Source organism: Acinonyx jubatus, chromosome A1 (assembly GCF_027475565.1).
Source record: "Acinonyx jubatus isolate Ajub_Pintada_27869175 chromosome A1, VMU_Ajub_asm_v1.0, whole genome shotgun sequence".
NCBI lineage: Eukaryota > Metazoa > Chordata > Mammalia > Carnivora > Felidae > Acinonyx > Acinonyx jubatus.
Window position 1 is genome coordinate 200,562,631 of NC_069380.1, and position 144,179 is coordinate 200,706,809.

The 144,179-nt window shown below is 37.8% G+C and overlaps 1 protein-coding gene and 1 long non-coding RNA gene across 6 annotated transcripts; one reads left to right on the forward strand and one right to left on the reverse strand.

Annotated features, from left to right (window-relative positions):
* Positions 1-25,744: 25,744 nt before the first annotated feature.
* Positions 25,745-33,244, reverse strand: MRPS30 (mitochondrial ribosomal protein S30). The gene is made up of 5 exons (XM_027076359.2): positions 32,656-33,244; positions 30,913-31,058; positions 30,073-30,178; positions 28,442-28,618; positions 25,745-26,112 (listed from the first exon to the last, which is right to left on the reverse strand). Exons 1-5 carry the CDS (start codon positions 33,242-33,244, stop codon positions 25,823-25,825), a joined length of 1,308 nt encoding a protein of 435 aa, XP_026932160.1. The 3' UTR covers positions 25,745-25,822.
* On the forward strand, positions 33,221-111,579 carry LOC106967111 (uncharacterized). 5 transcript variants are annotated; one of them, XR_008289432.1, is made up of 9 exons: positions 33,221-33,361; positions 57,257-57,434; positions 66,487-66,888; positions 67,304-67,602; positions 72,555-72,691; positions 78,333-78,547; positions 80,431-80,581; positions 110,514-110,551; positions 111,374-111,579. It is a non-coding gene; the product is annotated as an uncharacterized LOC106967111 (long non-coding RNA). The 5 variants fall into 5 exon arrangements; XR_008289434.1 differs by lacking the exon at positions 57,257-57,434 and adding an exon at positions 77,435-77,528 and having other exon boundaries at positions 33,225-33,361; XR_008289431.1 differs by lacking the exon at positions 57,257-57,434 and having other exon boundaries at positions 33,225-33,361.
* Positions 111,580-144,179: the final 32,600 nt, after the last annotated feature.

Here is a 144,179-nt window from a genome sequence, read left to right on the forward strand (position 1 = left end):
CCTGAGGCTTCTGTAACAAATTACCACAAACTTTGTGGCTTACGATATGGAAATTGTTTCTCTGACCATTTTGGAGGCCAAAAGTCCAACATCAGTTTCTCTGGGCCCAAATCAAGGTGTCATCAAAGACTCCTTTTTTCCCCCCAAGTATTATAACATTCACAGGTTCCAGGGATATGGGTTTCTTTGGGGGGCTATTTTTCAGCCTACCATGCCCACCAACACACTATTACACTCACTCCTCTTCCACTGTTACCAGTTGTTAAAACTTGTAAAATGGTTTTTGGACACAAAGAACTAGATCAATCTGGGAAAAAGGCTGAGTCTGAAATGATGAGACAACTCATTATTATTTGTAGCAAATGGGCCATGCCTGGAAATACAGTCTTTCCTTTTCCCTCCAGTCTGAGAGCTTTCTTAAAGTGGAGTCTGTCTTGTTATCTTGGGATCTTTCATGATCAGCTCAATATTTCCCACACGGTAATAGGGAATAGTGTCCATGCAATAAACAAACAATTGTGTGAATTATGGTCATGTATCATCTCATAGTTCTCATGCTTCCTTCTACATTGACAAGATCAATGATGGAGGTCTCAGTTACAGTGAAGTTAACTGATGGGTTCTTTAGTCCTGGGGCTTTGCACCTCTGATCCTGAGGGCCTATTTTGTTCCTTTTCCCAGCACAGTTTCATGTGGCCCTTTCTTCTTTCTGTGTCTTCCTCATGCTATGAACCACAGTAGCCAGCAACTGGCTCTTTTCCCAGTACTGTCACCTCCAGCAATGTAGCTCTTGAGCGGAAACCCAGCATATGGCAATCCTTCAAGGATAGACCATGAAAGGCCCTGCAGAGAGACACTGCCATTGGCCAAGACATATGCAATGGTGCAACGGGCCTTCATCTGTGCCCTGATTTCTTTTTGTTACCTTCTTTTCTAAAACTAGGAGAAAGTCTTTTCTTCTATATATCAGCAAGTCTCATTGGGTATATTTGGTCAGGGAAGTTTTTTCACTGTCTTTCCCTCCTGAAATGAAAGCTTTTGCTCTGCTTTGAATGCTGTGTTAAGAGAATTCCTCTGATTTCTCCACCATTTCACCCACTGACCATGACCCCCACACTCACCATGACCCCCACATTGACCTCCACACTCAGCCACATCATACTTTCTCATACCTTTTTTTTTATTCCTTTAAAAACTTCATCTTCAGACTTTGGTTTTTGATTTCTTATCTCTATTCAACCCCCAAAAGTATGTATTCAACTATGAGGCTTGGGGAGAGATAACCAAAGTGGAATCATGTCATGTTTGGGTCACACATGTTGCACAAAAGGAAAGTTTCTCTGAGGCTTCCTTCCCAGAGCACCACTGCACTAGAGGTGTTCGTGAATTTACTGTAGGATTTGGGGTCCTAGTTGAGTAGCTGCAACCTTTATATTTAAGTTCAGATTTCAACTTACGAAACTGTTCCAAATAGCTCACATGTTTCCTTCTACAATGGCTCCAAAAAACATTTTCTTTTATAAGTTGCAAGACAGACAAAATAGAAATCACCTAAGTCCTCACTTAGAATATATAGACATCTTATAGGCAAGAAGAGACCAGCTCTTTTGTTTCTTTTCTCTTCTTTTCTTTTTTTTTCTTTTTTTTTTTGAGAGAGAGAGAGTGCATATGAGGGAGGGACAGAGGGAGGATCCATGCCCAGTGAGGAGCCCAATAAGGGGCTCAATCTCACAACTGTGAGATCACGACCTGAGGCAAAATCAAGAGTTGAATGCTTAAACAACTGAGCCACCCAAGCGCCCCAGAAGAGACCACCTCTTAAAGATGATCTGTTTTATTGATATAAAAAGGACGCCAAGGTCAGTATTATTAATGAAAAATATGAAAAACCACTTCACTGGGAAAAGAATGGCAGAAGAATAAGCGTGGAAATGGAGAAAGGGAAGTGAGGCCAAAGGAAGCACAAAATAATAAGGGCAACTGATTTGCCCAAGATCACAGGACTAATAGTTGTAAAGACAGGATTGGAATTCAAATATCCAGAGCCATAATGCAGAGTTATTTCCTCTACCCAGAGTTTCCCAGTCAGCGTGTCAAGAGTGAGCTATAAGTATAGGAAATAACGATTCCTTTTGCACAGCAGATGGAGCCCGGGATGGGAGGACTCCATAAGACAGTTGCTGCTACCAAAAATAGCCCGGTTCTATTTACAAGAGTATGCTAATGTAAATATAAATTTACTTGTGTTCTAGGTTATAAAAAATACTGGGAAGCACTGTGGAGTCTTGACGAGACTTGCGAGGCTTTGCAAGACCTGGAGGGAAAGTTTTTGACTGGGATGGTAGATAGGCATCTTTGTAAAAATGCCTTGTCTCACGAACCTGAGAGGACATACAGTCTATGTCAGGGTACCCCGAGATTCTGTGGTAGGTATAAGGACAGGGAGTACTCCTGGAAGACAATATTATATTGAGAAGACCTACGTTAAAGAAGGAGATTACTTGAAATTGCACTGAAAAACAGACTTGACATGTGAAAAATCTTTTCATACATCTGTAATTGAGTCATCTAACATAGAATGACATTGAGTCATCTAACAAGTCAGCTTTATGCAGGCTGGCTTGAGGACCAGCTAGTAAGCTTGTGGAAAGCTTCCACTTTTGGCTACTCCCTTCTAGCAGGTAATAGAGACCATTTAATGTGGCTGATATGAGGGGTTTTTATTGTCTCTGCTAGTGTAATGTTAGTGAGGAGGGCTTCCTGAAACAACAAGAGTGAGAAGTTCAGAAAAATCTCTAAAGCAACATGCAGAGAGCCAGCAGCAGCCACGGCTTAATTAGAGCCATGCCTTCAACAGCAGCTTGATCTGGGCAGAGTGCAGAGTTTCCTTTTGTGGTCCTCTGTTCTGCTTTCTGTGGCCTTTAATTCACAAAGCCTATGTCAGTTTCAAAACATGAATCCAAATTCTTTGCTTTTTGTCATCAAGAAGTGTCATCACCCTTCTCTTGAATCTTGGTGAACTTATTAATGCTGTGACCAGTTGACTGCAGTGAAAGAATGCTGTGGGACCTGAGACTAAGTGGGGAAAGGTCATGCAGCCCCCACTCATTCTTTTTAGGAACTCACTTATGGAGCCCTGAACCATTATGTAAAAAGTCCAACTACACTAAAACCTCCATGCTATGAGGAGGCCCAAGCCACAAAGAGAGGCCAAGTGTATGTGCTTTGGTCAACCAGCCCCAGCTGTGCTCCTAGCCAACAGCAAGCATCAATTGCCAGGCATGTAAGTGAAGATAACTCCAGGTGATTCCAACACGTAGCTGTTAAGTAAGTCACTTTCAGTATCTGAATTTAGGAGGTGAAAACCAAACACCCAAACCATTCCTGCCATAGGCCTTTGTAACCTCCAAAGTATATCATGTAAGCTATCGCACTGCTCCACTGTGTAAGGTCAATATTAAGTCCAACTCCCAGCTGAAGCCAGATCTAATTTAAATGTTTTGTTACTTTCCCCCACGTCCAATGCCCCTTTGTTGCAGATCTGTTACCATTTTCAAATGGTCATATATTAATACTGAAGACTTGTAATGTCTATATTTAAATACGTATTTAATAATAACTTTTCATGCTCTATCTCTGGATTATTTAGCATTAAAATCCATTTTTTTCTGGCAAAGAAATGACATATGGCAAATAACTGATACAAGTGGAATTAACAGAATAGCAAGAATCTAGTTCCTAATACCCAGCTCTGTCCCTTGCTCAAGAAATGCTTAGTGACTACAAACATAGGACAAAGAAGAAGGGTACAATAAATGGCCTCCATTTCTCACTATTTGTTTTAATGCTTCCATGTTCAGTACTTCTCCCAGGAGAAAAAAATCCTTTACTAAAACTACAACCCCTTCTCCACAGAATCTATGTGATTCTATGAAGCACACTGAAGATATTCCATTGCTTAGTCATAAGTCCATTTATCTAGGTTGTCAAAGAAAGATAAGATGGTCTGGATTCTAAAATACTCATTGCACACCTGCTTTTTTTTTTTTTTTTTTTTTTTTTTTTTTTTTTGCCTTTACCAACTATAGTTCCAAAGAAACAAGATATCAGTCTTTTAATCTAAAAGGTCAGGTAGTTAATACACAGACCAAACTCTTAGACAACTTACCTTTTGGTGTGACCTGACTCACAAGTTCTCCTCTATGCTTGTTTGAAGAATAGAAACAGGTCAATAAGTAATCAATGTTGCATTGAGAAAATTACCAAAAGCTAATGATCACTTGAGCCTCAACCTGAATACTAACTGGAAAATTCCTATATGGAAGTAAATGGTATCATCTGAGAGTTACTCTGAGCACCCTAGTATTAATGCCACATCAAACATATACATGACCTGGGGCAAATCTCTTAACCCCTCTGGCTTCTATTACTTTAAACTTAGAAAATTGGGGTGCCCGGGTGGCTCAGTCGGTTAAGCGTCTGACTTTGGCTCAGGTCATGAACTCGCAGTTCCTGAGTTTGAGCCCCGGGTAGGGTTCTGTGCTCACAGCTCGGAGTCTGGAGCCTGCTTGGGAGTCTGTGTCTCCCTCTCTCTCTCTCCCCTGCTCACACCCTGTCTCTCTTTCTCTCTCAAAAATAAATAAAAATTAAAAAAAATTTTTTTAACTGGAAAATTGTACAAGATCATCATGTGGGAATGTGGATTCTCATATAAATTTGTACATTTAGGCCAGCTTCTTATTCCTAGACTCTCTGTTTATGCTACCCGGAAGTTTGTCCTGCCTGCGTTTGCCTATGTGCTTTGTGCGTGTGCCTACTTGTGCTTGTGTGCACACACACGCACACACACATATATACACACAGCTTTTGCTACATGCAACATACTATTTGCTTAATTATATTTGTATAATTGTAGTAGAAGCCCTAATTTTTTTTTCTGTTTTGTAATGTGAGTGCCTGACTTAGGTTTTGATTGCTGAGGCATCCACTTCAAAAAGGCAGCCACTTAAAGGACAGCTGTCTCTAATAAACACCTTGCCAATTGCACAATGAGATCAAAAGCCAGGCTGCCTCCCCCCACCTGAGTCTCCTTTGTTTTAGAGATCTTTTCTTATTTTCTGTAAATAACCATTTGGGCCACTTGTTTTTTTCTCTTCGCATGCTAAATTCCTGCTCTTAGGTATTTTTTGTTTCAAGTTTATTTATTTTGAAAGAGAGAAAGCATGCAAATGGAGTAAGAGAAGGGGGAGAGAGAGCAAAAGAGAGAGAGAGGGAGAGAGAATCTCAAGCAGGCTCCATGCTGTCAGCACAGAGCTGCAGGGCTCAATCTCATGAACTGAGAAATCATGACCTGAGCTGAAATCAAAAGTCTAACACTTAACCGACTGAGCCACCCAGAAACCCCTCCTGCTCTTATGTGTGTGGGTTTTTTTTTTAATTTTAAAAATATTTTATTTATGTTTGAGAGAGAGAGAGAGAGAGAGATGCAGAGTATGAACGAGGGAGGGGTAGAAGGAGAGGGAGACACAGAATTTAAAGCCGGCTCCAGGCTCTGAGCTGTCAGCACAGAGCCCAACACAGGGCTTGAACTTGGGAACCTTAAGGTCGTGATCTGAACCAAAGCCGGACATTTAACCGACTGAGCCACCCAGGTGCCCCAGTTCATATGTTTTAAATTTCCCAAAAAAGAGCGAGCCTGTGGCACCTGGCTGGCTCAGCCAGTAGAGCATGTGACTCTCGATCTTGGGGTTGTGAGTTAAAGCCACATGTTGGGCATGGAGCCTACTTAAAAAAAAAAAAAAAGAGTGACCCTGTGAAACCCTAGGCCCCTACTCACTACCCCAATAAAAGCAGAACCCCAGGCCCACACCTCCCTCTTCCTCAACTTCTCTGTGTGATGCCAGGTATGCCAACTAATTTTTACAACTTGTAGGTAATAAACCTTTTTGTTTTCAAAGTTTCCTGATGGTTATTGCTACAGGCATCTTCCAATCATAATAAGAACCACCAGGGTTAGTCCAGCCACAACAGTGGTTATCAATAGGCTGAAACCAGCAAATACTACATTTGCATAAAGCTTATATGTCATACGTTCAGAAAAATGTAGAAAATATTGAATGAAAACCAACATGCCCATCATCCAAGCTTACCAAATACTATTATATTATTTTGGTATACATAGTCTTGACCCTCTCTCTTTTTATTTCATTTTTTATTTTTTAAGTTTATTTATTTTGAGAGATGGAGCATGCGTGCTCATGAGAGTGGGGAAGGGGAGAGAGAGAGAGAGAAAAGAGAGAATCCTAAGCAGGCCCCACGCTCAGTGCAGAACCCAACCCACGGCTTGATCTCATGATGGTGAGAAACCAAGAGTCAGATGCTTAACTAACTGAGCCATCCAAGCACCCCGAGCCTCCCTCTTTTTAAAAACAAGTAAAATGTTGCAAACATAACTAAGCAAACATAACCATGGAACGTATTCCCCACCCACTCTAATGTTTTCCACTTCCTGCCTTATCATTCTATAGCATCCTGAAGGGTGTATAGAGCTTTCAATGCGTATTTTTAGATTTTACACATGTAGAATTCCATTACTAATATAATATAATATAATATAGTAATATAATATAATATAATAAATAATATAATATAATAAATATCCTCTGGACTTCTAAAAATTACATAAATGGGATGATACCATATTTTTCAACAACTTGCCTTTTTCTGGATTCATTCATGTTAATACATTTATAAACTTCATTCACTTAAACACTAGTTGGTACATTTAAATGAACGTATTACAACTTAGGTGTGTTTTCCTTTATTGTTAAAGATTTAGAGATTTTCCATTTTTCCCCTTTACAAACAGTGGCACAAGGAATATCCTCTTACGTACCTTCTTGTGCACCTGAGCAGGGTACATTTAGAGTAGTGATCTAGGAGTGCAGTTACTGTGTCACAGGGCGTGTTTATCTTCCACTACGGTGGTTACCACAAGGCAGCAAGCCAAAGTGGCTGTGTCAACTTAAAGGCCTGCCTGGAGTGTGCAAGAGCTCCCATTTCCCCACATCCAAAGTGATACATCCAACTTTTTTCCGATCCAGTGGGAATGATATCACAATTCATTATTTCTATTGGCATTTTCAAACTTTTTAAATGTTTATTTATACCTGAGAGAGAGAGAGACAGTGTACAAGTCGGGGAGGGTCCATTTGCATGTATAACACTGACACAGAGGCTAGGAATTTTTATGGTTTTTCTTATATTTCTTGGCCACATGGCCTCATTTTCTGTGGATTGCCTTTCTTCTAGTCCCTTTCACAGAGAGGACTCAGTTGGAGGAGTCAGATTATAAAGTAAAATTGGGGGTGAGGGCTGTCTTCCAATCTCTGAGCTCAAGTCTTTAGCCATGTCCATGCCTCCTTTCCCCAGGTGAGTGTTAAAATGCTAATTCCACAGTCCATTTCCAGGTAGGCTATCACCCAGGCTGCAGACAAGCCACACAGGGCTTACTGGCTTTGAATATCCTCACTGATTCCCACTTATAGATCCTTCCTTCCTTCCTCCTTTCTTCCCTCCTTCCTTCCCTCCCTTCCTTCCTCCCTCTCTTCCTCCCTTCCTTTTTTCCTTCCTTCCTTCCTCCTCCCTCCTTCCTTCCCTCTCTTCCTCCTTTCCTCTATTCCTCCTTCCCTCTTCCCTTCCTTCCTTCCTTCCTTCCTCCCAGCTTAGTCATATTTTTAACTTCTTTTGTGGTGCATTTTTTCATAAAGAACCTATAAAAGGGAGAAAATGGTTGATGCCTTCATCTACCATGTTGCTTGCACTAGAAATCCCTGCTACTGTTATTTCATTTTAAGCCAGTATCTCTGCCTACTGTTCTGCCTGAGTCCCTTTTTCTCTCCAAGATAGCTGTGGAAAAGTATTGCATTTCAAAACTTCTCTATTCTGGTTTTCTGGACATTTTAGAAAACTATCTACTAGTTGATCTCCTGTCAACCACGTAGAAACAGTAATTTTCACGAAATGAAAAAAATGATAGAAGAGGTTGCGAGAGAGATACGGCAGGACAGAGAAAGCTTGGTCTTTAAATCTTACCTGTACTGAAAGCTGAGCCCTTTCTTGGCACAGAGTAAGACTAATTCTATTTGGCTACAAGCCATGGATTGCTCTTAGTGTAAGGTTTAGTTTTCTTTTTCTTCTTCTTTTTTAATGTTTATTTATTTTTGAGAGAAAGGGAGAGAGAGCATGAACGGGGGAGGGGCAGAAAGCGGGAGAAAGAGAATCCCAAGCAGCCTCTGGCACTGACAGCACAGAGCCCAATGCAGGGCTCAAACTCAGGAACCGTGAGATCATGGCCTGAGCCGAAATCAAGAGTCAGACGCTTAACCGACTGAGCTACCCGGGTGCCCCAGGTTTAGTTTTCTTGATCAAGTCACTGAAATTTCAGATCAGGGAAGATTCCAGGTGGCACTAGGCACAACCTAGGAAAATCTTAATTATCCTCAACATTGCTCTTTTGGTTGTGGAATCCCAAGATATTCTACTTTAGGCAGACTTCAGTTTAAAGTCACAGTACTTCTGGGCTGACAAGTACCTCAGGGATCAAGGAAATAGTGCATATGATAAAAGGGGTCATCATGGCTTCAAAAAACCTGGTAATGCTGGATGTTTTTAGAATTCAGATATCCTGTTCCCTCCCTAACTTAGAGGTTTTGGGTGTTTTTTAAACTACCCGTATTAACAAAGGACCACAGACTGGATGGCTTAAAACAACAGAAGTGTATTATCTCACAGTTTTAGAGGCTGGAAGTCCAAAATCCAGGTGTAGGCAGGGCCATGTTCCTTGGAAACCCGCAGGGGAGAATCCTTTCTTGTTTCTTCCTGGTCTTTTGGTGGTTTATTGACAATCCTGGGCATTCTTTGGCTTGTAGCTATCTTCAATCTCTGCCTTATCATCATGTGATGTTCTCCATCCTATTCCCATGTCTCTTTTTCTTGCAAGGACACCAGTCATATTACAGTAAGGGCCCACCTTACCTCTGGTATGACCTCATCTTAGCTGATTGCGTCTGTAGTGACTCTGTTTCCAAATAAGCTCACATATTGAGATAGTAGGAATTAGGACTTCAACATATCTTTTCCGGGACACAACTCAACATACACCATTACACAATTTCAATAATTTGTAAGAAAGAGCTTAGTGGTGATAGATCTCTTAAAATAGGATTTTCCCAAACCATCAATGAGAACTAGTATCTGCTCTTACAAAGTATTAATATGACCAAGTGAATATTTATGCATTTCATCATTTTAAGTAGTTTTGTATAAATATTCATCATAGGTTGAGTAGTATAGGCCCAAAATTCATGTCTACCTGGAACCTCAGAATATGACCTTATTTGGAAATAGGATCTTTGCAGATGTAATTAAATAAGGATCTTGAGATGAAATCCTCCTGGATTTAGTTTTGGCCTTAAATCCAATCACTGGCAAACTTATAAGAATCAGAACACACAGAGACACGGGGAAGGAGACCATGAATAGACAGAGCAAAAATTGGATTTATGCTATCACAAACCAAGGAGTGTCAGGAGCTACCAGGAGCTTGAGGAGATAAGGGAAGATTCTTCCCTAGAGCCTTCAGAGGAGTGGGACTCTGCCAGAACTTTGATTTTAGATTTCCGGCCTCCAGAAGCGTGCAAGAATAAATTTCTGTCATCTGAAGCCACCAAGTATGTGATAATTTATGGCAGCCCTAGGAAACTAATGCAGTATTCCTTTTACATAGATTGAGATAAGTTTAGTTTGCCAAGCCCTTACTGGTAAACAATCAGGCTGTCTCCAATTAGAAAATAACAATTAGGTTTTTGGATTTATTTTTGGTGGGTTTTGCATTTTTGCTATTATAAACAACAATGAAGTGAATACTATACATACTTTGTGTGGTAATCTAGTAGTTTCATTTTTTAGGATTTATTTCTATACATGGAATTGCTGTTCGAAGGATTTTCAGACTCATACATTTAGCAAAGGGCTCTCCATGCAAGGCTACAGAAATGCATACTTCTAGAATATTCAAGAATATCTCTTCTGTCGTTCCCTTCATGATACTGGATGTTACTAGTTTTCATCCTTGCAGGGGGTGAAAATCCTTTAATCATTGTTTTAACTAGTATATTCTTCTTTTTTTTCTTTTTAGAGTTTACTTATTTATTTTGAGAGAGAGAGAGAGAGAGAGAGAGAGAGAGCACAAGCAGGGAAGGGGCAGAGAGGGAGAGAGAGAATCCCAAGCAGGCTCTGTGTTATCAGCGCAGAGCCAGATGTGGGGCTTGAACTCACAAAATGTGAGATCATGACCTGAGCTGAAATCAAGAGTCAGGTGCTTAACTGACTGAGCCACCCAGGTGCCCCTGAAATGTCTTTTTTAACTTGTAGTTTTATATTATGTTGGGAGAATGGATCAAAGGGGAGAAATTCAGGAAACAGGAGGAACTGTTGGGAGTATTTTGCAATGGTTCATATGATGAAGGTTTAAATTAGGGAAGTAGTCATAGGACAGAAAAAAAGGATAGATTTTGGAAATATTTATGGAGTAAAATCAGCAAGACGTCTTGCTTAATTGGATGTGTGGGAGGTGAATAAAGAAAGGGAAACATCTAAGATGAACATGAAGTTTTTCGCTTTGTTTTGATTTGCTTTTTTTTACATTAGCTTGAATAAATGGTAATGTTATTAACTATTAAAGTGAGTTTTGAAGAAGATCTCATCGTGAATATAATTATCTTGAAGGGCCTATAAGAAAAAACACTCACTAAACATCAAAGTGTGTGATTGTGACTTTCAAGGTTAAGTTCAGGGCTGGCAATCAAAACTCAAGGCTCTTCATTAAGAATGTGATTATTCAAATCAGGACAATGGACATAATTTTCCAAGGAAAAGACATAAAAAAGGAGTTCTCAAAGTTCATGACACATAATAATCATCTGGAGATCTAGATAAAAGTACAGGTTCCACTCACAGAGATTCTCATTCACTGGGTCAAGGGTGAGAGCCAGGAGTCTTCGTTTTCATCAAGTGATCCAGGAGATACTGATAGAGGGTCGTGGTTCTTTTTGAGAAACACTTTTACAGAGTAAGAGAAGCTATAAGCCAGAGTGAAACACCAAAGAGCTAACAACACTTAACATATCCAGGAAAAAGAATCGAGGATGGAGTGCGTGAGGAATAATTGAAAAGGTAGTAAGGTTCAAGAGAGGACAAAATGGAGCACAGCCTTTCAGGAATGAGGAGCGAGACCCAGCAGTGGTAAATGCAGCAAATGGGCCAAATAGTTTCAGGAGAAGGAAAATGCCATGATTGAGAAGCTTTTTGTGACTTAAAGGGGAAAGGGTTTGGTCAGAAGGAAAATCACTGATTTATGGTACTTCATTCTCAACAAGAGTGATAGAATTCGTGTTTCATGTGGACCTAATGCTGGCAAGCAGGCTCTGGGGACCCAGAGAGGGTCCAGCAGGACAAGTCAAGAGGGTCCCTGTCTGCATGTAGGATGGAAATCAAACGCAAGCCAGCAGGAAGTGAAAGCAGAGTTTATTGAAGATAGCAGATACAAGACGATATAGGAGGAGTGTCTGGGAGACTCAGGAAGGAAAAGAGGGCCTCTCCCCTTTGTTCGGGGTCTGAGGGTTTTTACTGAGGACAGTGGTCTGGCGTATGTGTCCTCTAGGGCGTCCAGAAACAGAGATGAGGGCCCAGGTGTTATTCCTCACCAGTGGTCTGGAACACACCTATGAGAGCTTTGTCGGGCATTCTCACCTGGTCCTTCCTTAGGTCTTACCTATTCTAGAGAAATCATTAACTCCTTGTCCTTTACAAGGGAGACATATGCTATTTGTATTACAAGGCAAGTGTAAAGTGGGGTAGGGATGTAGGTCCTAGCAAGGAATAGAAGCAGGAAAAAGAGAAAAAAATGGATTTTTATGGAGTCCTTCAGTGTCCTTGTTTCAGACAATGTGTTGTTTGGGTTTATACTCCATATTTTTTTGAATCTTTAGAAATCATAGTGACCTCTTTGACATGTGAAACACTTAGTTTAAAGAAATCTTTGTTTATCAAACATGTGTTCAGTAATTTTCAAGTTAGTATATCAAATGTAGAGCAAGAGCCATTCAGTTTTCTATTTCAACATGAGTTTGATACAATTGTGTGCAAAGTCAAGCAGTGTAAGTTTGGTTTGAAACTAAGCTTCGAGAATAATAAAGACATTTCTTCCATCTGGACAATTTAAAACTTTATGCCAATCCCCGTACTCTCCGGAGAGGGAAAAAAAACTATTTCATAAACTGCTTAAAATTCCTGGGAATTTTAGTAAATAACAAATGAATTTTCATATGTAGAATAAAACAGATGCATTCACACAAATAACTAATTCATGAGGTTATAGCAAAAAAGGAGAAGAATAAACAGCATAATTTTCTTCAACTTATAAAATAAGCCAATAAAAGCGTTCACCTTATTTCTTGGAAAGCATTTTTACCTTCATCCTATTTGTCTTGTCGATGTACATACAAGTATTTATTTATTATTATGTGAGATTTGATATTAATTCAAAGAACTCTGCATTTGGGCAGCAAAACACAGGGACAGTGACATTTCCTTTGAAGGGTTGTTTTGAAGAGTAAATGACATTTCTGCACGTAACTAAGTACTTTGCATATAATAGTTACTCAGTGAATGTTAGTGGCTCTCCTTTTTCACACGGTAGAGGAAATAAGGGAACAGTTACACAAAGGCCTCATTCTACTTAGTAAGAACGAAATAACTGCCATAATAAAATTGACAAATTCCTTGGTAAAAAATAAACACATAATCTCAAAGTTTATTGGGAAGTTGGCCCAGTTGGGGAAAGTGAGCATTGTAATATTTTAGACTTTGAGAATTAAACAGTCAAAATGTCAGAGAAAATATTGGCAACAAACCCTCACTGGAGGGAGGTGGGGGAGAACATAGCGAGAAGCTAAAATATGTATTTGAACCTGCTGAAAAGAATGAAGGAGATACTTGCATTACCATAAAACCTAGAGCCAAGATGAATGGGAAGAAACTATCAGAAAACAATTTCAAATCAAAATAAACATTGTTTACTAATAAATACAGTTCAAACTGGGAAAGTGGCAGCCTTAGGAGAGACAATACCTCTTCGTCCTTTAGGCACAGAGGCGAGTGAGTACTCGGTGTAAAGTATTTAGAGGATATTCAGGCATTGAATAGTGAGTTGAACTTGACCATTAAATGTCCTTTTATTCTAAAAGTCTGAGTCTGGCCTCGGGAGATAGTGCTATGGGGAAGAAAAGTAGGAAAGAGAAATATCACAATGGAGGAAATTCATTGAAACAACAAACCAGACCCCACACAACTCTCTAGCGCTTAAGAACATTACCACTTTGCCATTTAGAAACAGGAGGTTTAAAAAAGAAATTTTAAAAAATAATGTTAATGGCAAATTACATCTGCCGGGACAGGCTTACAAGAACTGATTCCTTGAGCATGAGCATCGCCAGGGGGGTATTTTGCAGACCTTTTTGTCGAATCCCCTCAATGTGTGAGATGCAGAAACTAAATTCAGGAAAGAGCGATAGGTCCTAAGTCACTTAGCTAGTTAATGACAGAAGCAAGACTTCAATCTAGATTTTAGATCCGACTGCCAAACTGATTTTACATTTTCTTTAAACAGAGTTAGAACTGAAAGAATTTTTCTGGCATTGTTCTTTCTTCTTCTTCTTTTTTTAAAATTTAGATATTTAGTTGGAGAAAGAGAGAGAGTGCAAGGGAGGAAGGGGCAGAGAGAGGGAGAGACAGACTCTCAATCAGGCTCTGCACTATCAGCACAGAGCCCAACACAGGGCTTAAACCATGAGATCACAAACCATGAGATCATGACCTCGACCAAGATCAAGACTCAGATGCTTAACCAACCAGGGACCCCTGGCATTGTTCTTTCAGCTGATATTTAAAACTCTAGTTTCTAAAGGTTGTAACAAATTACCCTCCACCAGAGGATGACTGTATAGATATTTTCATTTTTTTAGGGCTTTCCAAATACACAGAACCTTTATTTTTCCAATTATGAATCACACCCAGGTGGTGAGATACGGAAATCTTGAAAATATGTTGAAAGTCAGAATTTAATCATCTGCGTGCTTGTGAACTATTCCAACATTAAATATATTTACACCCACATTAGCTAATCTTATATAATTATCATGCCGAAGTTTTTAGAATAAGAAAAGCCTGATCCTTTTTCCCCTTGTAAATGAATGTGAACTGAATATTATGGAAATGTCATGTTTATGTATTTCTCTTTTAGTGTGTTAACACTGCTATTATTCAACCACTTTCAAAATACCCCAAAAGACTATATAATATACAAGGTTATAGTAATTTGGGAAAGTGATTATGAACTAAAAATGTGAGAACATTTATGATCTCAAAAACATAAAGTATTAACAAAAATGTGTGCATATAAGGCAATAGATCAAAATGCTAACAGCATGAGGTGATCTTCCCCACTTCTCTTGTGTTTTTCATATTTTCCATAATGATCATGTATTTCACAGCAATAGCCAAAATAATATATTCTACAGATTAAAATGAACCTAAGAAACAAAATAGTTTGAAAATCTGATTTCTCAATAAAAATCAAAAGCTCATCTATGCTTTACCTAAAGGGATAAAATTCATTAATCCATAAGATATGATCTGATATATAAAATGAATTTCTAAGTCTCACTGAGTGCTTCTACAGAGGGTTGTTGTAAATAAATATCTATCTATATGTTCCCTTGGGTAGTTGATGATAAATACCTGAACAATCTCATAAAGTTTTAAATGTATATGAACACTGAATGTGGAATGCTTTAATGTTAATGTAGTACCTGGCATTATAAAATTTGCTCACCATATGCTTTCTTTTTCCCCCGTAGCTTCTTGTGCATCTATTCAGATTATGAAGACACTTTCTGGATCTTATTCAGCAAGAATCCAGCTGGAGATCATTATCAAATTAATATGCAACTGATACGAACATTAAATTTGTAAATTCTTTAAAAAGAGAATTATAATGACTTTGTTTAGAGGTCTTGTTTACCAATGGTTAAAGGTAAGTTGGTTTTCCACATCACTGTTTCCTATCCAATCTTGCCAGCTGAAACTGGCCTTTCAGACAAGTGATGGTTTATTCTAAAGAAATCCTATCAATTTTAAAGAGATTTTCCATTAAAATTAAACTGAACAAAGAAAGGGCACCTATGAGATAAACTGAAACTCATTCTTGACCTGCCATCGTGTCAAGTTTTTGTTTTTGTTTTTGTTTTTACTTTTAAAGAATTTACTGAAATGTATGCTAACTTAAAATATATTTACAAATATTATCCTCCCATGAGGATACTGTCTTTAAGAAACCTAGATGCTTCTCAGAAATAAATATGATGTGTGCACCTTGAAAAAAATGTGCAAAACAAATAGGGAAGGTAAAATATCACGCAATAGCTCACAGTTTGTAGACACATATTTCCACTGATTATGTACCGGCATTATTATTTATCAATATCAAAAATACCAATTCAGCTGCAAATGAGATAGAACTCATTATAAAGAGTACTACAGATTGGGTATCCACTGGCATCCAGAACAAGTACAAATGGGATTCCTAAATGCCTAGTTTGATACTTCATCTCTTTCTCTAATGGTCTTCTTATTTCTACATTCCATTAACACGTATCCTTATTTATCATCTCTCCGCACTACTGCTGCCTTTGTTTCTGGGCATGAATAAATACCAACCCCTCCTTACTGGAGATGGTAGAGTAACAAAAGTTTATGAAGACATTTATTATGAATATTTTATTCTGACTTTCCAATTCAGTAGTTCTCTCTAGTTCTGTTTATAATCTTTTGGTGGGCAGATCCTAAGATCATCCCGTGATTCACACCTCCTTCTATTCATGACCTTGTGTAATCCCCTCTCCTTGTTCCTGGACTGGCCATAGTGGCTGCCGACCAATAATAGTCTTGTCAGCAGATTCTCTCTGTAGGCTCTTTCGTCAAGCTGCCTTGTTGTAACCTGCTCTACTGGAGAGAGGCCCATATGGCAAAGAACTGAAGGATGATGCCTCCTTCCAATGGCCTTGAAAGAACTGAGGCCCCCTGTGCAACAAACTGCTTGCAACCACAATCATTTGAAGCAGATCTTTCCGCAGCTGAGCCTTCAAATGAGACCCTCCCCCTGGCCAATACCTTATTGGCCAATACCAATACCTGATTGCGGCTTCTGAGAGACTCTGAAGCCAACCCAGTTAGGCCATGCCTGGACTCCTCACGCACAGAAACTGTAAAACAATAAACGTGTGTAGTTTTAAGAAGTTAAGCCTGCAGTTAATTATGCAGATTAGATAACTAATACAATGTTTTTAGTTCTTAATTTCATTTCATTTTTTTTTAGTTCTGAAATATGACTCTTGCAAGTCTTCAGTAATATTTTTTATAATTTCCAGTTCTCTACTGAAATTTTAATCTTTTATCTCCTTGAACACAGTAGCCATGTGAATTTTAAAGTCTATCTCACAATCCAAATATTTGGTGCCACTTTGGATCTGTTTCTATTGTCTACTGTTTCTGCGAGTTTTCATTCCTGTTGTCTTTCTCCCCCTGTGCCCAGTTATTATATGGAAAAACTGTATTTGAAAAATTATTTGTAGAAATAATTTGAGGCCTAGGAAAATGTTCTTTCTCCAGATTTGCATCTTTCAGATTCCTAGGGACATTAGAAATCACATTTCATAGCAATCTGCTTTCAAAAGTTCCAATTTTTCTGAGCTGTCTAGATGACTCAATTGTAAACTATATTCTATGTGAATGGTTAGCTTCTGGCTCACTCTTACTGCTGGGATGTGGATCTTTAGGTCTCACACCAAAGAATCCTACCAGAGTCTCAAACTTAGAGGTCCTACACCCTAACTTTTGTCCTTCTGGTCTCAGAAAGTTATTAAAATGTTAATCCTCCTCTCAGCTTCCTAGTCTTAGTTAACAAATCTTCCCTTCCAGAGCAAAAGCAGTCTCAATACCAGACTCATCTCTTCGGATTCCATTTTCTTCCAGATATCAGCCTGACAATTATTCACTACCTTGTTAGCTCTCTAACGCCTCCAGAGGGTGTTACATTTAGTTGGATATTATAGCAGAAAGATCGGAATAATCTAGTCCACCATTTCTGGAAGCAGAAGCTGAAGTTCTGTTTTTTTTTTTTTAATTTTTATTAATTTTTATTTTTTTAATGTTTGTTTTTTAGAGAGACGGAGTGCAAGTAGGGGAGGGGCAAAGAGAGAGGAAGACATTGAATACAAAGTAGTCTGCAGGCTCTGAGCTGCCAGCACTGAGCCCGATGGGGGCTCCAACTCAAAGAACCCAGAGCTCGTGACCTGAGCCGAGTGGGATGCCTAATTGACTGAGCCACCCAGGCCCCCTGGGTTTTTTTTTGTTTTTGTTTTTGTTTTGTTTTTTTTTAATGGGTTGCCTTACATCTTTCTAGCCAATCTGTGTTTGAGCTGCCATTTGGGCACCTTCTGTAGTCTGATAAGTGCTGGACTCTGTAAGAACCTCCTAACTATTCTACAACAGGGGAGGTCAATGCTAGAGACAACCCAATTTAAGCTAGAAAAGGAAACTACTCGTTGTAGTGTCCGAATATTCTTTGGTTACCAGTTTTGGTTCTATGAAAATGGACAAAAATTCTCCCGACCTTGTTATAACTGTCAAACAAAACAAATCTGGATTCACTTTGCCATTCATTTAGCAGAACAGAAAGGGAACAGAAGTTTATATATTTTGCCAAGTAACTGTATATAGCATCCTCCAACTCAAAGGCCGGGTTTTGTTTCATTATCTCAAGTGAAATTGAATTCCTCTGAATTTATCATTACTTTCATGTTTGTTGTTAAAAAACTGAAATTTTTAAAGCTCAAAATGTAATTGTAAAGGTTGAGTTTTGCCACCAATAATACAAGTTCTTATTTGCAATCTGGCCTGCAGGGGTCATAAACTCAATGTTCAGGGACAAAACATCGAACAGGAAGTAATGAGGTATGCCTGATGATGGCGGCCAAGTGAAGGAAAGAAGGACTGGGGGGATTGTGCCACTGGAGAGAGTATGTCCCCTCTAAAGGAGCATAGAGCAGATAATTTCAAGCTCCTATCTGTTGTTAACATGCAGAATGTATGTTGACCCCGAGTAGAATGTAAACCGGGAGTCACCATATTGTAACATTTTTCAAAAGAATATGAAACCTGGATGTGTAAAACCCCTCTCTCTTTTATTGTTGACAATTAAAACAAAAAACCCACACGGTGTAGCATAAATAGCATAAAGAAGTCTCAGCTGCTAAGCTAATTATCCCTGATGCCATTTCAGCTTTAAATCCTACCTACCTTATCAGTACTATTAATGATTGAGAGAAAACTCTTTTTGAAAGATTTCACAAGATCTTAATAAAGTGCTTGTAACATGCATATTGTTACTTTGCAAGTAAAAGCAAAGTTTTATATAGACTAACGATCCAAAGAAATACTTCCCAAGCGGCTAAGTATCATGCAAGCTTTCATTTTCCTAAAATCAGGACAGTTTTTAGTTTCAAACCTGGAATTAAAATAATAATTAAAAAATACAGCTAGTGCATTTATAAAGCTATTTGGGGTACATATTGCTGCATTATGAAATATTTTTACAATATGAAAAAAGCCATAAGTCCATAGCAAAAATGAGTATCATGATCCTTATTTTGTATATACACATCACACCTAAAACATGCTACATTTGCAAATGTCTTTATATCACACACAATTATCATAAAAGTATTCTAAGGGTATATATATTGAATCAAAATATTAAAGCATCAAGTTTATAATCATTTATACAGTTATCTAATTCGAAAATTTTCTAAACTGACTGATGTATTGATTTTTGCTGATTAAGTATATATGTCACCAAGCAAGCACTAACGTAAAGCTTCGTTTATTTTATCCCAAAACTAAAAAGACAAAAAAACCCACCACCACCACCACCAACAACAAACTAATGAGATCGCATTTGCATTTATCAACTTGGGATTCCATACATTTAATTCATTTCTAAAGAATATTGTATTTTAAATCCAATGGCAGTACTTTTACACAGTTTTAGAAACAAATCAAATGACTACAACCGTAACCTTCTTTTAAAAATGCAGAAAACCAGGGGCACCTAGGTGGTTCAGTTGGTTGAGTGGCCAAATTCCACTCTGGTCATGATCTCACGAACCCTGAGTTGGAGCCCCACATCAAGCTTGCGGCTGTCAGTGCAGAACCCACTTTGGACCTCTGTCCCCACTCACTGCCCCTCTCCTGCTTATGCTCTCTTAAAAATAAATAAGACATTAAAAACAATTTTTAAAAAATGTTTTTAATGTTTATTTATTTTTGAGACAGAGAAAGACAGAGCATGAACGGGGGAGGGTCAGAGAGAGGGAGACACAGAATCTGAAGCAGGCTCCAGGCTCTGAGCTGTCAGCACAGAGCCTGACGCGGGGCTCAAACTCACAAACTGTGAGATCATGACCTGAGCTGAAGTCGGACGCTTAACCGACTGAGCCACCCAGGCGCCCCTAAAGTTTTTTTTTTAATGCAGAAAGTCAGAATTACAACCTATACGTTAAACCTCAGACTTACATACAAACTATTATACAAGTTTCAGAAGCCAATTTGAAGTGTCAAATGCTATTTACAATTTTACAAAGTGTCATGCAGAATTCTGTAAGATGACAATGAACACAAAATGCAATCAAGATCTGGGACAGAATTCAGGTTTTGTTTTGTTTTGTTTTACACAGGAAAAGAACAAACAAATGTGATTGAGAAAGGAGGTTAAATTGTGCTAAAAAGAATAACTTAGAGAAGCAGTATTTAAAGCAGGCTAATTATGAGAATACTCAAAGTTATCTAGTCCTGTAAGCTACATTTCTGCAGAGATAGGCTTATTTTGATAGTACCTATGGCCACATTTTAGTCTACAATGCACTTATTACTCCAAGACAGTAGTCATGTCTATATATTTGGGATATAATTACCTATACATTCTCATTCTTTGTGGAATTACTTCTTCTTCCCTGGTTTGGGTTTTTTAAAATGCTATTGTTGGTTTTATAAAGCTTTCCATACCAAACTCTGGACAACTAAGAAGACCTTTGTATGACAAATTCAACCTGCTCCAATTAAATATTGGTCAGTATCAATGTTGTGCACCTGTGGCCCCGTTTTTTGTTTTTTTCTTTTCTCAATATTCACTAGAAAGTTTTTGCTCATTTAGTTTGCTCCTCATACTTTCTCCTGCCTCTATCCAAAGACATTTTTCCAATTTCTGTAATAGTAAACGAGTAAATTTCAAAAATTATTGTGCCTAACATTTTATGTGAATTAACCTTATCTCACATGTAACTTAAACATCATCTAAAATGGGTTAGAATTTGATATAAAATGCAGAATTCATAGTAATTAACTTGTCTATTAAAATATCTCATGAAAAAATCTAAGACCTTCATGTCTAGCATCTAAGTTTTCAGTGTCCAGGGGCCAACAACTTAAAATAAGTTAGAATATTTGTGTGATGAAATTTATGTGAATCTTGTTGAATAAACATTTTCTTAAATAACTAATATAATTTAAAAAAGCTTTTTCAAATACAATTTCACAGTGAAGTTGTTTCTGAGGGAGTGGAATTTGACAGAGAATGGTTGTTCCGTATTAGAGTCCATTTAAGAAAGATGACTAGTTTCAATTAAAATGAAATTATTTTTTTCTGATTCTAAAAATCATATGTATTTTCTGGGAATTTAGAAAATTTACAAATGAGAAAAAAAATCACCAACACTCTTAATTACTCACACCTGTTCAGTTACAATGGTCATGCACACAGTTCAGATATGCAATATAAACTTGAAATCAAACTGTAATTTTGAAAGCGTTTATAAATATATTTAAATCCATGAGACTTGATAAGGTGGAAAGGGAAAGAGTGTGGACAAAGAAAAGATGGAGCCTAGACAGAACATGGAGACAAACCAATATGCCTCGAATTAAGATTTGAGGGAAGAACAGCAAAGGGGAATTTGAAAGAACGGTCAATGAGAAAGGAGGAAAACCAAGAGTATTTCTCACTGAAGGCAATAGGATCCCATATAACACTAGATGAAGAATGAAGGGGTGGTCAACCATGTCAGATGAGTCAGATATACTGAGCTAAATAAGGTCATAGAACTGTCCAGTGGACTTTGCTACCTGGAGGTTAATAACCGTCCATGCTGATAAGCAGTTTTAGAGGAACCCAAATCAGATTGGACCTATACACCTCATGAGAATCAACTAAAAAAACTCTTCATTTAATGAGCCAATTAAATGGACTTTTACAAAATATATATCCATACTAGCTACTTAAAGCCATTTTTAAAAGTTATAAATCATACAATTGGAAAGAAAAAAAATTCATTCACAATTACACAAAAATCTAGGCATAATGAAGAAATCTTTCATACAGAAAGTGTTAAATTTTGCTGAGATATAAAAAGTGCAAACAAATAAGGATACACACCAAATCTCAAATTAGAAAAACTAGCTTAAGTTCATTAATTTCTATCCATTCAACAAACTTTACTTCTATGCTTCCAGCACTTGAAATAACACATAAAGGTCAAAGCTGGCAGTCTTACCAGACTTCAGTGGGAATAGAACCTATATTTCACCATTAAACCTAAGTCGGATGTTGACTAACTTAAGGCTCTCATTAAAGTATCTTACCTAGGTTTCTTTCCTTTTTTAAACAAGGATAAGGATTTAATCAAAAGCCTTATGTTTCTCCTTTGAACTACTGATGTCCTCTATTAGCATATTTCCTAACATCATAACAACAACCCATTACTTTAAATCTACCTTTTTAGGATGGATTCTTTTAATTGTTGAATTTGGTATGTTGGCATTTTATTTGGGATTTCTGCATTTATACTGATATGTGCATTTAACTTATAAATTTCTTACCGATTTTTTTTAAAAATTGGGAGACTATAGAACCAGTTATCGCATTTATGTGGTTTTTTTTTCCTCATCATCTTCTACATTTGTTTTTTTTGTTGTTGTTCTAATTTTCCTTAGTTTTTTTTTTTTTTTAACTCTCTGGCAAATGCTGATTTTTATTTTAAATTGTTTTTAATGTTTCTTTGTTTTTGAGAGAGACAGAGCATGAGCAGGGGACGGCCAGAGAGAAAGGGAGACACAAAATCCCAAGCAGGTTCCAGGCTCCTGGCTGTCAGCACAGAGCCCGACATGGGGCTCAAACCCACTAACCGTGAGATCCTGATCTGAGCCAAAGTCTGGCGCTTAATCGACTGAACCCCCAGGCGCCCCTATTTTCTTATTTGATATACACATATAGCATTATAAATTTGCCATTAAGTAAATTGGCAAACAGGTCTCAAACCTAAGACTATAAGGAACAAAAGCTCTTCCAGAGTTCTGAGATTTGTAAAAATTTCTTTGAATTTCATGTTTTCTCTTAAAATATATATGGCTTTTTACATTCTACTCCATGTGTTTTAATATAAATATAATTTTTCTTGGGGTATTAAAGCAAAGACAGTTGACGACTGCAGAGGGAAGACAGATTATGTTTAGTTAGTGGTTGCTTCCTGCAGCATCTTCATGTATCCAGGAGTAAACGTGTTCAGAATAACTTTATCCCGCTAGCTTTGTATGCACTTTACTACATTGTTGTCTAGTTAGAGTTATATTTTTACATTAATATAATGCTCTCTTGGTCAAAGAAATTAGTTAAGCACAGAAAACGTACAAATATCTAGATTATATAAAAATATCTGACTAAAAAAGGAAAGGGAAGTAAGACAGCTTTCATTTTTAGATTGTGACATAGCTCTGGGAGTGTTTGATTATATATTGAATATTCTGTCCAGGCAAGTTAATAGCAACTCTATAGTTATTTAGGGATACACTTTTATTTCCCAATGATTACATGCTCCTGGTTAAAAACTGTATTAATACCTTTTAGATGTATTGTGGTGTGAATAGAGTTCATGACCTATATAATGCTGACTTTTAAATTTCCCGAGACTTTCTATAATCTAATCAATGGTTTTGTATACAAGTTCTATCACATTTTTAAAAATCTGTTTTTTTTCTAAGTTACCAAATTTTAAGTCAGCTTTACTAATTATTCCTTATTTTTAGTTACTACAGCTTAAGATTTACATTAACATTTCATATACTGATTACAAGTTGCAACATATAATGACCTTTTAATACTGGAATTTGTTTTTGCCTTGAATTGTTTGAAATTAATACTGCTAACTCTGCCTTATGCTTTGTCTGATATGACCTTGTGTACTCATTATATTCATTTCGATTCTCCTTCATTGATCCCTAGTATCATTTGCTCATCAATTGCAGTACATTTTCATAAACTTATTTTGTAAGTGACGTGGGTGTTCCGACATTTTTTTCAATTGTTCTGCATTATCTAGATCTAGGCTGGTCCTAGATTTCTTCTGCTGTGACTTTCCTCTGGAAGTCTGTAACATTGCTGCATTGTTTCCTAATGTTCAGAGCTATGCAGGAGTCTGAGACCTGTTAAGACTTTTTTTCTTGATAAATAATTTTTGTTTTCCCTAACTGCTTTTAGGCCACATCCAACTTGCATATATCAAGCTACTACCTATTTCCCAAGTACGTCCTGAAGCTTTCCATCTTCACTCACAGCTCCATCCACTCACTATCTCTCTGTTTTTGGAAAATGCCATCTATCAAGAACCAATTTAAATGCCACTTGCGCTAACACACATTTCCAGGATTCATATTAGTCAGAATTAACCTATCCTTTATCTAAATTTATGCCACTGTTATACAACTGCACCACTGACATCTACAGTGTATTGCTGAAGAATATATACCAGAGTGGTGATGAGTAGGTTCTGGAGTCTGAGCACCAGGTCTCAGATTTCAACCCTGCCATATTCTAGTTGTAAGATCGAAGTTATTAGGCTCCCTGTGCCTTCTTAACTCATCTGCAAAATGGGAATAGTATCTAGCTCATGGAATGTTTGTGATGATTAAACGAGCTAGCATGTAAAATATCTAGACCACGCTCTAGAATATACTTAAGTGCTATGTGAAGTCCTGACATATACATATAGGTATGTATGTATGTATGTATTTATGTTATGTTCTCCATTTGTCATGAGAAATATCATTACAAGAGAATGAAACAGGTGCTACTATAGAGCTAGAAGTATTCAAAGGATGGAAATGAAACATGAATTAAATATAATCAGTTTAGGGAATGCAACGGCATTTCTACTGAATCCAACATATCTTAATTACATAGAATTTTAAAGGCACTTTAGTTTGCACTAGCTCATTTAATCCTTAAACTTTGGAAGATAATTTTGTTTTGCAGAAATAAAGGATGGCAAGTCAAATTGCTCAAGGTACAGAGTTAGAAAGTGAAAGCTAAGATTAAGAAAGGTGTCATTGTACTTGGAGCTTGGTAAGGTCGCTTCTCTCTACACATCTGCATTTTTCCATCAGGGGTAAATGGGAATGCAATAGACAGGTTGAACAGACAGGACCCCGGGTAAAGAACAGTATTCCAAGGTTTGGAAACTGCTTAAATAAACAAATGGTGGTGTGTAATTACATGGCTTTCTGGGTAAACTGAAACTAACATAGCACACTGCCTTGCAAAGGAAGCTCTTGGCTGAATTGAATGCCATTGTTCAAATGTTATTCCTTTAGTTTAGCAATCATTTGTGGCAAATAATCCCCAGGCTTCTGGCTGAGGAATCTATCAATGTAACTGTGGTCTCCATCTTGAAAGAAAGATAACAAGAGAGGGAGGGTGAGAGGGAGGAAAGGAGGAAGGAAGGAAGGAAGGAAAGAGAGGAGGAAGGAATGAAGGGAGGAAAGGAGGAGGGAGGGAGGGTGGGAACAGAGATTTTCATATGACTACAGTACATAATGGGGTTTTTAAAATATTCATAACAGGAGGTTATATAAAATAAAAAGCAGCATGACTATACAAAGGTAATTCTTTTTTCCTCACTAAAATGTTTCAAATGAATCTTAATTCTCAACAAGGTTAACAATTTTATCAACTGACAACTGATTTTGAAACATAATCTTTGGGATGGAGCAAATTACAAAACAGAAATATATTAACATTACTTCTTAATGCTAAGAACCTAAATTCCACATATTTCATCAGCTATATTATTAACCATCTGTGAAATTGTGGAAAATTCACTTAACTCCTCTGGGCCTCAGTTTCCTATCCTTGCAAAATACTGTTCAGTTTGAGTAGGACTCTGAAACTATGTTATTAATGAAAAAAATAAAAACAAAAAAGAAAACTATAACACATCTACATACTCAAGCTTTTGAGTTACTGCCCTTAAAATACTTTCAAAATAACATGTAATTAATACCAGATATTGAAGATAGCTCAGTCTCATCAGTTAGTCATATATGAATAAAATTACCTTAAAATAACATACTATATTTCAAATGAAATCTTTCAGTGTGTACTCTGAGCAGAATGAGAGGTCTAATCACAGGTTAACATATGAAATATTTGTCTCAAAATAATGCACTTGACAGTTACAGGTCTCGTCATTAAAATTCTTTTTATTTTTCCTCCAGTGAAATTTAAGTATCCCCAAAGTCCTGAATCAATGATTTCTTCTTAGTTTTCCAACAGCTGTGATTTATCTTCTTTTGGTCTGTTCAGTAGAAAGTGAACTATCTGAAGTAGGACATCATCATTAAAACCTTTCACATTATTATCTTCGATGGTTTCATAAAGAGGCTTACTTTGTGTTCCCCAACATATATTTTTACGAGGGTTATTTTGATCAGCTTGTGTAGTCAGTGCCAAAGTATTTAACTGGTAGCAGAAAAAGGAAAAGTATTTTCCATCTGTGATCACTCCCTGAGAGACAAAAGGTCGAGTAACATCTGCTTCACTCCAGAATCCTATAGAAAAAAGTTACACTGAAATTTACACATAGAATATATTTTACCAAAACAAAATATACACATTAGAGGGATCAAAAATACCACCTGAAACCTAGATATTTTATCTACCAAATTCCTGAAGATCTTGAAGTCTTCCTCATCTTCTCCATTCTAACCCTATATTCTATTTCTGCATCAAAAATTATTTCCTCCCTTCTAACATCTCCAAACTCGGGACACATTCTCAACAACTTGGGCCTTCAACAGCTTTCAACCTTAACTCACTTCACCTAAAATAAGCAGCCAGCTCGATCTATGCTGATGTCCCCTGTATCTGGTACTAACCATGTGCATCATTACTGACTTCAAATACATTCCCATCTTCCCAGCACCAGCAGCACCTGCCATCCAGTAACCATTACGGCCCTTTACTTCACCAAACCTAAAAAACATACCTTCAGACTTTCTAAGGACTTCAGTTATGTCCTTAGACAAATTCTATATCTTCCCTTACATATTTCAAATTTGGTTTTATGAGGTGCCGTCATTTTGCCTTGTGTATCTTGTGTCATAAGGTTCCAGGAGGCCTTTGAAGCCTTTACTACTCAAATTTGCTGGCTGCTTCTTGTTCTAGACTGACTGGTTTTAGTACTCAGTGCCAGGGCCAAGCAGTAGTATTATTTCTTCATACATAGCTTCTATCAGCCTTAATGAAGATAGCCAATGAATAATATTGTTAGTTTTGTAATTAATTATAGGAAAAAAAGAAGCACTTTATCTTTAATGCATAAACAGTGCCACTCTAATCTATCTTTGAGAAAGATTCCTCTGTTTCTGCTTCTGTCCAATCCTATTCTCATTCTCTCCATTTAAGTCAACAATTGTGAGTAAAAAATTACAATAAATTATACATATTTACATATCTATCTATATAGATATATACAGATATATCTATATATATATATAGATATATAGATAGATATATATATGTATATATAGATATATCTGTATAGATATATCTATATATATCTATATAGATAGATATATCTATATAGATATATATAGATATATCTATACAGATATATCTATATATACATATATATATCTATCTATATATCTATATAGATATAGATATATAGATATATAGATATAGATATAGATATATATAGATATATAGATATATCTGTATAGATATATATAGATATAGATATATCTGTATAGATGTATAGATATATATAGGTATATATATATAGATAGATATCTATCTATATATATAGATAGATAGATATGGAAAAAAGTGAGCTTGGAAATAATTAAATCAGTATTAAAATTCCTCCTGGGAACTCATATAGGATTAATCTGGTTGGTTACATATTACAGTTTATCACTTTGGGTTTTGTAATAAAGCCCATGCTTCACATTGGGCTCTCAAAGTCCTAAGTGATATGGTTGCTGGCTTCCTCTATCTCTTCCTCCATCATCCTCCCCCTCCCTTTCTTCATTGTTCTTTAAATACTTCAACTCTGTTCCTACCTCAGAGACTTTTAGTTGTATTCCTTTTGCCTGAAAGTGTCTTTCCCCCAAGTTTATGCTTAGGTAGCTCCTCAACAGTCAGGTCTTTGTTCAAATGTCATTTTTTGGAGACCTCTCCTGAATTACTCCATTTAAATAGATTCTGTTCCATATCCCATCTGCACCCCATAAATCATTCTATCCCTTATGTAGTACTTTTCCTCCATAGTATTACCACTAGCTAAAAGTATTACACGTTTATTATCCTTTACTCTTCTCACTATAGGCTCCTGGACACCAAGATCTGCCCACCTCAATTCAACACTGTTATCTCCAAGGCCAACGGTGCTTGGTTCATAAAAACCATGCATTCACTATTTACTGAATGAATAAACAACCTCTTAATCCACCACATCCTGGATATAGCCCTCAAAGATATTACATAGGATAGTCGTAATTTAATCTGAAATTTAATCCACCAAAGCACTTTCCTTTTCCGGCTTCAGAAAGCTGCCATCATCTACAAAGTTGACTTGGTTGGTTATAGTTATTCACATGCTTGAGAACATCAGAATAAAATTCATTCATACAAAACTGGTCAAAGTGAAAGATCAAAATAACTATCTAAATGCCACTTGCCAACTGCAAATGTTAAATATTTAATTATGAATTTTAAAACAACTATATTTTGTTGAAACTGCAAAACCGCAACCAAAGTTTTCAACGTGATAAGATTCAACCTACATCTTAACCCAAAGAAAACAATTTAAACCGGTAAATTCTTAAAATGTCACAGAAATCTTCCAAGAACGGCAATGCATAAAATTAGTTTTACCTTGATACATAGCTTGTGCTCCAGTCCAAGCAAAAAGGCTTGCGATAGCATTGGCTCTAAAAACAACTTCTATCTGATCAGCACAGTTTTGTTTCAAAAGCCTTTCCCTTTTTAATTTGTCAGGTAACAGATGAAACTGGGTATGACCATAACAGTATGGATCTGCTGTCTTTGAGCCTGAAGAGCAAAATAAAAACATTTCATTTTTTTTTTTAATTTTTTTTTTAATGTTTATTTATTTTTGAAGAAGGGAGAGAGCATGAGAGGGGGAAGAGCAGAGAGAGAGGGAGACACAGAATCAGAAGCAGGCTCCAGGCTCCGAGCTGTCAACGCAGAGCCCGACGCCGGGCTTAAACTCACGAACTGCGAGATCATGACCTGAGCTGAAGTCAGATGTTTAACTGACTGAGCCACCCAGGCGCCCCAAAATGAAAACATTTCAGATGAAATGTACATGTGAACATCTGCAGCACGTCATTAGTCTTTGCTTCAAACCCACCCTTCTCCTCTACACATCATGTGATCACTATTCAAAATACACAATTGGGAACGTTTATTATTTATTTCATGGATTATAATAAAGTTAAACTTCACGTGAAAGTACAATCTGCTAGCTATCATCAAGCCCACGATGACACAGGTTAAGTCAACAGAATGTATGTAAAATTTATTTAAAAGTTTCCTTTATCATTTTAATGTAATAACTACATACTTTGTTCTTAATTTTAAAAAATGACTTTTATACTATATTTCCAAATAGGGAAAAGAATAGCCAATATTTCATAAAATGCTGATATTCTTGAGTTTAGTAGTAGTTTTTTCAACCAACAGTTCCCATAATTCACTCTAAGACCATAATGACCCAGAGGGAGCAGGTCTGGAAGACTAGTATAAAGCTGGTTTCTTAAAACCATCAAATCGACTAGGAATTAATAGACAAAAAGACAGCAAAAGTACAAGCTGCGCAAGGACAGATATCAGGACTTATTAACTTTTATATTCTTAATGGTTATCACAGTGTGTGGTACTAACAGAAGGCTTTTATAAAAAAAAAAAAAGAAAAGAAAAACAATCACTGCCTCAAGTCTGATTCTATACTGGTTTACTTTTGAAAAAATACAAATTACTTTTTTTACACAATAAATCAACAAAGCCTAATACATGTAGCTATTTTTTAAAGTACTGCTAATTAAGTAGAAACAAGTAAAATTTTAAATGGTGAGCTGAAAGAATATTTTCTTCTCAATTTTCATGCATACTGCAACAACCTGAGATTATGGATTATACTGCTTGTAAACTATGTGAAACCTCTTGGTCATCAAGAATTATGTAAATTTGCATGGGATCCTTTGGACACATTGATGGCACAATATTTCAAAAGGGAAACTTACCAGGGCGCCTGGGTGGCTCAGTCGGTTGAGCATCCGGCTTTGGCTCAGGTCACGATCTCACAGCTCGTGAGTTCAAGCCCCGTGTCTGGCTCTGTGCTGACAGCTCAGAGCCTGGAGCCTGCTTCAGATTCTGTGTCTCCCTCGCTCTCTGCCCCAACCCACTCTCATTCTGTCTCTGTCTCTCTCAAAAATAAATAAACATTAAAAAAAGAAAAATTAACAAAAAAGGGGGAAACTTACCAATAAATATGGTATTTTCATATTGTCGTTTGAATAATGGAAGTTTGTCTGGCTTACAATTCATCACAGGGATTTCGACAGGTACAGAATAATCCAGCGGCACAAACTTAAAGGAAAGTCATAAATGAATTCACAGAAACACTAGTATGTACACATTTTACTCACATTCCTAATAGATTTAAAAATCTTAAAATGAGATTTTTTTTTTTTTTTTTACAAAATGATTTGGTAACACCACCAAGTGGGCCAAATCCAGCCAGCCACCTACTTGACAAAGTTTTACTGCAACATAGTCACACACATTCATTAACATATGGTCCATAGCTGCTTTTACAGTATAAGAACTAAGATGAATAGTTGTAACACAGACTTATGGCCCCCAAAGCCTAAAATATTTACTGTCTGGACCTTTACCAAAAAATGTGCCAACTTCTGATACAGACGCAAAGACAACAATCAAAATATACTTATTTTCTCCAAAAGAACTGTAATATATAAAATGACCAGGTTATAATTATAAAAATGCCTTGATTGATGATCAGGCAGTGTAATCTATTATAAATTACAATCATAAACTATTTTCAATTGTTTCTGTTTTTATAGTAAGAAAAAGTATGGTCTTGAAAACTGATGCCTTAATCTTATGATTATTTGACCTTTAAGGACTAGACATTCCATAACAGGTTAAAAAGCTAAAAAAGAATTTCAGATGAGATGTACTTGCAAGAAACTCAAAAGGGACCCATCCAAAACTTTTTATCCTACTAAGCCCATTACCTAGGCTGCCTACGACATTTCCTCACCAGATGTCAGTAGATATATAATGCAACAAATCCTTACCTCTGGGAGTTGTTTGGACATTCGAATCTGGTTGTGTGGTTTATCATTTATTTGGTATCGCAGAGCATCAACTCGACCTTTCCGATGACCACTAGGAATAATTTCTTCACCACGCAACCAGTAAAAGTGAACTGGGCGTTTACAATCTATCAAGAGATATTCAAAATTTTCTTATCTCATCATTTAGATAAATTTGGTTATTATTAAAATACCAGCAATACAGAACTCAAGAATAATTGTGTAAATTAAAAATATATCAAAAATTACTATGATGTAAGATAGAGTCTGGCTTATAGGATGATTTAACTTCAATGATCAGGACTTACGCTCAAACACTTATTGTCTACTTGTGCGATGCATCACACACTAAACACTGTAATGAAAGAGGTTTCTGAGTTAAGAATAAACAACGAAAGTAAGACCAACAGGAATATCACTCATGAAAAATAGTAAGTTTTTTTAGTAGTCAGAGCTGTCTTAAGAATTACTAATTCAAGGGTCGCCTGGGTGGCTCAGTCGGTTAAGCATCCGACTTCGCTTCAGGTCATGATTTCACAGCTCAGCTCATGGTTCCAGCCCCATATCGGGCTCTTTGCTGACAGCTCAGAGCCTGGAGCTGGCTTGGGATTCTGTGTCTCCCTCTCTCTAGGCTCTTCCCCCACTCACGCTCTGCCTCTCTCTCAAAAATAAGTAAATGTTAAAAAAAAAATTTATATAAAAATTAAATTAAAAAAATTACTAATTCCATCTTCACAGTAACTCTCAAAGGTATGTATGGTTGTCATCACCTCCATTTTATAGAAAAGGAATTTGGGTCTTGATGAAGTCAAGCAAGTTTCCCTAGGCCAACAATTAGGAGTCAAAATCGGTGAGGATCGCTCAAGACCACTTCTTTCCCAACTGCGAGCGAAGTAAAGTAGCACGCACGCTCCAAAACTCAGCTGAACACACATCTACACTTACAATAATAACATTAATCCAACAGGTATTTATTAAGACACCTACTAGGCGGTAGGTATAAAATAAACAGGACGTCAGAAACACTGACTTTTAAAAACTATCCATTAATTATTTTTCAAGTCTGCACTAAGCAGTTCATAAAAGTTGTTGACTGTTTCCTGGGAGCCCAAAATGGCTAGGTTTGAATCCTTAATTCCAATCTACCAGCTAGAGGCTCTCGACGAGGTTCATTTTACCTTTTTGTACCTCAGGCTGTTTTTGCCCCATTTATAAAACAATGCTACCTGCCATAAACGGTTATTGTGAGGATTAAATTGGTTGGCACATATAAAATTTAGAACTGGGCCTGGTACACAGTAAGTACTTAGTAAATGTCAGGTATTTTAATCCCTATCACCCTATCACCTTTAATGTTCACAATTCTATGAGGAAGTGAACTGACATAAAGTCACGGGACGTTTTGGTGGAAGAGCCAAAAGCCAACTCCAGGCCTGTCCCCCCTCTAAGAGCCCCTTTTCCTAACCAACACTGCTCCTCCGTTTGGCTGGATCTTCACAAAGCAGAGCCAAGGACTGGAGGCGTGCAAGGTTGTACAGCTAGTAGGTGGCAGCACCGGCCCGAGAACCCACCCAGTCTCCAGACTGCTAGTTCAGTACTATTAAACCTGGTGGCGCCCAGCAAGGCGCGAAAGGACTAGGAAAAAAAAAAAAAAAAGACAACGCAGAGAGAAAGACATGAACAGCCCCCACCACCCTCGCCCGACGTGGCGGCCCCAAGGCTCACCGAGGGCGGCGGTGGCCAGAGCAGGGTTGTGTGCGCTGAGCAGGCCCACGAGGGCCGCCACCAGCTGATCTAAGAAGGGCGAGGCGATGGCCTCGCGGTCCTGGTAAAGGGGCGCGCGCCGCTTGCGCCGTAGGTAGAAGTGCTCCTGCAGGAGGCAGTCACACGCGGCGGCGCGCAGGGCCTCCAGGTCCAGGGTGGGCGATGGCTCGGCGGGCTCGGCGGGCGGCGGCGGCGGCAGTCCCGACAGGAACACTGTCTTGGTGAAGCCCTGATACCAGCGGTCAGCGTTCAGGGCGAAGGTCTGCGGATAAACCACGTACTTCATGAACTGCATCTTGGTGAGGATTCGCAGCTTCTCGTCCACCGACTCAGCCGCGTGCACCGTCGCCTGCCACCGCTCCACTCGCCGCTGCCGTGCCGCCTTGCTTTTGGCAGTCAGAGAAGCCACAATCGGCGGGTAGCGCGCGACGGGGGCCGCCGCGACAACTGCGCCGGTCACTTCTGGAGCCGCGACAGCGGCCTCGGCCGCAGTGTGCAATGACAGCCGCGACCCGCGGAGGGCTAGCCTGCAACACCTGGCCGCCGCCATCTTTGCTCGGGGTTTGCGACCCAGAGGTTAATTTCAGGAAATGTCCCTGCCCTCTTTGCCGTAAGGACCAATGGAAAGCGGAATTTGAGAAGGAGGCCGATTCTCAGAGGGCCTGAGGTACGTTGCGTCATTCATTTCTTAGCCAATCATATCACTCCTCCAACTTAGTTTCAGTGTCCAGCAGTGTTTGTAGACCGAAGGCAGAACTTGTGTGCCAGTAGGTTTCCCACCGGCCTGGCTGGGAAGAGCAAGACTTTTAAGAAGGAATTGCCGCCACCTAGGTTGCTTTTCCCACCACGGCACAAGCCTCCTGCAGGAAACCATTTAGGAACGTTCTGCACCGTAACCTCTAGCCCTTGGTTACATTTACTAGTCTGCATTGTGTGTGGCGCATCCACCTCTGTACTGTTTTAGCCCTTGGTTACATTTACTAGTCTGCATTGTGTGTGGCGCATCCACCTCTGTGCTGTTTTAGTTCTTAGGGTTGAAATTTGTTAAAAATATTCTTCTAAAATGTTTTATTGATAATACGTTATTTTTAAACGATGCAAGCAGCACTTAAAAATGACTATTACTAACCTTTGAGAAAATAATTCCATGTCTCTGTATGCTAATTGATATGTAGAATAATTGGCTTAATTTGTTTTAATTCCCCTGATTTTTCAAAACGGGGAATTTACTTTTACTTGGCTTTAACTGGAAAAAAAAAAAAAGGAGGGAAATAAAAAACACTAAGGAGTTATGTTCAAATTTTGCTTTGTGTTAAAACTCATTATTTCAACATGAGTTGATTCCTACTAATCTGTGAGCTCCTTGAAGAAAGGAACTTTTATTTTTTTAATCCTCAGCAATCAATACCTGTGCATAGTAGGTCATCACTAAATACCAGCTGAAAATGTCACCTAAATCACTAAAAAGTTTAGCTTATTTCAGGCAATCTAGTTTATGGACTCACTCTCCATTACAACTAGGAACTGGAATCATGTTTGTTTGCATTTATTGCAATAATTCTTGAGGGTATTGAAAACCAAACATTCTGTTGCTAAAAGTTATGACTTATGTATACCTTTGCATAAGAAGTGATGGTACAACTTAGCTATGAACTTGCAGGTCTATTAAACTGACATTTAGAAACATATACTTTAAATTCATTACAATAATATCTTCTGTGAGAAGTTGCTAGCAGAATTCTCAAATATCTTGACATTAATATACCAAAAGGAGGACATAAGAGAGTTAAGATCTTTAAACTTTTTTCAGTATTTAAATGGTAAAAGCAACGTGTTCAGTATTACCCAAAGTGACCCTTCTTTGTGTGAAGAAATCATAAATATATTTTTAGAGAATATATCATAGAAATCCTAGCTCAACAGTTGTAGGTAGTTTCGTACTATTCCAACATAGATTTTAGGATTAGAAATCAGAACTAGAGACCAATTAACACTGTAAGACAGAACAGTATTTTCAGAAATTGCTTTTATACTTTTTTGGTCTGTGAATCAAAATAATTTTAATTATCCAATATTTGCTGATTGTCAACATTATGAACCAAGGAGGGAGGCTCTGGGAAAGGAAAGAGCATGCTTACTGAAGGCTGGGGCAGGACCACATAAGTATAAACAAAAGAGCATACTAGTCAGAAAGAATCCAGTCAGGACCATTTGGAAAGAAGTAGGCTTTCTTTCCAGTATGATCCAAAGTTCTTATATTACACACAAAGAAAGAGATATAAAGGGCAAGTCATACAGCATGGTAGGGGCAATATCGGGACTAAAACCCAGGTTATCTGCCTCTCTGTCAGTTGTATTTAATGAATAATTATTTAATGCATTTTATGTGGTAGGCAGTGTACAAAGTGCTTGGGATACTCAGTGAACCAAACAGACAAAAGCTTGTACTCTAACAGAAGGAAACACATAATACAATATAAAAAATGAGTAAATGATATGATTTGTTAAAAGGAAGTAAACGTTATGAAAAAAAAAACAGAGCAGGGGAAGTAAGGCTCATCAATGCAGTCTGCAGGGAGAGGGTTTGCAATTTAAAGTATGTAGTCAAGAGTAATGCTCATGGAAAAGAAAACACTGGAATGAAAGCCTGAAGGAAGTGAAGGAGTGATTCATGCTAATATCTAGGGAAAGAGGATTCCAGCAGGACGCTGAGATAGAAACATACCTGGTGGGTTCAAGAACCAGGAAGGAGGCCAGTGAGACTGAAGGAAATGACACATGTGGAGAGTAGAAGGAAATGGTATTAGAAATGGAACCAGAATTTAGAGGTTCCCAGAGGCAATTGCTAGGATTATTAAGACTTCATAGTCGGGGAGGAGTGGGAAGCCATTGGAAATTTCTACTCAGAGGGAGGTCCTCGTGTGTCTTAGGTTTTAAAAGAATTACTCCATGTATTAGGTAGCTTGTGTGATTTAACAACAAAAATGTATTTTCTCCTAGTTCTAAAGGCTGCAAGTCTGAGATCAGGGTAACAGTATGGTTGGGCTCTGGTGAGAGCTCTCTTCTGGCTTGAGGACAGTTGCCTTGCAGTGTCCTCACATGGCAGAGAGAGACTGAGCTTGCTGGTGTCCTTTATCATAAGGAGAGAAGCCTGTCAGATTAGTGTCCTAATTGTATGACCTCGTTTAACCTTAATTACTTCCCTAAAGGCTCTACCTCCAAATACAGTCACATTGGGGGTTACAGCCTAAACATATGAATTTTAGAAGGCCACAACTCAGTCTAGAAAACTATGGCTGATTGGGAAATAAAGATTGTGGAGGGTCAAATTTGGAAGCAGTGAAACCATTAGAAAACAATTTGGCATATTTTTGATTCTGGCTAGAAGCAACAATAGCAGTACAGAAGGTGAGTGGTTACAGATTCTGAACCGAATGTAGGTATGAGAAAGTCGCCCAGTCAGATAAGAGAAGGTCTATGGACAAGAGATGCATTTTTCCTTTAGTCTCTCATATTTTTCTGGGGTGGATGTTGGAGAGTGAGTTGATTTGGGGAAGGAAATAGGAGAATTTGTGAAACATGAATTTATCTATTTATATGTGTTTATATAATTGAGACTCTTCTGGGGCGCTTGGGTGGCTCGGTCATTTGGGCGTCCAATTTCAGCTCAGGTCATGATCTCGTGGTTTGTGGGTTCGGTCCCCATGTCAGACTCTGTGCTGACAGCTCAGAGCCTGGAGCCTGCTTCAGATTCTATGTCTTCCTCTCTCTCTCTGTCCTCCCCCACTTGCACTCTGTCTCTCTCTCTCAAAAATAAATAAACACTAACAAAATTTAATTGACATTCTCCTAGAAGAAAATGGATATTAACATCTTCCCTAGTAAGGTTGCCACTGGTCTTCAATTTAAATATTGTAGTCAAAAGCTATGACATTCACCAAGGATTTTTGAGCCCTCTCTACTTGATTCATTCAATAAATATTTATCAAGTGACTTATTATATGCCAGCATATATGTGTTCTAGGTACACAGGATATGGCAGTGAAATAACGGCTTTCATGGAGCTCACATGCTAGTGGATAAAGTCATCTAACCAAAAAATCAAATATACGTGTCTATGTTAGATGGTGATAGGAGGTAATAGGAAAAATACAGCAGGGAAGGAGACCAAATAGTATAGGGTTGAGCGGAGTGATTTCAATAGACAGGGCAGAGAAGCTCCCCTTCCCCACCTCCCCCGGAAGGATAGGGCCACGTGGACATCCAGAGGACAAATCTGAGAAAGGGCAAAAGCCACAGTATACCTGGAAAGTGGGAAGAATATGGAGGCCAGTGGGCTAACATGGAATGGGATGTTGCCATTTTGTCAGTGACAGCCAGTATCTTACTCAGAAACAGGTTCTGATGAGTTGGGTGATATTTATAATCACAGTTTCTCCCCTCTGTCGTGGTTGGGCATCAGAACAGTTCTGCTGATGTTTGGGTGAGACAAAAGCTGCCTAGTTGATTGTAATCCTTAGCCGAGCTTCTTAGGTCTACAACTGAGGATGTGGGAAGGAAATGGCAACAGGATATTTTCTATGTGCAGATAGGGATGGGAGTGACAGCTGGTCCGTTTGAGCTGTTTCCTTCACATATATTTCTTACCTGGTTGCATATATAACACATTTACATAAAACTGAAAATATAGGGGCGCCTGGGTGGCGCAGTCGGTTAAGCGTCCGACTTCAGCCAGGTCACGATCTCGCGGTCCGGGAGTTCGAGCCCCGCGTCGGGCTCTGGGCTGATGGCTCAGAGCCTGGAGCCTGTTTCCGATTCTGTGTCTCCCTCTCTCTCTCTCTGCCCCTCCCCCGTTCATGCTTTGTCTCTCTCTGTCCCAAAAATAAATAAAACGTTGAAAAAAAATTAAAAAAAAAAACAAAAACAAAAAAACCCTGAAAATATAAAGTATTACTAGGGGAGGGTGTGTGTGTGTGTGTGTGTGTGTGTGTGTGTGCGCGCGGGTGTGAAGTATTTTTGATGGTTGGTTTAGAATCCACAGGAAGGAAGCTAAGTATCTACATCTTATGCCAGGTACCATATTAGATATTTCATATGTGTCATCTCCCGTAATCTCACAGTCGTGCTCCAAAGGGAATATTATTTTTCTTCTGGTTTATTTGCAAAATCATGGAACTCTTGCTCAGAACAAAGAATAGCTCAAACAATTTTGAAAAAGAAGAATAAAGTGGGAGGATCAGGCTACTTGACTTTAAGGCTCTCAAGATCATCGTCAATGGAAGAAAGATAGCCTTTTCAGCAAATGGTGTTGAACTAGACATTAACAGGTCAAAACCAAAACAAAGTAAGAAAAAAAAAAAAACAACATTTGACCTCTTACATCTTTTGGAAAAATTAAAGTGGATCAAAACTTAAACATAAAATTATTAGAAAAAAGTAACTTGCAAAGTACCCTCTTAAGAACTTGAAAAGTGTAAGTTTGTATTTATCATTCTTGGTGGTGGTGCTGGTGGCATTGGGGGTAGTTAAGCAGTACACATGTAAATAGGGGTGTAACTCTTGTTTTGACAAAGTATATATGTTGGCCATTTTCATAATTGAAAATTTCAACTACAAAAATAACTACACATGAGAACACGTCTGTGATTTTCACTCCTCAAGATAAGTTTGATTAACAAGTAGATAGCATTTCAGACTTACAAGAAACTGCTAATTCAGGATTCTCCAACTTCTTGGTTAGCTTCTTTTATTGGTATTCTTTTGATCAGAACTTGCTACTTTTCAGCACGTTTACATAATTTATAATCAATGTGTTACAAAGGCAAATCAGAGCCACTGGAAGGGTTTAGTGTCCCCCTTAAAATTAATTTTTCTTAAATGATACATGGCCAAGCTAACCAATGCAGAGTCCAAAGAATGTGCAGTAAAATTCTCTGTTCCTTCCTCATTCCCAGTCCCTCCTTTTCCTTCTCCAGAGGCAATTACTGTCAACAGCCTCCTGTACATTCTTCTAAAGAATGACATTCCTGCATAAGAATATCTATGTACATATACACATACTCAGAAGTCGTGTGAGATGCTGTTTATTCTTGTTACTGACTGCCTATTCAAGCCTGCTCTGAAAAGCTATTTCTTTCCTGCATCTTGGAAAAAATTTAGGGCAAGTTCTATTATTTTTCTAATTGATCTTAGATAAGTCCTCCAGTTGCTTCTAGGCACAAAAATATCTTAGTCCTATAATTACATGCTCAGTTCAGTGCAATAAGAAACAGAAAAAAAAATGCTGTCAACTTTATTTAAAGTTCTGTCTTCTCTCCGCCCTTTTCCCAGTCGGCCTAGGCTGTCTGCTTGCTGTAGGAGGAGGGCAGGCTTGCCACAGGCTTCCTCTGTTTCCCCACAGCAGCTTCTCACCCAGCTCACTAGGCTGCCAAGTTGTGAATCAGGCACCAGTCCACTATCCTCCCAAACTCTAGAAGACCAGTACTAAGCTCCTCCAAATGGTCCCATTAGAAGGTCATTTTCTAGCTAAGTTGAAGGTAAGGGCATCACCTTTTCTGCCCTCTCAATGACGACGTTGGGGAGACACATTCTCGGTGTACCCTCTCAGTCTCTCCTGTCTTTTGGGATGGGGGAAGGGGTTAAAAACACAAAATTATGTTCTATAAACTTCTTTGCAATTCCTGCATGGGTAGACTGGCAATTTACCTAAAGTGGAACTAGCTGGTACCTCATGTCTTGGGGCTTTACCTGAAAATAAGACAGCAATAATTATATATACACATATATAGATATATAATATTATTATATATACATATATGCATATATGCCATATTATATATTATCGTGTATACATGTGTGTATATTATATATACATATCTATTATATATGCTAAGTATATATATTAAAGTATATATTATACGTATAATGTTATGTATGTGTACATATAGAGAGAAATTGAGAGAGAGATGGGGTGAGGGAGAGAGAGAGAGATACCCTCTTTTTTTTAATATGAAATGTATTGTCAAATTGGTTTCCATACAACACCCAGTGCTCATCCCAAAGGTGCCACCTTCAGTTTATTCTCAGTTATGCCCTCTTTTTTGAAAGCATTTTACATATATAATTAAGGACTCAAATATTCTCATTATAAGTTTTGAGTTTTACATTCTAATACAAGCATTGGTCACCCACTGGAATGTATGGTCATTTTATAAGAACAAAAACATTTGATTAATCAAATCACCCATTTCCTCATCTTTTGCCTTACTAAGAAAGTCCCTGGGGAAAGCAATCTTTCCAGAACATAAAGGCAAGCTTCATAAGGAGAGGCTCTTTGCCCCCCCACCCCAACTCTTTTTTTTTTCTCTTCCTGAAATGAAGACGCAGGAAGACATAAACCATCAAGACAAAAGCCCCATCCTAAGAGTGGATAAGAAGCAGAAAAATAGGTGCTCCTGGGACATTCATATCATCTTTAAGTCATACACTAGTCCAGACGCATGCCTCCAGCCTTTTTGTTATGTGAGGGGGAAAAAATGAACAATAAACACAGGTTTATTGCTATGCTATAGATATGTTTATCTGCAATCTGTTTTCTTTTACTCTTGGCTTCAGAGCAGCAGACCTGATCACTGCCTCCCACAAAGCTCATAAAACTATAAATATTTTATATTGATGCTTATATAGAGAGAAAACATATGAATTTTTCTGTTTGAGGAGGATTTATTTTAAATAAAAAGAGAATTAATCTCATACATACCACGAACAGTCCTCTAGGGCAATAGATAAAAATATAACTCACTTTTTTCCGTAGCTGCGTTATAGTCATGCTATGCATTTACCATAATTTATTTAGGCAATCTCTTGGAAGAACATTCAGGTTAATTCAATTTTTTAAATTTCTTTCTTTCCTTTTTTACATTATAAGCAGTAAAGTAATAAATATTTTCAAGTACTGATGCTTTTATTTTTGTGGGCTAGACTCTAAAGAGTGGAGTTTCTGGGACACAAATAATATGCATTTTTTTAAAAAAATTTAATGTTTATTTTTGACAGAGAAAGCGAGAGAGAGAGAGACAGAGCATGAGCGGGGGAGGGGCAGAGAGAGAGGGAGACACATAATCGGAAGCAGGCTCCAGGCTCTGAGCTGTCAGCACAGAGCCCGATGCGGGGCTTGAACTCACAGACCACGAGATCATGACCTGAGCCGAAGTCGGAAGCTCAAGCGACTGAGCCACCCAGGCGCCCCGCATTTTTATATTTAGACTTATTACCTACCATTATGTTCCCATCCTGGTCATAAATGCACATTTTCTCACATTCTCACCATATTTGCCAAAGTATATGAAATGTCACTGTTCTTAATAATACCTCCATATAGGTATTATCTCCCATAACATAAATTCCATGAGAGCAGAATCTTGTCTTTGGCACAGCGATCTCCCTAGCACCAGGAGAATATAGATTTCCACAGTAGGCAACTAAGAAGAGATCTTATCTTTAGGTATATTCTTTTTAAACACATATATATACCCAAAGAATAATAATGTAATTACTTTTCAATATTCATGTGCCATATATATTATCTGTTATCTTCCCTACAACCAGCTAGGAGAAGAAATCTAGGAATAGAATGTATTTACGACTTATTTGGTGGCAGCGAGGTAAGAAAGATGGAAGTCTGGTTGGGAGAATATAGCAGGAACTTCTGATTCTTTTGGTGGTCACATGAATATGCTGTGCTCCTCAGGAGAGACAGGACTAAAAGGGGAGAAAAGAGTTAAGTGGGGCAAACATGTGGAGCCAGTAATAAGGTGTCTCAGTCACCTCCAGTGCAAACCTTAAGGGGTGCAAAAAACTCAGTAATCAACATAAATAATAATTTAATGAAACATCTTTAAAAATCAAAATCAATATCAAAAAGTCCATGATGAACAAACTATGAACATTTTTTTAAAACGGCAGGATCAGGAGAAGCACTGATATAGTCACAATCTACTCAGAGTCAAGAAGTGAGCCTCGACAAGCATGCATATGATGCTTTCTTAAATGTTAAACGGTGAGTTTCCCTTCATCCTTTTCTCTATCTGCCGGTTGTTTCTGGTCCTCGCTCCCCACCAAGAACTTTTTAGGAGCATACCAATGAAATTAAATATGCTTTTTTTCTTATATACAGGGCTAGATTTTAATATTGCTTAGTATCTCACCAAACTGATTATACCCTGAGCATAAGGCTACATATTTTCCTATTTCTTTGTCATTGAAATGTGAACATGTCTGCAATATAAAGTTTCTGAAATGCAAACGTATATTTCAAATGTTCTTTCAACTTACACAACACAGTGTTCCTTAGGCACATGGCAGTAATCTGTTATATTTGGAACATATGGCTGCATTTGATACATCAAGTGTCTTTTACAAGTGAAGTCATCATCCCAGTTTTATGGAAACTTGTCTGCAATATGACACAGGGGAAAGACCATGATTTTCCTCTCATTATTCATTACATTTTTTTTCAAATTCACATCAATATAAGTGGGTCTAAAAATTAATTTTTCCTAAAATAACTCAAGTAGTTAAAATAATCTTAAACAACTTATTATAAGCAGTCATCAAAGTATGGTATTCACAGTGGGAAAATAAATTGTTACCGCCTTTTGGGAGAGTACTTTGGTGATACAGTTGAGCCTCCTAAAACGCCCATTACTACTAACCCTGAGGAAATTACTCATAATTCAAAGAGAGTGACTCAGTATAATTTGAGTGCTGCCCACTCCCAGGAAAAATTGAGCTTTGCCCAAGTCGGGGCCAGAGGCTGACCTCTCACTGCACCATTACCATCACTGTCACCACCCCCTACACGATCTAAGTCCCTGCTGTCTTATCAGGGATGTTTGAAGATCCCAGAACCACTGAACCACATATGGTATCCGTCCTCCGTCTAGGACTGCTTGTCTGTGCATCCTTCCACCCAGCTTCCTGGTCCTCCACCAAGAACACTCTTCCCTCCCCTTTCCAATTAGTGCACCCTCTGCCCTGTCGACTGTCTTCTTTCTTGCATTTGTGTCTCCACTTTGCCTCTTCCTCTCCTTCCTCTAGGCTCTGTTTTATATAGTCATGCATGAGAAGGAAAACAGCCCTGAAAACATGGTCTTTACTTCAGGTTACAGGAATTCAATCACTGTTTACCTTGCAGTGACATCTGAGGTAGAAAAAATGGTCTCAGGGTAAAAGTGAAAGAGGGTAAGAGGGAAAGACATAAAGAATAACTTGCTTGGCACTTTGCAATATAATGTTTGTTATTTGTCATAGGAAATTTGTGATCGTAAGTAGTAAACATTTGTAATTGCAAATAGCATACTTACACACAATTATCTAATAACAAGGGATTGTTTAGATAAGGTGTCGTACATTTAAATTAAAAAATACTATGAAACCAATGAAATAAAATTTATAAAACAATAAAATGCTGGGGCACCTGGGTGGCTCAGTCGGTTAATGCCGCTTTTGGCTCAGGTCATGATCCCATGATTTGTGAGTTTATGAGTTTGAGCCCTGTGTAGGGCTCTGTGCTGACAGCTCAGAGCATGGAGCCTGCTTCAGATTCTGTTCTCCCTCTCTCTTTGCCCCTCCTCCGCTTGTGCTCTCCCTCCCTCTCAAAAAGAAATAAATAAACATTAAGAAATTTTAAAAAATAATAATAAAATGCTTTTGAAATAAAGACAAATTTTAAAACCAAGATTTACAAGAAAACCTGCATAAACCACATGATCTAATAAGACCTATATGCACACAAAGACACATAGAAAAAGCCAGGAAAGAAGTGCAATTAAAATGTTGACGAAGGTTGAAAGCAGGTGATGAAATTATTGGCATTTTTCTTCCCTGTAATTTCTAATTTATCTTTATTCTTTCTTTCTTTTACAAATCAGAACAAAATTTAACTTAGAAGAAGTTAAGAAAAAAAGTAAGATATTACCAGAATCTGAATAGATGCCTCAGATATTATTCCACCTGGCCAATTACTAATTGGCCAGATGGCCAATTACTTGCTAAATATATCTGATCATATAGTAAAATTCTAACCCAAAGTAGAATTCTGGGTTAGATTGTATTGACCTTCCATGTCAAAGTTTAATTGTCTGCTCACCCAAGTTCAAATTGGAGAGAATAAACTAGAAAATTCAAGGGCTAGAATTTGGAAGAAGCTATCAGAAGAAGTGGAGTCAAAACAGAGAATAACCTGAAAGAAGCCAGTGTGGAATCAGAACAAGTTAGCAGTTACCCCAGAACAAGCTCACTTTTAGTTTAAGTGCAGGCTTAATGGCCTACAACTTGAACTGACAAAAACAAAACAAAACAGCAACAACAAGATGGCTTCCCAAGATGGCTTCCCAGAACCTAAGATGGCTTCTCCTTGCAGAGGCTTCCCAAGGAGACAGGTAGCAGGAAGAGGACCAAGGTAAAAGGCACAATGACACATCCAGCCTGTCTGCACTCTACATCAATGGGAGAGTAAACAGAATCTTAGACTTGTGCCCACGAAGTGTCATTCTGAACTAGTGAGTAAGTAATGTCTTTGACAGAAGAGCTGCCTTTATAGCCACGCCTCCATGGTTCCCTGAGCCCAGCAGTCATCAAAATATGAAATCTGTGATGTGGGTTGAAGACTCTGGACCTGAGTTTATCCTTTATATTATAATGGCCATATCTCCGTGTAGAGTCTTGTATGCCATATAAATTTTGTGTATGATGTTTGAGGCGATGGCCAACTAGGGCGGAACTATGATCAGATAAATTATTACATATGAGAAAGTTGCTGATGACAGCAAAGATTAAATATAAGGGGTCAGAATGGAGGCACAGGAAATTTTAATAAAGCTATTGCAATGGTCAAGAGAAAAATGATGAGAATCTGAACAAAGCTAGCTGAAGTAGTGGTGGAAAGAGCAATCTATAGGAGAGACATTTTGGGTGTACAACGAATGGAATTTGTATGAGGGAAATAAAGAAAATGAGAAATCTTCTGGAATAACTCTAAGGGAAACAATACAGATGGTGGCATCATTTTCCAAATGTGAAGAAAAAATGTTTGTGGGAGAAGATGATGAATCCAGTTTTGGATAGCTTCTTACCAACCATTTGCTATATGACAATGGAACTCAGGACAAGGATGAGGCTAGAAATACAGATGTTGGGATCAATAAATATGTGGTAGGTTGAAACCATGAGCATCAGTGAGATTGCCTTAAGACATTATTGAGAATGAGAACAGAGTGGTTTGGAGACTTGATGGCTACCAATATTTTAGGGGTTGACAGATTAGAGAAACTTTGCCAAGGTAAAGGGAGAGGAACCTCTTCAGAGGGAGGGAGAAGGCCAGGAAAGAGAGGTTTGGTAGAAATCATACTAGGGAATCCCAAATAGTGTTGAACCCTGAAGAGAATTCAAATAAGAAACAGATCATTCCTATTGATTTGAGAACAAAGAAGGTATTACTGACACAAGTAAGAACACAACTATGGAGTAAACTGAAAACGATATTGCTGTGGGTTGTGTAGGCGAGGAGGTGGAATCCATGAGTTCTTTTAAAAAACTGTAATTTAAGATTGAATACGTGCAAGATGATATTGATAATATTTTCTAAAATTTAAAGAATAAAACAAAATAAACAGGCAGGTACCCAGTGCTCAGTTCAGGAAGTAGAACATTACCAGTAGCTTTGAAGAATTCTCCTTCCACTGAGACCCCAATCTCATCCCTCTTTCTCCCCACCCCGAGGTAACCGCTATCCTGAACTTTGTGTTTGCAGTTCTTTTGTTTGTCTGTATAGTTTTATCTGAGTGGATATTCTTAAATATTTACTCTCTGAAGGTCAGCCCTGGACTTGTGCAGTGAACAACTGTTGTGACCATTCAAGGTAGTCCTAGTTGTATATTGTTCAGTTTTGATGTTTTGGAACTTTTTATAAATGGAGTCATGCTAAGTATTTTCATCTGTGATGAGTTTAGCCGTTCAACTTTAGGTTTCTGAGACTTACCTATTTTGGATAGGTAATTGTAGTTTGCTTTTAGGTTATATAGAATTACCTTTATGGAAAGATTTCAATAGGGTAATCCTCCTGTTCAACATTTGCATCGTTTCTCATTTTTGGGTATTTCAAATAATCCTCCTTGAATGGATCTTCCCTATGGTATATGCCAGAAGTGGAACAGTTGGGTCATCTTCAACTTTATTAGGGTGTCAAATATTTTTTCTAAGAAATTGTTTCCACTTACTAGAAATTTATCATCAGCAACACTTGATATTGTCAGAGTTAAACTTTTGCTCATTTGGTGTGTGTAAAATGATCCTTTTTGGTGTGGTTCTAATTTACATTTCCCTGACTACCGGTGAATTTGAACATGCTTTAATACATTGACTGGTCATTTATATTTCCTCTGTTCTGACATGCCTGTTCAGGAGTTGTTCATCTTTTTTCAAATGATTTGTAAATGTGTTTTCCAGTTTATGACCCGACTTTTCAATCTCTTTATTGTATCATTTGATACATATAATTTCTTAACTTCAGGGTGGTCATATTTATGTTTTGCTCATTTTTAAATCTGTTTGAAGTGATCTTTAGCAACCCTGATGTTGTAGATATATTACTTGTTTTATTAATTTTTTCACATTTTAATCTTTAATTCATCTGGAATTGATTTTTGTAGATGGTGTGAGATAAGGGTCCATTTTTCATGTGTTTCCTTATGACTAATAAATCATTTCTTCCCATACTACAGGTAGCTGAGATCAATGGTAACATTCCTGTAATAGCTGCATTTCTGGATTTCCTGAAAGCAACTTTCCTGCCTCTAATTTCCTGCATTAACACATTCTGCTCTCAACAATCAGGCTGAACTCTGAGTGTTACAATATTGTTGAAGGAACAGTCAAATGTAGAAACTTGAATTTGCTAACAAATCTAGACGATTCTAAATGTTTTCCCAAGCAATGGAGTAAAAAAGACAGCTGGGGATAGTACAGAAGGATATTGCAAATTTCAGAGGATGGGACATTGAGGTTTATAGGTTGAGTGATTAGAATAATCACAAATCAGATAGGAAGGATAGTATGTTCACCTGTGCACACATGAGCACACACATGTATGTACACAGAGGCAACCCTCAACATTCTCAAGTTTGGTTTTTGTACATTATTCAGCAAATATTAATATTTCTCAAATTGCCTCTTGTACGATGAAGTTGAACTTTTATGCATCAGAAAATAGTAGACTTCAATCTCTAGTTCAAATAGTAGATGGCAAAGATCCTTAGAATTGGTAGCACTTAGAGATCTATGAGGATCAGTCTAGTTCATTCAGGATTTAAATCATTTGAGTTGTTGAGTTCATCTTTAAAATGGAAACAATAGCCTATCTACCTGATAATAGTATTAGGTTTAAATAAGATGATGATACTTCAGAGTGCTTCCAAGAGTGATAAGCATGTTGTGAATGTTCAATAAATTTTAGCTGCTGTTGTGATTATCTAGCGCTCTGTCGTCTTTGGGATAGGGATCAGGAAGATGAACTAATCCACACATCCTAATGAGGTAACAGACACTACTTTTCCTGAGCCTGCCCTCACCGCCTGAACCCCCAACACTCACAATATCTATTTTCTGTTTGTGAGAAGTTTTCATTTATAACACCCCTAACACGTACCACTTGGGATCATAAAATAATATTCTGTAGAGTAGTGATAACATTGTATGGACCTCAAACCAACAGTATCAGCATCACCTGGGTACTAGAAATGTATCTTTGGGAGCCTCACCCTAGATCAACTCAAACAGAAACTCTGGGGGTAGGGCGCCCAGCAATGCACATTTAAGCATATGCCTTAGGTCATTCTGATGCATGCTAAAATTTGAGAAACACTGCTTTAGGGTGTCATTCTGGGTCATGGTTGGGAAAAGAATTTACCCCATATGGTACATATAGATTTTAATTAACAGACTACTTACAGAGGGGTAGACAGGATTAACAGAGCAAATGAGGGATGGCGAAATACTCAAAGACTAGCCACTGTCGTCAGACATGCCCACCTCAAGTTCTGAACGGGCGAAAAAAAGAAAGCATATTATCAGAGCCCTGAGAGACCTGTGCTCTGAAGGAGGAACCACTTGATGGGATCTGTCATCATGGGAAATACAAAACAGGGAGGACATAAGGAAGAAATACCCTAACTTCTCTCCTCTCATATTCTTTATCCAAACCAGCTACAAACCAGTCAGCAAAGGAGCCCCAAGGCAGGCAGTCCTCAGGACTCAGCTTCCCAGTTTAGGGAGCATGGCAGAGAAGGACAGAGAATAGATTTGGAAGCTGGGTGCAAATGGACAATAACCAGCAGCTATACTGTGAAGGCTGAGCAAAGAGGCCGACAGAAATAGGAGCTGAGTGCACTGTCATTAATATAGGCGGTAATTCGCAAGACAGATCAGGCATCTCCTCAGTGTCTCCTCTTCCTACTTCCAGTTAGAAGGACTGAAATAGTAGACACCAGTTTCAGATGAGAAAATTTTAGCGTCATTGAACAAATGGCTATCATGTGATTGACACTGTACTGGGCACCGGGGATTCAGCTGTGACTAAAACAAAATTCTTGCTCTGATGTGCTAGCCTAGGGGGATGGAAAATAAACAAGTAGGTAATACTCCATGTGGATAAGCACTCTGGAGGATGATAAGATACAAGATTAGAAAACAGAGAGTGATGATGGGGAGGTTGCTTTTTTAATCAAGTTGATTTAAAACAAGAAAAAGAAAAAAAAGAACTTCACTATGGGGGATGCCTGGGTAGCTCACTTGGTTAAGTGTCTGACTCTTGGGTTAAGCTCAGGGCATGATCTCCTGGTTCATGGGTTTGAGCCCCTGCATCTGGCTCTGTAATGGCAGCTGTGGAGCCTGCTTGGGTTTCTCTCTCTCCCCCTCTCTCTCTACCCCTCCCTCACTTGCTCTCTCTCTCTCAAAATAAGTGAACATTAAAAACAAAACAAAACAAAACAAAACCAAAAAACAAACAAACCTTCCTAAGGGACATTTGAACAGAGAACTGAAGGGAATAAAGGAGTGAGCCTTGAAGATATCTGAACAAAGAGAGTTTCAGGCAGACAAAAGAATAATTGCATAGGCTCCTAAGGAGCAGAAGGAGGAATGGGAGATAATATCAAAGGTAGCAGGAGTTACTTCCATTGTATTTCTAATCCCATAATGAAATCGGCTTGTTTATGGTTGGTATCCAGGGCTAAGCCCTAAGCCCTCTTTCTGTAAAGAAATAAGGTTTTTATTAATTGTATATTTACAGCAATACAAATTCACTGCATAAGATCTGGAACATTTAGAAACTGTTAACGATCTTTTTCTTTTTGTAAATCTTTGTAGTAGTTGTTGTTTGTTTCTTATTTTTGGAAAGGGTGATATGTCCCATCCAATAAATCCCATCATATTTCATAATCTGAGAGTATTTTAAAATTTAAATAAACTTCTAAAAATTTTAGAATACTTTTAGATTTACAGAACAGTTGCAAAGATATTATGGAATTCTATTTCTGTATACCCCTCAACCAGTGTCTATTTTTAACATGTTGCATTACCATGGTGCGTATGTCACAGCTAAGAAACCAGCACTGGTGCATATTCATTAACTAAACTCCACTCTGTTTGGATTTCACTCGTTTTTCCATAATGTCCCTTTTCTGTTCCAAGAGCCCATCAAGATACCGCATTACATTTAGTTGTCACATCTCTTTAGCATCCCCTGGTCTGTGAGAGCTTCCCAGGTTCTCCTAGTTGCTCATGACCTTGACAGTTTGGAGGAGTACTGGTCAGTTTATTTGGAAACTACCTCTGAAAGAGGTTTGTTAAATATTTTTTCATGGTTAGATTGGGGTTATGGGTTTCAGAGAGGAGCACCACAGAGCTAAAGTGCCATTCTCATCAAATTATATCAAGCATACATGCTATCAACATGACGTATTTTTGTGATGATTTTAAACAAAGAATTTAACAATTACAGACTTGCATAGGGGATAAACGCCATATATATATTTGGAAATGCAAGGAGAAATTGGGTATTTTTGTAGTAAGGTAAGATGATATATTTCTGTACTTTGCATATATATACACAAACACATATACACGCAAAAGAATATAGTTTTTGCATACCTACATATGCTTTTTTTAAAGTAAAAACTGACCACAAGATGTCGCTGTTAACTAATGTATGAGCAAGACGGTTGCTTCAAAGAGCAGTTAGGTTTTGCAAGGCACATGTGGTTAGAACCCGTAATTTTAAAACTTTGGCAATAAGTAACCCCCAAAATGTTTCAGTTTTACAAAACCACTAGAATGTTTTGAGTTTGGGATGTTACATTTTTTGTCTTTGAGTTTCACAAAAAAATGTTCCCTGGAATTCGCACCCAAGTCTATTTATTTGGAAATTTAATTTAAAACAATATGTTTTTTTTTTTTAATGAAGTTGAATGCTCTATTCTTAAATAGAAAACAAATCCACAGAAATCACTCTGAGTTTATATTATCCTTTTGACCAGTAACAATAGCGTTATTTTCACTAATGAGGATTTCCTCAAGAAAAAAATTTAATAGAAAATGAAAGAGCATCATACACGATGCTTTCCATAACTAGAATGGGCCTTATCCCCAGATAATAATTTAGAAATAAAATTATTAAATTTGGATCTTTTACTTTTCCACTACATAATTTTAAAAAATGACTCTGCATGTAAAGAGGAAAGAAGTCTATTTTTAACCCCCTACTTCCAGCATATCCATATTTAAACTTTCCTGGATATAACAGTTTTAATTTCCAAAGCAGATCCTGTAACTCTGACTCTGTTATGGTTTTGCTGTTTACTCACCCTGCTTCCTCTAGAGTCTTCTCTCCCCTTGTTTTTCTTCTGCCCCTGACAGTACCTTTCATTTGTTCCATTCTTTACGAAGTTAGGGTAGCCTTGTCCATTGTCGAATAGCATTAATGACCAGAAAGGTCTTAATAGTTGAGCTACCTGTCTACCTCTCTGTGGCTTTTACCCACCGGCCCTACTTTTGTCCTGGGGAACCATGCAAAGCTAAATTCTTTCTTGCTTTACATCACAGATTTTCAAATACTTGGTGACAATTGTCTTTTACTCCCCTAGGCTTCTCTTTCATTTTCCTGAACTCACCCAGACTTTTTGGCCATTTTAATATTAGTCCTGCTTTTAGGTCTCCATCATCCTACCACTCTCCTCTGATATTATAGGCTTGCAATGGTCTTCTTAAAACGTGAAGCACAGAACTGGAATTTAATATGGGAGGCATAGCTGGAGGAGCGAAGAATGCATTGGGGCCATTTTGGTAACCTGAAGACATTACCCACGTTATTAACTTATCAACCCTTTGTAAACCCTCTGCTAATGAAATACTGCCACCTGGGTTCCTAGTGGTCTGATGAGTGTGTGTGCATGTGTCTGGTGTCTGTGTGTGTGTGTGTGTATGTGTCTGACTCCCATCTACCTCTCTAGCCTTATTCTGAACTCTAATGCTTCTGACATCTAGGTTATGGCTGACCAAACAGAAAAAAAGTTTCACTTCCTCTTTTAATGACACAGGCCAAGATGTGTATGTTTGACATAAGATTCTCTCTCTCTCTCTCCCTCTCTCTCTCTCTCTCTCTCTATAGATATATACATGTATATGTATGTGTGTGTATATTTCTATATATCCAATGAGTTCTTATATCATTCATGTGGAATCTTTCCATGTGATTATCAATAGTACAGAAAAGGGGAAAGTCATATTTGCTAGATTTCTTTAATAATGTAGCCAAGGCAGGCCAACTGGAACTGGACTTGAAATCCCAAATGTTTGAATTGTCATCTAGATTTAAAACCTAGGACTTAAATTAACTTATGAATTAACGAACTCTCTTGCAATACAACGCCTAAGCTGGACGGCTATATAAATAGCAAACAATGGGATAGTAGGATAGTGAAGTGGCTTAGGATGTAAGGATAAGAAACAGATGGACTGGTTTCAAGTCTGTGTCTCCCGCTTACTAGCTATGATACTTGGGCAGCCCCCGTATTTGCTTTGATACCTACTCCCAGGGTCGGTGTCAGGGTTAATTGAGGTGAGGTATATAGGCTCTTAGTATAGCACCTGGTCCATAGAGTGCACTCTGTGAAATATAGCTATTATGATTAATAGCAAACAATTCTTAAATACGTTCGTACTTTCTGTATACATAGAATTGACATATTTAAAGAAACACATTGATGGATTTACAATGATACCAGAATACCTGGCCTCTCTGTAGTCCAGTTAGTGCTTATGAAAAAGCTGTCAAGAATTGGAGAATTGGCTTCCTGTGATGGGATAGAACTATCTCACAGAGGATTGATTTTTAACGGAAGCTTAATCAACAATCTAACCAAGTGATCTTTCTCCTTTCCTGAATGTGGCAATAGTAGCATTTGGCTCTGGTTTATTGGACCACCAAATTTTAGTCTGCATGGGGTCACGACAGAGAGGGTAGCTAAACCTCCTTTGTTTCTCTCCTCACTACCTCTTCAAATTCTGGGTCTTCTTTTCAACTTGGGGCTCTCAAAAAACTGAGACTTGCTGGAGGAAAATAAAAACCTTCGTATGATAAACCACACTTTATTCCCTTGGTATTTTAGAAGATGGTTCCATTAAAATCAAGGCCTCTGTATTGGTTCCTTTAAATGAAGACAGTTTGGAGAATTTCAAAAGGCTTTCACCATTACCTCATTCCCATCCCATGGGTGCCTTTAAACAGCCAGTTCAGCAGGAAATCAGATGATGAATTTCTCAATACTGTGTTATAAACTAAAGAACGACAGACTTTCCTCCCATGTCCAGTATCCATCGTTATCAGTCTTTCACCAGAAGTTCATCATCTGGCACAGGTCTTACAATATGTTGCCCCAACACAATTTGGCTCTGGCACAGTGACCATTTCATCTTCACTGATAATCTAGTGATTTGTTCCGACTGATTTGTCTGACACTAGAATATGTCACAGTTACAAAATAGATCTGCTATTATGAAATATGTATGTTATTGAGTTATTAGGAAAGCAGATTGAGCCATATTTACTTACAGGCTCTATGGTATCATGAAATTTAAATTAGGCAATTTGAAAAAATTTATTAATTCTTTTAGCAATTTACTACATAAGTTCTGTAGTCACAGGTATTTTGTCAAGTTATTCATACAGATATCCTGACTACAGTCCTGACTTAGGGATCTATAAGATCTGTAGGGGTTTCCCCTTCTTTTCTTTGGATCTTACTCTATTAAAGAGACAATTTTATCATATATAAAGCTAAAACTTTATTTTTGCATTGATAATTGGCACGCAAAAGATACCTTCTTAAGTCAGGGAATTTCAAATTTGGATCCATAGTTCCGTTCCTTTCCAGTTTGTGAGAACAATTTTTCCCTTTGAAAGGAATCTATACATTAGCTTGAGAGGCAATACTTAGAGTGCATTTATAAGCAACAACCACAATCTCATTAAGTTCTCTTTAATTTAATTTCAATGATATTGATTTTATCTGAAGGACACATCATTCTTGATTTTTCTGATGTGCAAGACTGTACACAAATTACTGTAAACCTCACTCTCTGGCCTTTTTCTCTCAGAGGATGGTTAAGGTCAGCGATGATGTATGTTCCAGGACATTGTCAGGAAGGACAGTAAAAAGTCCTCTCTAAAAGCTGTCCCCTTCACTTGTCTTGTTATAATTGGAGATGGGCGGGGGGTGGGGACTACCCACCAACATGGTTGCTGGCTCTAAATCTGTGTACCTTCTTCACTCTGGAGCTCAGCGCAATCTGAGCATTGGGACAGACTCTCTGTGGGAGTTGGTAGAAGTTCATCACTCAACCCTGTGCTTATAGACCATAAATGTTCCAGGAAAACATCACAGAGCACTGGGCCTGTTGGCTCAATGGCCCCAGACTCTCAGTCAGTCCTCTTTGATATAAGTGAAATAATCTGGGTTCTAAAACACAATGCCTTTGCAATCCAATGGATCACTAAACAATTTATATGACGACGTTGACTCAGCTTCTAAAGTTGGTCGGTGAATACCAGGAGCGGTGTGGTGACTTACAATTGGAAGACAGACCTAGCTTTACTTCATGTTTGTTTTTTGTAAGATAGCTAACCAAAAGAACTACCAACTTTGGCATGTGAATACGAAATGGATATTTATATCACAATTCACTTAGAAATGACAAATTTGTGAGAACAGGGAGGCTTATAATGATTGATCTCCCCATGTGCGCATGGCTCTGTAATGTTACAAAACTGACATGATTTTCCAAAGAAAAGCATGTTTTCCTTCTACTGAGTAGATCCCTCAGATTCTGCTCTCATTTATGCACTATGGGCATCAGCAGGGAATCTGGCAGAGAGACTCTCTGCTATTAATGACTTTGGACCAGGAAATTTCCTTGAAATTCTTATTGGCACTACAAATATCATCTTCACTTAATTTCTGGAGTTTATAGGACTTGTTGGATTTGCAATGGCTCATTTTAATTTGCAGTTCTAGATGATTTCCGTGGATCATCATCAAAAACTGTGTGTTAAAACTCTGTTACTTAACTCTATTACCTAATATGGATTAGAAGCCTTCCAATGAGGTAGAATGAATTGGCTATGGATCTATTTCCGCATCAGAACTTAAGCACTGAACTCCAGTAATGCCAGCAGCTCGTCACTGCCCTCGTCTTTGTTACCTGCCCTTCCCCCAGTGATCACACAGACAAATAAATGTAGCTTGAGTCCCCTCCCCCTTCCTGTCCATCTGCCACATATTCACTTTTCACCAGCACTTAATTCTCTATCAAAATATTTTTCCAGGATGAGAAAAGAACCAACTTCCAGGCAAAAGAAAAAAAGTGATTCTAGTTAATGACTTCCAGATAAGAATTTGCTTATTTTCCTAATGGCCTACTGTGTCCTGCTAAGCCATCATGTCACAAACAGAATAGATAACTTTAATGGGAGAACTGCCTAAGGATCTTGGGACATAGCCACAGCCCCTTTGTCTACATAAAGTATTTTTTTTTAAATAAATAAATTAATGGGAGCTGCAAACAAGTGGAATCTAAGAATAATATAACTAAGTCTTCGGGCAAAATATGTTTACAACATGTGAAATTAATAAACATAAAATCTCTAGAGACTAAATGCATCATTTTTCATCCATCATGAGAAAACATTTTCTGTACATGGGAGACAGTGTGGAAAAAGCTGACTGTGGTGAGAACGCGTTTGTTCCCTCGAAGGCAAGATGGAGAATTCCAGTCTTGCATTGTGCCACGCACGCATCCCCCCGCTGTTTTCTGCCATAATTACCTGAGACACATCACCCAGCGCAGCCACTAATATGAAACCCCTGCTCAACAGAATGTAAGGACTACACAAACAGTAATGATGGTCTTTAGCTCACCACAGTGGGCTGACCACATCAAACGTGAATGAATAGTTGGTTTCCAGAATACTGTCAAATAACAGAAAACCATCTGTTGCTGAAAATAACATTGGGTGGTGGAAAAAGAGATCCCCAAATTGTTTTTTTCCCTCATAATAATAAATGAAATACAGTAAAACTATTAATAAAAACACAATAGCAGACCGGAGCTATCATTTAAGAAAAACATTTCAGTATGTTTTATTATAGTTAACAGTTACAGAGAGGAAAAGTAAAAATTTGGGCAAAACTGTGGTTACCATTTTCAGAACTACGCTAACATGGAGAGTACCTCACCTGCTCCCAGGAAAACACTTCCCTTTTGCCTGTTTTTCTCAATCTGTAAATGATGCCCAAGGGGGATCTCTTTAAAGAGATACTGAGTTTAGTGTTTGTAACGTGGTTTTTTGCCCCGAAGTTAAAAAAAAAAAAAAAGTAAAGTACAAAGTATTATTATAGCATTTGTGGCATTTAAACCTATAATTAAAGTGACCAAACATTTTCCATACCCCCCCCTTACATTCAGTTCTTTACAAATTTTTTGCAAGTTCATAATTTGAAGCTAAAACTTTCCCCATTCTATTCATTAGTAGCTTGGAATCACTTAAAAATTATTCAAACAAGTTTATGTTTTGGTGATCTGTCTTGGATAATTTGAAAGCCACTGATGTTTCTATGTAAAGCAAAAATAATTCTGTATTTTGGATTAGACCTTAAAATGAAATGTAGCATGCAGGACACCAAAGGGAGCTTAAATTCAGTTGGGAAATAATAGTTTAATGATAATAATATCATTCATAGATTAAAACCATGATGTAAACATGTTCTGTTGCAAATTTTGCTTTGGAAATGCATTATTGATACTTGGATCAGTTCCTCCTCTCTCATTTGACTTATTACCTCATCAACTGGTTGTTTGAATGCTGTACAGAAACCTAGAATATAATAATTGTTTTCATATTTTGAAAAAGATTATATTTCTAGAAACAAGATAGATTCCAAAATTTTCCCTTACATTATGCTTCTTCATCGTTTAAGAAAAACAGTAAGCATGTAAACTTTTAAGATGAATTATGATCTTATAAACATATACTATAACAAAATTCCATCAGAGAGTAATGATAACATTTTAGTTTTTGCTCTTTAACACTTAAGCAATAGATATTATGAGGCGGGGGTACAGGATGAGGGCGGAGAGGAGGAAGGTGAATAATCCTTTCAACTTTAGGTATTACATATACATTTCTTTTATATTTGTTTCAAATCCAGTAACCAGAAAGTGCAACTGGCCAGGCTATTCATTTTATGTTGTCAATAAAAGGAACCAGCGGATGAAGACTTGTTTTTTTCATTCTCAGAGGTTTGGTAAAGATACTGCATATTTTGCACACTTAAGAGCACAGATCATCATATGTTTTTTTGAGAATATTCCATGTTCCACTGGATCAGGCAAAAGCAGCACCAAAGAATTAGACACAGAGAGTTATTTCAAGGAATTGAGAGAAGCAGAAAGTAATTTCAATACAGCGTGTTGAGTGATACCTTGAAAGTAAATTTTCAGGGTTTGGGCAGTAGCTGGAGGAGAAAGTTGTAACAGCCCTGGACAGTCGGCAAGGACAGTTTAGAGGATGGTGAGCTACCTCAGACCTTTTCCAGTGAGTCTCCAAATGCTCTGGAATTTAATGAGATCCTTGTTTCTCATAGTATGGTCCAGGGACTGGCATCATTGCATTTCCTGGAAGCTTGTTGATATACAGAATTTAGGCACCCAATCCAGACCTCCTATATTTTAGAGATTACTAGGCAATTCATGTGTACATTAAGTTTGAGACGCATTATCCTAGATTCTGTCTTCTTAATAACCTTCAAACCCAGCTGAAAACAGGCATTTGTATTTCCTTCTATGTTTGAATTTTGGGAAGACACCTCTCAAAGAGCGCCTCCAGTTCATGCAAAGTGTTTCAAGCGGAAAGAATGGGCCCCAGATAACCCTTGATTCTAATTCCCCACAGCCTCCTCGTGAGTAAAATGGTTCACAAGTTCCTGTTTGCCAAGGGCACGTGAAAGAGATAATAAGAGGCCTGGGGATCTGAAGCTGGAAAGGATCAAGAGGGCAGCTCGTGGAACAGAGGCCCCTTCTATCTCAGTCTTAGAAATTTCTCCCTATGCTCAGACACCCTCCAGGAAGAGGTGAGGAAGAAGGGTGATGTGGAATGGGAGAATTAGCACAGGGCAGAGTCTTTGATTTAGCCAGCTCATCTGAAAGAGACCAAGTTTTAACCAGAAGAAACTGGTTTGCCTTGCAGGGTGAAGTTTATAAGGTTGTTCTCTATTAGCAGATAAGGACTAGGAGCAAAAATAATTCTTTTCTGCAAAATAAAACTGTACTTTTGTACACCTGATTAATAATATGACCATTTTAAACCACAATATAAACAAGAAAGATCTTTGCTTAAAATCCTTTAGTGACTTCTTATGGCTACGGAATTTTAACTTGGCACACATCATTTTATTTGGTTCTTGCCTTCCTCTCTAACATCACTTCCTAAAACCAGCAATGGAGACTGGAAAAAAAAAAAGTGTTATAGAAACAGAAGGAAATTTCAATGCAAGTTCTAAGCCAGTTAGACCTCTTGGCATGTGTGTGTATATGTATGTGTCTGTCAGTTTGTCTGGCCGTAATACATATGACAACATTACTCCTTTACCAGTTAACCCTGACAAAGATAACATTGCACTAAAAAATCATCCCCAAACTGAACAGGAGGGAAAATAGCCAAATATACAACTGGCATCAGAATCCTATGAACAATTTGTTACAAATTCAAATTCTTGAAACAAAATTGGCTTAAAACACTAAACCACTTGTACTCATTGATCTGCACATTGGCTGAACGTTTTCGAAGCTGGGCTTGTTTGGGTGGTTCCACTGGTCACCACTGGACCCACTCCGGCTTCTGAAGCCAGCTTGGTTAGGCCAGCGCTTGTTCCACCCCACGGTTGATATCCTCCTCAGGAGACCAGAGGCTAGCCTAAGCTGCCCTTCTCACTGTGCTGCCAGAAGTTCTAATCTACAGAGCCCATCAGGAGACAGATTATAAACCTGCTTATGTCATTGATGCCAACATCTCCCTGACCAGAGATAGTCACAGGAAAACACCCTTTGTCAAGGAGTGGGAAAGTCTGCTCCTCCAACTATAGAAAAGCACTGCCAAAGTTACAGGCCAAAGAATATGGATGGATAATTCAATAACTATGGATGGAACAAAGGACAAAAAAAGTAATCCACTTGGACACAAATCTCCTCTTCAAAATAACTGACACCACATCATAAGGATCTAGCGATTAGTAACAATTAGCGATGCAAATCTAGCCCAGCGGTGGTTAATCTCTCCACAATATGTTCCCATGATCAAATCCTGTTTTGATTTTCCTATCTTTTAGAAAAAGTTATGTATAATTATAAAATTAATCACCAAATTATGTTTAATAATTTACACTTTATAAATTCAATTGTATTACTTTCATGTTCTAGAGAGGGGTCAGCAAACTATATAGCCTGCAGGTCAAATCTTGCCAACCATCTGATTTTGTAAATAAAGTTTTATTGGATCACAACTACTCTCATTTGCTTACCTATTGTCTATGGCTGCTCTTATATATAGCTACAACAGCAGAGTTGAACACTTGTGGTAGAGATCATGTTGCCTGCTGAAATATTTACTGAAAAAGCTGAAAATATTTACTCTCTCACCCTCTATAGAAAACTAGACACTTCTGATTATCATATTTAAGGCACAATTACCAGTTAATTCTTCTTAGATACCACTAACGATTATCTTCTTTCAAAAAGAAGAAAGCTTTATTAACAGAACCAGGATTGCAAAGCACATCTGGCTGACTCCAAGGCCAATGCTTCTTCCAGGATACCATACTGTGTCCACAGTATTTATTCTACTTTTAAGAATGCTCTCCATTCTGATATGGGAGGGAAAAGAGAGGGACCTATATGTCACTTACATTAGAATCATGTGAAAAATTTTTTGAAAATTCAAGCTCTTGAAACAAACTGCATGCTTGAGACTTTGATACCTTTTTAAAAAAAGTTTTAATGTTTATTTATTTTGAGAAACAGACCATGAGCAACAGAGGGGCGGAGAGAGAGGAGACACAAAATCCGAAGCAGGTTGCAGGCTCTGAGCTATCAGCACACAGTCAAACACGGGGCTTGAACCCATGAACCGTGGGATCATGACCTGAGCCAAAGTCGGACACTTACCCGACTGAGCCACCCAGGTGCCCTGACACTTGGCTATCTTAACAAATGTCATAGGTGATCCTTATTTACATGAAAAAGAAGGAACAAGAGGTGTAAGTGAAAGAAACAACTTACGATGTTGGATTTGAGAAGAGTCATAAAAGCTTCACATCATTATGGTAGTTCACAGAGAATCAATGAGGCAGGGGGAAAAAAGGACTGCTAAGGAGAACTAAGACCTTGATCTGAAGTCGTCTAAAATATATCTGGAGTACATTATATTCCAGCCCTTCCTCAGTTTCTCACTTTGGCTCTACTTTTGTTAATTATGATTTTCATGTGAGTCTCTAATCCAGAAGTAATTCAGATACATAGAAAACTTGGAAGGACAAGGGTAATGTCTGCATGCTATAGACACAGATGTCTGCTTTATGAATGGAATATTCTAACAGCCCACTTTTCCAAAAAGCATTTGGGCAGGTTTTAACAACAACAAAACGTGATGCAACATTAATGCAGTAGAAATAGATTATCTTTGTGTATATCTATATTGTGAATTTTCTTTTGATTTGAAAGGTTGAATATGACTTTTCTTTTTGTTTAAAAATTTCAGTAAAGGGAGGCACCTGGGTGACTCAGTCGGCTGAGTGTCTAACTCTTGATTTCAGCTCAGGTCATGATCCCAGGGTCATGGGATGGAGCCCCATGTCAGGCTCCACGCTGAGTGTGGAGCCTGCTTGACATTTTCTCTCTCTCTCTCTCTCTCTCTCTCTCTCTCTCTCTCTCTCTCCCCCCTCCACCTTGGCCCCTCTCCCTTGCTCTCTCTCTCTTTCTAAAATAAATAATAGTAATAATAATAATAAAATAGAGAAAGAAATTTCAGTAAAGAAATAAACCTAGACAAATTGTTATTAGCATTCCATTTCCCAGGTTCAGAAAGATGTCTAGAGTGGGCTCCAGCCTCTAAGCTGCAGGGCTTGCTCAGAGGCATTGGAAACAGTCTTACTACCATTGCCTAATTGGCATAATAGGAGCAGTGTTGTTTTTCCCGCCCAAAAGCCACATTAGGCACTGAAAATCTTTCATAAAAACTGGAGAGTCCCTGCCCAAAGAGATGCCTGGCAACTGGTCTTTCCCAATTCAAGGCTTTCTGAGATGCAGAGACAAAAATAGCCCAACTCAAGCCACCACTAAAGAACATTCCAGTGAGAAAATTCTCAGAATAATATTCTGAAAAGCTTAGAGTATGCTTTCCTTCAAGTATGAGGAAAAATTAAAGATACCTGACATGCATCCTCAAATTTGAAATTAGACACATGTTTCTCTTCTGGTAGAGAGATTTCTGAGGCCTGGAGGTTTAATGGAATGGGCTATGCCTTCTGGTTTTCAAGGGCCCATGTGTCTGGGAAGAAGATGGGGCAACTTTATTCCTGACCCAGTTCTCTGCAGTTTTTTAAGAGTCCGAGAGAGGATTGCATTGGTTTTTTTGTGTGTTTGCGTGTTTTTAATGTTTATTTATTTTTGAGGAGATGGAGACACAGAATCCGGTGCAGGCTCCATGCTCCAAGCTGTCAGCACAGAGCCCGACGCAGGGCTCAAACTCACAAACCATGAGATCATGACCTGAGCCGAAGTCAGACTCTTAACGACTGAGCCACCCTGATGCTATATGCAAAGGAGCATGAAGGTTAGTGGTGGGCATGAGCTGAAGAGCTACTCAGGAGGTCATAGAGGTCAAGTGGTTAGGCATTCATACCAGAGACAGGATTGGTGATTCTATACCTTTGGCCTGTCAAAGGGAGTCAGGGCTGTCCTTTGGAGACAGAAAGGAGAAGAAAAAAGGAAAGGTGAAGAAAAAAATATGCCCAAATATCACCTAAGCATCATGTTAATAGAAGATACTAGAAGAAGATGAAAGCAGTCAATACCAGAGTGAGGCCAGAGATATTTCTCTGTCACCAACACTATTTTTGCTTCACCATGCCCCCAATAGCAGAGAATAAGTACCTAGAAAGGGAAGAAGATGGGGTTTCTTTGAGCCAGAACCTGCCGCCTTCTTCCAAGAGCTGAGGAGGGAAGATTTTTAGTCTGTGGTGGATCAGGGAAGGGGATGATCCTTGAACTGAACTGACATTAAAATTTTTACAACACGGACACCTGGGTGTCTCAGTCGGTTAAACAGCCAACTTTGACTCAGGCCATGACCTCACACTTTGTGAGCCCCACGTCAGGCTCTGTGCTGACAGCTTGGAGCCTGGAGCTTGCTTCGGATTCTGTGTCTCCCTCTCTCTCTCTCTGCCCCTCCCCTGCTTATACTCTGTCTCTCTCTCAAAAATAAATAAACATTAAAAAAAATTTTTTTTAATTTTTACAACAAAAAGGAATATATACCATAGCAAACAGAGAAATCTCAGCTAGTAGCTGGAAATAATTTCTGGGAGAAAATTCTCCATGGGTCTCTTGCATTTCTGCACTTCTTTCAAACAGAGGCACTTAACTGCCTTTGTTCTGGACTACCTTTTCAAAGATAGCTGTATAATAAATAGCACTGAAGACAGATACAGTGTCTCCTGATGCCAAAGGCCAGTATAATAAAACTAATGTCTCCCTTCAGAGCAGTAAGCCGATTTACTGCCCATACTAAAAGATTTGGGTTCTGTTAGCTTGGAGTCCCTCTCCTACAACATCACCTACTATGTGTGCAGGTGTAATATGGTCCTCTTTAGGTCACTCTGTGAGGATTGAGACTTATGTAACTAGCACAAACATGATAATCCTCTGGCAACTACCACTGCTAAGAGTAACAACAGTCTGTCTCTTAGCTCTGACCAAGGTATCTTGTATCCTCTACCACTGACAGTGAAACTGTGGCAGGCTAATTGGTCTCATTTTTTTACAGTTCTTGATGGGGAGTACACAAGAGTGTGTATATCAGGGGATGTGCAAAAAGGGAACCTTTGTGCACTGTTGGTGGGAATGTAAACTGGTACAGCCACTATGGAAGACAGTATGGAGGTTCCTCAAAAAAGTAAAGGTAGAACTACCATATGACCCAGCAATTCCACTTCTGGGTATTTATCTGAAGGAAATGAAAATATTAACTCAAAAAATGCACTCCATGTTCATCCTTAACATTATTTACTGTAACCAAGAAAAATGGAAGGATTCTTGGCTACCTTTCTTGAATTAGTGATGTATTTATTGAGTTCCAGAGACAAATGTAAAATTTTTCGCATCAGACTTAAGTATCTTAATTCCCTAATTTCCTGTTAATAATATCCATCAAAAGCATTACATTGACTTTTTCCATGTTGTTACTCAGGGGGAGATGTGTATCTATATGTTCTTATTTTGACGTATTTCTTGTTAAGACTTACAATCTTTACACGATTTCTTTTTCCTCTGAGAGCAACTGAATTATGAAAAAAACATAGCTATGAAATTGATTTTAAGTGAGGTAGCCAAGAATCCTTTCCAGTGGGAGTGGTAACTTCAATTTTCAGATGGTTTTTATATAAATTGTCCCATTTGATTTTCACAAGAACATTAGATAGCATGACAGGCATTTTTATACACATTTCCCTAAATTAATTTTTTCAGGCTCTCGAGTGGGCTATTGTGGGGATTAGAAATTGAATCGAGAAGGACCTCACACCCTTTAATTGTTCAATAAATCGTAGCCATCATTGCTACTGTTTCACGTGGGTGAGAAGTGAGACTCAGGGTGATTAGGGCTTGCCACAGTCTCCTAACACACAGTCCAAAGTACCTCGCAGGGATCTCCACTTAATTTTTCCCTTCCCAAAATGGGGATTGACTTACCAATAGAAAAGCAACATGAATAATCACACTGATAGTATTCTACCTGAGGGACCTCAGGGTTTTAAGCTCAACATTTTTACTTCTGGACAAAGGGGCTCTGCCGAGTCCCTGATCCCATCAATTCCCCACACTCCCAGTGTTGATCTTCAGAAGACAAAGAAAAAGGGGCGCCTGGGTGGCTCAGTCAGTTAAGCGTCCGACTTCGGCTCAGGTCGCGATCTCATGGTCTGTGAGTTCGAGCCCCGCGTGGGGATCTGTGCTGATGGCTCAGAGCCTGGAGCCTGCTTCGGATTCTGTGTCTCCCTCTCTCTGTCTGTTCCTGCCCCGTTCATGCTTTGTCTCTCTCTGTCTCAAAAATAAATAAACATTAAAAAAAAAAAAAAAAGAAGAAGAAGAAGAGAAAGAAAGGAATCCCCTAGTCCTTTTCTCTTAAAGGTGGAGGAAAACATCTTTCGAAACGGCTGCTGCTGTCAAAGTCCAGGCCTTGATTTGTGAAGCTTGGTCTTGGAAAAGTACTAAATAGTAGTAAGATGGATTTACATTCGTAAACTTTGCTTTCCCTAAATGGGAGGAGAAAGACCACTCATGGGAAACAAAGACACCAGTCCTGCATCAAGACAATGTAGAACAGTAAATTAACTGCACACAAGCTCGGAAACTCAGTGTGAATGTAGGCCTAGAAATTTTATTTTAAGATAGTTTGAAGAGTCAAAAAACTCCCAGAGCCTATTCATCAGTCTTCACACCTCCTCTTTACCTGAGTCATGCACGTTGCTGGGGAAAGAAAAGCCACAAATGCAAATGCAGTGAAGTTGGTTGGAGACCAGTTGAAAGACAGGTCTCCTAAACCTAACCTTCTCAAGATGGGAAGATGTAAGTGTGAGAATTTAAATAAACTCAGATGCGGCTATTGAAAATCTGCTCAATATGCAGAGAAGACACGTGCAACATTTTCCAGAATATAGCAGTAAAAAGTTTTCTTATTTAAGAGGAAAACCATCTTAAGCATTCCCAAATAAATTAGCTTTGACTATTTCAAGCCATGGGAGAACCTGGTAATAATCATTCTTATGACCCACTGTCTGTCTGCTCACATTTCTCACAGAATTTTCCTGCTCTTTTAATTACATCTGTTTACATTTTTATCTGGCCCCAAAGAGGACTCAGTGTTGTCTCTTCACTTTCTGGCCTTGGTTCCCATTGACATCAGATTTCTCCATGTGAAAATCAAGCAAAGTGTATAAAATAAAAGTACAGCATGAATGACTTTTATCAATTTGCTTTGTTTTAGTGGCTTTTCCTATATAACGACTTTGCAACTCAATTTGTAACTTCAAGCAGTAGTCTCATTTGAACTGGGAGAGAAAGATCATGTCAGGTGTTGCGAAGCCACAGGGAAGGTGAGGGGGGTTGAGTTGATAAAATAGGAAAGAGGCTAATAGGCCCATATTCTTATCCTAGAAGCTTACCTACCATAGAAGAAGCCTGGCAGATGCCGTAGGGTGAGGTCAGCAAGGACAACTGGGCACTGGATTTGAGGACTGAGGCCAGGAAAGTGGCCCAACGAGGCACAGACCCCAATCAATTGATCTGAGCAACAAAAAAGTATCTGGGCATAAAGTCTTGAGGGACCAGGAAAAAGCTAGAGCAAATACTCCGTGAGTCTCCCAAAAGCCTTTTTTGAAAGAGCGGCTATGAAACATTAAGAGGAATTTTAGGTGGCTCAGTCGCTTGAGTGTCAGACTCTTGATTTCGGCTCAGGCCATGATCCCAGAGTTGTGGAATCGACCCCTGCATCGGGCTCCACCGTGGTTGGAGCATGCTTATGATTCTCTCTCTCTCCTTCTGCCCCCCGCCCCAAAGTAAAAAAAAAATAATTAAAGAGAGGAATTTAGGTGTGTCTGGTATTTTAGCAAACATCTCAGGGCGTATACATCTAGATGTGTATTGTCCAGCATATGAATCACCAAACAAAATTAATCTCTAATCCACTGAGGCTGCTGTTAACAAGCTCAGTTTTGAAATTCCTATGTTAAAGTTGCTTTTACAGCCCACTTAGCACACAGTGAGGTCAATGATATTTTTCACAGAGAAGGCTAGCAGAATTCATGTTGCGTCTGCTTGTTCACTCTAATTCCAAAACCTCACCCCTACACTTACCATAATCTCATGTAAAGGCAAAAGACTAAATTAGCTATCACCTGTTGTGGCCATCAGACATTTTGAAATAAAAATGTAGAACTCCTGCCTCATTTACACCCTAGGATCACTAATAGTGGCCTAGTGAGAGTGGTACAGAATGATTCCAGGCATGGAATAGCTCATTCCCAGAAGGCATTAGAAAGTTTGAATAGTTACAAAGGTTTATATGAGACTGCGTCTCACTGAAGTGGCTTGAGTAACCCTAGTGAATGTTCTGAAAAAATACACTTCTCATCATCTTATTCTGCATGTCCCAGTTGCATTGACTGGACTGCCATTGGCCCTCTCCATATACTTGCATGCTGGCCGAATCCCTTCCCAGGACCACAAACAGAAGGCAGGTTGATGTGCAGAATTCTTAGCCAGATAGGTACTAAGTGCCAGGGAGGTGCTGCTGATCTGAGATAGGGTCTCCTATTACCTCAGCGCCTAATTCAGTACTCTGGCAAAATGTTTTCAAAACTTGAATATTCACTGTTCTCAGTTCTTTCTCATTAATATCTTTCCAAGACACTTCATTTGTAGGGATTATACCTTCTAGGATGTTAAACCACCTTTTCCTACCACACACACACACACACACACACACACACACACTCCTGACCAGCTGTTTTCTATCTTTATAGTTTCCAAAGAGATGTACAAGAGCAGAGAGAGTCATAGTAGTAATAGCCATTGGGTTGTGGGGAGTGAAGAGAAATCTCAAAATAAGGCACCCGTTTAGTAGTTACCTAAGTTTCTAGACTGATGATTTACTTCTGACACAGGAAAAATAGCAGACAGGAAAACTTTTACCTATTCTTAATTGTCAAAATAAGCTTGGAGTACCTGTTGCAATTTTCTACCCAATTCTCTTAGCTTTGTAGTTTATGAAAATTCTTCATGGATACTCGTAATGGGCTTATTGTCAATTCTGGTTTAGAGCGCTCTAACTTTTGTGATTTTCCTCTGCCTTCACAGATATTTTTGTGCAGAGTTGAGACCAGCTGGATCCTGGGCTGCAGACCATATGCCATTTACAGCAGAAACCTCTTTCCCCTCTGGTCCTGCTTACCATTACTCCCATCTTCTGATTTCCTGGATTTTGGCACCTCAGTACAATTTTTACATCTGCTTCTTAACTGGGTTGGTGACCCTCCCTTTCCAAGCTTCTTGTACATTGACTCTGCACACACTTCTGGGATCTGTTCATTTCTTTGGATTTCATGACATCTATCCCCATCTCTTAACCTACTATTGTTCCAGTTTTTGTACCGATACAATGACTAAACAGACTTGCCCATCACCACTGAATCACAGCCAAACAAAGGGTAGTAATGATTATTTTGTAATACCACAGTCTATGTATAGTCCTTGAATCAGGTGAGTTTTTCTTTCTGGAGTGTAAGTATTATATTATTATTATGTACTTATTAATGTTTTTGTGTGCAGCCTATGGCCTTTTACCACTAAAGACAATTTCCCCTTCATGGGCGCTAAATAGAAAATGTATTTATTTAGGCAGGAGCCTTAGTGAGATCTGGATTGCCAGAGAATATCTTATATTTGGAAAAAAATACAAAATTATACATGAGATCATTTGAAGACCTATGTGAAGAACTGAAGCAAGACTATGAAGTGTGATGTAACAAAAAATTATTGGGTTAAGATCTGGAGCTTTTATGTTTACAGTATTATTGTAAACCTAATCTACTGAAACTAAATTGATTCATAGGATGGATATCTGGTCATGCTTAATTGTATTAATTCTCACCTTTCCTTATCTTTTTGGACTCAGAGGTGGGAAGAAACAAGAATTTTGATGTGCTTGGTACTCTTGCCCAAGCACTGAAGCACTTTACAAGGGAACAAAGGTTTGTGCTTTTGAAATGACCTCACAGTGGATCTAACAATGTACCAGTTAAATCTTATTCCAGAATGCAATTATTTCATTATTAAAATGAAGCACAGAGAGTTAGCTGCTGTTAGCAGCTGAAAGAATAGCATCACTGATTTGGAGAACTTAGAGAATTCTTCAGACATCCACCAAAAAATCAGAAGGCCAGCACCATGAGCAATGAGGTCACGATCTTTAAGGTGACTACTCTAGTAATAGGTTTTCTGTGTATGTCCTGTCTAACTCTTTAAACTTTTATCATATAGTTAAAAACATCTACATTATTTATATATTTCTATGGAGCAGTATACATTTCTTTATGCATCTGATTTCACAATCCCTTTTGGATTAAAAAAGGCATGAGAAACAAACAGCATACTTTTGAGTTGTCATGTAATTTGTTTAGTTACATATCTTTTTTCCCTTTGTGAAGGGATTTGATATTTTTATTTATATTTTTCTTTAAATGTCCCCTTCTTATTCTTTGGAATATGAGGCCAGCATTCTTTAAGATATTACGTCTTTGAATCTGAAGTCTTAATCTGATGTGATTTAGTTTCTACATAGTTTATACATGTACATCACTATATTTCTAGATACCTAATTTAAAAAAAAATTTAAGTTTATTTATTTATTGGAGAGAGAGAGACAGAGACAGAGAGGGTGGGGGGAAGGGCAGAGGGAGAGGAAAAGAGAGAGAATCCCAAGCAGGCTCTGCACTGTCAGCACTGAGCCTGACGTGGGGCTCAAACTCACAAACCGTGAGATCATGAACTGAGCCGAAACCAAGAGTTGGATGTTAACCGACTGGGCCACCCAGGCCCCAATACCTAATTTTTGAAACTGATTTTGTTTGCTGCTGTATAAAACATTTAATTGGATTTATACTACTAATGAACAAAGACACTGAGGTCTTTTTATTGTGTTTCTCTGCTTCTTTTTTTTTCTTTATTTTTTTAAATGTTTCTTTTTTTTTTTTAATGGCACCTTTCTTCCCCCAGAAGAGTCTATATTTCAGAACATATGGTCTGCCAACTTTGTTCCATTTCACTGCTGCATTGATACTTCATTGTGATGCTATATTGGGAGAATTCATATATATTGAACAGGGGCTGCCCAGAGTGTGTGAGATGAGCCGACAACAATAGCATATGACCAATAATGAATTAGAGAGAAGACAGCAAAAACAGAACTTAGGGAACTAGAAATAAGATTAAAGTACAAAATGCAAGTACACACCTGAGAAATTAGTTTTAGTTCAGCAGGACTATCGTTTGATTTTCATAAAGCAGACTCTGGATGCTGTCAAGTCTAAGTCTTTACTGGCAACAAAATTTTCTGCAACGGATAGTATTATATGCATTGGAAAAACATCATTAGTCACAATTAGTTATCAACAAACCGTGAGTTCTTTGATGGCAGCATCTCAGTCTATTCTTTGAATAATCTGAAATATTGAATGATCTATTAAAAACCACTTCCTCAACCCTAGTAGATATTATTGTTCATGAACTAGGATGTCCTCGGCATTAGAGAGTTCAGCGTTGCAGAAGGGAAGGCAGACAGTAAGCAGGAGCCACAGATCATTATGACCCGGTCTCAAAAAGTTTGCATTTATACAATCCACCAATAAAAAATTTTAAGGCATGCTCCCCACTATATGTATTTTTTTATGTATTTTTATTCATAAATGTTTTATGCATACCTCGATTAATGCTTATTATCTCAAGTTACAATTCATGCTAAAAGAAAGGTTCATTTTCAATGACTTTTGTTATAAATCCACCTTCAAATAGTATTCTTAGTTATTTCAATTTTTGGTCTGATTTCCTTAGATAATAAAATTATCTTAGCACATGATTTTTAATGTGAGCTCTGCCATTTTTTTGCTCACATGTGCTTGCATTATGGCCTCATGTTTAATCCATGGTTTCTTTGCAGAAACTTTTAAAAGCCACCCTTTAAAGGCTTACTTCAGAATTTTAACTTGATAACATGATATGTAAATCTAATTATCTGGGCACACACCAGATTGCCATGGGTCCTCTGATACAGTCCCTGCAAGACGAACCCCCTTAGCAAGCCTTCATAGGACACAGCAGGCACAGACCCATGTTGCAAAAATCTCTTACATATACAGATAACTTTTGTGGTTCCTCCCAAACTCATGTGCAACGCTCTTCTATGTAACACCACTATTCACTAATGAACCACCTAAAAGATCAGCACACAGAACTGCATTTTCCATTTGAAAAAGTCTGTGAAGAAAAATGCCAATGAACAATTTGATGAAAAAAATTTTAAGGTAAGACAATTAACAAAACACAGAGTTTGAATGTGGAAAGAACTAAAATTTGTCCATATGGGGGAAAATAATCAGTCCACCAAAATACAGAACACAGATACTATAGTAGTAGAAAGATGTAAGAAGAGAAAGACATTGAAATGAGGTTAATGGAAAGTTTATGAATCTTTTTGTTTCTTAATTTTGAATCTTTATGAGTTTTTTTTTTTGGTGGGGGTGTAAAACATTTAAGTTCTACTCTCTTAGCAAATTTCAGTTATATAATGCAGTGTTATCCATTATAGTCACCATGTTTTACATTAGATCCTCAGAACTTATTCATCTTACAGCTAAAAGTTTGTACCCTTTTATCAACTTCTACATATTTCCCCCAGCCTCTGGCAACTGGCACTACTTTCCTACTCAGTGCTTTTGTGAGTTTAACCTTTTTTAAAAAAATTCCACATATAAATGATACGATGCAGTATTTGAATTTTCTTTCTCAGACTGACTTATTTCAATTTGCACTGCCCTCAAGTTCCATCCGTGTTGTTGCAAAAATGGATTTCCTTCTTTCTCATGGCTAAATAATATTCCATTGTTATATATATATATATATATATATATATATATATATATAACACACACATATATACACATGCATATATATATATACATATATATACACACATACATATATATATACACACACACACATATACAATGATATATACATATACAATGATATATATATATTATGATATATATGTGATATATATGTATACAATGATATATATAATGATATATGTGATATATATGTATATATACAATATCACATATATATATCATACATCTTATTTATCCATTGATATCTGTTGATGGACAGTTAGGTTATTTTCACGTCTTGGCTACTGTGAATAATGCTGCAATGAACATGGGAATGCAGATATCTTTTCAAGATTGTATTTTCATTTCTTTGCATATATATCCAGAAGTAGGATTGCTGGATGGTATAGTAGTTCTATTTTTAATTTTTTGAGGAACCTCCATACTGTTTTCCATAGTGGCTGCACCAGTTTGCATTCCCACCAGTGCACAAGTGTTCCCTTTTTCTCCACATCCTTGCTGACGCTTGTCTCTTGTCTCTTTGGTGCTGCAGTTCTAACAGGTGTGAGATGATATTGTGATCTTGATTTGTTTTTCCCTGGTTAGTGATGTCAAGCACCTCAACATGTCTTCTTTAGAAAAAAGTCTGTTCAGTTCCTCTGTTCATTTTTTAATTGGACGATTTGAAGCTTTTTGCTATTGAGTTTCATGACTTCTTTATGTATTTTGGATACTAACCCTTTATCAGATATACAATTTGCAAATTGGTTGCCTTTTCATTTTGGTGATGGTTTCCTTTGCTGGACAGAAACTCTACAGTTTGATGTAGTCTCACTTGTTCATTTTTGCTTTTGCTTCTTTGCTTTGTGTGTCAAATCCAAAAAATCATTGCCAAGACTTAGTCAATTACTGTATAATTTCTGTACAGTTTTGGTTTATTTTGTTACCACACAGTGAATCCTTAACTCTAAGCAACAGTTTACAAGTGAGTTTGATTGTTTAATCCCAATCTACTAATGATTTGAAATAAGTAAACATATATATTTATTTAGAATCTATTAATGGTAATGGATCATTAAAATCAACTCTCTAAAGAAAATTCATACACATTAAGAGTTCTCAGGAGTGTCACCTAAATGTGATTCCCTTTTGAAAAACAGAGAGCAAACCATAATAAGCAAAATAACATTTTAAAGTAACTTCTGCACTGTTAATTATTTCAACCAATAAAAAGTTGCTCCTAGGGGTGCCTGGGTGGCTCAGTCAGTTAAGTGTCTGACTTTTGATTTTGCCTCAGGTCACAGTCTCACGGTTCAGAAGTTCAAGTCCTATGTCAGGCTCTGCACTGATAGTGTGGAACCTGCTTGGGATTCTCTCTCTTTATCTCTCTGCTCCTCCTCCAGTCATGCTTGCTCTTCCTCAAAATACACAAAAAAATAAATAAAAATTAAAAAATAAAAAGTTGCTTCTAGTCATCAAACTTTGATATAACAAAGAATAATAATAGTATAAATAATGTGATGCAAGTTAAGAGGAAAAAAAGGATACTCCATTTACTGAAAGTCATTTAACTTGTCATGCAGACAACTTCCTGAAACACATGTTCAGATAAGAATTAAGACACTGAAACATATAACAGTTACTAATTCTTAATATATAAATAAAACAGAGTTTATATTAAAAGTCATCCAAGAAATGCAGATTCATATTGCTTCCTAGAAATTTCTTTTGATATAATTGGCAAAATGAAGAAATGTGACAACATCCTAGCTTTGTATGTGTATCTTTTAGTTGCCTAGAGAATGCAAACATATTTTAAAACCCAGAAATGATATGGATCTAATTTCTGTTTTACTGTCTTGCTAAATTAAGTGGCTATAGATAACATGCAGAATATACCTTTTTTTTAAAACTGAGAATATAAACTATTTATAACAGTTACTTTTATTTAAACAGAAAGACATAGGCATTTATGTGATTCCTCAGGCCAGCACTGTTTTGATGTGACAAAGAAATAATCATCAAAATGCAGCTCCTTAAGTAAGTGTCTGATTTCACACTTTAGGAAATGTGCTATCTTTCTGGTTGAGCCAGCAAGAATTGAGAAAGATTAAGAAAGTGTTTAAAGATGTTCATTAAAAAGTAGTTATAAAAATGTGAAAGAGACACAGCACCAAGCATGCCAAACAGAGTAAAACTGTCATCAAAAAGATTCAACAGCTATGAAAAGAGTTCTTCAAAATCTGCCACATTTTTTTCCAGATAAGAAAATCTATCAATTCCAAATGTCCACATTAGTCATGCATAAAGGCACCAACATTTCACAGAAAACAAACAAATCTATCCCAACGAACCCTTGCTGTTTATCACATTCACCAGAGAGGCTAGAAAAAGTCGAGGTAAGTTTTAGTTCTTAGTGAAGTTTTTAGTCCTAAGGTGTTTTTCCAGAACATGAACATTATAGCTATTTGGTTCTCCTTAAATTTTTTTCATCGCAATTTTTATCATTCTACTTTTATTTTTTTCAATGCATTGTTTTAAAAATTACAGACGTACTACATACTCATATTAAATTGCAAAATAATACAAGATATATAAAGAAAAGGTTAAAATTCTTTTTTCCTCCTCCAAAATCTCTATGTTTATTGTCCTGGGAAATGTGCTAATAGCCTGATGTGTTTTTTCCACCATGGTTTTCCCTCCTCATAAATACTTATAAACTTTTATATACATGGATATTCATTTTTTATTTTTTGTTCTTATTGCACTTGAATTTTTTAGAAACCAAAACAATAGCTCTGAAATTTGCTTTTTAATTAATTAACTTATTTATTAGAGAGAAAGAGAGTGCACACATGAGGGCGCAAAAGCAGGGGAGGGGCAGAGGGAGGGGGAGAGAGAATCTTAGGCAGGTTCCATGCCCAGTGCAGAGCCTGACTTGGAGCTCAATCTTACAACCCTGGTATTAAGACCCAAGCTGATACTAAGAGTCAGAGGCCTAACTGACTGAGCCACCCAGGTACCCCTGAAATTTGCTTTTTTTAAAAAAAAATGTTTATATTTGAGACAGAGAAAAACAGATGGTAAGCGGGGGGGGGGGGGGGGGCAGAGAGAGAGAGGGAGACACAGAATTTGAAAGAGGTTCCAGGCTCCAAAGCCATCAGCACAGAGCCCAATGAGGGGCTCAAACTCACAAACCATGAGATTGTGACCTGAGCAGAAGTCAGAGGCATAACCAACTGAGCCACCTAGGCACCCTTGAAATTTGCTTTTTAAATTGAACTACATGTCCCTACCATTCAGATCAATATAGTTGATGATTAGCACCATTATTTTAATAGCTATATAGTATCTATAGTATGGTTAATCATTTGTGTGTGATTGTGTGTGTGTATGTGTAGGTGTGGGTGTAGGATATTCAGGGATCTCCCCTCCCCTATATTTTCCCACTACCAACAATGCTGAAACAAATATTGAACATGTATCTTTATGCTTTTATTTCTATGAAACATATTGTCAAAAATGAATTGGCGAAGTCCAAGGATGAATGTATTGTTACTTTTAAAATTATTTAAAACTTAATATCCAAAATGACCTTGTAATTTACACTTGGGACACTTAATTTGCATCTTTCTATCAGTAAGATGGAGAAATATTTTATGCTTATAGATCTTTTGGAATATTGTTTTCATGAATCACTATTATCTATGATAGCCAGTAATATTGTTTGTCTGTTAATTTTAGACATTCTGGGGAGCATACAATAATGTATTAATTTCTTAGCTCTTAGAGTCCCCCAATTCTTTATTACTTTGTGACGTCTTCTGAAAAAGTTAGTCAACTGAAATTCTTACTCATTAATTCATTATTTGGCTATTCATCCCCTCTGATGAGCCCTTTAGTTAAACAATTTTATTTTTCACTCTCAGTATTTCCAATTGGATAGTTTATGTAACTGCTCCTACTTCATGGTTATCACTGTTATAAAGAGAATCTTTATTCTCTTACAGCAGTTCACGGACAACAGGCAGGTGTCCCGCCCTGGGAGCCAGTTCTGCGGAGGTCTCTGCTCTGGCACTTTTTGAACCCACAGTTGATGGTTCACAGGAATTTCTCTCAGACACTTAAGTCTCATTTGCATAACATAAGACAGTTTTTCTCTGTTTCAATTTGTTCCAAAAATGGTTTCTAATGAACTCTAAGCTGTAACCACTTTTTATTCTGAATAATCTTTAAAATCCACATTTCTCATAAGATCTCAAACTTATAATTAAAAAATCATTTACTCAGGGATAATCACTAAATATACACTCAACCTCTTTACTACCTTCTTTCATTCTGTCAGGTAGATTTTATACTCATCCCAAACTAGCATTGAGGGCTGTCATTTAAGGCTAATATGTCTTCCTCAAATAGAGTATTATTTTCTAAAACATACTGAGAACATGATACATTATTTAAGAGGTTTTGTAAGAGCTTAAATACCTAATGATTCATTTATCAGGGAAAATTTCATCGAACAAAAAATTGACACCCGCCTCACATGCAAGCATTTATGGAGAATTTATTCCCTGTAATTCTGAGATAATTTAGGCATTTAGATTATTTCAGCAATTCTCCCGTAAGTGCAGCTTTTGTTGTGTCTCCTAGGTCAGTGTTATTTTTAGTTTCTCTTTGACTCGAGCTATGTATAAGCGATTCTTAATTTCCAATATTACACCCTTTATTGTTAATTTCTAATTTATTAGATTATCTATCATTAGAATAAACACAAGTGGGTTTTTTTGCTCCCACAAACAAACAAACAAACAAGCAACTAGTAAACCCTTACCCTCCTAGTAGCCATGTGGGAGAAGTCTCTCTCCTCCAGGTTCTTTCTACATGCCAACTGCTTTCCCTCCCAACTGCCAAGGCTGGGGAGAGTTCAGGCCAGTAGTACAGCGTCCCTCCAGTTCTAACAGCGCTGGCATGAACCAACAGTGCCACCAAGAGCAAGCCCAGGCATAGGCATTTTGCAAAGGAACCAACAAGATTCTGCCACTTGAAGTACTCGTGTAAGATTTGTGCCCAGTTTCTAAGCAGTCGTCTTCTCTGCCAATAATTTCTTGGCTCCTGCCCGGTACCAAAGAGAAGGAAGTCCTATAGCCCCCTGGATCTCAGAAAGAGCCTGCTATGTCCCCTCCAGGTGAGGGCAGCATGCCCCTCAGTATTTTGTAAATGCCCGGAGAGAGAGAGAAGGGAGGACGATGGCACCTAGGAGTGTGGCCAAAATGCCATCCTCCTGGAATCTCTCCAGTTGTCAGTCTAGAAAATCTAAATCAAATGTTTGAGTAGCAATCTTAAACATAGACGAAATGATCACATTGTCTCTGGTAGAGATCTACATGAATGTTACAGGTATGTTTTTTGAAATATTAATAGGTGATAAGTCAAGTACAGCAAGATTACCTAAATAAATGCATTTGGAAAACAATTATATCTGAAAAGTTTCTTTCCTGCAAGATTTGTAAGAGGCTTGAATATGAAAATTTTCAGCACATTTATTGCTGTCAGAGGTAGAGTTCATGGTGTTTCTGATTATTTGGACGTATTGTTATTTTTTTTTTGTCATATTATTATTGTGGCTGCTCATGGTATTGTTTTAACACCATTTCCAAGACTGTATTTCTACAAAACATACTTTGGAAAAAGTTGGCCTTTACTTTTCCTCCAAAAAATTACTGAATATATTATTATTTTAATTTTCAAGAGGGTTATTATACAATTATAATTTTAGTACAATTACACAATTTTAAGTATTGAAATAACTTATGTATTTGATAAAAGTAATCAACCACAAATTATTTCCACAAATTATTTCACAATTTTAATAGTCAAACTATAAAATAGGGGATAGAATACAGAATTAGCCTGTCTCCCATCCTAAAATCCAGTCTGACTCCCCAGTAGTTAACACACAAACACACACACACACACACGCGCACACACACACACACACACACAGAGATTTTCTAATGAAGTGTTTTTAAACATTTATACAAATAGACCCATATCCTAATCCCTGTTTGGGTCATTTTCAGAATACTCTTTTTTCTTAAGTTTATTTATTTATTTTGAGATAGAGAGTGTAAGTGGGGGAGGGGCAGAGAGAGAGGGGGAGAGAGAATCCCAAGCAGGCTCTGCTCTGTGTAGAGTCGGCAGAGGGGCTTAATCCCAGGACTGCTAAATCACTGCCTGAGCCAGTATCAAGAGTCTGTCACTCAACCAACTAAGCCACCTGGGCGCACCCAAAAACAGCCTTAATTGTACCTTTGGATATCTCTGCATTACCTGCACACCACTCACTTTTAATAACTTTATAATATTCTATTATATGGGTACGCTTAATTACTCCTCTATTGAAAGGCTTTTAGATTATTCCAGTTTTTCACAATTATAAACAAAACAGAAATGAATAATCGTGTAGATGATTTAGATACACTAAACAGTATAAATTTTTTATAGGCTAGATTTCTAGAAACGGAATTCCTGTGCTAAGTATCAAGCATATTTTTAATTAAAAATTATCTTTGAAAGCAATTATAGCAATATAAACTTCTAACCGTGTAGGAGACTGTGTGTTTATTCACATTCTTGCCAGGAATTCTCACATTTTAAAATTATTGCTAATCTGATCCCTGGAAATATGGAAACACTGAAAATGATGGGATCTGAAAATGGCTGGGGATCTTATCGCAGCAATAAGCTGTTTTCAGTTCCTTATTTGTGAACTCTTGATTTTGTACATTATTCTAATAAAATTTTAGAGTTTCTTATTTATTTGTGAAAGATTTTCTCTATTAAGGGAATGGGATTTTTTTTTACTCTGTTGTATAATATAAATATTTCCCAAGTTTGTTTTTGTGGTTGTGTTGTTTTTATTTTGTTTATGATGTCCTTATTGCAAAGATGTTTTAACATTTATAAATCAAATGTATCTACTTCTATGGCCTTTGGGCTTTGAGTCTTGTATAAAAAGGCATTTCCTATCAAAGGTTAAAAAAAGAAATCATTTAATTTTTGTATACTTTAATATTTGTATGTGTATGTGTCTGTGTGTGTTTACATGTTTGATCATTAGAATTTTATTTTGGTATAAACAGTTATGTAGAAATCCATTTGATGAGCCTCGAAATGACTGTGAACTCGACACCTTGTCTAAACCCTTATGACGGACCCTTAACCATGGGCACCCAGGTAAACTCCTCCTGAATTCCAGACCCACAGAATCTGTGAGATCATAAGTACTTATTTTTAAAAATTTTTACGTTTTGGAGTAATTTGCTCTGTAGCCATAGATAACTGACAATATTCATTTAATCAATTTTTATTTAAGTTTTTTTAAAAGTCAAGATGGGATGGTGAATTTTGCCAAATGGCCTTATTTTTTTGGCCATTCAACTTATTAATATGATGAATTATATTAGCAGATTTTTAAATAATGTATCATCCTTATGTTCCTGGAACAAACTCCATTTTAAAAATATTAGTCTTTAGATACACTGCAGGATTATATATATGTGATTTGCTTGAGGTTTTACATTAACATTCATAAATGATGTATCTATATATGTTTTGACTGTCAAAAGTTTTGGCAGTCTACACTTGGAAAAAAGTTTAAAGTATTGGAATTTTCCATTCCTTCAAAGTGTAATTGACTTCACCTGTGACTCCACTCAGGAATGGTGTGTTTTCAAAGTGAATATTTGAAAATCCTCTCAATTCTTTACTATAATTGTGTTTAGATTTCGTATTTCACCTATGGCAAAATGTCGTGGTTTTTTTTTTTAGAAAACTACATGACATCTGTGTTTTAGTAACTGAATAGAGTTGTGCAAAAGACTTTTATATTTCTTTCACATTTCTAGCCATCCCTGGTCATTTCCCCATGTTTAGCTCTCGACCCTAAACTGATGCGAGCTGGAGGTAAACACCTCCACTTCCTGCTCACGCAGGTGGGACAACTCTCATGTATGATCTATGGTCTGTCATTATCCCTAGCTGGACAGAGCCCTGTTGTCCAGAGCACAAATCGATTCCATATTGTATGACATTCCGTCTGGTGATTTTTTGGATCACCTCCCAAGGAAGCTACTTGGACTGGAAAGCCTAGTCCCACTGTCGAAACCCTGGTGAAAAGAAATGTAGACACCCACCCCAGAGCCTCTTCCAGCAGTGCCACAGCAAAATCCGTTAAAGCTTTATTACCATTAATTGTGAGTCTTATTCTTTTTTCCCAAGGTCAGAAGAGAGAGAGAAATTAGACGTTGTGGGAGGAGAGTCAACGATGAGAAGAAAGCTCTTTGTAGGGATACTATTTTCAAATTCAATGAACAAAGCATTAGCTCACAAATAGCATTGCTCATCATTTCATGATTTATTGTGATTGCTTTTTTGAAAAAATTTTTGAACGTTTATTTAATTTTGAGAGAGACAAAGAATCCAAAGCAGGCTCCAGGCTCCGAGCTATCAGCACAGAGCCTGACGCAGGGCTCAAACCCACGAACCACAAAAGATCATGACCTGAGCCGAAGTCAGCCACTTAACTGACTGAGCCACTCGGGTGCCCCGAGATTCATTACGATTATTGAGTAACAAAGATTTTCTATATTGGTATAAAATATTATATTATGTTTTAAAAAAGAACAATTGCTAAAGAAAACTAAAGCCGTCATAATTCTAATTTGCCCTTCTTGATTGACTTTATAGAAAATCTGCATTGGCCTACACTTTATCTTCAGAATCTAATGTAATGTTCTACAATTTGAAGAGCTTTATAATTACTCACAACAACTTGGGATTTACAATTCTCTATACAGTATGGGCTTGTTTCAAATAATGAAAACTGATGCCAAAGAAAATCCAATAGAATCTTAGTATTTAAAAAAGCAGTCACAGTACCCCAAAAGGACAGACATTGATGAAATAGTTATTAATCCATTGATTATATAACAGAACTAATTGATCCTTAGAAGATGAACCTCTCTTGTGATTTACCATAACCTTAGTTATATCAGAGGACTGCAATGTTCACTACTGGTTGTAAGACACAGGGCATTTGTGACAGCCCATCTCTTCCAATTATGGTATTAGCTGAAGAAGATTCAGAGCAGTACTTAAGTTTTCAGATGAGCAAACCTTATTCTTTCTGATAATGACAAGCTCGCTGCTCCTAACATTCATATCTCAAACACATTGATACTCTCTTACAGGGAGCTGATTATCTCAGGAAGGCCAAACATTTCTGGTCTATTTCAAGTGGGTGTTTATACGAAACAAATTTTTTGATGCATTTTCCCTGAGAAGTGATTTACTTTTTCCATGATCATTTAACCACACTTTTTGATGTCATCTTATTCTTAGTTATGTCCCTCTCCTCCATCCAAATTCACACCTCTCAAGGAAGCTTGTGGATTTTGAAGATTTACTTAGCCTAAAAATTCATATAAAGAATGCCCTTGTGAGCATCTGTTTTTATTAATCTGGATTCAATTCATGTTTGTTCTGTATAGGCTTATAATTTCACTCTCATATGATAACAACAGACAATTTTACAGGAAAAATAATATAATTCTTTTTACTCATATTCTTTAATAAAACCTACATATGTAAGAGGAAATACATTTTGAGCGGGCTTTGAACACTGCTATTTTTATTAATGTAGATTTTTCCTTTGGAAAGTTGACCTATTGTTTGTAAAAGTGTAATTCAGAAAAAAAAAACTTCTAGTAAAGTAGGGCTAAAAATTATTGTTAATAGGCCTATTTTTCTTCCTTTGCTCTTTAAAAATATGGCCTCAATTAATGAAAGCTTGCAGAAAGAAAATTTAAAGAAGTTCAGTAATTACAATCTCTATGTCATCTTTTTAACTAAATTGTGTTCTGTTATGAAAATTAACTGTGGTGTTTAATGTATTTTTTTCTCTAGATAATGTTCTAAGAAAGTAAGTTTCTAGAGAAAACTTTCAAATGTGATGGCAAACATAATGCGCTATTACCTACAGATAGAGATTTGGTGAAATAAATACAAAATTGTATACAAAATGGTGAAATAAGTAAAATTTGCCATGAACACTCATATACCACTTATTCTCTTGAAGGTAGGAGAGAGGGGACCTTGACCACTGTCCCAGAGCCTTGGATAAAGTACCATATCCATCCCCAATGTGGTCTGGGAAGATACCCGAAACAAAACAGGACTGGAAATGCCAAGTGCACATTTCACAAGTGAGTCAAGACACAAAATGACAGGTAATTGCTCAACTTCCACAAACAGAGTCCAAATTAGAAAAATTATGGGTCATGTTGCAATTCTGATAGTAAAACCAGTCATATCCAGGAAGTCACAGACATTATTATTGATTGACCTTCTATGAGTCAAGGAAGTTAACTGCAGTATTTTTTCATTAACATAATACGAAAACATATTTAACTCTATAAGGCCATATTACAGGGTGACTTTTTTTTAAATTTTTTTAACATTTATTCTTTTTTTTTTTTTTTGAGAGACAGAGAGACAGCACAAGCAGGGGAGGGGCAGAGAGAGGGGGAGACACAGAATCCGAAGCAGGTTCCAGGCTCCGAGCTGTCAGCACAGAGCCCGATGTGGGGCTCGAACTCATGAAATGCGAGATCATGACCTGAGCCGAAGTTGGACGCTCAACCGACTGAGCCACCCAGGCACCCCGAGTGACTTTTAAAATCTAGTTCATATTCAGTCTCCTCTAGGAAGCTTCCACATTGTTCCCCTCAACTCAGTCCAGGATGGATGTCCTTCCCACATCCTTCTGTAGTTCCCTTTTTCTATACTTTCCCTACTTTGATTGCCTTATTTCTTGCCTGTCTCCTCCAGTGAATTCTATGCCCTTCGAATATAGAAATCATACTCAGGTATCTTTGTGACCTAAGATTATATTATTGCCTCAAATAAGATAAGGTCCCATTCTGTGCTTATTTTCTAAATGAATGAGTGAATGACAATTCACTGCTCCAAGACCCTGTTACTACTGTCTACCCTGATAAGCTGCTCACAGCTTATTCTCAACTCATCAAGATTTTAACTGATATAGGTTGCCATGTTTTTCCTTTAAAGGGTATCTGAATGTTCCCTGGGGACACATTAGAATTTAAAGGAAATCTGGTAACAAACTTTCAAGAATTGTAATATTCAACTGGGAGGTACTATTTTAAACAGAGACATTCTATATAATCGTATTATGTAGACAGCCAGTGCCATCACTTCGTAAAACTAGCCTAGCTTTGTTGTTATATAGAAATGTACAGATACGTATATTTGGAAAGAGAACCAACGAGTCTGATGGATGCTAAGAGCCATAGAACTATACTCCTGCAATTGAACCTGACTAGATAAAACTTCCTTTTGGTTTTCTTGGTAAGGCCTGTGGTATGAGATGCAGTGAAAGAAAGGAGGGAAAATACCCTGTCTTGGCTGCAATGGTACAGTGGCTAGTTGTGCCCTTGGTAAGCATGTGTCTACTGGCTGCTTTTTTGCTATTTTGCTTCTCACCTGGTAATGATTCCAAACGTATGATATTTGAAAAAGACATAAATCATTAGTTCCCAGTTAGAACAATTCTAAAGCAAGCAATGTGTTTGGCATTTTCAGAAATGCTTTATTGGAACGATCAAGGAGTTGAAAGGCTGGAGTTAGGTATAATGATCATTTCCCGTAGACAGAAGAAGGTCATGATGAAAGTTGCTTTTTATCAGTAATTAGAGTTCTATAGCAGCAACATGTCCTAATTATGATATTTAGACCATTAGCAGATGAACAATGTTATTTAGATTCTGCTACGGAAAACCACCCCAGGCCATGTGGCATCTTATGGAAGGATTGAGTATAATGCTATTTGTGGTCTACATCTCACGCACTTACCCAACCCGCCTCACATACACACTCCATCTGGACTCATTTATTAAGGGCACTTTTGTGTTCAACACAGAACCTGAGAAGTGGCACCTCAATCGGCTTGGAGATGAAAACAAACATCCCTGTGCCTTATTAAATTTTGCACAACATGGAAAACATTATGAATGGTGAGATAGAGTGAAACTTCAGTATATAACGAGCAACAAACATTTATGAATGACCACAGTCCCGTTTGAATTATACTTTCAGAAACACAGGCAAGGAAATCAGGAGGATCCAGAATAAGAAATTAGAAAAATATAGAAGTTGTTTCAAAATGATTTGCCCAGCATATTTTTTTAGGCTAACTCATCAGACATATTCACTCATCATTCATATTCAGGGTCATGCATTATACGAGGCATTGAGAATAGGAAGAATCCTTCCCAAAAGATGCTTTTGCTTAGAAGACTCTGAAATGTTAAGACAAAAAATTCTGTCCAGTGGACTGTGAAATGGATTGTTGGTACAGTTTCCTGGACAGTTTTGCACTTTTTCAGAGTGAGAAGGAAATAACACTGGTTTGATGTTCCCACAGACACAGCTGGGTGGGTGTTAAGCAGCATGGAATTTCCCTAGTTTAACTTGTGCTGTCAGCCTGGCTTGGCTTGCCCTGGGCTGGCACTCTAGTGTCACTTGACCCAAGCAGAAGCTCAATCACTTTGGTCACAGGACAACAGTACTTTAGAGTTTAAGAGCTCTTTTGTTTCAGGAAATTTTCCCAATTATTCAATCTAAGGTTTCATTTGTTTAATGACTTCCTCATTTTACCATCTAATGTGCTTCCCCATGCCTTCATCTTTTTGCCTTTTTATTTTGTTTAGTTATTCTTTGGTCTAGCTATGGTTAATTTAATCTTTCCTCCTAAGTCAATGCCTCTAACCCCTGGAGGCACAAGGCCAAAGGCCAAATGGCTTTAACTGCCAATATATAAAAACTCTCAAAGGTTGGTGAGGTGAGTGTCATTACTGAAGACGTGTAAGTGGTGGGGCGGGAATGTCTATACCGTAAGGCATAGTAAAGTGTCAACTCGGAGGTGCAATCATTCAATATGAAGTCCTTTTATTGGGGGTAGTAGAGCTTTTAAAGGTTTTTCCTTTCGTGTTTATTTAGGCATTTTGTCCCATTAATTGGGTGGGAGGGATTGAGGAGTTTATAGGAACAAGTTCAACGAGCACAAAGCAGAGTTACCCTGGGTGATGTGTGGCCGGCCACTTGGAGCTCTAAGAGGGAATGTGTTTTGTGGGAAATACTTAAACACATTTCTATAAAATGTTTAACAGAATTTATGCACAATATAGTAATACTTTAAAAGTTTTACTAAGCAGCTTAATTCCTAACCTGCAGTACGACAAACATATAGAGCAGTGGAAGAAATCTCACAGGCTTTAAACATATCAATATGTGCCCATTGCTCCTTTGTCAAATATGTGATTTTCTTTTCGTCAGAATCAATGCCAGATGCATTAGAGTACTGAATAAATGTTAGTTAAATGGAATAATTTTTCTTTATATTCATCACAATTTTCTTTCTATTCATCACAATTTTCTTTCTTTCATTATTTGTGTTTTTTTTTATTCCATGAACTCTAATCTTATTTTGTCAGTCCTCTTTCCTCTAAGTTTTAATTTTAAGCTTTCTTTACATTTTTCTCTAATATCTTCAGGTTTTGTTGTCAGAATTTACACTTTGTACTCCCTCTGTCACTTATTCACGTTTGTCTTTGTTCCATTTTGGACATTTTTTTTTCTTTATAATTCCTTGCCACTGCGTGTTGCCTCTGCAAGTGAGCTTGCACCAATTTTCATTTTAAACAGCTTAGGGGCTTCTGCGTGGCTTAGTCAATTGACTGTCCGACTTCAGCTCAGGTCATGATCTCGTAGTTCATGGGTTCGAGGCCCACATAGGGCTCTGTACTGACAGCTTAGAGCCTGGAGCCTGATTTGGATTGTGTCTCCTTCTCTCTCTGTCCCTACCCCACTCACACTCTGTCTCTCTGTCTCTCAAAAATAAATAGTAAAAAAAGAAAGAAAAAATGGGGGCGCCTGCCTGGGTGGCTCAGTCGTTTGAGTGTCTGATTTTGGTTCAGGTCATGATCTCACAGTTCGTGAGTTCAAGCCCTGCATCGGGCTCTGTGCTGACAGCTCAGAGCCTGGAGTCTGCTTCAGATTCTGTCTCCCTCTCTCTCTGCCCCTCCCCTGCTCATGCTCTGTCTCTCCCTCTCAAAAGTAAATTAAAAATAAAATCCTTAAAAATAAATAAATTTAAAAGACAGCTTAAAATTTTTCAGAGAATTATTCAAGCCCTGTTTTAAAATATGTTTCATAAAGTGGTTTTTACAGAAATCAGAGATTGAAAAATGTGTGGTATTAGCATAATATGTCACTTTTTTCATTCAACGAATACACAACTGTTTTGAAAATCCTAGTTCTTACCTTCAAGGCAATTTTTATTTTTTTCTTTTGTTTTTAAGTTTATTTCTTTTTGAAAGAGAGAGAGTGCACAAGTGGGAGAGGGGCAGTGAGAGAAGAAGAGAGGATCTGAAGCTGGCTCTGCACTGACAACAGAGAGTCCGATGCAGGGCTTGAACTCACAAAGTTCAAGTGAGATCATGACTTAAGCCATAGTTGGACACTTAACCAACTGAGTCACCCATGCACCCCTTAGACAATTTTCAAAGTCTTTTCAAAGGTATTTCATTACCTGGGAAGTAATTCTCATATTTTCATATTTTATAGTCTATCTAGCACATAGTGCCCATTCAATAAATGAAAATTACTTTATTATCTGATATACTTTGCGTTCTAAGAAACCATTTTACATACAAAGGAGAACATAATATTGGGAAATAAGGTGGACTGTCTCCTCCTCTTTTGAGCCAATTTGTCTATCTTTTACACTAATAATCAGTTTCAGAGTATTTGGAGAAATTTGTTGGTCCCTTTACTATAGCCAAATGAACATCTACCAGCAAGTGCAAGAAAATTCTTCCACTGCTTCTATTAGGTTAAACTGCTTTAGATATTTGAGGATTGGTATTCATGGAAAATGCCATGTTATGAGATTTCTAAATATAGATGCACACAAATTGTTATTAAATATTTCCAAGCACCACAGGTTGAACTAGGTTATCACTCTCTGTGCTTTCAGATATCTTAACGATTGATTTGAAACGTCACATATTTCCTCTAGGGGTAGCAGCCACCAAAATAGTCAAAATTACTACACTGGCATGTCAGGTCCAGTCTGGCGGGAACACATAAACATGATCATCATTAGCAAATATGGGCCAGATGTTCATCCTCTAAGAATCTATGGGAATGATTACTTGTGTTATGGTGTATAGTCAGTCTTGACATGAAAAAAACAAACTTAATTTAGCATAGAAGAAAGTACAAAATTGCAAATGATCCTACTGCACCTCTGGAGAAAAGAAACGATATGAGATTTTCTTAAGTACAGTTGGTATTTTGGATATTGATAACCATTAAGTTGTCCAATAATAGTAATCTTTCCACCTGTTCCTAATTGTAACCTCTATTGTATCATCTGATCTACTTTATTACAATGGCCTAATTAAAAATTTTTCTAATATTTATTTATTGTTGAGACAGAGAGAGAGAGAAAGAGAGAGACAGAGCATGAACAGGAGAGAGGCAGAGAAAGAGAGGGAGACACAGAATCTGAAGCAGGCTTCAGGGTCTGAGTTGTCAGCACAGAGCCTGTTGCGGGGGCTCGAGCTCACGAGCTGTGAGATCATGACCTCAGCCAAAGTCAGACGCTTAACCAACTGAGCCACCCAGGCACCCCTGGAATGGCCTAATTTGAAAGAGTGAGAACTTTTTTTCTTTTTTTTAACTTGGATATACCTCTTTTCTTTCAGTTACTCTAATTTCATCTACTAATTTTACTATGGGAGACAATCAATGGACAATTTCTTAACTATCCTTCCTTGTTTAAAAAATTACTATTTTTTTGTTTAATGACTATATTCTAGCATACCAACTGGCTTGAAGACAGAAATTCATTAATAACCTTAAAGAATATGTCACTTGTGATATTTTGGTCTACTTTGTTTTCTTTTCATTAGCATGAAGGCCAGATAAAACTTAATTTTTTTTTTTTTAATAACAGCTCTGCTCATAGCTGGTACTTTTATCTTATGTTGTCATAGAAATAAAAGCTCAGTATTATACATTAAAATATGGCTGCAAAATAAAAGAATATAGAAACTTCTCCTGCAGAAAGATTTTCAAATACTGTGCTTGAGTAGCAGACTATGGTGAATTATACCAGGTTATAGTGAAGTAGGTCATTGAGTTATGATTGCACAGCCATCAAATATTAACTTGGGGGCATTATTAAAAATTACTGTAAGGGCATGTACCAGATAATTTTTCATACATCTCAATTCCATGTGTAATCTTTCACTGGTATATTTGGAGCAAAGGTTTTCGGTGAAGCTGGATGTAGATTGTCTATACAAACCACACTGAAAAGAATTGAGACTCAGTTCAAGAGTGTATACTTTCAAAGTCATGCCATAATATGTTCATCAAAACCTATATAGTTGTGCTATATAGTCACAGTCTTAAAATGTATTCTACTTAGAGTCATGTATGTAATGGCATATCTGAAGATTGCTAAATGGACAGGATTGACCAAGCAATGTTCAATGATGTTGAAAGCATTTGATGGGGCACCTGGGTGGCTCAATTGGTTAAGCGTCCAACTTCAGCTCAGGTCATGATCTCGTGGTTCATGCGTTCGAGCCCTGCGTCGGGCTCTGTGCTGACAGTTCAGAGCCTGGAGCCTGCTTCAGATTCTGTGTGTGTCTCTCTCTCTGCCCCTCCCCGCTTGTTCTCTGTCTCTCAAAAATAAATAAACATTTAAAAAAATTTAATAAAGCATTTGAAAGCATGTTTAAACGAGCTGATTATTATCTACGGAGCGTATGAGTTCTATGTGCATGAGTCACAGAGTCATGAACACTGGTGGATACCAAAATCGATATGATCACACCCCCTCATATAATGTCAAACTTCAGAATCCTGTAGCTAATGAATCAACATGTTTTACTTTTCTTAAGCATTTTTAGCCTGAAATTACATTGAAAGTTCTCTGGTGTCAGTCTAGTAATTACTTTTCACATTCCAATAATACAGTGCTTAAAAGTATTTTTAAAACTAAGCACTTTGTACTTTAAATATACTTTATTGCTAATATATAGTTCTTAGCCTAATCAATCAAATATCTATCAATGTGTACTGTGCAAAGAGCATGTTGCCAAATTCCCCTGGGCTTATTCTTTTATGCACATCAGAGATGAAGTTTCTAGTCTATTGGAGCTCAAAAATTAGCCACAGTTCCTAATACCACTTAAATTAGTCACATTTAGGTGTGGAAGAAGGTTAATTGACAGACTAAACAATAGCACTGGCATAAACTTGAATTTCTTCTTTTAATCTTTATTAGAATAATGGTATTAAATATACTTGGATTTCTCTGATGAATTTATCTTGTGAATTTAAGTATATGTGCTGCCGAAGCAAGCACTATTTTGTGAATTTAAGGTTCTTAACAAATTAATAAAGCCACTCCTTCCTTTAACTCTCATCTCAACTCCTGATGTCCCAAAGAAATACCACTTAACTTCTGGTCTCACATTTCTCTCTAACTGGTGTCAGTATGGTTTTTGACACTTAGCCACTTACTGTGTTTTAATATGATTTTCAACTAACTTCATGCAGGTAACTCCTGATAACATCCTCTCACACACTACCTTGTATTTATTGGATGTTGGGTATTTCTTTTTCATCTTCCTTACTTTCTTTTTGTAGCACCTAGTAAACTAATGTAAAAAACTACTATTTGAATTAAGAATACATTTTTATTGGGGTGCCTGGGTGGCGCATTTTGTTGAGCATCTGACTCTCGGTTTTGGCTCAGGTCGTGATCTCACAGTTTTGTGAGTTCGAGCCTTGCACTGGATCTGTACTGGCAATGCAGAGCCTGCTTGGGATTCTCTCTCTCTTTCTCCATCTGCCCCTCCCCTGCTTATGCTGTGTCTGTCTCTCTCAAAGTAAATAAACTTAAAAAATATTTTTACAAAGATTAAATTTTATTTAACATATTAATGAATTCTCATAAACCAGTGAATTTCCATATATGTTTATACATATGTATGTACATGTGGATGTACACATACATATGTAAATAAGGTTTTCTGTGTGAGATAATTAAAGGATCAGAAAAGAGTATGAAAAAATACACATATTTACACACCTAGTAAAATGACCAAAATCCAGAACACTGAAACCACCAAATGTTAGCAAGAATGTGAGCAACAGAAATTCTCACTTATTGCTGGTAAGAATGCAAAATGGTACAGCCACTTTGGGAGACATTTCGGGGTTCTTACAATCCAGCAATTGTGCTCTTTGGTATTTATCCAAAGGAATTGAAAACATGTTCACACAAAAACCTGCACTCAGATGTCTATAGCAGGTTTATGCATAATTGTCCAAACTTGAAAGCAACCAAGATGTCCTTTAGTAGGTGAATGGATACATGAACTGTGGTATATTCAGACAATGGGAATGGTATGTCCAGCACTAAAGGGAATGAGTTATCAAGCCACGAGAAGACATGAAGAAACCTTAAATGTATATTATTAAGTAAAAGAAGCCAGTATGAAAACGCTACACACTATATAGTTCCAATTGTATGACGTCCTGGAAAGGCAAAATTATGAAGACAATAAAAAGAGCAGTGGTTGACAGGGGTGGAGCGAAGGAGGGAGGGAGATGAATAGGCAGAGCACAGAGGATTTTTCAGGTCAGTGAAAATATTAAAATAATGGGTATGTGTCATTATACATTTGTCCAAATCCATGGAACCTACAATATCTACAGTGAACCCTAAGGTAAACGACAGACTCTAGATGATAATGATATGTCAATGTACTTACATAAGTATATACTTATATCTATCTATCATCTATCATCTATCATCTGTCTATCTAATTAGTAGATAGCTTTATATATATAACTGTAAATAGATAGCACTATTTACCAAGGGAAATAAAAGTTCCATATTTATCATAGAGCTGAAAAAACTACTATTACCTATTTATTCTTCTTGCTCAAGTCCTTCTCTCCAAATGCCTTCATTAAATGGGCTCTCATCTCATTGGGCTGAAGATAAGAAACAATTTTTGAACTATTTTCAAACAATTTGTCCACGTAAAATAGCTTATACATGTTTATTTTGAGTCCTTAATGATGGATATAATTAGAGGGGAGAAATTTTGCAATGATTCCTTGGAAGGAATACTGGTAGTTGTCAGTAGGTTCTAATCACATGCATGGCTTAAAGAAAATGATTGACAAAAATCTTCAAATCTTAGCTTAAGTCCAAATGGCTGGATTTTCATACAAACATACTAAAAGTTTATCCTTTGTCCAGTGTCCTCAGGGCTGCAACTGCCCAAACCAAACTGAAATTTGATTAGAAAGTTTGCCAGATTATCATGCTAGCTTGAGTTCACCAAGCCTTTGACCTGAGGAAAACTGGAATTCTGAAAATTGGAATAGGAACATACAGAAGGAAAACAGCCTCCCGTGGACAGTGAAATTGGCTCCTTTCCTGTAAATAGGTCTTAACTCTAAGATACTGATTTCCCTAGGTGGAAGGATCATGCCAGGTTCTCATGTCACCTCACATTGCTCCAGACCTATAATCAGAACTAGAATCAAGAATATTTGAGCAGGGAACCTACAAAAAAAGCCCCTGGGATGATAAGATTTTGATAATTTATATAATTTATATGGATACAGATGTGGAGAATATGTATAAGAATGGAATATGAAAATTCTAGACATAAGAGGGAAAGGAATAATTTTAGAACAGGTTGAACTAGTCAATACAGATTCAGTCACCAAGTTGGTCACCATGCTAGCTAGAGCAGTTGGGTATGGTTCTTTTTTTCCATTTCTTTCCGTTTTTTTCCCTCCCAGTTTGGTTAACTTTACCCTGAACTCAAATTCTTCAGTATAATGTAGAGGAAAAGAATGTAGAGGCTCACAGATTAGTAAATGTTGGAGAGGAGTGAACACAGCAGACTGCTCAACTGCTCCCTAACCATCCTCTCTTGAGGGGCCAGCATGTATTCACTACTCCAAGGTTTTGAGAAATATCCCAGGGAGTGGAGTCCCAACATCTCTTAAAGGTGATGCTAGGGGCTGGACTCTGGAAGAAAGTGATGCTTGTGTGTGATACTGCACTTGAAAAGGGCTCCTTGATACATTGTGATACTAGATTCCAGGGTGTCAGAAGATAAGGAATGGAACATACCTGTTAGCTTGAGTCACAGTGACTCCAAAAAGCAGCAGTATCAGCAAAGGAATCAGAATGGTACGATCCATAAGGTACTTTGTGGTGGTATATTGATCATTGGGCCCCTGAAATGAACAAAGAACTGAATAAACCCTAGACTTAGTGAGTGGAGGCCTTACCTAAGTCACCAAAATTTATAATATTTCTTCACCCAATTTCTAGACATGGGTTAGTTCAAATATCTAGTGGTCCTCTGACCCAGAGAGGGATAGAAAATTTTGAGTTTGAACTCTGTTATAATATTCTAAGTGTATACTTTGACTCTCCTTTTTAATGCTTTCCCAAAGGGATCTGTGTCTATTTACCAGAATAACTGTGTCTTTGGAAAAGACAGTGATCAATGACAACTATATATAAATTATATAATTTATCATAAGGAATTAGCTCATATGATTATGGATGCTGAGGCTGAGATCTAGAAAAGCCAGGGTTGGGGTGCCTGGGTGGCTCAGTCAGTTGAGCATCAGACTTCGACTCAGGTCATGATCTCACAGTTTGTGGATTTGAGCCCCGTGTCGGGCTCTGCACTGACTGCTCAGAACCTTCATCCTGCCTCAGATTCTGTCTCCCTCTCTCTCTCTGCCCCTCCCTCGCTCACACTCTGTCTCTCTCTCTTTCAAAAATAAATAAATATTATAATTTTTTTTTTAGAAAAACCAGTGGTATAGCTCTAGTCTGAGTCCAAAGACCTAAGAACCAGAAGAATCAGTGGTTTAAGTTCTGGTCTGTATCTGAACTATCATTTGTCCTTGTGTAAGTTCCAGTCTGAGGGCAGGAGAAGACTGATGTCTCAGCTCATCAAGTTAGTGAAAATTCTCTCCCTTCTTCCATTTTTTGTGTTTAATTCAGGCCTTTAATGGCTTGGTTGATGCCCAGTTCCATTGGGAAGGGCGATCTACTTTACTTAATCTATCCATTCAAATGCTAGTCTCATCTGGAAATACCTCCACAGACACAGCCAGAAATAATGTTTAACTAAATATCTGTGGCTCCGTCAAGCTGACACATAAAATTAACCATCACCAGCAGACTGGGAGGACTGGTAGAAATCATTGTACAGATATTCCAAGTCTCATAAGAAGCACCTTCACCAGGGCAGATACTGTCATTCTTTCAAGAGACTGTGCATAGCAGGTGTTGAGGAATAGGAGCCAGATCAGAAGTGGAAAAACATAAAGATACATGTCACATGGCAACTGTGGCTGACAGTCTGGGTTGAGGGTGAGGCATCCTTTGGAGAACTTGAAAGGATAGTTGGAGGGTACACTATAAATGGAATTAAGGCATTGCATGAGTGGATGGGCACTAGATGAGGAGCCTGTGGTTGGGAGATTAATATGATTTAATACTAATATGGTTTAGTGGTGTCTGGGTGGCTCAGTTGGTTATGTGTCTTACTTTGGCTCAGGTCATGATCTCATGGCTCGTGAGTTCGAGCCCTGCATCAGGCTCTGTGCTGACAGCTTGGAGCCTGGAACCTGCTTTGGATTCTGTGTCTCTCCCTCTCTCTCTGCCTGTTCCCCGCTCACATTCTGTCTCTCTGCCTCTCAAAAATAATAAATAAACATTTAAAAATTTAATATTAATATGATTTAATCTGTACCATAGGAAATGCCTGATGATATGTGGTTTATACAAAAGAAGGAGTATTTATACTATAAAGTGCTATATTGCTGTATGTTATAATAGTTACTATATATGCTCACTTCTGTCTTACCTTTAACATGCTTCTAATCCTTTGTAATGTCCATTCCTAACTGCCTTGCACACCCATTAGCTAGTCTTCTTTTTGAGAGGTGGGAAAACTAAAAGAATATATTTTAGGTTCCTACCAGCATATTTAAAACTACTCAATTTACAACATTCAAAAAATATTAGCTGATTTGTTTCAGGAAGGATTTAAGGTAATTTATCTGTGGAACCCACAAGATTAAAAAGAAATAAGCGAAGAAGTTACAGTTAAAAAAGAAAACACAGGTAAGAAAATTAAATTAAAATTTGGATAAAGATTTATCCAAAATGTCTTGTATAGTCCATAGGGGTATGTCATATATTTGATTTTATGCTTCATTGTAGCAAAGATAAAACTGGAATCTTGATCCGTTATATGCATCAACATCCATAAAATAAAAACTAATTTCCCTGAGTACCTATGGTTAATCCTTCTACTGAAACCTGAGGGAAATTTCTTTCATAAAATGAGACAATGTAATATAGTGAGCATCAACCATATTGTAAATATGATGATGAGATTCTTAGAGATGTTTATTCTAAGTTGAAATGTAAGTGGAGAGGTAATAGGAAAGCCAAGATTAGTAAATTCTAATCTTTGAGGGACCAAACAATCTACCACATGCAATTCAACTCCTTGTAGGTCTGGCTCCCTCCCAGAATAACATTTAGAACATCTAGAGCAATCAGACAATCTTTAGGAATATCATCTCTTATAATCATGTCTATTAGATGTCATCAACAAAAGTTTCAGGTTATATTTCCCTGCAGTGCCCCAAAGAGGTGAGGTGATTGTTAAGTTGACTCCAGTAAAAGAACAACAGTATCATCAACAATGTCAGTGTTGTCTGAGTTATGAAAATTGCAGAATTATATCAGGCAGAATGCTAAGATGGCCCTAAGATCCTGCCGACAGTCACGTCCGGTATAATTTCCTCCACTTGGTTGTGGGCAGTACACATGAATATGATGGCTATCATTTCTGGGATTAGATTATGTAACATGGCAGGGAAAGGTGAAGGGATTTGCAGGTATAATTAAGTCTGTAATCAGGTGATGTTAACATAATCAAAAGGAAGATAATCCTGGGTGGGCCTCACCTAATCAGGAAAGCTATTTTATTTATTTATTTATTTATTTATTTATTTATTTTTTGAGAGAGAGACAGAGCATGAGTGGGGGAGGGGCAGAAAGAGGGAGACAGAATCCATAGCAGGCTCCAGACTCTGGGCTGTCAGCACAGAGCCTGAGGTGGGGCTCAAACTCACGAACCACGAGATCATGACCTGAGTGGAAGTCGGATGTTCAACCAACTGAGCCACCCAGGTGCCCCCAGGAAAGCTCTTTTTAAAAGACTCAAAGGAGTAGCCACAGGCAAGGAGCTGCTCTTCTTGGTGTACCAAAAATACATTTAAAAGATGCGTGCCATGAGCATATATAGCAATAACCATATGAATATTTTGAAGGATTCCTACAGAAAAAATAGCCAGGAAGAAGGAAGATAATTAAGGAGTTGTTCTCCTAAATATCCTAGGGTTGTTTTTTAAAAGGCAGGGCTGTGGGAGAGAACAACTCGGGGTCCAGAAATACAGCAGTAGCTGCCCATTGCAAAGCCAGACCTACTCAGGCAGACTGCTTAGTAAATGTGGATCAGAATGAGATTTTTATTCATAATGGTTAATTAGAAGCTAATTAAGAGGATCTATTGAGCCTAGGACTCCCTATAGTCTTTGTCTAACCTCCTGCCTGCTCCTCGGGAGGATGCAGCTTTGCCCTGTGGACAGCAGTCAGATGTCAACTATGGACAGCAGTCACGTGTTAATGGGCTGGATACATTGGTGAGTAATGCTTCACGTAATAAGGAAAGTGCCCAGGGTGCGTACAGACACAAAACAAACCCTCTGGTTGCGGGGAGTCTTGAAGTGTGATGGTGAACAGTTGCTCTTGCCACAATAAAAACCTTCTGTGGGACCCTGCCACGGCCCCCTTGAGCTGGCCAGGCTGCCTGTGGCTTTGGGGCTTACTCCACTCTGACAGCTAATATAAACATGCTAATGCAGCTATGGCAAGAAAGAAAGTTCAGAAGAGAAGCCTGTGATAAAGGTGATCAAGCCCAAAAGAAGGAAAAAAGAAGTAGAGGCAGGGGGAAAGACACATTTTTCTTTCAGCCTTTTAAATGCAACAATCCACTTAACAAGAGGGAATTAGAATGTTGGGACCATGTAGTTTCTGCGAAAATTCATCATTTTAATGATGAATTGGACTCAGGCTTCAGTTGTGTGAAAACTGTTTTCACCACGCTGTGTGTGGATTACGTTTTAATACTTGTAAGCAATAATTATAATTAGCATGAAAACGATTGATTGAATCTCTAAGAGCTAATACCTTTTACTGTGTCAAAGATTTTTACATTAATTACTTATTTTTTTCCATAAAAATCCCAGGAGGTAAATAGGGCTACCATCATTATTTTTATTTGAAAGACAGAAAAATCAGACTGATGTGGTTAAGGAACTCAGCTGAGGTGGTTTGGGGAAGCTGGTATGAAAGAAGCCGCGTTTGCTCCCAAGACAATCCTTTCTGTCACAAGACTATTTTCTTGCTTAAAAGAGAATAAAACATTTTTATTATGGCAAGAGAAAGCCATTTTGCAAGAATATTACTAATTTCATTTCTAACTATAATGATATTCCTGCGGTGTTGGAGATAAAGCGGTATAGTTTTTTTCAGGAAAAATAGAAAAAAAAAATGACAGGCCAGGGACAATCACTCTGTAATTAATAGTCACAAGTTTCAGACTTACTCTCCACCTCTTTCTAAGCAATTAACTCCCCAGGGTGCTGTGTTTTGGTCAAGTAGCATCAGGTGGCCTCTTTAGGGGCACCTGGGTGGCTTAGTTGTTTGAGCATCCGACTCTTGGTTTCTGTTCAGGTCATGATCTCAGGTTCGTGGGATCGAGCTCTGTGTTGGGCTCTGAGCTGATAGCACAGAGCCTGCTTGGGATTTTCTCAGTCTCTCTCTCTCTCTCTCTCTCTCTCTCTCTCTCTCTGCCCCTCTCCCACTCATTTTTCCTCTCTCTCAAAATAAATAAACTTTAAAATTAAGTAGCCACTTTAATATACAGGGCTTATTTGACAAAATGAATGACAATACAGGGAAATACACGGAATCAAGAACAGTGTAGTTGATCTCAATATTTGTAGAGTTTTGCTATTTACTTTTGACTATTTACAGATGAGCCCCAAGATTTAAGATGCAGAATTTGTCATGTCATCAGGCATGTCTTTCTGTCACCTGCACCTTTAACTTGGTAAAGCAGAAATTGTGTAGAAAGCTATATAGCCCATTGACTTTTTCTGATATAAAACCACCTTTAAGTATCTTAGGACTATTATTATAATGGTCAGCTTTATAGCACTGCAAATGTCTCAAGGCACTGAGTAATACAAATGCCAGATAAGCCAGCCTTGTCTCTATCACAGAGAAACAGAAACAACATGTTAAATTTCATGTAAGTTATTTTGTGCTTTATTAGTATGTAGTTTTAAAAACTTCACCATGTGTATTCTTTTTGGGTCACCAAAGACGTGTGTGTGTGTGTGTGTGTGTGTGTGTGTGTGTGTGTGTGCCTGCAAATCCCGAGGGCCATTTCTTTGTTCTCAATTTCTTTACTGATTCTGTAGCTTTTTAAAAAATATATTTTATAAATATTTAATTTTGAGAGAGAGAGAGAGAGCACGTCCAAGTGGGCGAGGGGCAGAGAGAGAGGGAGACAGAGAATCCCAAGCAGGCTCCGTTGCTGTCAGTGCAGAACCTGTGATGCAGGGCTCAGATCATGACGTGAGCCAAAATCAAGAGTTGGATGCTCAACCCACTGACCCAGCCAGGTGCCCATGATACCATAGCTTTTGAAATTGATGACTTTCTTAAACTATCTTACTCCTTTGGCTCTGTGACATAATGTGCTGTCTGTCTTCCTGCTTCCCCGATTAATCCTCCTTTGTTTCCTTTTCCTGGCTCCTCTCTAACCACTGATACTTCCCAGCTTCGGTTTTTGGATCTTAGTCTTCTTTCATATGTAATCACTTTGCAACTATGTTGAGGACTTTCAAATCTGCATTTCCGGAACTTTTTCTTCTAATCACTGGCTTTCTCTCTATACCTTCTAATATATTTTTTTAATTTTTTTAACATCTATTCATTTTGGGGAGACAGTGTGAGTGGGGGAGGGGCACTAATATTTTTAAATGGGTTCTCTGGTGTTAACAGCAAACCCAACACGTTCAAAGGTGAACTCATAATCTTCTCCACCACACATTTGTCAATTCTTCCTTGGGACTGAAGGCAAGAAGTTATCTTTAATTCATACCTTCCTTTGATATATGTAATTAGTAAATAGTGAAAGCAAACCCACATTTTGGGGGATTTTTTTTAAGTTTATTTTATTTATTTTGGGAGAGAGAGAGAATCCCAAGCAGGCTCCGTGCTATCAGCACAGAGCTGGATGCGGGCTTAAACTCAAGAACTGCAAGATCATGACCTGAGCCCAAATCAAGGGTCAGAAGCTTAACCGACTGAGCCACCCAGGTGCCCCAGGGAATTTTTAACCCAATTTTGCTTCCACCTACATGCATTGCTACAATAGAGTTATTTAGAGTGATTCCTGCTTGCAAAACCAATGCCAGCTGGACTTGACCCACCACTTTAATAAGGTCTCTTTTACTCTGAAACCTGCAATAAGATCTTATTTCCAATCAAAGTCAGGGGAGGCTACTGCAGGCAGATTTAAGGCATGGACTACCTGAGCCTACCCTACCTATCCTGTTTCTTTTTACTCTCGTATATACACCTTTCCCTTTCATCAGGGAAGACTTGTTTTTATTTCTTCAGTGAGCACAGCACTCTCATTCTGCACTCTGTGCCATTATTGTGTTGGTTGACTTGCCCGGTATCCTGTCTCATCCTCTTCATCTCTGTGTGTCCCCCAGTCTTCCAAGTTCCAGATCCCGTCCCACTTCCTCACGACAGGAGACCTCCACAGATAGGATCTTCTCTGAAGTTGTTTAAAATATGATGTAGAAGGTGTCTTCCCAGGATACCACCGAATCATGTTACTTAATTTATTTTAGATTGAGAATCTCCTGAGGCAGGAGACGTGGTTAATAAGCAGTGTGTCAATCCTGGCTCCCAGATTAATGCATACAAAATAGGCGGTCCATAGTTAATTGCTCATTGAAAAATCGGTGTTTTCAGATTTTTCAGTCCTTCATATTATGTCAATTTCCCATCTGGTCATTTGAAAAAATAAAGTGGCACCTCACAGCTTTCAGGATAAATGCAACTATGTTCTCTTGTCTAGTTAGGAATATAGCTTTCCAGTTCAACATTGGGAAAAGAGAATAAACATTGAACTTTTGATGTTTTTTAATTAATGGAAATAATTTCACGAGTCTGGCCCTAAGTTTATCCTAATTTATTGACAGGAAACACCTGAGAAAATAATTGCTTTTTGGCTTAAGGAATCCTGCTTTATTATTTTTTTAGGCTTTTCCATTTAAATACAGATATAGCTTTAATAAATATTATAATCACTTATGTTTAGAAAATATAGCACTTTTTGTTTCTATGGCTGGCTGAAATTCTTTAATTTAGGGTGATTTTAATTTGGAAATTCAAGATGTTGTGAATTAAATTCTACTGTACTTAGAGGAGAAGGAAAATATTTGAAGTGCTACTCTGGCATTCTGTAAGCTCTGGAAAAAATGCCCAGTATAACCTTAATATATTTTCATTAAACTGAAACTTATGGATTTACAGAAGTAAATTTTTACTTTGCAGCTGTAGCCGAGTAGTTTATTGTGTTCTTCCAGATTTTTCCCACTAAAATTCTGTTATTTAAAGTTTTAGATTTTTCAGAAATATCTCACATTCAGTAGCGTATCTTTCACACATCAAAATGAGTTCAAATTGATATCTTTGTTTCATTCTTACTAATTCAACATAGGAGTAGAGGTTCTAGCTGCCAACTGGTATGGGTTTTGGGTGGGACTGGTAAGATTTGGGGAAGGTGAAGGAAAAAAACAAAGTAAGCCAGATGTCATGGAAGCAACTCTTAGATCTCTCATAAAGCAGGAGGGCCCTCCTACTAGAATCTAGAGCTAAATAAGAGTGAGTGTGACACATTATCTGTGGGCTGTGACTTTACATTATTAGATCAAGTGGAAAAATGGCATTTTGGGTGGCACTTTAGTGCACCTCTTGGGATTTCCACTTTGCACTTGGCAAGAACACATTCTAGACATACCTCATTTTTATGTTTGTTTGTTTCTTTTTTTCACAAGATTTGGTGGTGAGACACTCAATGAGAAGAGGGATAAAGAAATCTGAACCTCCCTTTATAAAAGTAGCTTGATAGGTCCGAGATAGGGGAACCCTCTATTAGAGAACTAATTGCTAATTATACTAAGTGCACAAATACATGCTACCTGAAAAAAGCTGAAAGCATTAAGGATATAAATCAAGTCAATTTTGAGAACATTATTTTCAATTCTAGTTTCCTGTCTTCCTTCTCAGAAATACAGTTATCAACTTGGTGTGCGAACTTTTTCAGTTAATTTATGTGCATATGTTTGCTCTTACAAAAATAAATATTGCCTTATGATATTTCTAGCAATTTTATTGAGATATAATTCACCTGTCATACAATTCACTCATTTAAAGTGTACAATTCAATGGTCGTGTATATTGGCAGAGTTGTGTGTCTATCACCACAACCAATATTAGAACATTACTCCAAAAAGAAATCCCGTTCCCATTAGCTATTATTTTGCAAATCCTCAACCCCACCAACATCTCCCTGAGTACTAGGCAACTACTAATCTACTCTCTGTCTTTATAGATTTTCCTATTCTGAATATTTCATATAAATAGAACTGTACAATATGAAATCCTTTGTGATTGCCTTCTTTCATTTAGCATAGTTTTCAAGGTTCCTTCATGTTGTAGCATGCATCAGTACTTTATTGTGTTTTATTACTGACTACTATTCATTTTATGAATATACATTTTACTTATCCATTAATCAGTTGACAGACGTGCAGTGAGTTGTTCCTTCCTTTTGCCTATTATGAATAATGCTGTTATGAACAGTCACGTACAAGTTTTTGTGTGGACAAATGTTTTCTTTTCCCTTGCCTGTACACCCAGGAGCGGAATTGCTGGGTCATAATGGTAACTCTGTGTTTAATCTTTTGAGGGATGACCAGACTATTTTCCAGAGTGGATGCACCTTGAATCACTATGCTGCATACCTGAAACTAATGTAGCATTGTATGTCAACTATACCTCAATAAATAGAAACTAAAATACAGAAGAGGGAGTATGCTTGGCATGTTACTATAATAAGAAGTATAAAACAAAAGCAAAAACAAAAACAAGCGCAAAGTGGATGCACCATTTTATATTCCACATTCTCACCAATACTTCTTATTATCATAAGTGCATTCTTAAAATACAATATCACAGTTTCTGGTTGTTTTATAATTTTCCTTTTTTACTTAGTATATATTCATATGTTTAACAGCTGTAAGTGCCTCCATACTATAAATATGCAATAATATCTTCAGTCATCGTTATTTCTAGAGACATTCAGTTTGCTTCCAATTTTTCACTGTTAAAAATGATAGCACCTATACAGTGAACATCCTTGTACAAGAGGGTTTTTTTACAGGTATATGTGTAAATATTTCTCTAGAATAGAAAACTAGAAGTTACATTACTGGCATATATATATATATATATATATATATATATTATATGAGCATTAATAGAGCATGCAAATAAACTTTAAAGTGTGTGCCAAAATAGTCAAAATATATTGTCAAAGTGGCTATTTAAAATATAGCTGTGCTTTGGGCGCCTGGGTGGCGCAGTCAGTTAAGAATCCGACTTTAGCCAGGTCACGATCTTGCAGTCCGTGAGTTCGAGCCCCGCGTCAGGCTCTGGGCTGATGGCTCAGAGCCTGGAGCCTGTTTCCGATTCTGTGTCTCCCTCTCTCTCTGCCCCTCCCCCGTTCATGCTCTGTCTCTCTCTGTCCCAAAAATAAATAAACGTTGAAAAAAAATTAAAAAAAAAATATAGCTGTGCTAGCAGTGAAAGTATCTGTTCACCACAGCCTTACCAATGTGTCACTTTATTAAGCTATTTATATTCTTATAAATCTAATTTATCTTGTTATCTCAATTTCCATTTCCCAGATTACTAGCTATTAAACATCATTCATGGGACGCCTGGGTGGCTCAGTCAGTTGAATGTCTGCTTCTTGATTTTGGCTCAGGTCATTATGTCACATTTCATGAGACTGATCCCCAGATCAGGTTCTGTGCTGAGAGTGCAGAGCCGCCTTGGGATTCTCTCTCCCTCTCTCTCTACCCTTCCCCTGCTTGTGTTCGTTCTCTCTCTCTCTCTCTCTCTCTCTCTCAAAATAAATAAACATTCAAAAACCATCATTTATGATTATTGGGCATTTGTTTTATGATCATTGACAGTTCTTTTTCTGTTTCTTACTGATACATAGGTATTAAAATGTTTGTATATCAATCCTCTGTCAGTGATATGTTAGTTTGTTACCATTCTTTTAATAATTTAGAAATAAACTTTAAATTTAAACATAACCAAATGTATCAACTTTTCTGTACTATTTTTTTCACCTAAGATGATTATTCCTCTCATAAATTTATAAATGCAATTTCCTCTGCTTTCTTCAATGCTTTTAGTTTTATGACCAATTACTTAAATCATCTGAGATTAATTTTACTAAAAGGTATGAAGTAGGGATCTAACTTTATTTAAGGATAGACTATTCAACACAATTTTAAAAACTGTCTTGAGCAATGATGGTATGCCAGGTATATTTCTAGATAGTAGCGCTCCAATCAAAAATATGGCCAGCTTGCTCCTGATAGGAGCATCCTAACCAATTTTTTCAGTGACATTTACTAAATAGATTATTCTTTCTCCACTAATTTGAAAAATCACATTTTTTACATTTTAAATACCACACACACACACACACACACAGATCTCGCAGCCATGGGAACAAACCACTCATATCTGCTGCAGAGCATAGTTGATTGACAGTCCATGTGCCAACCCTCAGGATCTACCCTATTCACCTGGGCAACTCCCAGTCAATCCCAATCAGTGACCAAGCACAACAGTGACACTAATGCAAGCTCATTTCTATGAGTCATGGGACTTCTCCAATGGGCAACTTTGGCTCAAAAGGCTCCCTGCCTGAAAGTTCACTAGAACATGTATTAGAATACTACTGCCATAGGGGCTCCTGGGTGGCTCAGTCGGCTGAGCGGCCAACTTCGGCTCAGGTCATGATTTCACGGTCCGTGAGTTCAAGCCCCGCATCGGGCTCTGTGCTGACAGCTCAGAGCCTGGAGCCTGTTTCGGATTCTGTGTCTCCCTGTCTCTGACCCTCCCCCGTTCATGCTGTCTCTCTCTGTCTCAAAAATAAATAAACGTTAAAAAAAAATTAAAAAAAAAAAGAATACTACTGCCATTGAAAGAGTATACCCAGCTAAAATGTCCTTCATCGTTTCCTCTCACAGACCCACACTGCTTTAAAAAGGCTTTCTCTGCCTACAGCTGCTTCTTCCATTTTATTCTTCACCTGTTCCCTCCAATAATTCTCTTGCATGTCTAGTCCCTTCTTGGTGTCTGCTTTTCAGAAGACCTCAATTTACACAGACTGAACAGCTAACAGCTCTGCTGTGGCCAGTATTGGGTGCCAGGGCAAGTATCATGACAGAGTAGCTGAGGAATCCACTGCTTGTAGAGATGCACAATAGAACTCAGAGCAGTGGGGTGGAAGTTCAAGACAATTAATATGTGCCTCTCCCTGCCTCTAGTATGCCAAACATTCCCTTTCTATTAAGTGAGAAGTTTCTTATTATTCTGGCAATATCAATATTGTCTAATGCTATATAGAGTTATCATCTTGAAGCACCCCTTCATGCTGTGATGGTTGAGTGATATCTTTTTTTTTATTAAACAATATGTTTTTACTAAGCAATTAATGGATCAAAAGAGAAGTCAAGAGGAAAAAAAAATCCTTTGAGACAAATGAAAATGGAAATACAACATACCAGAAATTTTGGATGCAGAAAAAGCAGTTCAAGGAGGGAAGTTCACAGCAAGAAATGCCACATCATGAAACAAAATCTCAAATCACCTCAAGAACCGTGAAGACTACCTCTCTCTACTGTCCTCCACTCTTGTTCCAACCATGACATCAGACTGCATATAAAGAGTTGATAACCCATTGTACTCAGGTTCTTGTAGTTCCCCAGTACCATATCTCTGTGTAAGTTTCTCTAAGAGGGGTCCAGAAAAGTCCACTCATCCAAGGTGAAGTCCACAATCACCAAAGGTCATTGAATGATGGCCAGCAAAATGCCTTTGAAACACAGTGATTGAACGTTCAAATTATAATCCAAATTAACTATTTTTATCACTTCTTTCAGCCCATTTGTTCACAAAGTCTCAATAATATTATCTCTTAAATATTTCTTGAATCTCTCCCTCAGTGGGAACCACCTTAAAACTAACATTTTTCCTTTGCCTTGACTATGAAAAAATTCCCAAAGGGGTATTCTTGCCTTCATTCTGTGCCCCTTTAATCCTTCCTCCTCTTCTCTGACAATCTTCTCTTAAAAATAACAAATCTGTGTTTACATTTTTCCTCAGTGGCATTCTACCTATGTCAGAAAGCCCAAATTCCACTGAAAGATCCTTCATCATGTGACCCATGCCCTGCTCCCCGGCCTCTTTGTAGAGGCTCTTCTCACATTGAATGTTCTAGCTCACTAAATTATTTCTATTTCCCCAACCACAACATGCTGTTTCGGTCTCGCTGTTTTGCACATGAAATTATCTTAACCTGAAATGCTACCTCCTCATGCTGTCTTCAAATGTCCTATAGTGATATAGTCTTCAAAATGGATATACGCATTATACTACATCAAGAAAGGATGAACAGTGCATATGACAAATTAAACCCTATACAATAGTGGTTTCTACTTTAATTAACTCCGTGAATTACTTGGCTTTCTTGGCATTTGTAATTCAAAATTACACCAATATAAATTCTAAGTATATCCCCACTCTGTCTTCTTCATCACATCTCTAAGTTTCTATATGAAACAATACCATTAAATAAATACATAAGAGGAACTGTGGCTTAGTAATGGAAAAACCTGTGTTTAAATTTTTTTAACGTTTATTTATTTTTTCAGAGACAGAGAGAACATAAGCAGGGGAGGAGCAGAGAGAGAGGGAGTCACAGATTCCAAAGCAGGCTCCAGGCTCTGAACTGTCAGCACAGAGCCTGACGTGAGGCTCAAACTCACAAACTGTGAGATCATGACCTGAGCCGAAGTTGGACACTTAACAGACTGAGCCAACTAGGCACCCCTGAAAAACCTGTGTTTAAGTGCCAGTTTGTATACTAATTCTATGATTCTAAAGCTTTCCAATCAAAAATAAGTTAATATTGGCACTTCATCCATTGGGTTAGGGAAATATTAAATGAGACAATGCATATACAGTTTATAGTGCTTTGTACAAGGTAGGAACCCTATAATATTAGTCCCATCAAGACAGGCCACTTTTTTATTTTATTTCTACCCCAGTCTTTGCATGAGAACTTTGTACTGCCTCAGCTACACCCTAAATATCAGCTCTTGCTACTCTAGTTTTCGTCTTCAAACTAGCAAATTTCTGGCATCTCCTAGAAGTTTATGAAGAAGCAGATTCTTAGGCACCCCCAGTATGGCTGAATCAAAATCTGCATTTCAGGATCTCTAGATGATTTGTATGCACAGTAAATTTTGAGAAACACTAAAGTCTAAAGCATATTTCTTCTAAACTTTCTATTCTGCATGCATTGCACCTAGTAATATTCACTACGCTGAACTGTCCACCCACCACATGCTGTCCTGATAAGCATTATCATACAGTTGTGTAATACGTTTAAATATAACAAAATATGACCATCATATACATATACATGTATATATATATCAGATATTATATATAAATTGCAGGAATGCTGAAACTATCTGTGATTAACCATCCATTTGCCACATTCATCATCATGTAGGACTTTGGTGCCACTCTGATTTTGCCCTGGTTGCACGTCTTTTGTTCTGGCTTCAGAGACCCCCAGATTTCTGAGATATCTAATAATTTCACTCATTTCAGATTATTCCTAGATCGACAGTGTATATGTCTTTTTAACACAAGTTACTCTCACACATCTTAGGAGTTGTTCTGAAAAAATTATGCCCTTAGTTACTTTGAGACAAAATTTTCATATAGTCAAATGCATCCTTTTTTATGTTTATTTTTGAGAGAGAGAGAGAGAGAGACAGAGTGTGAGCAGGGGAGGGGAAGCGAGGGAGGGGAAGAGAAAGAGGGAAACACAGAATCTACAGCAGCCTCTAGGCTCTGAGCTGTCAGCACAGAGCCCGATGTGGGGCTTGAACTCATGAACCCTGAGATCATGACCTGAGCTGAACTCTGATATTTAACTGGACTGAGCCACCCAGGCACACCTGGGCAAATACATCTTATTTTCAAAATATATGTAAACATAATGAAGTCATTAAAGGTTGCAATAAATGTTTGTAGGAATTACCGCATTATAAACTGTGAATTGTATAAACTGTGAATTATAGATTATAAAACATCATTTTGGATCTAATTGAGCAGAAACTATTCTTAATCCAGATATAGTTTACAATTATAGTTTACCTCACATTATCTTGAAAAAAGCATAGGATTATTGAATACAAGCTTATAGCTAAGATTTTTTTTAATTTGAAAACATTTATGCACTTTAAAATATTCATTTATTTGCCATGCTTTGAAAAGTGACTCATCCGATCAAAGCCTTAAAGATCTTAACTACATAGGAGCTCCTGGGTGGTTCAGTCTGTTGGGCATCTGACTTCAGCTCAGGTCATGATCTCACAGTTCATGAGTTAGAGCCCCGCGTCGGGCTCTGTGCTGACAGCTCAGAGCCTGGAGCCTGCTTTGGATTCTGTGTCTCCCTCTCTCTCTGCTCCTCCCTGCTCACACGCTGTCTCTCTCAAAAATAAAGATTTTTAAAAAATTAAAAAAAATCTTTACTACATAATAAAATTTCTTTTAAATAGAACATCCTTGAAACTATTATAAGCAATATAATTTTTCTAAGTATTGTCATAATGTAAATTCTAATAATTTAGATTAGTTTTCTTCAAATTATGATGACTCGTTAAGGTTTTTGTATGTATGCATTTTAACATTCCACTCATAAGTTAGCATTTGTGAAAGATCTTTTTTCTTGCTCTTTTTCTTTGGCAATACAGATTTTTATAGGAGAAGAGGCAGAAAATATGTTAGGGATTAAGTTGTGCTCATGTATGGTGTGTGTTTCCTCTGATATTTGTGATTAAAGTCGTGTTTTGAGGGGACAGTGTGGGATGAAAGACTGGGAAAAGATGGCTGAAGATGGTCTGTGTCTCCTTTTTGAAATCATTTCAAATAGCAGAGTGGCACCTTCCAATGGAGCTGTGGTTTTCTGCAGCACCTGCAGCCCGAGGGTGGACTGTTCTGGGTCAGCCAATTAAGGTGACGGTTCTTTGAAAGACTCAGTAAGGATGTGCTTAAGGCTGTCACTGAGCATTCCACAAGCTTGCTGATTTCTCTGTTTGGCTGTACATCTGTGTTATTTTGTTTTCAGGTCAAGTTGTTCTCTGTAACAAGGTAATGTTTTCTGACTTCTTTGTAACTTGCTGCCTTTATGTTTCTGAGATTGAAGCATAGAAGAAGTGGCTTTGCTCAGTGAGTGGCCCGTTTATGTTGGAAAGAGGTAGGCGATCAGGGAGGCAGGAAGCAGTGAACCAGCTCACTCAAAACAATGCCAAGTGACCTTGAACTCTGATACTTTAGCATGTTGGGGGGTGGGGGGAGGTGGGAATAATGGAGACTTGATCTTGGTCCAACAAGAATGAGAAGAGGATGTTTGTTACAAAACAATAAGCTTTGTTATTCAGATATTCCTCTTTAGGATCTCTTCCATAAACTAGTGGAATCCATTTTCCATTTGCAAACACTCCTCTGTGACCACCTAGAAATAGGCATGCAAACTTTTTTTAAAAAGAGATATAAGAATATTTTTTTCAAAGAAAGCACTCAATTTGAATAGAAAGTAAAGAATAAACATAATTTTAAATTGTATCAAACATTTTGAAGAGTGTTTAGTTTCCTACAGATATTCTTAAATTAGTGGAATATTTTTATCCTCAGACTGACGTGGCATATATATGTATTTTTTCTCTATTTTAATACTTCCAATATATTTTTAAGTAATGTATGACAGTTGAGATAGTCTTTAATGTGTGAATGCTTCTTTGGCTATGAAAGCCTGGATTCTGATCTTAAAAGCAAAGAAAAACTATATTTTTTTAAAAAGGAAAAATTAAAAAAATTATTTAGAGAAATGATTTATGTCCACCTAAAAAGGTAAGTATTCACTATATGAAAATGTTCAGAATGTCCCCCAGGGAAGTAAGTCTACCGATTGCCACTATCACAACGTGCAGACTTACTACAGGGGTTGGAGACGGTGACCCCAAATGTTCCGCACCTGAGATGTGAAACAATGACATGAAGTATGGCTCACATATGTCCCATATTAGTTTCTTATTTCTAGTCAAATGAAATCATCCCCTCTAAATCCAAGACCTGTTCATGATAGAATAGTTTTTGCCAACCTCAGGAGCCTTAGGGTCTACATTTATCCAGATGTTTTGATTTTTCCAACAGATGGTCCTCAAAAATTTATTCCTATTTCAGTTGCTGCTGCCACTTTAAGTGTTTCCTGGAGATCTTTAGCATACCCCTCTGAGAGTTTCATGGCATAACAGCCAGGCATCAGGGACTTTTAGTTGTGCTAGGCACATATTCACAAAAAGTAATGAAATATAGACTGATAAAAGGACCAGAGATATGAACTCTTTTATTTATAAAAGTGTGCTTATACCTCTAAAAAGTTCATGTGCTTAACGTCAGATCACCACTATGCAGGTGAAATGCAATGAATAATTATAATAAATGTATATTGCAAAGTGTTCATTATACATTTATGAGCCTTTGGCATTCCAAACAGTGACCTCCTGGTCCATCCCCCCCAGACTCTTAGTCATTTTCAGCCAGTTTATGGTGGTTATGGTCCATTAATATAATGTTTAACTTAGACTTGTTTGATAAAGGGAGGATGACAGCAGTTTGCTTACAATATAACAGTAGCACTTTTAACACTTCCCCCAAATGACAGCTCAGGTCTGTTAAGGACAGAAAGTAATCAAACAATCTGTTCTCAGATTAGTTTTAAGTTTTCTAAGGTTTTGCTAATCCAGGCTATATATAATCATGCACAGGTTTCTAGTTTCCTGAATTGCACTTTTTTTTTTAAATTTTTTTAGTGTTCATTTATTTTGAGACAGAGAGAAAGTGTGAGCAGGGGAGGGGTAGAGAGAGATGGAGAGAGAGAGAATCCCAAGCAGGGTCTGCACTGTCAGGGCAGAGCTTGATGTGGGGCTCGATCTCATGAACCGTGAGATCATGCCCTGAGTGGGTCAAGAGTTGGACACCTAACTGACTGAGCCACCCAGGCACCCTGCTCAACGTTTATAATAAGAATTCCAATTATGATGTGAATTTTTTCCCTGTCAAACTGTAGATATTTTGTACATTTTTGCATGATTGACAAAGAGTTCAATATTGAGTTAGAACTAAATATATTTCGGTGTTTTCAGGGATATCAGAAAATGACTTAGGAAAATCTTAACTTGTGAAAATTCTTAGCACATATCAAATCATTTATGATTTTTCTTACTTTTGGCGGTCTTTACAAGTAGAGGGCCAGATTTGTGAATCAATTTATAGTATAAGCAGACTGGAAGTAAAAGAAAGTAAGAGACAGTAATGTAAGATATGCCATTAAGGGCAGAGCTTAAATTACTAAATATCAAAGTGCAGTCCAGACAAGAAATAAATGGGGAAAGACAAATACCGAAAGAAACAAATAGTACAGAAGGAGATATTGATATTTTTATAAAGACTGCACAATACTGTTTGATACAAGGAACAAATAGAAAATTAAAACAAAAGTCCCTAAACCTAATTGGGTTATAACTGAGAAGCCTTATAGCTTCCTCAGTTCCTCACTAGCTCTTCTTCTCTACAATTTGCTCATAATTGCAGTCACAATGTGGATACATTTTTACTGTGCTTCTTCTCATACATCCTCTATCACAAGATATTCTCAAGATATACCTGCTGCTAGCTTCTTATGCACTGTTTTGGTTCTGTAACAGAAATTGTTGAACTACAGCCCATAAGCCAATCTACCTGTTTTCATAAATAAATTTTTTTTGGAACATAGCCACACCCACTTGTTTCTAAATTGTCTATGGCTTCTTTTGTAGTACAACAGAAAAGTTGCATGTTTGCTACACAGCCAATGCGGCCTGCAATCTAACAGGGTTACTAACTTGCCATTGAAGAAAAAGTTTGCTGATGCCTCTTACTCTACCTTTTTTCTGCCATGGGATATTAAAGTTCTTTCCACGTCTTTTGCCTATTATAATAATATCCCTGTGAGTATTTATGTACATATCAATTTATCCTTTTCAAATATTTTTTCCTAAAGAAACATACCAGGGGTTACTGAATCAAAACATACACGTATTTTTGTTCAATACAAAACTGATTTCCAAAAGTGTTGCACAAGTGGACACAGTCCAAGTTGCCACAAGTCGTGTTTCAGTTTATGAGATCCAATAGCATTTTGCAATACTGAATGTTATTATATATTTTAATTTTTAACAGTTTTGTTACCATTTATATGAACACTATATTTTTGATTATGAAAGAAATACAATACTGACAAATTTTTCAAATAAAATTTGACAAGCTGATTCTAAAATTCAGCCAAAAGAGAAAAAATACAAGATTAGTTTAACTAAAAAGTTTAACTGGGAGATGGATGACGGGAAAGTTTTACCAAATTTTACCAAATTTTACCAAATGCCATAATATACTATAAAGCCGTGTTTAACAAAATGCAGTGATACTGGCACCAAGTTAAATAGATTGATTAAACACAAGAGTTCCGAAAGACATAGAGCTTCATAATTTCGGTAATTTTGTGTATATTGAATGTAGTATTTAAGATATGTGGGAAATTATGCACTGCCCTATGAATGGTATTCTAATAACTTAGCCTGTCTATTAAAAAAAGATTAAATTCTTCACTCTATACAACAAATTCTAGAGGATCTACCAGATACAAATTTAAAAAGCTGTAGAAACAGGGATGTCTGGGTGATTCAATCCATTAAGCATCTGACTTTGGCTCAGGTCATGATCTTATCTCACGGCTTCTGAGTTGGAGCCCCACATTGGTCTCTGTGCTGACAGCTAAGAGCCTGGATGGAGCCTTCTTCAGATTCTGTATCTCTCTGCCCCTCCCCACCTCAAGAATAAACATTAAAAAATTCTTTTTACTTAAAAAGTTGTAGAAACATTTAAAAATAATTATAAGGAAAAATTAACTAGGATTGGTGAAGGACTTAGAAGAAATATACAACTAAGGTCTAAAGAGAGAATGTTCATTCTTCCCACACAATACTGGCAACAAGTATACATTATCAAAAATATTCTTTCTCCCCACCTTGCAGCCTTAAAATGCCTGGCAAATGACTTTAGAATTAACGTAAGTTTCTTCTTCCCTGTTGACCACTGTATTGTAAAACAACTAGAATAATGTCTGGTGCACAGGAAGCACACATATTTGACAGATGGGTGTAGTATAAAATTTAATCTTTAAATTACTAACATAAAATCATGTTTGGAGGCAGGGTTTCTAAAACTAAACTGCTGTTTGGACACTGCATACATGTCTTCATCAACCCATTTGTTCAGCCACTATGTATGTATATATGCCAGTATGTGTTTATTACATCCTTATTATAGATAAGCCAATCATGGTTTCTGCTTTCAAGGCACTCACACTGCATTGGGGAAGATAGGTAATAACCAGGTAAGTCAGTGAGAAAGAAAAGATGAGGGGTTATAATGCTTTTTGGTAGATAATGGGGAGTAGATGGTGGGGATCGTGACTCAGGGGCTACCTTTGGTTGAAAGATGAGCAAAGGCTTCTCTGAGAAAGTAACATGAAGCCAGTGGTGTGTTGGGAGGAGGGACAATTGTGCGCCCAAGGGGACATTGGGCAATGCCTGCAAACAGTCTTAATACAACTTGGGGGAGAGAAGAGGTTTGCTACCGGTATCTGGCAGACAGAGCCCAGGGATAATCCTGAATATCCTACAAAGCACAGGACCTCCTCCCCCACAACAAAAAAATTACCCAGACTAAAATGTTAATTGTATAGAGACTGAGAGATCCTGCATGAAGTTAAAATCGATATGGCAAAAATTGATCAACCTTGAGTTGTCTGCTGCAAGAATATTCCAGGCAGAGGAAAATGTCTATAGCAAATATCTAAAAATAGGAACTTGTGTAATGTGTTGGAGAAATGAGAAGAAACCTATCTCGGGAAAGTGGGAGGAGAGGTAGAGAGGGGGTAGGGAGATGGTTCCCAGTAAGGGATTGGATATGTCATGTAGAGTGCAAAGGGAAGACAAGGGAGAGACTTATTCTGTGGTGTATCGTGACCTGCCTTGCATTTTTCAAAGATCAGTTTGGATGCTTCTTGGAGGAAAGAAAACTGGGAGAGAGCCAAACGGTTAAGTGATAAAAAGAAATCATTTAGAGGCAACAGAACATGTTGGTCACTTGTGTGGAATGCAGCTAAAAGTTCAGTCATTTTGTGACACGAACATTTTTTATTTTTTCTTCGCAGTATCCAGGGCTATCATCACACACTGACTTGAGTCTAGCACTGAACACTGTGCTAAAAGTTGTGCGTACATCATGGAACAGAACCTTTTCAACAACCTGCAAGGAACGTACTACTATCTCAATTAACAAAAGAGAAGACTGAGGTCAAAAGAATTTGAGTAATTTATCTGTCATCACCCAGATAATAAATAGTTGAGCTGATTCAAACTCCTGTCTTACATTTCTTCATTCCTTGTTCTTAAACACTATACACGATCTTCTAAGGGAGTTAAGCATAGGCAAGAAATCCCAGACTTTTAAAAAATATATATTTATTTACTTATTTTGAGAGGGAGAGAGAGAGAGAGAGAGAGAAAGAGAATGAGCACTGGGGAGGGGCAGAGACAGGGGGAGAGGGAGAATCCCAAGCAGTCTTCACATTGTCAGTGCAGAGCCCAATGTGGGGCTCAAACTCACAAACTGTGAGATCATGACCTGACCTGAAATCAAGAGTCGGACGCTTAACTGACTGAGCCACCCCCGATCTCCTCTCAGACTTTTTAAAATGGCAGTTTGCTCTCAACCAAATGAGACAAAATGCATGGTTTAGCATTTTTGCTCTTCAATCAATCATACAGGCAATGAAAAACCTCTGCATTTCATGATTATCATTGGGTCTTCAAGGTTCCCAGAAGTTATCTTTATTCTATATCTTTAGTAGTATAGGTATTGCTTTCAAGTAGCTATTACTTTTAATGGATATATCTTTGACCATTTTGTCTCTCCTGGGTCCCACTTTATCCCTTCTATTGTTCTCTGGGTTCTCATGCTCTGTTCTATTCTCATATTGGGTTCTCATAAGATAATCTTTATCCTTTTCCTCCCCACCCCCAAATCCATGATGTTACCTCTCAGTCAGCCATGCATTCAAGCAGGCACAGCTTGTTGGAACAGCCTGCCCTTTGTGAGCACAAAATAGAACTGGATCCTGGCAATGGCTTATTCCTCATTTTGAATAACTATAAGAAACAGGGAACAGGGAAAGGGAATTTGAGGAAGCCCACCCATTGCTGTACAAAAAAAAAAAACAAACTTTTTTTTTCCCCTTGTTAAAAGGGAGTCAATATCTTCTGACCATCTTTTACCTCCAGATAAGTTACTAGCTATCCCTGGATAACGCTTGCTCTCCCTACCCCAATTGTACCCTACCCCCCTCCCTTTTTAGAGTGGCTCTTCATGGCTCTTATTCGTGAGCTTTATTCTTACATTCATGAGCCTTATTCCCAACGTCTCTGGGATGTGGCCAGCATTCATGCATTTGTTGAGATTCTATTTTATCATGTCTGTCTAAACATCTAATAAGTAAACAGGAATTCTAGGGGCCTCCTGATGTTAAAAATTGCTAGCCAGATGTATGAAAATTAGAACTTTTCTGTGATCTATATCTCACGAGTAATAACCACTAAAAAATGCCATGCTAAAATGGGAGCCATTAAAATATAGCATATGACTGATCAATAAAATTAAACCATATTCCAACACTATCCATTTCTAGAGCTATTGATCCTTATAATAAGTATTTTCATTGTCATTGAGGAAAGTGGTAGGATACAGGTGACTGTAAATATTCTAGACAAATTTCTAGACACTATGAAATCTGTTTCTGATCCTGCCACATCATTTAAACTTACATAAATTTAGGGAAAGTCTCTAAAACTTGCATGTTTGTTTCTTCTTTTTGTTTTTGTTTTGAAACATGTACCTAATATATACCACAGAACTGGTGTGATAATTGAGAGATAATATAGTTGAAAGTGTTCTAAAAAGTACACATCTAAAAATCAGTTTATTCTTACATAGAAATGGAAAATAGCTTCACATTTGTTCAGATGACCCGACTGCAGTCATAGTAAAGTCATAGTAAAGTGCCTGTATGTGTAGATGCTACGCATTTAACATTTTAGGTAATCACCATCTAGTGTGAAAAGACAAAAGATACCTCTTTCCACAGCAAGCATCCTCACTTAGCAGAGATCAAGTTCTACTGCAACCAGTTTGGCATCAGTGGTAATCTTTGTGTTTAATGGTGGCTTTCTATTGTAAACATCAAAGTTTTCCAGGGATGAAAGAGAAAACAACAACAACAACAACAACAACAACAGTCATTGATTTAGCTGACGCTGAGGCATGTATACATAAGCTGTGCTCCCAGTCTCTAATAAAAAAGCTGGTGCTTTGTTCTCAAAAGCGTTCATAACAAGATTCCTCTTTTCTCCAATGCTGGACTGGACAGAGGATTGTGGAGGAAAATAAGAGATTAAAGGCCTTTATTTCTATATTGTTAAGTTATAGGAACTTGAGAATATCGTTTGGTTGTCATCTAATTGAGAAGTTCATTCAATGTACGTGGTATCCAAATTCACCTTGACACCTGATTTGCCATGGAAGATAAAAATCTAACATTGTTTGGGTCAGTTTTTAAGAACCTGGCTAAAAAGGATTTCTGTCATATCTTTTTTGATTCTTCCTTGCTTACAAAATTATACTTCACTGTAGTTAGGTAAGCAATGATGACATATGAAAGGTCTTCCCTCACAAACCTGATTATCTAGTTTTTCCCAAAGGAATTCCTTTGATGTTGCATCATGTAGAGGGTGGCTGGCAAAGGTTAAATGCATGAAGAAAATTCTTAACGTTTCTGCAACTGGAAAAGACAATTCAATGCATCATTTTGTGCAACGATCACTAGAAAAGCAATGGAATAATTCGGTAACTCTTGTTGGTAATTTTTAAGTGAAACTTCCTATCTAAGTGAAATTTATTTAAGTGAAATCTCTTCTAATTTTAAGTGAAATTTCTTTATCTAATGCTGACAGCAATAAATAGCTTAGCTTTTCTGTCTTCATTTATCAACAGTTAAATTCAATAGATACAGACTGGGGCTTAGGATACGACATCGGAATATGCAACAATAACTCTTTGTCAGCTGCACCACATAATATGGACCAATGGATCTAGAAAAGGCCATCTCAAAGCTGCAATTGGTGAACTAACACTTCTCAGTGCCAGCTTCATAATGTCATCATAAAACAATTGTGGCTTATCTCAATTTAGAGCTCTCTGGCTTAGCGAATTTAGGTGTGACTAAAAGAGTATTTTCAATAAAAGCACTTGCCAATTTAAGATATTCAATTTACTGTGCCAATTTAAAAACATCTTAATGTACAGCATATAATATGAACTTTTCAGTCATCTATGAGGTAACCTGAGCAGTGGAGGAAGAAACCTAGACTCATAATTACAAGGTCATGAGCCCAGAAAAGGATATGGTGGCATTCACTCATCCTGTCCAATTTAGTTGCCATAGTTTTAGTTGCTTATTTTCCCTCAGCATGCTGTGACTAAGGATTTCTCTTTTTTAATATTTAGCTCCATATGCAAACTATGCCTTCCCCTCCATCCCAACTGGGTCAATTTTTTTTTTTTTTTTTTTTACATTTCCATCCATGACTCCTTCATCCACTTTCTACTTTTGTTTCCTGGAGAACGGATATGGAATGTCCTGTTGGAATCTGAAGTCCGGGGCTGAATTGCAGTCTGGTTCCAGCCTCTCTCTCTGAGCACCATTTTTTATACTTGGGTGTTATACAGGCTCCTTGTGAGAATGAAGGGAGTTGGCATAAGTAGACACCTCAGGCAGAAGGTAGAAGGTCTGACCCAAAACACACTCCTCACACTGACTACAGAACTTACGTATCATTTGAACTTTACTTGCTTAGTTAATTGCTTCTTACATGAAATATCCTATATTACTGGGTAGATGGTATGCTCAGAGACGACGTGTATCGTAGACACATTCAGTATCCTTCACCTGTCTAACAAAGTGCTTTGTATACAGGAGGTAAATAAGTAAATACATAGATGGATAGACGAATGAATAAATGTTCTTGCTCCTGATCCTTATCCTACCAGTGGCTGCAACGCAGAAGACATTCTGCACACCTGCTGGTGCATCCATTTAGGGAAAGTACTATGGAGAAGAACTGTGTTTAGGATCTATGTGTCCAAGATAAAGATGCTTCCTATGGGGGCTGACAGGGAGCATGAATACCTGGGACACTCTGGGGTATTTTGAACCAAATACCAAGTGTATATTTTAATTCCCCTTTCACACTCCATTCTCAACTGATTACCTGCTGATCCCACTTAGAATCATTAGCAAAAACAAGTCCCTGCATAATAAGCCCTTCCAGGTTTTACTGGGCCCCAAATGTCTATTTTTATATATCTGACAAATAGAGGAAATATTTTAAACTTCACCATTTCAAATTTGTAACGCAAATTCACATTCATTTCAGTTTTCTTTCCTCGTCATTTAACTGAAGAGAAATAGCCAGGTTATTAAGAGAGCAGAGAAAAAATGGCAAGGATTGCTTTTCTCCCTGACAACATAAACTTCAGATTTATATGTGTTTGCTGTCCTTCATCTATCGCATGCATGCCTTATACCGGGTGTCCTCTCTGTTGCCATTCAGGATGTTCCCAAGCCACCCTCTGAACCAGCGCTTGGTCAAGTTGGCATTGTGGTTCTTTCTGTTAGTATCCTGCTCAATGTCCCATTCCAAAATAAATAAATAAATAAATAAATAAATAAATAAATAATAAAACCACTAGCAGCAACAAACATAACACATAATAATAATGCCATACCTTCCAAAGGCCAACAGAGAGGATTTTTGGATTATCCACTATTCAGGATAATCTTCACTCCTGATCTCCCCTATTATTAGCGTGCATAATTGAGAATTCCCTGCATGTAACCTGACTTCCTTGCAAGAGAGCCATAAAAATCTCTGGCCCTTAGAGCAGTTTCAATGAATGAAATTAATTAAGAGAAAGAATTTGAGGTCCTGGGATGGGAATCATTGTAGAGCACTTTTAAATTATAGTGTCATGACTGGATATTGGAGTAAATTCTTTGATCTCCTTTCTCGTTAACAAGATGATATGATATTTTAAAGGCAATCATTCCATTTTGAAGGTCTGCTGACATCACCAACCATCAGAGCACAGTATGGAAATAAGATACCCACTTCTCTCTGCTTCCTCTTACTGATTTCATGCAATGACCTTGCAGTTATTAAATATAGGCCAACTTGCACTCTCAGACCTCAGGCAACCTCTTTTTTAAGTGATTGCTTACTCCCCAACATTTCTACTAAAATTTGATGCTTAAAGATCACTTAATGGAGGTAACCAATTTACCCCTGTCCCTTGGGTGGTCCCCCAGGGCAGTTTTTGCTGTTTCAATACAATTACAAAATGCTTCCAGGCTCTGTGAACTTGGTTATACAAGAAGGTTATGGCAACAAAGACTGTTTTCTTTGGAAAATTGTTACAAAGTGCTGACCTTCCTAAAGTATATAGCATTCTGAAAAGCCTGAAAGCCCAGATGCTTAACACTGTGAGAGACAGAGCCAAATTCTAGAACCAGAGGCATGAGTTAAAGTGCAGGATGCACTGAACCAAGACAAGCTAGAAGAGAACTTTCTTTCAGGAACATTTATTTCATGTCCTGTAGCCTGGATTCAAACAAAATTCCTTTGTTGACTCTCAAGTATGCTTAGGAGAATCTGACCTAGGAATGGCTTTGAGTCGCATACATGGATCAGAGAGTTGTAGCAAAGCCAGGATGATTTTGAAGGATTGTAGTGAAAAGCAGGATCTCATTTAATGACTAGCTGCCTTCCTGTTACACATCAAGAGCATGATTCAAACAACTAAGTATACAATCCAGGCAAGACAACAAATAAGTAAGATAAAAGCACTGGTTACAGTCTCAGGCTTTGTGTATACTCATTACAGGGCATCCACATGGAAGTTACATGTTATTTACTAAAAACTGCATATTTCCTAATTTTGCAGACCCACGTGAGGAAGGGTGTTCTCTGGGGATGGGGAGGGGCTGAGGGGGGTGGGGAAGTTGGTGAGAATCCCCCTCCACCCACAGAAGCAATTACTGGGACAGAAACAGCATCCCCTTCTCCACCCTGCCCCCAAAGGCCAAACACTATGGGATGCACTGAACACTGTTCAGATCCACAAGGATCTTCCATTTCTATTAAGTTGATTTAGTGCCATATAAGGAGGACATAAATGAGTAAGACCATAGGCCTTTCCTTGAGACCTGAGGGTTTCATAAAGCACCTTTTCAGAAACAAGTGGCCTCGGTAATGCTGCAAGCCTTAAGGCTACAAAGTCAGTATTTATGGTGTACTGATTTTGTCATACATGGATTTTGCTAGAATTTTAAAATGGATTTACAGTAATTTAATAAGTGGTTGAACTGTAACCATAGGACTAGAACGGCGTTCAGTTGTTCAACTGACTTAACTATTGCCTTATTAATAGGCATTTAGGTTAATTTCTTTCTTGTATATTTTCTTACATTTTATCTTGTAGAATGTGAATTGCATCATCCTTCCTTGGTCATCTTTCTTGTATGGAGTGTTTGTGGGGCAAATCCCTAAGGCAGGGTTATGGAGGCAAAGCACATGACTACTTCCATAGTTCCTGGATGTATTTAGATAATCTAGTGGTAGAGAATAATAGAAAGGTTAGCAATCTTTTTGATGCTTCAATTTCCTCTTGAGTATAACTTCTACTGAAAAACAAAACAAATGTTGGTAAGAGAGCATTATAATTTTCATAGTTCTAGTGATACTCATCACCCCTACAAGAGAGGCTGAGCTCTCAAGGCACTTAGAGAATTGCAAAATAGATTGCTAAATACTTGTCTGTTCAATTATTAGAATTGTGAAAAGATCACAGAAGACTGGAAACTAATAAATATCATCCTTGTCAAAAGGCGAGACATTTTAACTTCTTTTAATTGGAAATCAAATAATTTGGTACTGAAGTAGGGCATGATGTTAGAACATGCATAGTAATTTTACTGCATATATATACAAATATGATATATTATACATATCACATAATGGTGATGTATATTTTTGTGTGGAATATATATTATTATGTGTATTATTTATTAGTATTATTATGTAATGGTAGGTCTAGGATTTGCTGGCATGTCACATAACATAGGGTCCTTTGCACCTCTGTTCCAGGCTGAGGTGGGCTGTTGGTGCTCTTTAAGAGCCAAGCACAAGGGCAGCCCCCTGCTGGGACAAGCCAGTTTTGTGGCAGAGGGAAAGAACAAGAGAGCTGATGGAACCAGGCAAGGCCTCTTGAACATCTGCTCAGACATGGCACAGGTCCCACATCTGTGGGCAAGATGGCTGATGCTGTCACGGGAGGCACTCAGTCAAGTGATAACAGGATATATAACCTTCCTACAAAAAGCACAATTAAATATTTGGAAACACAAATGTAATCAAGCACCCTTTATTTATTTAATTCAACAAATATATTTTGAATACATCCAATGTGGTAGGCACTGCACTGAGATTCAGGGATTTAACTTTGATCTGAAGAGAGGTGTAGCTCCTACTCCAGGGGCGTTATATTCTAGAGTGGTATTTATAAAATCAATAAATTTTGTAAATAACTATATACTTATAATCATAAGTCATGTTAAAATGCAGTCAAGAACATTAGAGAGGGCATGGTTTTTGTGTTAAAACATTTGGAAAACCGTCCATTGGGAGAGCTAAGAGACCGGGTCTATACGCTCTTAAAGACAAAAACAAGCACAAAGAAAGACGGAAAGTCCTGGGAAATAAAATTGGCTCAATGTAAGGAGGCACTGTGGAACAATTCTAAAGGTAGAATGGGATGCTTAAGAGGTAGTGAGTTTCCTATCACTTTAAGTGGTCAATGCCTTTTTGGTGATGCCATGTAGGAAACTCTTACTGTGGGACAAACAACTGAAATAGGTGTTTTAAAAATCTTTAGCACCTTAAGGTTATTTACAAATGTGCAAACTTTAAGTAAATAAAATAATTTATAAAGGAGCTCTCCATTAAAAAAAAAAAAAGTAAGGGGCTCCTGGGTGGCTCAGTTGGTTAAGCGTCCCACTTCGGCTCAGGTCACGATCTCACAGTTCATGAGTTCGAGCCCGGCGTTGTGTCGGGCTCTGTGCTGACAGCTCAGAGGCTGGAGCCTGCTTCAGATTCTGTGTCCCCCTCTTTCTTTGCCCCTCCCTCCACTCCCACTCTGTCTCTCTCTCTCTCTCTCTCAAAAATGAATAAATGTTAAAAAAAATAATTAAAAAAAAAGAAGTAAAATCATACAATGCCTTGGAGTTTCTAGGTTAAAATGAAGTTGAGTCCCTTGTATCGAAAACTATATGGAGGAAAGCTACTGGATTTCATTTTCAAATGAACATTAAATTTAACATTTTTCTATTTTCAGAGGCTTCTAATCATTTCTGTACTTTTCTACCAAATAAGGAGATGTAAGATAGATTAGAAAACATGAATAGTGTTTTTGAATAAGACATGTTTACAATTTGATGTTTTCAATGTTGTCTACCAAACTTGCCAAGGAAAACTCTTCTGAATTTTTTTTTCATGATGAATGAGGACCCTGAGAATCTGATGGACCCCAATTTTCTGTAGAAAATAAACATGTCCACACTTGAACTTTTGAATATGTAACTCCATGTAATTTTACCGTGCAGAAGCCGGTACACGATGTGGTCATTTTGTGACACAAGCTTACTTTTGCAGCAATAACCCACGATCTGAAATGCACGTTTACTTCTTCATCTATTGATTTTTGTTTGAAAAAGATCATCTCAGAGAAGAATAAAAATTCAGACATGCTCAGATTTTTGCCCAGTTCTTCCAAGAGCAATTCATTAGTGGGATGTAATTATACCTAACCTTATAGCCCACTGCAAATATGTGCATAATCTAACAAGCTGGCTATTCCAGCAACTTCACTGGACTATGAGATCACCAACAGCATACATATACAGCTTGTGGCCAAATTTGAAGGACTTCAATAGTTGAAGATACTGCAGAAGTTCACAGAATATATCATCTACATGTTCAGCGGGTTCTAACCACGGTACAGGATTTGCATTCTGATATGTGCTGGAGACATATGTGTAATGATGAGTGCACACACTGACTGTGCTCTCATTTACTATGTCCAGGCACTGCTCTCTGCATTAATGTGTATTAATCCCATTTGGTATAATCCCATATGGTATGAGTCTATGTAGAAAGCACAATAAAATTCCCTGTTTTTACAGATATGAATGCTAAGGCATACACAGTTTAAATAGTTAGCTGACATTTACACTATTAGGAAATGGCAGAGCCTGGATATAGCATGGTAAAAAGCATTCGGAGTTCCAGGGGAGAAAATCAAGTTCTAATGTTTTGCTCCTTTGCTTGCTGCTTATGACCTAACAGGCAAGTTGTAGAAACTCTCTCACATAGAGCACCTGACTTAGAGGGAGATTTCTACCCACCTGCCATTTTAAGACTTGTGAATTTTCAAACACCTCTTAAAATTACTAAGGAAAAGCTCAAAAGCAGTACTTCATAAGTACTTATAAAATGAAAAGTGACACAACTAAATTTCAAGTGTCTTTTGGCTTCTTTAAAGAAGCGCCCAGTCAGGGTTTTGTGAATTCGAGCCCCATGACAGGCTCTGAACTGGCAGCACGGAGCCTGCTTGGGATTCTCTCTCTCCAGATCTCTCTGCCCCTCCCCGACTCATGCTGTCTCTCTCTCTAAATAAATTAATAAAAAAACAAGCAAAAAAAAATGTTTACATGTCCAGTGAGTTACAAAAGTACTGTGCAAAGGACTCTGTAAATTGGAAATCACCTTGCAAATGTTCGCTGTTATTGCTACCACTGTGCTTCTTGTTTAGGGGTTCATACTGATGAGACATGGTCAAATATTTTAATACCTTGCTATTATGTAAGCCTTTACTGGTCCAGTCTCAATTTCAGATTTTAATAAATGATATCATATATACGAACTAAACTCCAGAAAACGTTGTGAAGCATTTTTCATTAATTGAATAATGTATTTCTATTCCTTCTAAGCAACCAAATTCATCTACCCCATTAAAAGAGAAAGCTAGGAAATTGAACGTAAATCTCCTCCAAGCTTATATTCTCAGTCCTCTCCTCTGTCACTAGAACACAAGCTGCTATCATACCCCAATCATTATCTGAGTGATTTGACTTCAGGACTTAGTTTTGGACTCAGACAGGCATGGAATCAAACCTACCTTGGCTATATATTAGCTGTGTGATCTACACAAACTAATTCATTTCCCTGACTCCCAATTTATTAACCTATAAAATAAGAACAAGAACACTGAATTCTCATGGATTATTAGGAATGTGAATGAAAAAATAGCATTGAGTAATAGGAATAAATTTTTTTTAATGTTTGTTTTTGAGAGAGACAGAGCACAAGTGGGGAGTGGGGACAGAGAGACAGAGGGAGACACAGAATCCAAAGCAGGCTCCAGGCTCTGAGCTGTCAGCACAGAATCCGACATGGGGCTCAAACCCACAAACTGCAAGATCATGACCTCAGCAGAAGTTGGAAGCTTAACTGACTGAGCCACCCAGGGGCCCCAGGAATAAATTTGTAATCTGGTGCTTGAGATTGTCATTATTAAAGAATGTCATCCTTAAGGTGTCAATATGACATTCTAATTACTTTTTTTTTCTGACCCAAATTAGAAGATCTCTTTAAAATGGCATATAAACCTTCCTACCTTCCTAAAACGTAAGATGAGAAACCATAACCATCAAGTTGACTGGTGGATGATGCTGACAATAGAGTATCTGTTATTTTTTTAGCTGGAAAAGTCAGTTCACTTACTCCCTTTACAAAAAGCATTAGAAAATAAGTATCACAACAATATATTATTCTAAATATGATATCTAAAAACAAATAAATACAATATCTAGAATTAACTTATAATATTTGGATCTCAGTTCAGTCAGAAGCCTGAAATTTAAAGCCTAACAAATTTCCTAGGAGTTTGCATTTATTTAGTGAACAATGGGCTTTTTTTCTCTAAGGGTAAAAATAAATGTTCAGACAAATCTCACATAGATTCTAGGATTGATATCATGTCATACAGAATATTTATATGGAAATAGTGTTAGCTAGTTAAATTCATGGGAATTCAGAAAGAATTCTGCCAAATGCAAAATACTGAGTAACACTCAAATACTCAAAATACTGAGTGCAGTTCATTCTCCTTGCCCCTAAATTTTAAAGGAGCAGTCTACAATGAGATTGAACTTAAGAGTCATCTGGAGAGTTTCTGAACCTCCCCAGAACCAGACCATACCCAAGACCACTCAGATCAGGCATCAGTGATCTTTAAAGTTCCTAGATGACTCCAATGTGTATCCAAGGCTGAGAATCTCTGTTTTAAGGCAATTTCGTCCTTGTTTTTGTCTCCAACCTGTTTTATGATAAGCACATGAGAAAAAAATTTGCGGAAAACCAAGGTAAAGTACTATTCAAGAGGAAACGTCCCCAACTAAATATTTTAGAATCAGCCCTCTCAGAAAAGCTTATGTAAAATTCTAAAGGCATTAATTTTTTTCCAGAAGTAATTGGTGGATAGTAAGGGGGTTTCAAGACAGATTTCACATGATGTCAGCATCACCCCATGTCACCACTTTAAAAGATGACGGAATCATCTGCTTCCATTTTTCTACTGATAAAAACCTCATGTCAGAAGTGGAGCCTGATGCTCTGAGCCTCATTTAGCCATAAACATGGGAAATGGCAGGCAATTCTGATGGAGGTTTAAGAAAACCCAAACCACTATGTACAGTTCTTTGGCCTCAATGCAAATAAACAAGGATTCATTTGTGCCCAGTTGGTATCTGATGGGCCCATTTTGGAATGCTCTCAAAATGTGTGCGGCACCAAGAAATGCAGCTGCCGCCAGTTAGCTCTGTCGGTTGGAGGGCAGTAACTAATGAGGCCAAGGTTGTGGGTTTGGCCAGTTTGAATTCCTCTGTTCCATGGCCACAGACTTTACCACTAGCCTCAGACAGCTGTCCACAAAATATGTGCCCTTGGCCACAAAGCAGAGTGGGTGAGAAAGTGCAGACAAACCAATTCAAATCTATCACCACAACTAGAAAAACAGCTCAGAGCACATGCCCAGCTGACTATAGATGTATTGCATCATCTTCATGCATGATGTACAACAAGCTACTCCAACCAGTTGTGATTTTATTGGCAGCCATTTCAGTGCTGTCTATGGGCGGTTGATATTCTGTATGTCCTGTGTATATGCTTTTAGAATAGGCTTAGAAGCAGTAGTTATAATTTTGTTGTAAATCTCACCAAAAACACATTTTACAAGAACAGAGGACAGACATTTCACCTTACTTAATCTTTTCCCTTCTCCCTTTTGTTTGGCTTTAGAGCTTAAATGGTTCCAAGACCACATTGTACAAATGAGTCTCGACCTACTGACCACTGGTAAGCTCAGGAGTTTCTTCTTCTTACACCCTGATTTGGTTGTGTGCCTTCTTCCTTGACCTTTTTACAGGACTTTCTTCACTTTGGCACCTTAGTCTTCTGTCAAGTTGAATCATCTTCTGGACCAACTCAACTTTTATATGATGAGAGGAAATCTCACAAAGCAAATTACACATTGGTAAGTAATTTGCTAGTACTCGGGGTACTTATTTGTATTGGTTTACTGTTACTATTGTAAAGGCCACTTTAAATGAACATTTTTATATCATACAAATTGCATGGTTAGTGCTCCAGGGGAATATAGTCTGACTTAGGCCAAAAGAAGGAGAGAATACACAGGCAATTTTTATATAGATATAAATAGCCATATAAATATTATAATCCATTTTGACTTTTAAAGAAGTTTTAAAGAAGTTCAATACACACTCAGGCACACACACATATCTACTTCTAATATAATTTAAGAAATAAGAGCTATCTATAGTGATTTGGATAATACTCTTAAAAATGAGTGGAAAAACCTATGCTTTATGTTTTTTGTTAATGTGTATATTGGTCTAACTTTGCAAATTTCCACAATAAAACACAGATCACAAAAAAGTAGGTTGAATTATTATTGCTCATAGTTCTAAATTAAGAGATAATGACCTTGTTATGAACATTAACTATAAAATGAATTGGATCTTATTCCTTTTGCCATTTTCCAGAATTGCATTTGTAAAACGTGAGGAAGTCCAATTAGACAGCCTATTTGTTATTATTCCTATTCTCCAAAGTTGCATGTCTTTTTTTTTTTCTAAAGTTGCATTTCTACTGAACTTTGTAGTTTGGTTTTAATGGGAGAAATGCTAGTGATATTAAATGGAAAAAATGAGAATCTGGGGTGAATATTAAGCTTGTGGATGGTTATATAACTTTAAAATAGATTGAGTATAAAATAATTTCAGGCTAGTAAAATTTTTAAGTCGTGGCAAACAGACGAGCATGGCAAACAGACGAGCTTATCAAGAATGTACTCCCCATGATTCAACTTGTAATCTCTTATAGTCCCACTTTCCTTATTTAATATATGAACAAAATGTTATTGAGAAGCTAGTGCATGCAATAATTCTGTCGTGTGCAGGAAATACAAGCTGATTACAAAAAGGTCTCTTCCCTCCAATTTAATATCCAAACAATATCCAATTTAAAACAGCATGCAATTCACGGTGAGTTCTACAATAAAGGCATGTACAGGAGACAGTGGTGCCCCCAGGAGTACTACTGGTCTTTCCAGGGAGATGGAGTAAAGGCCCCGCAGACACAATTCTTGAAATATCATTTCTAACAATAAGTTGTAGGTAAGTATTGAAAGTTAGAGTCAAACTGTACAGCGGTTCAGAACCCACCGTGTTCTCATCCACAAACCTTGATTCAATCCTTGGCTCTGCTATACCCCCAGCTGTATGGTCTCTCCCATCTGTGCTGTGTTGTCACTCATTTTTCCAAAGTAATATTCTTTATAACCCTGGTTTCAATGACCATGTGTTCATAAATGATTTTCAAATCTACGTCTCTCACCGATTTCCCTTTACTGAACTGCACACCATATATCTGATTACCCATTATACATTTCCACTTAAATATCCCTTAGACAAGTTAAGCTTAATTTGTCCAAAATGAAATTTATCACCATTCCCAATACACATGATTGTTTTCCTTTTCTTATTTTTTCTCCTCACTTGATAAATGCATCTACCACACAACCAATCACACAAACAGGAGACCTGGGATCATTCCAGTAGTTTTCCTTCTTCACCCCTCACCACAGAGCTTTTCTCTGGATTCTGTCTCACTCATCTATCTAATATGTATACTCCTCTCCTTTCATACCACTTAAACCTTAGTTGATCTGTTTGGGGGCTGGGAAGGGGCAAAGGTAGATTGCTGCGATACCCTCTACTCTTCCACTTCTTAAGTCTTTGTTCCTTGGTAGATACCTACAATAGCCTCCAAGTTTTCTGCCTCTGGTCTATTCTCATCTCCCATGTCTTCTCTTCACTGCTTCCAGAGTCATCCTTCTAAAACACTAATTTTATCATGTCATTCTTCAACTTACAATCCTTCTTATGTCCTTGCAGATGAAATTTGAACTACTTTCTAAGACCCTTTATAATTTTGCCCCCGACCTCTTCTCCAGCTTTGTCTCTTTATTACTCTTCCATTTCTTCCAGTAAACACCTTTTCTCTGCCAAGGGAGAATTACTTACATTTCTCTAAATGTACTAGTCTCTTACATTCTAACCCTCTCTGTCTGCCTGTCTGTCTCTCCTCCACACAGACATAGATACACACACACACACGCACACACACACACTACACATTTCTGCACCTGCTGTTTCCTATAAGTGCACTGCAACCTGCTGTTTCCAAGTACGGTATTCTTCCCACACCCTTCTAAATGTGATGAACTCTTATCTGACCTTTATCACATAGGTCAATCTTCTGGGAAGCCTTTCTTGTTGGCTTCTGTCATTTCCTTTCTGAATCAACTGGGTTAAGTTCCCTTTGCTGTTCATACGTGGCTGTAATTATTTCCTTTTCTAATTCCTCTGCCAGACATCAAGCAATTTAAATGCATCCCTGGTCTAAATATCTACAGCAATAAACATTGCACTCAGCACATAGCAATAACTTAATAAACATTTCCTGAAATGAAGTTCAAGACAACTCACTTGGTCAATGTATCTTTTTCAGATGAATTCTTCTCCTTCTAAGCCTCTTCCTTGGCTCACCTGCTGGCCCCCTCCTATCTTCTTCAGTGCCACCACATATCCCTCCTAAACAACCTTCTCTGCTGCAAGCTTCTTTCATGTTTGCTTTGTCTACAATAGTGCTTCTCACATGGGGATGGTTTTGTCCCTCAGGTGATACTGGGAAATATCTGGAGACATCTGTGATTGTCACAACTGAGATGGGGGTATGCTACTAGCACCTAGAGGATAGAGATCAAGGAAGCTGGTAAACATCCTACCATGCAGAGGACATCCCCCCACAATAAAGAATTAGCAGGTTCAGGGGCCCCTGGATGGCTCAGTTGGTTAAGCGCCTACTTCGGCTCAGGTCACCATATCACGCTTCATGAGATCGAGCCCCATGTCAGGCTTGCTGCTGTCAGCACAGAGACTGCTTCGGATCCTATGCAGCCCTCTCTTTCTCCCCCTCCCCTGCTTGTGCTCTCTTTCTCAAAAATAAAATAAAATTAATAAAATTAAAGAATTTTTTTCTATAATTTTTTTTTTCTAAAAAAAAGAATGATCAGGTTCAAAATGTCAATAGTGCCAAAGCTGAGAAACACTGGCCTATAGTAGATGAATAAACAGGCCACCTATCAGTCTGCAGGTCTATGAAGCATGCCTTCAGGTGACACGGAAAACATGGCCACTAAAAATTGACCACAACCAGTCAGCGGTCCATCTGCTAGGCTGTGAAGAGCAGAGCTGGTGCACGGGCCTCAGACTTCAGCATCCTGTCGTGTGATCTAGAAGGCAGTGTCCCAAAAGTCAGTGACAGTGCACAGGACAGAAAGGCGAGATTTCACATAAGCAAAGTGAAAAGAAAAGTGCCTGTCTTGACTCTGTAGCCACACACCAATAAGACTTCCGATAGCAATGTCTTTGAACACAGACATTGACGATTTTAAAATGTGTTTGTTACAGATGAAATAATATCTCTGTGGCAGGAAGGAATTAATGAGGCACCGGGGAGTAACTCAGGTGCTATAGAAAATGATGCTCGGTCATCTCAGGAAATCAGTTAGAATTGGCTAGTTGCTATCTTTATAATTCGAATTTTACTATAGAATTTGGAATCCCAAGGATTTACTGACCTGGCTCTGTTTTCCACCCCTCTTTTTGCTGAAATGATTTTCAAGTAAAGAGAAGTAACTAGGGACAAAAAATATTAGATTTTATTTTTCAAATTAACCTTAGCCAACATGAATTCAGTAGGAAATTGGGCTACAGATTGACATTTAAGTTGCCAAGTATTAAACCTGTCCTGGTTTCTTATTAAAAAAAATTTTTTAAGTTTATTTATTTTCAGAGAGACAGAGAAAGAGTGAGCAGGGGAGGGGCAGAGAGAGAGGGAGAAAGAGAGAGAATCCCAAGTAGGCTCTGCGCTGGCAGCACAGAGCCTGATGTGGGGCTTGAACTCATGAACTCATAAACAACCATGAGATCATGACCTGAGCCTAAATCAAGAGTCAGACGCTTAATGCACTGAGCCACTCAGCCACCTCCCGGCTTCTTATTTAAGAAACAACACAATATCCTGCTTTAACTTGTGAGTGAGACAGTGGTGAACGGCCTGTTCAACACTGTGAGGGACAGTAAGAAACAAAGCATTAGGATATTGTGAAAATATGTTTGTTCTGGGAATGGTGTAGTTGTCAAAATTTACACTGCAAAAAAAGTTGGCACATGAAGTTTTGGGGTAAGAAATGTTACCCTGAAGAGGATTAAGCCTCCTGGGGCTTTTCCAGAGCATCAGTTTTATAACATCTGTTTTTAATTTCTGTATATTCTATTTCCCTGGAAACTTAAAAAAACTCCAAATTTAACATAAACTGACCCTTTTGTAGCTTATTTTTTTTAACAACTCCCAGATCATCATTGCTTTCAAATAGACTTTCAAAGATTTTTTTCTTTTTCTGAATGACAATGAATTGTAATGCAACTTTCTAAAACCAGTTTCAAAAAGTTAAACTCCATTAATTCAAATTACTTCAGTTCCTAACTGATACTAATTTAGAAGTCATCACCCATGTAGGTAAACTCTATATCAGAGGAGCTTTTGAAATGGAAGGATTTAGTCATTTGAAATCTGAAAAATAAAAAATCTTGAAAGCTAAAAAATACCCATCCAGACAGTTCACGGATCAGGATAGATTATGTGACTCTGATATCTATGTTTATGGGAGGTAGAAATGATAGCAAGTCCATGATTGTGGAGGTGGAAGTGAACTTAAAATGGCAAACCATGCCCAGAAAGATTATGTCCTACAAAAATACCTAGACTAAATCCAGGATATAAAATGGCAACAATCAACTGAGGAACCTGGGAGAGATGTTTTTATAGCAATGCTACATCTGCATAACTAAGGATGTTAAGAAAAGGAGTAAGAAGTTATACACACACACATACACACATGCACACACACATATATAATTATATACATATATATAGTATAATTTTCAGTATATTTGCCAGAAAAGTGAGTGAGAATCTATGAAATAATACAAAAAAGGTAGATAGGAGCCAAATGATCACAATAGGAATTTTTAGTTTTATTCCAAGTAAATGGAAGTCATAATTCTTTTAAGCAAGAGACCACCATGATCTGGCTTACAATTTTAATAGAACAGTCTGTTTCCTTTGGATAAAACAAATTGGGAGGGCATGTATATAAGCATGGAGATGTGCAAAGCAGTTGTTCAGGTGAGAGACTAGAATGGTGGCAGTAGAAATAAGTGGAGAAAAACTCATGGGTTTTAGGTATATTTTGGACAGATACACAAGAACTTGTTGAAAGACTAATGTATCTGATGAAAGATGGTGAGAGAAAAGGAGTATTTTTAGCTTTCTTCCTTGCTTGCTTGCTTGAGTAGATGGGGATGGCATTAACTGAGATGTGGATGACTGGATGAGAAACAGATTTTGTAGGTTAGTACATTTTGGACATGATAACTTTGAGTCATTCATCACATAGACAGTTGTATATACAAATATGGAGCTCAGTGGATGATCTGGCCTAGAAATATCAACATAAAACAGGAAAATCATCAGTACTGATTGTATTTAAAGTCAAGAGGCTTGATGATATCACCTAGGCAAAGAGTATAAATGAAAAAAAAAAAAAAACAGAACGCAGGAAAGAAAATTGAGGAACTCCAACATAAAAAGTCAAGGTTGAAGTAGATACAAGATGAATAGGATAAACTGAAAAGGAGATAAGGAGCCAGTGATGTCAAAAATGACAAGGAGAGTATTTTAAAGAGTTGTCTTTAAGTAGTTGACTGTGTATAACATCGCTGAGAAATCGAGGGAGATAAAGACTGAGATATGTCATTGGAATTGTCATATGATGGTTTTGGTGACTTTGGAAAGAGAGGCTTCAAAGGTGGTGGGATAAAAGTGAAAATAAAATGGCTCAGAATCTGAATGGGAGGTGAAGGTGTGGATATTACAAGTATAGATCATTTATTTAAGAGGCTTTGCTGTGATGCTAAGCACAGAAATGGACAGCAGCTAGAAGAAAAAATGGCGTTAAAAGGAAGCCTTTTTAAATGTCTATTTATTTTTGAGACAGAGAGAGAGAGAGAGAGAGAATGAGCAGGGGAGGGACAAAGAGAGGAAAACACAGAATCCAAAGCAGACTCCAGGCTCTGAGCTGTCAGCACAGAGCCCGACACAGGGCTCAAACCCACAAACCATGAGATCACGACCTGAGTTGAAGTTGGATGCCCAACCAACTGAGCCACCCAGATGCCCCAAGGAAGCTAACTTTTTAAGGGTGGAACAAATGAAAACATTTTAAATTATGATGGGAATAACTCAATAGAAAGGAAATACTGATGCTGCACAAAATACAAGAGATGATTATAGAGGCAAAATCCTTGTGAGAACAAGAAGTGATGGGATCCATTTCATTTGACAGGAGCATTTGCAAGTGATAACTTAAAATAAGACCAGTCAAACCATTTACATCATTTTATTCGATAATAATCACAATGATAAAGCAGAAACTTGGATCCAAAGAGGGTCAGAGTGTTCCAGGTAGGGGAACTTAGTGTATTTCGCAAGCAAATATTACAATAATGAATCATGGAATTGGACAAAAGTGAAGACAGGAGGGAATGATAGTCATTGAGAAAGTGATGAAGTGAGTGGATTGGTTTAGAGGTCTCTCAGTGTGGCAGAAGAAATAAAGAAAATAGTGATCGGATTGGGAAATACTTGAAATCAGGATTTCAAACATGGTGCCCTTACTAGTGATAAAGTAACCCAGGGCATGGATTTGGGAGTGAGTGGGTGGCTAAGCCTACTCTAAAGATTGTAGCATGTGAGGCAGATAAGGAAATGATTGACTATTGTGATCTATACCACTCCCTTGGATGCTAGAGTCATCAGGAATACGACAGGGCTGTAGGTAGAAAAGAGTATGAGAGCCCTCAGTCAGTGGGGGGGAGGGACCAGGGGCCTAGAGAGCAGCCATATGAGGTGCAAAGTTGGATGAAATGAAGGTTAAAAGACCTAGGGTTTTAGAAGGAGGAAGAAGGAAATGAAGTGGCCTCAAAGCAGCAATGGGCAGCAAGGGGCCATCTAACATAATGCCAGGTCCTGGGGAAACAAAAAATAGCCTCTATCTGAAAAGTCCTCAGGGGAAGCAGCTTAATCTGGTTTTAGTCAAGGCAAAATGGAGAAATAAAGATTTGGAAGAGTATGGGGATATAGGAGATGGTATTGATCACAGATGGGATGTTTCTGGGAGTATAAAAAGGATCTGGAAGGGGTGGGAGGCTGGACGATGGGTCAGATTCAAGAATGACAATGGCAGCATTAGAGTAAGAAAAGGCAAGACAGTGCACACCCTGCAAGGCTCAGGATTCTTGAGCCGCCACAAGGAAAACCAAGAGGTGACATATGATGCTGTTAGTTCTGATAGCTAAATCACACAAAGGTAGCCCATGATGCCACAAGGACCTGGTCACCGTTACCTCCTGCAGTTCCGGATAGCCTAAGGATTTTAGGCCACATCAATTTTATATTACGTATTACAAAATTAAACAATTTTAAGTCAAGCCTATCTGCTAGAAGCTAATTTGTGTTTTTTTCTTTCATATGTCACCCTTTATGAAAAATATTAAACCCTTCCCCTTCTTTGACAGGACAGAGGAAATTTTATTTTTTTAATTTAGTCAGGGTTCAGACTCTGGTTTATATGTTTATCTCTACTTGTTTTTATTTTCCCAGAGGAAACTACCTATACCCTACTTCTCTCCTCAAAAATTCTAATGTAGAAATGGTATTCTCGTCACTTTTCTTTTATTGAGTCACCCTGAGAAGTGATTTAATACACTGATGCCATGCCAGTTATGTGGGTTTGGAATTGGGTATCTCTACAGTTTCATCAGTGATGCTATCCCAAGACTATTGATTCCTCTCAGGAAATTTAAATCTCTGAACAGCAACTGATGACACTAGGAAGAATTGCAGGGTCGGTAGTCCATGAGTTCATCAAATGTTCTAGTCAGAGCACTGGCTCGTTTTTCCCTCTAATGCAGATATCTTTTTACTCATCTGATATTAGGTGAGACATCCTATCTCAATGAATGACCCAGCTTCCCATTTGTGCACAGAACGTAGGGAAAAACCAATTTCCTCGAGGCTGTGACTCGGAGGCGGTGGGGGATTTTATGACAAATGGTTGGCTCCAATGATCTCTCAAGAAAATCACTTGTCTCCAGTCAGAAATCTCCTTCGTTTATTTCAAGATAGAGTGATACGTCCCTTCAGTGTGTCTCTTCATTTGAATCAGCAGCAAATAGAAACTAACATCAAACCGTGTAGGTGGCGACATTTGAACTGGGTCTGAAGACATGGAAAGGAGCTCTGAAAATAGGGCAGGTTGACTTAGTGCCTGCAGACTAATGGGTGCCTTAAAAAAGATGACATATTCAGGAATGAACGGAAGTTCAGTGTGGTCATAGCAAGCGGTACGTGTGTGCGTTTTGGGAAAGAGGAAAGATCTCTGGAAGCAGGAGTTACCACACAAAAAAAGTGAATTTTCCTATGTCAAGTCTATCACGTCAACTGGGCTGGCTTTTTAAAAAACGAGTCCATCATTTGATTATATTGACAAGTTGACTGAATGAGAATGACAAAACTCATTGAGAAGGAGGGTATTAAACATAGTTGCCTTAAGTCTATCATGACTCCTCTGCTTAGCATTAATCTCTTTGTGGAAACAAAGCAAGCAACACATTAGGCCTCTTTTGACCTTTGGCAATTTGTACTAACACTTCTTGCATTTAGTCTCTAAGTATAAACTAGGGATCTGAGCTGGGTAGATCTCTATAGTATATGCAAATGTTGTTACTGAATTGAGTAGTCAGTTCACATATGTGCCCCCCCCCCCCACATGATTAACTACATATATATCATTAATCAAGCTAATCATTTAACCTCTTATTTTAGTAGAATTCCTCTAATTGAATTTACAATATATCATTGTTTGAGATAATGAGTAATGAAATTAGAATAGATTTATAAAACAAATCCCAAATACTTTATATTTCTGATTTTCACAAGTTTGGATAATTTCCGCATTGATTCTCTACCACAGAGGTGAATATTCCAACTTAGTCTCACAGGCATGTATTCTAGGGTGCTACTTAAAACCCACCAAACACCTTCATGTTTTCTTCTTATCCAGACGTTTTCAAATATATAAAACACTAGTGATTCTAACATTTTTAAATACGTAAGTCCTAATTTTCATTTGCAAATAGCGAAGATTTCTTTAGGATTGAGGCATATTCAGGGGCACCTGGGGGCTCAGTCGATTGAGCATGGGAGTTGATCTCACAGTTTGTAGGTTCGAGCCCCACGCTGGGCTCTGTGCTGATATCTCAGAGCCTGGAGCAGGCTGCAGATTCTGTGTCTCCTTCTCTCTCCGCTCCTCCCCCACTCATGCCCTGCCTCTCTCTGTTTCTCAAAAATAAACAAATGTTAACAAAAATTTTTTTTTTAAAGAATTGAGGAATATTTAAAGTCATGGCCTTTTTCTGGTAAAATGTGAATAAAACCTTATCTAAAATTATATTGGGAATTGTAAACGTTCTCTTTTTTTCTGTGAATAACTGGAACACTAACATGACCTTAAAAATAATTTTGGTTTTTCTGACGTCCAGCATAGCTCAGAAAGCAGAAGCATGAGATCAAAGATTCAATAGGAAAATGAAGACAGAAGGGCATGCTGCATAGAAGACCGGGTGTGAGTAGGTTTGTGGCAGGTGAGGGTAAGAAGCCGGGTCTCAGGCCAACTGCACTAGCGAAAGAGACCCAGGTTTAGGACATGAAGCAAGGATGAAAGCCAGTGCCGTTCTCCGCTTGTCCTTTGCCACAGCCTGAATGCCAAAAGGCCCCAGGAGAGCGGAACAGAACAGCCAGCGTATCGGCTGCGGCGCTCACAGCCGGATATCCAAACCTCACTCTGCTGATTACCGACTGGCTCTACGGTTGGGAGAAGGTTACTCGGCGCTCAAGCCCCTTTATTCTTATCTGTGTAAACGAGATAATAACAGAACTGAACTTTTTAGTAAAATGTGAAGACTAAATCATCTAACCGATTGAAGTGGACACGTGGTAAATCGCATGTAAAGTCTCAGTACGTGTTAGAGCGGTGTTATTATTTTTTAATCACATAATCTAGTAAGGTGGCATCAAAGTGAGAAGAAGGGATAGTAAGTCTATTCTATGCAGGTGGAGAAAAATAACCCCTCCTGGATTCATTAGCGCTGCCTTAACAAAGTGCAACAAACTGGGTGGCTTAAGCAACAGGAACTCATATTGTCTCATAATTCTGGAGACCGGAAGTCTCAGCTCAGGGTTGGTTCCCTCCGAGAACTATGGCAGAATCTCTCCATGCCTCTTCCAAGCTCCTGGTGGTTTGCTGGCAACCTTTGTGGTTTTCTTGTAGTCCCTTCACCCTGATCGCGTTTCTGTGCTCCCATGCATTCTCCCCGTGCGCAGGCCTGCGTTCAAATTTCCCCTTTTTGTAAAGACACCAGTAATGCTAGATGAGGGGCCCACCTTACTCCACTATGGCCTCATCTTAACTAATTACACCTGCAAAGACTCTCTTTCCAAGCAAAGTCACGTTCTGAGCTACCGAAGGATGGAACTTCAATGCACGAATATTGGGGAAATACAATTCAACCCATAACACCTCCCTCTGGAACACTCCTCATAGGTGGTCGCACCTGCTCATATAGTCCTTATTATATTCTATTTGCACAGCTTCTTTTCATTGTCTAATGGCCAGGATTCCCTCCTCCTGGGATCACAGGTTAGACCATTACATTAGGACTATATGAATATGGAATGAAACTGTTTGCTTAAACATGTAAGTAGAATAATGAAAGGTATTGAGACTCCAGGCCAAGTGTAGGCAATAGAGAGGATCTACATTACCCATAATCATTTGCTCTTAACCTCTTTAAAAGTTTACTGAAAGCTAAGGACTTCTTTCCTCAGAATACAAGTGCACATGAAAACATGCATCGTTTTGTATACAATCCCTGAAAATTACTGGATCACCTCTTAAAGTCGTGTTTAACCCTCTAGGGGTTTGCTAAACCCAGATTAAGACTCTTTGGACTATATCCGGGTCTCTCAATCTTGCCACAGTTGAAATTTTGGACCAGATAAATCTTTGTTGTGAGAGGCTGTCCTGTGCGTGCTAGGATGTTTAACAGCATCCCCGGCCTCTAGCCACTAAATGCTAGTAGCATCCCTCTAGTTGTGACAATCAATAATATCTCCAGACATTACCAGGTATCCCCTAGGGGGCAAAATCACTCCATTTGAGAACCATTCGTCTACTTAAAGGGTTGGTCCTTGCCCTCAAATCAGTTTACACAAACATTTGGTAAAAGCTGCTCTACATTGCCAAGAATAGTGTTAAAGAAATAAGTAAATAAGAGACCCATTTACCACTAGACTGAGGGTGTCCAGAAAATATGCACTTGTGTGTTTGTTTGTCCATTGTACTATCTTCAGAGAATAAAGGGCACGTGGCACTCTGTGAGTGTCCAGGAAGTATTTGTTTATGTGCTTGTAGTTGTTTGACCTGTGGCCATTCACAGTTAGGGGGTGAGACAGAAAATTAAGCATCTAATTATAAATGTTACCCAAATATTCTTCCTTTAGTGTTGCGGGGGTGCTGGAAGTAACCTGAATATTTATGTGTGTAATAATACTGTATGACTTGGATGGAAAGGAACTATGAGTGCATAGACAACTGTTCAGTCTGTTCAAGGCTGGGAACCTGTTTGTGGGCCTAGAATATACGCTGGCAGAGAAGGGTGTGTGAGGGGGTATATATGTTAAATGTCCCTCTTTAAAACAAATTTTAAACGGTATTTTTCTACCAATAAAAGAGCATAAGTTACTATATTTGAGTGTCAAACCTAAATTAAAACAGGACTATAGAAATATTTCCATACGATGCTTAAAAAATCCAATGTGCCTTAAAATAAATATCACATCAATAGAATATTATAACATTTTAATTTCCAGGAAGTTAATTACTATCATTGTAGTAACTGCCCAGGTTTGTCTAGGTTTGGAAGCTAGTGGTGCATTTAACATTCTGCAATGATCTGTCATTAAATCATGTGAGTTGACAGGGAGAGTTGTTGTTCTAGATCATCACTAATACAACTTCCTATAATAATGGAAAGGTTTTATATCTGCACTGTCCCATGCAGTAGCTATGAAGCACTTGACATACAGCTAGTGCAACTGGGTGACTAAATTTTATTTCATTTTAAATAACTGAAATTTTTTTTATCTTTTTAAGTGTTTATTTTTGAGAGAGAGCACACACAAGCGGGGGAAGGGCAAAGAGAGGGGGACAGAGGATCCGAAGTGGGCTCCACACTGACAGCAGTGAGCTGGATGTGGGGCTTGAACTCAGGAACCTTAAGATCATGACCTGAGCCAAAGTCAGACACTCAACCAACTGAGCCATCCAGATGCCCCAGTGAATTGAAATTTAAATGGCCACATATGTCTAGGAGATAGCTCTAAATGGCTGGGAATCTGTGCTCAAGGGGCAATTTCATTTTATCTGATCTGATGTAATGTAAAGGAATGGAATGACTTATGTGAGGAGAAAAGGATAACCAGAACACAAATATGCCAGGAAAAGAAAGAATGGAGAAAAACAAAGAAAATAATTTCACAAAAAAAAAAAAAAAAAAAAAAAACCAGACCAAAAAGAAAAAGCCCATGGCTTTCAGAGCCCTTCTTGATAAAAGTTATCATTCTTATAATTTGGATAAGGCCATGGACTTCCTCACTTTCTTTGTGATTCTTGGGCTGCTTAAGGCTCTAACCACTGCCCTACTAACAACTTAGTGCCTGGCCTCCTCTCAAGAAGTACTGTCCAGGGGCGGTTAGGTGGCTCAGTCGGTTATGCGTCTGACTCTTGATGTTGGTTCAGGTTGTGATCTTCCACTCATGAGATTGAGACTCACATCGAACACTGCAGAGAATGTGGAGCCTGCTTGAAATTCTCTCCCTTTCTCTCTGCCCCTCCCCCACTCACATGCGCCCTCTCTCACTCTCTCTCTCAAAAATAAATAAATGTTACAAAAAAAAGTACTATCCCAAGTCACACATAGTACCCCTAGAAAGAAAATGTTAGTAATTGTTGGGATCCCCAAGTGAGACCTGCATTAGTTGGAGGTACAACATGGCAGTGCCCCCTGGCTGGCTGGTAGGCTTTGGGTTGAAAAATCAAGTCTAGTTTTTATTCTTAAAGGGGCTGTCTGAGGGTAGCAGGTCCAAAATGTCCTGTTTGTCCAAACCACCAGCCAGAGGTCATTCATCTGAACTCCAAAATGACTGAGCAACAGATATAGGTCTGGAGGTGGCAGGGGCTTTGTATGGGAAATGTAAGAGCTAGAGCCATTCCCAACTTGCTCTGATAGACCACTCAGGAAGGTCAAGGGGAATGGTGGTCAAATTATGGTCAAAGTTATTTGGCAAGAGATGAAAGACACATCATTCTTACTGTCCCTCCCCCATACCTCCTGGGGTGTCAGTTACTCCTTCCGTAGGCCTGGGGGATGTTGTTCTCCATCCACCACTACAAAATCAGAGTGTTCCATTCTAGTTCATTTTTCCCTACTTCTCTTCTTCTTGCACTCAGAAGTGTTTGTCCAGAGGGTCTGGTGCAAGAGGAACAAGAGCACTTTTGTAAACTGACAGGGATTCAGTATGTCTTCCATTTAGGCTCAGGTAGAGGGACCTAATGAGAACTGTATTCGATCAAGTGGCCATTGCCCTTATGATCTAGGACCAGAACAATACAGCAGGAGAATACAGCTGCTGAACTAGATGGAAGTTGGAAATCTCTTCGCCCTCTTTTGGGTGAGCTGCCATCTGAATAATGTTCCAACTAACCTTGTGACTAGGGTTGCTAATAGGGGAAATAAGACACATCAGACCTAGCAATAGTCAGGGTGCAATTCCAGTTTTTCAGAGTAGGTCTATATAACCCTCCATTCCTTTAGTCCTAATCATTATGCAGAAAGCAGCAGAAAGGAGATGACTCTTCTCAGAGGCCAGATTCTGGAGGCAACGAACTCCAACCTTCCGGAGCCCAGATCTTGCAGCTGTGGAATGGGGCAGCAATCACTGGGCTGGGCAGGGCCCAGGGCTCTGGGGACCCAGGGGCTGGCAACTGATCCAGGATAGTCCACACAATGGGAATTAGCATCGCGTGTGAGCCCAACTTTGGGCCACTGGCATGTACTCTATTGGTTCACCAGAATTCAATTCTAGGGGTGCCTGGGTGGCTCAGAATTGGTGTCCAATTCTTGATTTTGGATCAGGTCTTGATCTCACAGTTCATGAGACAGAGCCCTGTGTGGGGCTGTCAGCACAGAGCCTGCTTGGGATTCTCTCTCTCTCCCTCTGGCTCTGCCCCTCCCCTGCTCATACTCTGTCTCTGTCTCTCTCTCTCTCAAAATAAATAAACTTGAGAATTGATTCTAAAACAAAAACCTGAAGACAAAATTTTTAAGCATTTTGTGACAGTGACCACAGAGCATTTAAACTTCAATCAGTAGACCTGTTTGCAATGGACACTGACCCTGTCTGTTACTGCCCCTTCACTTATAACCTGCTCTACAATGTGAAACTCCCTCCTGTCAGTTCCTGTAAGACCCTCCCTTGACCTGGATTACTTTGGTTTGCTTTATTTTTTTTCTATTTAAAAAAATTTTTAACATTTGCGTATTTTTGACAGACAGGGAGAGTGTGAATGGAGGAGGGGCAGAGAGAGAGGGAGACACAGAATCTGGAGCAGGCTCCAGGCTCTGAGCTGGAGCCCCTAATGTGGGGCTTGAATTTACAACCCGGAGATCAAGAGTCGCATGCTCTACCTACTGAGCCAGCCAGGTGCCCCTCTTCAGTGTCCTTTAAGGTTGAGCCTTAGGTGTTAACCTCTTCCACAATGCTTCTGCTATCTCTGGAGGTGATTGGCAGGGACTGCTCTGTGTTTTTGTAGCACCACTCATTTCCTCTATCAGAGCACCAGTCACTGTGATGGGATTGTCCATTCACTGGTCTGCTTTTCTTCCTAGACTGTAAACCTCTGTAACGAGAGGTGGATAAGTATTTGCTGAATGAGTAGATCTTTTTAGGTAAATTGCTAACTAAGAGTTTATAGTACAGTTTTCAACATTTAATCAAACCCTTATTTTGTTTGATACAACAAGCATTACATTCTATAGAAAAATCACTAGTGAATATCAATAGCTTTGTCAGGTTTTGGTCGATTTAATCTTAAAACCCAAGTGGCATGATCATTTCAAGGAAAAATAACATTTGGGTTTTTTTAAATTTATTTAAATTCAAGTCAGTTAACATACAGTGTGGTATTGGTTTCAGGAGCAGAACCCAGTGATTCATCACTTACATATAACACCTGGTGCTCATCCCAACAAGTGCCCTCCTTAATGCCCATCACCCATTGAGCCCATCCCCCCAACTTCCCTTCTAGCAACCCTCAGTTTGTTCTCTTTATTTAAAAGTCTCTTATGATTTGCCTTCCTCTCTGTTTTATCTTACTTTTCCTTCCCTTCCCCTGTGTTCATTTGTTTTCTTTCTTACATTCCACATATACGTGAAATCTTATGATATTTGTCTTTGAATGATTTATTTCACTTAGCATAATATTGAACATGCCCATAATCTGGGTGGTATGCTTTTGGAATCCTTAGCCAACCAAGAAAGTTTTTCTGTTGTCATCACAAAATGATTATTTGCCTGAGGATATAACTCTGATTATAGATTTTGCTTCAAAACTTCATAGATTTTTGTTTCATTGGCATCTGGCTTTTAATGTTGCAAAGAAGCCTGGATCTTAATCTGAATGTTACTTGTTTGTACACAACCTCATTTTCTTCCTGCTTGCTTACTGAAGGTTTAACCTCTTCTTGAAATGAAAAAAGTTCCAAATGTCTTTTTACTTGTGGGTCACTATTCACTTTCTCTTTTCTGAAAGAAACAAGTCCTTTCAGTTTTCACACTTAAAAAATATTTTTTAAGGGGCAGTTTTTTATATATACTAATGAGCACATTGAGCATTCTCTTCCAATTTTTATTGTTCTTTATAATTCTGTTTGCTGTACTATTACTTTCATTTCCATTGTTTTGATCTTATTCTTCCTTTCCTCTGTATTCAGACTCAATGTGCTTATTATCAAGCTCATTCTGCTTATTATAGTTCTTATATTTTCTAATGTGAATTTTTTCTATAATTTGCTTTTAGTCTAGATACAATCTTTATCTTAGGCATTTACTTTTTGTACTTTTGGTTATTATTTAATGTCAATCATTTTTTTGACTTTTTTATGACTTTCAACTTCATAGAGTTTACACTGTGTAGCACAATTCCTAGAATATAATCATGACTTAATTCCTCAATAAATAGTGCTTGTTAGTATAAGCAGATCTCAGTAACTGGCACCAGAAAAGATCCTAGAGTGGCCATTAGACAAATACTATTCACTCTTTGAAAAATTCAGGCTCCAAGGGCCAGAAATGAACTTGCTGGAGGTCACAAACATAGTAGTAAAGAAATACATTCAAAACGAGTCTTATTGAACTAAGAGTCAAACATATTTCAGTGTCACATAACAAACATAGGATCCATGTTAAGAATGGAAATGAAGTATGTGACTTGACTCCTTGAACTTACTAGTTCATCATCTCATTTAGAGATGTCTGAAATAGAACAGTACAACTTCACAGTGAGCAATTTCACAAGAAACATGTGCAGGTTTTGGTGTTGAAGCTCACTTCTGAAATATCTGGACCTCTTATATTTGTTGATTGTTTTCTTAATAAAGATTTGGGCAATCCAATAACTCTGAGTAATATCCTTAAGCGCTAAACGTTGCACTGTGGAAACAAGACACACCATTCTCCCATTAGATGGGGCTGTATCATTTTCTTTCCATTCTTATGAGATCCAAAAAGAAGTGGAGAATCAGTGAAGCAAAGATTGTGGGTTAAATGCACTAGTTTCCCTTACATTCCTCTCTTTCAACCATGAACTTAACACTGGAGAAGCCCCATTATATTGGGTTGATTGATGTAAAACTTCAAAACAAATAAATGCAAACAACCTCCCATGCCTACCACTTCCCTCTAATTAATGTGCTGGAACTCACATTGTTGTTCCACAGCTACACCATGGGTCAGTTCAAGCATTTGGACTCACCTTACCCAGAGCCCAAAACAGAGCAATTATTCCATCGAGCACACGAGACTACATACTGGCAGGAATAACTTTCATAACTTTACATCGTAATTATCAGAAGGAAAATTTTATTTTCATGGCTGGGAATCAAACTGATTTACCTGATAACCGAAATGGACTAAATATTCTGAAGAAAAGTAAATGAAATATAAACATTTCCCAGAAAGCAAAAAAGAGTCTTTTTCTACTCAGATGTTAATTAACCATGAAAGCCTTGAATACTAAATAATGGACATTTTCTACATTATAAGAGACTCTTTCCTAGAAAATTATGGTATTGCACATTTTTCCTCCAATGCAATTGACAGTGATTTGGACTCTCAAGCAACCCCTTTCTGGCTTTCAGGTTTGCCTCCTAACAAGTCACATTGGATACCAAATAAGGCAAAATGATACACAAGAGGTAAGACAAAGTGATATCTGCTAGTGATATCTACAGACATCAAATATGAGTAGGATCCTCAGGGCTAAAACAAAGACATATGGTCTGATATTTTGCTGGAAAATTCTGAAATGCTAAAATTAGAAGATTAAGGGTGTCACTAAGCTCACCAAAACTTTTCTATTACTTCTCTTACAAGGCATTTCTTTGTTCCAGGGAAGAGCCTTTCGAGGAAAATACTCTATTTAAATACTGAGAAAGAGTAAATGCTTCTAAACTCTGAAGCTTTTATTAAGCTCTGTGCCACCTCAATACCAAATTTTGCACCACATGACCCTTCTTCATGGACTGTGAAGACCAGCCATTCCCTCCCTAGTGTCATCACACAGGGGCAGGAGACAAAATCAAAGATAGGATCTTCTCCCGGTGGTTTCAGCATTATAGGCATATATGTATGTGTATAAAATATTTTTTACATTGTGACATATGCCATACATACAGAGTAATGCATAAAGCTTATGTGTATATTTCAAAGAATAAATTTAAATTAGACACAGACTGTAATCACTACCCATATTAAGAAATAGAACATTTCTAGCCCCTAGCCTCACTGTGTACCCTTCTCTGATCCCCATCCTTTACCCTGAATTAACCATTATTCTCATCTTCCTGTTGTTTTTTTTTAATTTTTCCCACCTATATGTGGATTTTTTTATATAGTTTAGTTTTCATTGCTTATGAACTTTTAAAAAATAAAACCGCACTATATATTTTCCCATTTTTCTCTGTTAACATTCTACGAGCTAAAAATTTACCTGCAGATCTCCATTCTGGGATATAATGAAGTGGCTGGTGTTGGACTTGCTCTCACATGATAAGCAACTAAAACCTACACAAACTATATGACACAAGTGGTTCTAGACATTTTACATCAGACAATATTGGACTATGATCTCTAACAGAAAGGGTGCAAACCAAGTGAGCCTTACAAATTCTTCAGAGTCCTGCCTGCAGGTGCTTTCTGGACTGTGAGAAATCGTGGAGACCCCGAGCAGGGCAAGCCAGTCCCTCTGAAGAAGACCAGAAAGGAGTGTGCCACGCAGAGATAGAGTTCCAAAAATCTGCATAGCTTCTTTGAGCGACTAGTTGAATACCGAGCTGTGCTCGTGTAGGCTGAAACTCCATGAGGCCAGGCGAAAGCTAACTGCCAGAAAAAGAGTTAAGTGCTGGGAGCTGTAGGCTAAACACTTTCTACAACTACCATTGGCTAGGAGATGCTTGCGCTCTGAGTAGCCAAAGTGAAACAAACTTGTTAAACACATAGGGTACATAATGGTATCCCTAGCAGGGTCTAGCTTTAACAGTAAAGCTAAACCATCTTAAAGTAAAGCCTATTCAAGACATCCCTGCCCTGACAAAGTTTACAAGCAAGCTTCAAAAGGCTCAGGCTTATCTACAACTCACTTAATTGCCTGTCAGAACAAACTTTAACACTCTTCAAAGGAAAACTATAAAATCCAGAGACTCAACAACATAGCGGTCATAATGTTAGGATCTCATAAAGTATGACTACACATGTGTCAAAGTAGGAAAATGTTTCCTATAAACAGTGGAACTATCCATCAATCAAAACAAACTCAGAAATATTAGAGATAATAGAATTAGCAGACAGGGACTTTCAAACAGCTATTTTACATATGTCTAAGTATTTGAAGGAAAGTGTGAACGTAATAAAGAGGTAAGTGAAAGATATTTATTTTAAAAAACGCAATGAATTTCTAGAGGTGAAAACTAGGAGAAACAGACATATCTAAGTTTCAGTTGAATATCTAAACACTTCTCTCCCAGGAAGCAAGAAAGTAAGGAGACATCAAAAGTAGTTAGAAAATTGAACAACAAATTACCCTAATTGATATTTGTAGAACACTACACACACTAATGTTGAAAAACATACTCTTTCAAGCATATGGAATATTCGTCAGTATAAACTAATAGAACATAAAACAAGCATTAATTTAAAAGTTGAAATACTTTAGACTATGTTCTCTGACTATAGTGAATCTATTCAGAAATAAATTTTAAAAATTAAGAAACTGGGATGCCTGGGTGGCTCAACTTCGGCTCAGGTCATAATCTCACGGTTCATGGGTTCAAGCCCCATGTCAGACTCTGCTGACAGCTCAGAGCCTGAAGCCTGCTTCAGATTCTGTGTCTCCTTCTCATTCTCTGCCCCTCTCCCATTTGTGCTCTGTCTCTCTGTCTCTGTCTCTCTCTCTCTGTCTCCAGAATAAATAAACATCAGAACATTTTTAAATGCTTGTATTAGAAAAAGAAAATAAAAAATTAATAATCTGAGCTTCAAACTTAAACGTTGAAGAGAAAGTTGAATCCA

Coding starts and splice junctions, on each gene's coding strand:
- MRPS30 (XM_027076359.2), bottom strand. CDS start 33,244: ATGGCGGCGGCCAGGTGTTGCAGGCTAGCCCTCCGCGGGTCGCGGCTG. Junction 28,619..30,072: donor TGAAAATACCATATTTATTG/GTAAGTTTCCCC, acceptor TTTGCTCTTCAG/GCTCAAAGACAGCAGATCCA. Junction 26,113..28,441: donor AGCACAAGCTATGTATCAAG/GTAAAACTAATT, acceptor TTTTTTCTATAG/GATTCTGGAGTGAAGCAGAT.